At 39.8% G+C, this 135,016-nt stretch overlaps 2 protein-coding genes across 3 annotated transcripts; one reads left to right on the forward strand and one right to left on the reverse strand.

The window, feature by feature from the left end:
* Positions 1 to 20,221: 20,221 nt before the first annotated feature.
* Positions 20,222 to 87,696, forward strand: LOC150078554 (uncharacterized). 2 transcript variants are annotated; one of them, XM_090384980.1, is made up of 2 exons: positions 20,222 to 20,598; positions 84,422 to 87,696. In XM_090384980.1, exon 2 carries the CDS (start codon positions 84,422 to 84,424, stop codon positions 86,768 to 86,770), a length of 2,349 nt encoding a protein of 782 aa, XP_090241106.1. In that variant the 5' UTR covers positions 20,222 to 20,598; the 3' UTR covers positions 86,771 to 87,696. The 2 variants fall into 2 exon arrangements, with proteins under 2 accessions (XP_090241106.1, XP_090241107.1); XM_090384981.1 differs by lacking the exon at positions 20,222 to 20,598 and adding an exon at positions 20,636 to 20,748.
* A 25,594-nt stretch (positions 87,697 to 113,290) lies between these two features.
* LOC150078555 (toll-like receptor 10) lies at positions 113,291 to 129,333 on the reverse strand. Its single transcript, XM_090384609.1, has 2 exons — positions 129,245 to 129,333; positions 113,291 to 115,811 (listed from the first exon to the last, which is right to left on the reverse strand). Exons 1-2 carry the CDS (start codon positions 129,251 to 129,253, stop codon positions 113,517 to 113,519), a joined length of 2,304 nt encoding a protein of 767 aa, XP_090240735.1. The 5' UTR covers positions 129,254 to 129,333; the 3' UTR covers positions 113,291 to 113,516.
* Positions 129,334 to 135,016: the final 5,683 nt, after the last annotated feature.

Raw genomic sequence — 135,016 nt, forward strand, 5'->3', positions numbered from 1 at the left:
TAAATTACAAATTATAAAGTATTATAAACTGCAAATTATAAATATAAATGTATTTATAAATTAAAGTTAAATTTAACACTCCTCGCCAAGGTAAATATTGAACAAAATATTTACCTTGCTTCGTTTATTGATTTTAAGTAATAATTAAGTAACAAGTACAGTTAACTCAAAAATCCTTCGGAATTATGACATTGTTTTGAACTGACTTTGGAATTCGTTTTTAAGTTGAGGAATGCTTCAACTAATCTATTTCATAAATAGAAACCTGCAATGCAGTACGTCAGGTGTCTAGCTCGAGTAGAAATGTTCCTGAATGCGGTTCGAAAATTGTTATAATTGTGCAGGTTTGTTGAATTAATTGGACCTCTCTCGTAGTTAATTATTACTTAGAAGCAACAAACGAAGATTTTTCTCAATATTTACTTGGCGAAAAGTGTTCAATTTGTAGTAAATGCTCAAGTATTTCTTTCACGCAAGAAGTACAAAGTGTGCTGCTAAGAGTCCTGTTTGCAAAATTAGCAATCCGAAATTGCTCATATATACACAAATGTGGGCAAATTAAATTTATAAAAATGGAAACTTGTACAACAGTTGCAATAACCCAAAAAAACCCTTTTGCTTAATTACAGAGATCAGCGTACATATGCTGAAAAACATCCGGCTGAAATCATTTAATAATAAATAAATAAATATTCATTTATTGCAAATACAGCAAGCCCATCACAGCACATGGCTAGGGGCAGGTAATAATACAAAGGGAATGACATAAAATAATCGAGTATATGTACATAGCAGATTTCATACAGACATTAACAATGACTAGGAATTATAGTTATGAGTTAAAAAAGAATTTGCAGAACAGGACATTTGGCTTTCAGTTGCAATTACTAGGTTGGATTATTTTTAGCAGCTTCCTAAGAAGAATATACCAGATAAAATCTTAGAATTATTTTCAGTACTTATAATAATTAACTTTTTTAAACCATACTTACTAAATGGACATTTCTCTGTATCTTTCCATGTGTTAAACAGAAAGAGGAAATGCCTACATCGACAAAGTTGTAGCAGAATCGAAGAAAGTTGAGGGGCCCTTTCCTGATCCAATCGAACTGCCTGGATTTCACTTCAATTTCACTAAAAAACTATTATTTATAGAACATAAGGTAGAAGTAGGTATAATTAATGGAGCCATCAGAGGGCTTTCCAGTCTGAGAAGGATCAATGACACCGTAGTCACTGTTAAGGATGACATGGCGAAAATTAAAGCACTGTTGACGTTTTCCAACTTGACGTTCACATATGAAGGAAAAGCTACCTATATGGACATGGGCATAAAAATATCCCTTTTTGGGCAGATAACAAGCACCACTATGACCCTCGTAGTTAAAGCACCAGCTGATGGCGGACAAGCCAAAGTTGAAGATTTCGACGTAACAGACATCGGTAAAATCAAGATATCTGTTGATGGGGCGGGATGGGAAGCATGGTTGTACGCAAAAATAACAGAGGTTGTTGCAAATCTCGTTAAACTACCTGTAAAACAGATCATCGAACTTACGCTTAAATATCCGATCAACAGGGTTGTGTCTCAAACCCCCTTTTCTTTCTGATGAATGCAAAGTAAAAATTAATTGAAATGTGACGAAATGTGTGTTGGAGTGATTTATTTCAAATATTTATCTTCAACTAATTCCATGTAATCCACAGTATCTCAGAAGATGAAAATTATGGATCACTGAAGAAGTTATGAAAATCATTACAGAAAAACATTTAAAAGACCACTAACGGGATTCGAACTTATCAACGCGGTTGGCTTGGACTCGAGAAGAATATATAGGCTTCTTTCACAGTACGGTCGAGTTAGTCGCTGTTATGTGGGTTTATCCCTGAACATTTGGTTGATTTTTAACCTAGAAGTGAAGCAGACCATCCACAAAGCACATGCGGTACTTTGATGCATTATTGACTGAATTGCATTAGTGCAGAAATTTGCGGTAAAATAGCATTTTAAGGCGGCGTTATAAAATAAGGTGTTCATTTAGTAATTTAAAAAACACAAACTCCCGAGCACCACCTCGAAATGTGTAAATGTCTTTTGTAAATTAAGCGGCTATCGCACTCCGTGGCTGAGTTAGTCGATCTCAGGCGTAAATAGCAAGGTTTTTTCCACAGAATCTGGGGTTTTTCTTCCAGCAAAACAGACAAATCGGCCATAGAACACACGCAATTAACAGACATATGACACACAGCACGGCAGATGAATTTAATTATTCGGAAGGCTAAAAATAATAGTTTTTTTTTTTTTTTTTTTAAGCGGCTATCGCGAATTGAGAGAGGGAGAGAGAGAGAGAGAGAGAGAGAAAAAAATCTTTATTGTACACTATAGATACAATAATGTGCCCGCCACAGCTAGGAGGCCAGGGGCTTGACAAAAATATAGGGTAATATAAAAATATGTACAGTATAACAAAAAAATAACATAACATTGAATTAACTTAAAAACGAGCATTAATAAATTGCTTGAACCATGGGCGGCCACTGCTGAGTGGACAGAAATCATGGGATACCTACGTAGCAACGGGTAGGCCCACCTTTCGCCCGGATAAGGGCAGTCACACGGCGAGGCGCTAAGTCCACTCGTTCACTAAAGCATTCCACAGGTATTTCCATCCACGGTTGCTGCACCGCTGTCCATAATTCCGTCTCATTCTTGGGTGGAGGATCCAAAGCTCGAACGGACCTTTCCACAGCATCGCAAAAATGCTCCACAGGGTTCATGTCCCATGAACGGGGAGGCCATTCCATGTTGGTAAAATTTTAGGAATGCTCTTCAAACCATGTTCTTGTCACCGCGGCTCTGTGGGGAGGTGCATTGTCCTGCTGGAAGAGTCCATTGCCCTGTGGGTGCACGATGACCATGAAGGGAAGAAGGTGGTCTACAAGGGTGGACATGTAACCTGGATCGTTCAGAAATGCGTCTTGACCTACCAGAGATCGAAACTTGCGCCAGTTGAACACGCCCCAGAACATTATCGACCTTCTACCTGCCTGAACAGTTCCGTGTTGACGTGACGGGTGCATAGTTTCGTGCGGTTTCCGCCAGATATGCACCCTCCCGTCTGCTCGAAATAACTGGAAACGGCACTCATCGGACCAGGAGACCTGTCTCCAATCATCCACGGTTCTTTCACCCAGTTGAGTCGTAGAGTCCTGTGTCATAGTGTTAGCAATGGGACTCTGATGGGTCGGCGGCTCCCATAACCAATGATCACCTGATGGTCTTGATGGAGACGTTTCTGGCGCTTCCCTCGTTGAAGTCGGTGGTAATTGGTGTCCCTGTCCGTTGGCTGAAACAATTCGAGACAGACGTCGACGGCCACGTTCATCCACCAACTTTCTCGCCCACAGCGCTGTCCACGATGAGATGTTATTCCGGAAATACCGTACTCTCGATGTACTCTTGATACTGTCGAGCGGGGATAGTGCAATTTATGTGCCACCTCCGCGATAGAGTGACCCATGCGTAGGGCATTCACTATCATCCCTCTTTCAAAGTCGTTTAACTCACGACGTTTATCTATACCGATATTGAATTACCGTCTACATGAATGCAGTGCACCTATTAGTCAGGCGCGAGGGTAAAAGTACACGTGCCTTGAGTGACCGGGGTTCAAGCCCGTGAATGCGGTGCTGTTTCTTGTATTCTCTCTGTCTTGTGAACTCCTCTGACCGTTTGGTCACCCCGGAGTGTAAACAGAAAATTTATTTTTTTTATTTATATACCTGCTAAGCTGTGACAGCGTCGCGTTGCCCAGGAACCAGGCATCCCATGAATTCTGTCCGTTCACTGTATAATGCTAATAAGGGGAGGTGGAGAGCATGTGTTATGATTATTGTGTTATGACTTTATATATAAATAAATAAAATCTTTATTGTACAGTTCACCGGTACACGCAGGTACCACGACCATACAATACCCTTCATGGCACCATGCCAGGGGTTAACAAACGGCAGAGATAATAAAGGAATTGTAAAGATTAATTATAAGCAAATTATATAATAAAAAAAAATACTGCCACAAGGGTTTTTCTCTGATAAAGAAAAATATTAAACTTAAAGCGGTCATGGGTACACAACTCGCATTAGATTGCTAATGGATATGATTTATTCCATAAGGTCAAATTTAAAGCACTCTGTGTCAAACATGCATATAGAAATTGCAGTCTGTTTTAAAGCTTATAATCAAATGTCCTTAAGTGTGGGATGTATTTTTTTCCTTCCGAAATTTGGTTTTTCGTCTGCAACTCGACCACAGAATACAAACAATTTAAAGACACGCACACATACACCGTAAATTTAAACACACATACACACTGTAAATTTATTCTGACAATAGCACATATGCGCATCATTTAAAATTATGCAATAAATCATGTTCTCTTTGATAAATTAGAGAAATTCGATTCCTGTCAGATAAATTTATTCAATCTTCTTGAGCTAAATTTATCTAAATGTCAGTAGTCATGTGTGTAATGAAGAGATCTTCCAAACATGACAAAATATTCACAAAAACGTTATTCCACGCAATGTTATTTTTACATCTAGAAATCTTTATTCCAATAATAATAATGATAGTATTACAATTCGATACATTGCAATATTTCGGGGTTAATACAGTTAATCACTTCACGGCCACCAGGCCAGGGGTTAACAGTAATAAGACAACATAATAATACATATAGAACATTGATATATTGAACATAAGGAAATGCATATGTGGAAGTACAGTTCAAAAATTCAAAGTATAATACAGTTATTTACACTACAATATATAAAGAAGACATTGGCTGAAACAAATAATTTCATATAGTAATATAAAACAGACAACTTTTTTCTTTGCACTGAACAGAAGTAGTTAGTTCATCGTTACCGTCATACTGAAAAGTTAGTATGCTATCTACGTAGCAGATGATATTGTTGGCTTACGGCATTAAGACGAGTTTCGAGGAGAACGATCTGGGACACGGAAGTACAATTCAAGGATGCGGCGCCTGTATTCCCTGTCATAAGCGAACTTATTAAGGTCAGCATCCAAGGACTGGACACATGGAAGTAGCTAAAAAGGCAGGAACCTATCAAATGAAACTGAAAATCCATCATAAATCATAATACAACTGTGCGCTGCCTCGTCGTCCTGATGACGTCATATACAAAATTGTTGTGGCTTTCAAGAACACGCAAAGATTTTGACAGATGCTGCACTTCTCTGACTCATCCTTTATCAAGACTCTCTTCAACTAAACCTCTGCTCAGTGATACCGTCATCTACCAGAGACTTCTGACACCACTCCAGTTTAACAGAATTCAGAATTATATGTAGAACTTGTTCCTGCCGATCATGATTGAATGACATTACAACTTCTGTTTGACAATACACCTTTTCTCTTTGTGGACCACTTTGGGCAGCACTGCATACAGATGTGGGCAAGAAATGGATAAAGATTTTATTTTTCTTTTTTTTTTTTTTTTTTACTTTATGCTATTCTCATCCTTATTTCTTCGTCTTCTGCTGTCCTGTCTCCTGGGAGTGTGTGTGTGTGTGTGTGTGTGTGTGTGTGTGTGCGCGCGCGCGCGCGCGCGCTGTTGCCGGCTTGCTGGCGCGGGGTTCTTTTGAATGGCTCCAAACCCTCTTTGGACATTCAGTACGTGACTGTTGAGGTTGGCCATGGTTCTTGCGCAGTTGTGGCCTACCTCCCCGTGGTGTAGACGGACACTGGGCAGGCTTTCCAGGTGATCGCCTGCCTGGTGACAAAACGGCCAGAAACAACTAAACAACACAACAACACATACACTGCACGAACATAACGTTACACACATTTCTGGCCTGTTACAGTGCTTTCTGTAACCATCACAGTGTACAAAGACGGAGATGAACTTTCGTTCAGGTGCCGTCCTACATAAGATACTATACATGTCTACATGTCTACATCATATAGGCGGAGACGGCTGGCATGTGTAGAGTGTATTTAGTGTCAAGCGGCACCAGGGGTTTCCCCCATCTCCGCGTTGCTTTCATTGTAGGTGTGCCACAGATGTGGGAAACCACAGGTGGCGCCTGACCCTAATACTATGCACACTATGTAGGTGTGCCAGTTCACTGGAAAGGCCAGAGATTTAAAAGTGTGTGGATATTGTATACGTATAGTGCTATGTACCGTTGTTCCTCTGGCCATTTAGCCGCTGGACCCCTGCTGAGGCCCAACGTTGTCCACACTCAGCCCCGTGGAGGCAGGCCAGGTATATCAGCATTATAATTAATTACTCTGGCAGGTCCTGCCACCTAATTTCCTGAGATTTCAGTGGCTAGGACCTAAAAAAAAAAAAAAAAAAAAATTTTGATCTTTCGCGTGGGGGGGGCGTTAAGAGCGCTAGGATTTGAAAGGCCGAAACTATTGGCAAACAGTAATTTGGACGTGTAGGGCAATCGCTTGTGTACGGATAGAGTAGAGGAGGGAGACTGAAGACTGGGGGGAGAGACAGAAATATGGAGTCAATAGGGAAGGCGACTCCAATAGGTGTCAGTGGGGCATGCCCATGCCCCACCAGAAGGGAAAATGGGGGTGGCGAGGAAGGGAGGAGACAATAGGACAGGCACCTCCCCCCTGCCAGGGAAGTGGAGTGGAAAGAAAGCCAGGAAAGAGTGCCCAGCTCGGTCGCCAGTTGGCGCACTGGCAGCAAATCTGGTGTTCAAGGTGGGGAAAAAGATATGGGTCCAACGAAGCAGTCGGAACCAGTTCCCCGATGTCATTCATTGGCTATGTGTCCATCCAGGTAAGTTGAGGTCAGTCACATTTATGGGTTATATACACGACCAGGGTAGTCTCGTGGAGTGTCTCTTTTGCATCCCGGATGGGTCTGGTCCGTTGATCCTGTTTCCATCATCAGGAAGGGTGGTCTAGTGCTGCTTATAGTCCGGTGTTGTGGAAGTTTAATTTCTGCTACAAGGCATACTGTGCCCTTAGTTCCTGATCGCAGAACAGGTTCTTCTTCTGGCAAAGAGTTCCTGTGCAAGTCTGGTGAGGTTCTTATATTCTTCGCTTGTGTCCAAAAGATGATGCTCCTGGCCTCGCGGCACGTAGGTCAATCTTGTTATTAGATTTCCACGTAGGTCCTCGTAGTTTGTACATTCGTGCATGAGGTGGGTCCAGCTTTCCGGTTCGCCACATGAACAGTTGGGGTCTTGGAGGAGGCCCAGAGATGTTAGTTTCTCGTTGAAGGGGCCGTGACCCGTCAATAAGTAGGTGGCATATAGGCCTGGGTGGAACCATACAGGTAGTTTTGGGAAAAACCTGTCTACATCAGGTATGAAGCGTCGTGTCACCTCTCCTTTGGTTGAGTCTGTCCACCTGTTTTGCCATTCCTGTTTTAAGTGTGCCAAGAGCCGAGCCTTTTCCATTTTTATATTGTGTGTGGGTTCAATCGTAAAGCCCGAGTAGGTCACAGAGATTCCTTTTGATATGTAGTATGCTAGTCCGCATCTGATCACTTCGAGATCCAGGGGTAAGGATCCAGTAAGAACCTGGAGCGCCTCCGTGCTCACAGTATTGCAGGCTCGGGTTGTTTTGAGCAATATTGTTCGTTGTGTTGAGTCCAGTATTCTTTTGTTGGTGGTCAGTCTGGTTCTATGGTACCATATTGGTGCACCGTATGTGATCGCTGGGAGAAAAGTAGTCTTGTAGTATAGCAACATGGTTTGTTTACTCAGTCCCCAGTCCTTGCGTGAGACTCGCGCAATCAGGCCTGAGTAGTTCCTAATCTTCGTCCTGAGTTGCCTGAGATGCGGTTGGAATGTGAGCTTGCTGTCAAAAATGATCCCGAGGTATTTCATTTGTTGGGCGAATTTGATTGTAGCGCAATTTATTTTAATTTGCGGTGGCCTCCTTATGTCCAATGTTCCTGTGGGCACATACTTGGAGTCGTTCTGAGGGAAGGCTGAGGGACTCTCCATGAGTCCCTCAGCCAGAATGATGCTAAAAAAAATCTCGCCAACTATCATTTTGATAGTCGTGGTCTTACCACGACTATCAAAACGATCTCTAATCAGCGCGAGCAGCCTGTGTATTTGAATCAAACCGGCCATTTCTCTACTAGCCTAGCAAAATTCCTGTATATCATTGACAATACCCCATGACCTGCTCTGCAGCCTGTCTGCATTGCTCAGAAAACTTCATATCTGACTGCATAATCACTCCCAGGTCTTTTTTCCTTTTCTACCACCCTAAGTGTAGTACCACACAGTTGGTACGTTCCTTTAGGGTTACTTCTACCCATATGCAGTACTTTGCATTTGTCAATGTTAAACTTCAGTTGCCACTTCTCAGCCCATCTGCCCAAATTTTCAAGATCCTGTTGCAGTAGCACACTGCCATTGCTGTCATTAACAACCCTGCCAACCTTTGTATCATCTGCAAACTTCGACATTAAGCCTGATATATCTTCATCAATATCATTGACAAATATACACAACAACAGTGGATCCAATACCGAACCCACTAACATTAGTCCACGAAGAGCAGCTTCTATTGATTACCACTCTCTATCTTCTCCCACTGAACCATCCTTTATTCCATTGTAGCAACTTACCCTTAATACCGTAGTGCTTCAATTTGTAGTAAACTCCCATCCACAACAGTGTCAAAAACTTTCCTGAAATCCAAGTATATAATATCAATATTTTTTACAACATTAATTTTCCAATCAAATTTGTCAGACAAGATTTTCCCTTAACAGACCCATGCTGTGTCTGAATTATTGCTGCAGTCTTGTCTAGATGATCCTGTAATGCATCTTTAACCATAATTTTACCCGGAACAGAAGTTAAACTAACTGCTCTGCAATTACTCATGTCACCATTAGATCCCCCTTTGTGAATTTGGGATGCATTTGAACATCTACAGTCTGTGGGGACTTCCCCTGAGACCAAGAATGCTCTCATAATTAAGGGCTTAGTTCCCTTGCCGCCTCCTTTAATATAACTGGATCGACCCCCTTCACCCCAGGTGCCTTTCTTATATCTAACTTCAACATTTTTCTTCAACTTTGCTCTCAGTTATTACGAAATCATTAAGCACCCTGTTACAGTTTGATAAACTTCTGGCATTTTCCTCCCTTAATTTGTTTTGTAGAGACGGGATACATTTAAACAAAGGTGGTGCAAAAGTTTTTGCCAGTATTATTGAGGATACCTTAAAGGTTCAGGGAAACTGCTAGTTAGGGGGGATGTGGGTAATACTGACACGCGTTTATCTGATAATATTGGTCAATGTAACTCTTGCACATACCTTAAGAGTTCTTATCTGTTACCCCAACTGGACGTATTATCTAGATGTTCTGGGGGCAAAGACGTTTCACGTGAGCGGGTAGCTAATATCAGGGAAGAGAGTCTAAAAAACTTCAAGGGGTGTGTTAGGGTTGTTAAATATACAAGAACAGTAAATCTTAATTGTTTATACAGTAACGTTAGAAGTGTCGTCAATAAAATGAGCGAATTCGAACTGCTGGTTAAAACAAGTAACGCGGACATAATAGGGCTTACAGAGACGTGGTGCCACCCGGAAATTGGGGATGATGAGTTTCAGTACGGCTTGTATAATGTATTTATGAAGGATAGGTTAGATAGAAGGGGTGGTGGGGTAATGCTTCTTATCAGAAGCAGCCTGAGTGCGACGATAGCTTTCCCGGATTCAGACATTTCACATGCTAGTATAGAGTCTGTATGGTGTGAGATAGTTGGAAAAAAAGGTATAATGCGAGTAGGAGTAATCTACAGACCAGGTGATTGTGAAGATTATGACAAAAGCCTCTACATGCAAATGGAATGGGCAAGTAAACGTCAATGCCTTATTATGGGTGATTTCAATTTGCCTCTAATTGATTGGAGTAAATGGGAAGGAAACTCGACATGGGGAACAAAATTTTTAAATCAACTAGATGACTTATTTGTATCAGCATGTCAGGGAAAGTACTAGAGAAAAGAATATCCTAGACCTCATCATCACACATGAATCAGATGACATAACAGGGCTGACAGTAGAGGAACCAGTAGCAGGAAGTGATCACGGAGTTCTACGGTGGATGATGACGAGAGAGGTAGCAGAAGTAAAAGGCAAAGGAATGGGTTTTAATTTCAGAAAAGGACATTACGATGCCTTAAGGTACTACATGGCCTCTAGTAACTGGGTAGATATCGCGCTGAGAATGAATACAATTGAACTGTGGTACGCTTTTAAAACATTAATCACAGATGCCTTGAATGCGTATATACCATTAAAAAAATACTCCACGAGAAGGGTTCCAAGTTGGATGAATAGTGAAGTTGCCACATTACTTGAGCAGAAAAAGGTGGCATGGAAAGGTTACAGAGCAATAAAAAGTACTGAAGCCTATAACAGCTACAAGGTGATCTGTAATAGAGCCACAGAAAAGGTTCGACAGGCAAAGGCAGTTTATGAGAAATCACTAGCAAACAGAGCAAAGAGGGGGGTAAAGAATTCTTCACATATATAAATGCCAAGAAGAGCAGGACAAACCAGATCGGACCTTTACGTAAGGGAAAGGGGATAGTAATAAATACACCAGCTGCCGTTGCAGATGAACTCAACAGTTATTTTGCATCGATATTTACAAATGAAAAGCCTTTTGTGGCAATGGGAAATTGTGGGAGCAAAGTTAAAAAATATGTAATTAATGATATTGAAATTTCGCGAGATTATTTAATGAAAAAACGTTCAAGCCTACAGACCAGTAAGGCTCCTGGAGTTGATGGAATATACCCTATAATCTTAAGGGAGGCGGCAAGCGAGTGCATTGAACCATTGAGGCTAATTATGCGATCATCACTAGACTCTGGGGAGATTCCCTTGGATTGGAAAAGTGCAAATGTATCTCCCATACATAAGGGTGGCTCTAAAAGTGAAGTTGGAAATTATCGACCTGTCAGTCTGACTTCAGTAGTAGGGAAAATCATGGAGGCAATAATCAAGGGTGGAATTCAGGATCATTTGGATCGAATTGAAATTCTCAAGGATACTCAGCATGGTTTTGTAAAGGGAAAATCATGTTTAACAAATCTGGTTCGCTATTTCGAAAGGGTCACTCACGAGCTGGATTTAGGGAATAATTTCGACATTGTTTATTTAGATTTCAGCAAAGCTTTTGACTCAGTCCCACATGAGCGGTTGCTTTATAAGCTGGAACAGGTTGGAATCACTGGGAAAATCCTTAGATGGATAAGAGGGTTGTGATAAATGGCTATTCCTCAGATGTAAGAAGTGGGGTTCCCCAAGGATCAGTATTAGGACCACTGTTGTTTTTAATTTTCATAAACGACATTGATGAAGGGATAGAAGGCGTGATGTCTAAATTTGCAGATGACGTTAAAATTGGTAGAGTAGTTTGAAGGGATAGAAGGCGTGATGTCTAAATTTGCAGATGACGTTAAAATTGGTAGAGTAGTTAATGATCACTGTCAAGCTGAGCTTCTTCAGAGAGACCTAGATAGACTTCAAGAATGGTCAGAAAAATGGCAGCTGTGCTTTAATCCAACAAAGTGTAAGGTATTACACCTGGGAAACAGTAATCCCAAAAAAACTTATTCACTTGGTGGAGTTCAACTAAACCCAGTACTGGAGGAAAGGGACTTGGGTGTTACGATACGGTCAGACATGAAATTCTCTGAGCATTGTAAACAGGTTGCAAGGAAGGCCCATGGTGTCCTATCGATGATCTATCGAACTTTTGCAAGTAGAGATAGGGACGTGATAATCCCATTATATAAGGCTTATGTTAGACCACACTTGGAATACTGTGTTCAAGTATGGAGACCGCACCTAAAGAAAGACATCGAGCTTCTTGAAAGGGTGCAAAGACGGGTAACTCGCCTGGTGAGATCGGCAAAAGGGCGTCCTTATGAAGAAAGACTTCGAATATGTGGGTTGCAGAGTTTGGAAACTAGACACCTTAGAGGAGATTTGATTGAGGTGTTTAAGGCTCTGAGAGGCATCAGTAAAATGAATGAGGACAAAATTTTAAAGATTATAAATGATGCTAGAACTAGGGGACATAAATTCAAGTTACGGGGGAAAATGTTTAGATTGGACTGCAGGAAGTTTTATTTTAGCCAGCGAGTTATAAATTACTGGAATAAGTTGCCTTCATGGGTGGTAGAGGCCGACAGTTTGGGGAAATTCAAAGGTCATCCTGGATAGTACTTTCGGGTAAGGGAAGCGCATAGGATGATAGGTTTAATTTCCTTTTTATTTATATTTCATTTTATTTATATATATATATTTGTTATTTATTAATTATTATTATTTAGTTATTTATTTTATTTATTTATTTTTTTTTTGTTTTTATCATTGTTTTGTTCGGATGTTTTTTTTTTTTTTTTTGGCTGGTGCAGCATAAGCCATAGGCTTTCTTGCACCATGCGGCCGTTACTAATACTAATACTAATTAATAACTCCTCATGTGTGAATGTAGATGCAAAATACTCATTCAGTTTGTTTGCTATCTGAGCAGGATCATCAACAGTCGAACCATCGATATCGTCAACCAATCTGATTCATTCCCTTTCTTTTAGAGTTCATATAAGTAAAGAACTCCTTGCTGTTTTTCTTTGCATCCTTTGCCAAAGATTTCTCGTAATCTGCATTCGCCTGCCTAACCTCCTTTGTGAGTTCATTACAAACCTAGGTTATATCTACCATAGGTTTCTGTGTCACCTGATGATTTATATGCATCCCATGCATTTTTCTGCTCTGCCACGAGTCTCATTAGTTCATCTGACATCCATTTAGGCATAAACCTTGAACAATATTTCTTACATGTACTACGGTATCACCGTTTGTGCCCTTAAAAGATGATATCTGTTCTACAACGTCTTAAACCCCTGGCAGACATATCCTGGTCTTTTTCCACCTAACTGTTATTCTTACTTGTACTTCGTCTTTATTTCTTCTTTAATTCAACTTATTAGTCATATCATATACAAAGCTTGTTCTAATTTACCAACCTGCCTTACCCTTCAGGTTCGCTTTATTCATCTTTAATTTCCCATCAGACCCACTGATGGGAAATTAAAGATGACTTGTTATTAATTTTATTAAATTCTATTTCGTTTTAATACTTATTTTGCTCTTATTATCTTGCACTGCTTCTATTAGAATGAGCAGCAGCCTGGAAAGCAAGGTAATGGAAATTTCCAGGACTGCTGGGGGTCATAGTGGAACAAGTAAATACATGAGCTTTGTTAGGGTGGCTAAGAGTAGGAACAGCTGCATACTTGGGTGTACACCAATGCTAAGAGTATAGTTAATAAATTTGATGAGCTTGAAGGGCTAGTCAAGACATCAAAGGCAGATATTGTTGGGATATCAGAGATGTGGTGTCACACAGATATAAGCAGTGCAGAATTGGAATTTGGGGAGTACAACGTGTACAGAAAGAATAGACAGGACAGGAAGGGAGGAGGGGTTATGCTGTTTGTTAAGAAACACATAAAATCTAAGGAAGTGCATCCACTTGAGGGTGGATGCACTTCCAAGAAGCGGACATATACTTGTTATAACTAGTCGGGAAACACACTCTTTGTTGCAATGCAATGTTGAGTCTGTTTGGTGTGAAATAAGCACTGGGAAAGGAAAAATGAGAGTAGGTGTCCTAATAAATCTGATGAGTAAAATGAGCAATTGTGCAGAGAAATAGAGTGGGCCAGTAAATCATAATGTCTTATAATGGGGGATTTTAACTTTCCAGATAATGACTACAGAGGTCCCAGACAGTTTAAGTTCTGTATAATAGGAACAGCTAATGATGTTACCAATGTTGAATCCTAAGCGGGAAGCTTCTGGGACTTAATTTTGAAGACTACAAGGCTTTTCATTCCAACTAAGAAATACTGTTCAAGGTTTAGGCCTAAATTGATGTCAGATGAATTAATGAGGGTGTTGGCAAAGAAGAAGAATGTATGGGTTGCATATAAAGTATCAGGTGACACAGAAGCCTATGGCAGGTATAAACTATTTCCTAATCAAGTCTCAAAGGAGGTTAGGCAGGCGAACTCTGATTACGAAAAATCTTTGGCAATGGATGAAATGAAAAACAGCAAAGAGTTCTTTACTTATGTAAACTCTAGAAAGAAAGGGATGAATCAGATTGGACCACTTAACATAGATGGGTTGATTATTGATGATTATGCTCAGGTAGCTGATAAACTGAATGAGTAGTTTGCGTCTACATTCACACATGCGGAGTTATTCAATGAGGGGAGTGCCAGACCGTTACCAAACTCTAACAGGGAGCTAAGAGATTGTGTAATAACTGAGAGCAAAGTGGAGGAGAAATTGTTGAAGTTAAACATAAGGAAGGCACCTTGGGTGGACGAGATCTATCCAGTTATATTAAAGGAGGCAGCAAAGGAAGCAAGCAAACCCTTAGCCATAATTATGAGAACTTCCTTGACTCAGGGGAGGTCCCCAGTGTGCAAATGTATCACCAATTCACAAAGGGGGGGGGGGGTCAAAAGGTGACACAAGTAACTACACACCTGTTAGTATAACTTATGTTCCGGGGGAAAATAATGGAATCACTAGTTAAAGAAGCATTGCAGGATCATCTAGACAAGTAATAGTTGTCTAGTAACATCTGCAGTAATAGTTAGGGCATAGCATGTGGTTGTTAAAGGGTGGTCTTGTCTGGCAAATTTGATTGGATACTATGATGTAGTCACATAGAAACTGAATGCAAAAATAATTTTGATATCATATACTTGGATTTCAGGAAAGCTTTTGATACTGTTGCACGTGGAAGATGCTGTACAAATTGGAGAGGCATGGCATTAAGGATAAGTTGATACAATGGATAAAAGGATGGTTGAGTGGGAGACGACAGAGAGTGGTAATCAATGGACACTGCTCTTCGTGGACAAATGTTATTAGTGGAGTTCCCCAGGGTTGTGTTGTTTTCATTGTTGTTTTCAGTATTTATCAATTTTATTGATGAAGGTATATCAGATTTAATATCCAAGTTTGCAGATGATACAAAAGTTGGCACGGTTGTTAACGACAGTAAAGACAGTATGCTACTTCAACTGGATCTAGATAAGTTGGGCAAATGGGCTGAGAAGTGGCAACTGAAGTTTAACATTGACAAATGTAGAGTACTGCATATTGGTAGCAATAACCGAAGAGAAAAGTGCCAACTGTGTGGTACTACACTCAGGGAAGTGGAAAGTGAAAAAGACCTGGAAGTAATTGTGCAGTCAAATATGAATTTCGCTAAGCAGTGCAGACGGGCTGCCAGGGCAGGTCATGGAGTCTTGTCAATGATATATAGGAATTTTGCTAGCAGGGACAGGGAAGTCATTATCCGTTATACAAGGCAATGCTTATGCTTATGTATCGCCATGGAAGAAAAAGAATTTAAAAAAAAAGGATAATCTGAGAGAATGAAAATAAAATAATCATAATAGTCAGGCCACACCTAGAGTACTGTATACAGGTCTGGAGGCCTCATTTCAAGAAGGATGTAGAGCTGCTGAAACGAGTACAGAGAAGGGCAACAAGATTAGTGAATGGAACAAAGAGTTGCTCTTACGAAAAAAGGCTTAAGTTTTGCAAATTACAGTGTCTGGAGACTAGGCACCGGCGAACTGATCTGATAGAGATGTATAAAGGCTTGAATGGTTTGAGCATGCTCAATGCTGATGGGATTCTTACTCTTGCTCAGAATAATCACCTGAGAGGGCATAAATTTAGATTGAGGAAAGACAAATGTAGGATAGATGTGCGGAAATTTGCCTTTAGCCAGCGGGTAGTTGGTTGGTGGAACAGCCTTCCATCCCTTGTTGTGGAAGTTGATAGCCTAAATAAATTTAAGGCCCAACTGGACAGGTATTTCGAACGAACGGAGGGGTGAAGTGGAAGTGTTTTTTTTTTTTTTTTTTGGCTGATGCTGCATAAGCTTGCTTTCTTGCATCATATGCCTCTACTAATGCTAACAGGATTGATGAGGTGAGCAAAGGGGTGCTCTTACCAAGAAAGGCTTAAGTTCTTCAAATTGTAGAGCCTGGAGAGTAGGCACCAGCGAGGTGATCTTATTGAGGTGTATTATAAAGCCTTGAATGGGTTGAGTAAGCTAAATGCTGATGGGATTCTTCCTTTTCCTCAGACTAAGAACCTGAGGGGGTATAGTTTCAAATTGAGGAAAGATAGTTGTAGAATAGATGTACGGAAATTTGCCTTTAGCCAGCGGGTAGTTGATTGGTGGAACAGACTTCCATCATTTGTTGTGGAAGTTGATAGCCTAAATAAATTTAAGGCTGAACTGGACAGGCATTTCGAACGAATGGAGGGGTGGAATGGGCGGGTTTTTTTTTTTTTTTTTTTTTTTTACTTTGACTGATGCTGCATAAGCTTGCTTTCTTGCATCGTATGCCTCTACTAATGCTAATACTATTTAAATTTACCTTAATTTTATCACGAACAGTGCGTCAGGACTATCCTCCCTATCTTTTTTGAAGGATTTGCTGCTTTTCGCTTCCCTATTACAAAAATATTTTTAATTCTTTTTATTTGTATTTTATTTTCATTCTCTCAGAGTATCCTTTTTTTTTTTAATTCTTTTTCTTCCATGGCGATACATAAGCATAGAAACGTAGTTTATTGATACACAGCCAGGTGTAGTTCCTCGAAGAATAAATTATTTACAGCATGCATCGATTTTATTATATTGCTTTTCGTTACTTTCTCTCATCTTTAGATTTTTCTTTCACCACCCCACCCCCCCTTTCTGACGCATGATGTTTTATTGTAATCATTAATATTAATAATTTATTTTTACTTTTCCTTTGTAGCTTCATTCCATCTGATTGGCTTTCTAATTCAGCCTTTAATTTCTTATTATTTAATGTTTCACTTCGCCTTCTTTCCCTGTCATCCACTCCTAATATACTTCACTTTCTTTCTATCCTTTCCCTACTAGTTTGGCACCTTGTGATCTTTACATTTCCATCTGTCAGTTCTTTCTTCGCTTAATTATTATAACTTTGCTTATAGAGTATACTTTTGTATCCTTAAATTCCTTAAATGCCGATCTTCAGATAATTCTCCAGTGGGGCAAAGAAAATTTAGTTGATTTCAACCCTTCTACAACTCAGTCTTGTCTTATATCTCGCAGAGAGGATTCTTCTGCTGCTATGCTTATCTTTAGTGACACTCCGATTTCTAGGCAAAATGATATATCTCTTTTGGGGATTCCCCTGACTTCTAATCTCTCTTGGCACAAGCACATTACAAATATTGCTTCTTCTGCATCTAAAAAACTTGATTTTCTCTTTCGCTCTCGGCGTTACTTTTCTTCCAAACAGCTGCTTACTCAGTACAAATCGAAAATCCACCCCGCCATGGATTATTGTTCCCACATCTGGGGTGATGCCCCTAAAACCTCTCTCAGGCTTCTTGGTTCCATTCAGAAGAGGGCAGTTAGGTTAATCAATGATTCATCTCTAACAGAGTGTCTCCAGTCGCTTTCTCATAGACGTACTGTTTCTGCTGCATGCCTCTTCTACAGATACTTCCATGGGCGTTGTTCTTCTGAATTGGTTCTATAATTCCCGCTCTCTCTTTCAAAACAGTCCGAACACGTGCCGCCACCAGCCAACATCCATTTACTGTCCAACTCAAAACTCACAGAACCAACTTTTCATCTTCCTCGTTTATTCATTCAACTGTCGTTTTCTTGAACAACCTTCCTTCATACGTATTTCCTGAAAATTACAGTCTACAGAAGTTCAAGTGTAATCTCAACAAATATCTTCTTTCGTCTTCTCAACCCCCAACCCAAGCACGGTACTAAGTACTATAGGTTCTAATACCTCTCGTGTTTGGGGTTTACATAAAAAAAAAATCCTTTTTTGCTGCCTCGCGCAATTAAATACACACACACACACACACACACACACACATGTATATACACCGATGAGCCAAAATAACGGGTCCCTGGTATACAATTCGGCCAGAGACAGTGTACTTCGATGGCTGGATCCTGTCCATCATCAGGCTCTCCGCATCGATATTGGAGCATATCGAACATCTCCTATCCAGAGCTTATACGTCGAAGCAAATGAACCACCGTTATAGCTCGACGCAAGCAGTTGTCTGTAAACTATGCTTTAAAACTGAAATCCCTGCCAGACCATCTTATGTGGCCATTCGTTTTTGAGCCACGATGGGGAAATTTGTACAACACCCGTAAGACTGTCAATCGGTCTTTTGGTATTTATCTCCAAGAGCTACTCAAAGAACTTAATATCAAGGTAGACAAGGTTGCCCAAACACCAAAGCAATCCCTTCCACCCTGGCATGCTCATGTTCCAACATGTGACTTGTCCCTTAAAAATTGGGTAAAATCGGACACTCCATCGTTTGTCTACCTGCAGCTTTATTCAGCACACCGAGCTGAACATTCTGACTTCGCGCCAATTTACACAGACGGTTCGAAGTCGGAATCATATGTAGGATCTGCTGCTGTCTTTGCGGACACCACCATATCACATCAGATTCTCCCCGAATGCAGCATATTTACTGCAGATCTGCAGGCTATAGAGTTAGCCTTGGATCACATTAGTAAATGCCAATACCAACGGTTCATTTTATATTCCGACTCTCTCAGCGTGTTACAGGCTTTAATAACTGTGAGATATAATTCTCATCCAGTTCTGTCTAGCATTCAGCAGAAGATTCACTTCCTCCGTGAACGTGAATATGATATCCGCTTCTGCTGGATTCCGAGCCACATTGGGATTAGGGGAAATGATTTGGCTGACACCGCAGTCAAATCAGCAATTCCCAGTAATAATCGCTGCCTGTCAGTCCCCCATACAGACTGCAGGCAAATAATACATCAAAATATATACTGCCAATGGCAGGATTCGTGGAATAGACAGAACACGAATAAATTATATCGTATAAAGCCTGTGATTGAACCGTGGAAAGTCTACTCTGCGCAGGAATCGTAAGGAGGAAGTTGTTCTTGCCCGGACTCGCATAGGACATAGTCATTTGACTCATTTTTATTTGCTGAGGGCTGATGATCCTCCTATGTGTGAGTCCTGTGACACAATTTTATAAGACACATTTTAATTGATTGTCCAGATTTTAGCAATATCCGTTTTACAGCTTTTAACCATCTGACTGAGCCGTATACACTCAGTCAGATTTTATCCGACAATGACAATGTGTCTGCTGTTTTTAGCTTTTTGAAATCAGTAAACCTTTTTACTCATATTTAAAAAATCTACCTTGTTATTGTTACTTGTTTATTTGTCGTTTACAATTTGTACTTGTTTTTATACCTTGACTTAGTGACCTAATTCATTAGGCCACTGAAAGTTTTACCTTTTTATGACCAGGTTTTGCCGCATTATAGTCTTAGTTGCTAATGCTCCAATAAAACCAACTAACCAACCTACCAACCAAAATATTATGACCAGCGAGTAGCGTCCACGCTTGTCCGCTACGAGCTGTTTTGGCTGCACGTGGAGGACCAACATCATATTAGGTAGGTGGAAATAATGTTTTGGCTCATCGATGTAAGCTCAATGTCACTCTAATTTTCGAATGTAAGTTATCGAGACTTTTTTTTTTTCTGTTTTCTTTAGCATTTCTGAAGTCAACATACAAGGGGTTATGGATAGATAGAACGACTTGCGTGTAAAACACGCATTTCTGTTTTAGTGTGTATTTAATTAAAATGTGTACTTTGTAACGTGGAAGGCGTGCTACAAAAATTTTGTTTTTCGATCACATTTCATTACTGAGAACAATTAAGCAAAAAATGATGTTTTAATTTCGGGATCAGCTGGTTAAGTTAGGACTCCAAAGGGATACATAGCCGAAAAGGTTTTCACGATCCTGATTTGATGTACAGTATTTGTGTTTGAACACCTTGATATTTGGAAGCAGCTGTCGAAAGCTGCTGTTCTTTCTCGTTTCTTTTCTCGCGCAACCGCAGTTTCAACGAACGTTGCTTAAAATCGAAAGCGGAATAAAACATTACGATGCACGAGTCCTCGCACGAAGTATGTACGTACTTGTACTTTCAGTCCTACTTCCTGGTAGGCACGTGCTTGTTAAATAAAGTATTGCGCCGCGCATGTGCCATCCGCGAAACGCAACGAAGACCTTATGCAACTTTATTTTAGCAACTTTCGATACACGTGATTAGTGAACGAGACGCTGTATTTGATGCGGGTACGGCTGACGTCAGGGGAAAAACAAACTGCATACTGTACTCGCGAGGCACAGGGATCGCCTGAATTCATGACAGTCAGTGTCGAACAATAAGAAGAACATGTTTGCCCGTTTATCTCTATACAGTACAGGGAGGCCTTCTCGAAAGAATTAGTCGTCAAATGAGCTGGGAATAAGTTGAACAAGTGAATACCAAGAAAGTGCAGTCAAGAGAAGTGTAGGCACTTCCATGTATCGAATGCGTGATACAGTTTCTTTATGGAAAGTGTAATGCCGAACAGCCATTAAGGTAAATGTTGTTGGTTTTTTTTTTTTATTCCTTTTTAAATAAAAAAATAACGTCGTGTGAATGCGTTATCTGTGAAGTGGTCGCCAAACTAAAGTGTCGTTTCATAATTCTCGTGTAGGGTTACCAGTCTCCAGTTTACTACAGTATCTGGTAAGTAAATAAACTGAGCAGATACTAGTAAAACTTACTTTATTAGACAATATCGCACGTAAATATCCGATATTGTCTAATTAAGTTTTATTGTTGTTTTATTGTCACGTTTGTTAGTTTAATTTTATTATATATTAATTTTTCACTTGTTTTCTCAAGTTTTTATAAATTTGCTGTCCAGGCAATAATGGTTACAGAACAGTTTGCCGTTCTGTAACCATTATTATTGTTATCAGATGGCCGGAGTAATAAAGTTTCTATAAATTCTAATTTATAAGGGGAGGTAAACATATCTCCGGTTATGGTAAACATACGTACCGGTTTCGATATTGAATCTGTACGAAGTAACTTTATTTTTTTTATTTATTATATATATGTATATATATATCTATATATATTTTATTTATTTATTTTTTTTTAATATACCCCTCACTTGTTTGGTTGGGTTTTGAAAGATTTTTTTTTTTTTTCCCCATCTTCAAAGAAAGTTCCCCAATTAAATTTAAAATGAAGTTGTAAATTATCACGGTAATACTCCAGAACACGGTGCCCCTTTGACAATTACGTCGAGAAGAAGAAGGGGAAAGCAGTGACGTACGGTTCGTAACTCCGCCCACTCACTGCGTTCCCCCTCTTCTTCTCGACAACTGCACGTGGCGAATGTCACGCGACATAACAGTATGGCAGAACCGAAAAATAACGAAATTATCGGCAACAGTAATTTTTTCGGAGCAGCAGCCAAAATAATTGCAAATTAAACACACTAATTTCGTTCTTCAAAACGAAAAAAAAAATAATGAGACGCAGCAAACGACCAATTTTCGACAAATAACTGGCGAAGTCCCGCAAAAAGGTAACCTACCATTTTTAATTAAACACAAACGAAAGACAATTAAAAACGTAATTCCCAATTGAAAAACGTTCTTCAAAACAGAGACGCAGCAAACGACCAATTTTCGACAAATAACTGGCATAGTGCCGCAAAAAGGTAACCTACCATTTTTAATTAAACACAAACGAAAGACAATTAAAAACGTAATTCCCAATTGAAAAACGTTCTTCAAAACGAAAAAATATATAATGAGACGCAGCAAACGACCAATTTTCGACAAATAACTGGCGAAGTCCCGCAAAAAGGTAACCTACCATTTTTAATTAAACACAAACGAAAGACAATTAATTAAAAACGTAATTCCCAATATACATTTTTTTTGTATGGCCACTAATACATCTGAATTAACACGTGCAACGAACAATAAAATTGCTCTTTGCATAAGCACAAAACGGCAACATAGAATTTTTTCTTTTTTTAAAAAAAAAACCGCAACGGACACAATACTACGTTAATAATACGTGAAAATAACACAGAAATACAAGACAAACTAAACTCACCTCACAGCAGCAATAAACAAAGAAACAGTTCACCAGCAGGATGGAACGGGATAACGACAAACTGAAAACCACGAGGCAATAACCAGAAAATGAAGAAGTAACAACTCACCTCCGTACGCACTAAAAACCAACATTCAAAAGAAAGAATATACGCAACGAATTTCGCATTTAGCGCTCCAGTGACGTCGTGTCACGTGACATCCACGTGAAACGAAGAGGGGACGCAGTCAGTAGGCGGGATCAAAACCTGTCAATCACTGCTTTCCCCCCGTTCTGACAACCAATTACAAGGGGGCACCGTATATTGGAGTATGGCCATTATCACTTTCGATATACATTTTTTTTTAATCTACCCCCTTCCGGAGAGAAAGTTTATTGAGAGGGGTCAAACTCACCACGAGTATGTCTAGTATTTTTATTGAACGAGCCTATCTATTTTTAAGTAATTTACTCAAAATTGGGTGCTGCAGAAATATAAACTGAAAGTTGTACGATTTTTCTGAGGAGGTTAACTGTCAATATTAGTTCGCAGCTCGCGGACCAAAGGGGATGAGAGAAAATCTTTGGAGGAGGGCGCGAATAACTTTAATTCATGTGGAAACTGTGAAGGGGGTTAAAGAGGAAAGAGGATTTAATAAACAAAAAAAAAAAAAAAAAAGCAGCAGCAGCTTTGCATGCTATGTTGTCACGAATTATCAAATTGTCATATTTGGTATTCAGCAGAAAAAACTTTATCGGTTGTGATCTGGCAACAACCTTGTTCTCTCTGTTAATACAGTTGTAATCTAAAACGTAATCTTTTTGGTTTTTGCTGTTATTATTATTAGGGGGACATATACTTGTTATAACTAGCCGGGAAACACACGCTTGTTCATAGTACGCACACAGCCTGCATATAGTGCTTACTGTTCTATATAGCAAATACTGTTGCAGTAATAGAAATTTCCCATATAATTAAGATATTAGAATAAAAACCTTAGCCAAAAAATTGCACTGTGTAAGAATTCCTGGAATTTATGGGTTCAGGAGGGTGAATAGATACTGTTTCATTACGGTGAGACACCAGTGCACCTGCCTCAATATAAAGAACAGTGGGGGAAAGATGGCAAAGGCCTTAGAAGAGCTATATTCGAAATTTTACTGGGAAAAAACTGAAGTATGGTTAATGGAACTTCAATGAAAAAAAAAAAAAAAAAAAATAGCGAATACGTAGAACGTGTAGGAAAGTATATATAGTGTATGAAATCGAGTTTTAGTTAGTATGGTGATAGTCTTATTGTGTATTTATGGACAAGTACCATTGCCATAACAATGTACAGTACACTACGACCATAATGTACTAAATGATTTTCTCGCCAACTAATGATTCTCTCTCTCTCTCTGGTCAGCTATAACCAATGTGCAGTATGCACATTTATTTTTATGATATTAATTAAAACCGTATACTGATACATAAACTTTAGGCCCCGTATGGGGTTACGAATATACTGCATGTTGATTGTCACAAAAAAGCCGAACCCTTTATTGTCTTTCCTTTCGGGCTAGGTGGTTGACTGCTTCTGAAAAAGTCATCCAGATTGTAGGCATGCAAGTAGACATTTTGTATATTACGGCAGCTCCCTAGTGTGTATACACATAGTATTTACGGTCTGGCACCACCGGTGGTTTCCCATGTCTGCGCAGTGCGTATAGACAATGTGTCGTCGAGACTGCACGGCACTACCTGTAAATTTGTACAGACGCGATGAACTATTGAAAAATAAATATATATAGTAACCAACCACTATTTACCCAATGAAGTTAGTCTATTTACGAGAACAAGAATTCGTATTTTGACAAATGTAAATGTTGCGTCACTTCGTTATGCGCAATACATTGCACGGCATTAGATGAAATCCATGATGTCCCCCCCCCCACCACCCAACCTCGCCGTAATTGCTGGAGTGCAGAAACATCCCACATCATTAATAATGATTAAGAGAACAAGTGCTGAATACATAGTGTTCTTTTGTCGTTATGAAATGAAAGAAGTAAAACTGAGGACAGCGCACTTGCTGGGGGTGTTTGTTTTACAAGTGTTATGAACAAGATAAAAACAGAGAAAGGAAAGATTATGATATGGGTAAATAAGTACTGCAGAGGCTAAAGTGAAAGTGCTGATTAAAAGTAGCTGACGGAACTATTCTCGTGTGCATATTCAATTTCTAGTGACAAATGGGCCTGGAGTACTGGGGTCCATAGTTTAACAGATATTTATTTAAAGTATACCCAGTAAAATAAAATAAAATAAAATATTTCCAGAAGCTTTCGGAACTCGTGTCCCTTTCTCAACTGACAGAATTTTTAAATACATTACAAGCAAACTGTGGCACGTTACTCATTCGTCATTGTTGTAGCACGGACGTGTGCTGCCTTGCGCCAGTGATCATCCATCAATAAAACGGTTGTCTCCAGGATTGGATGTATACGCATGCCTTTCTGGCGATTTAATGCCTTAGGGTTGTTCATTATGTTTAGTGACTCTAGCCATAGGCGGTGGCGAAAGTGTCGCGCGTGGTCCACTATCTCAAAGTCGCGCTTGGGGTCAAGATCGTGGTTGGTAGCCCAAAAATGTTCTGCAAGCGCGGACTGGTCAGTTTCGGCAAGCCGGATTGCTCTGTCGTGTTCCGTGAGGCGATCCTGGAGACGTCTCGATGTCTCACCTACGTAGCAACTGTTACAGGCCCTACAGGTGATACGGTACACTACATTGCTGCGTAAGACAGGTGTGACAGGGGTCTTCACACTGGAGACAAGTGAACGTAGGTTCCTACCTGGTAATTGTACACATTTTATGTTGTAACTTCTCAGGATCTTCGAGATACGTCCTGACACTCCTGGATAGTACGGAATGTAGGCGGATGATATGCCGACTTGCTTCGGAGGTCTTGGGTTGGAAGTAAGCTCTTGTGCCTGTAACAAGCATCTGTTTAGTACATGGGATGGATAACCGCATCTGGTTAAGTCCGCCTTCACACGGGAGATCTCGTTACGTCTAATTGTGTCGGTGCTGGAATGGCTCCAGGCCCTGGAGAACAGGGTGCGGGCAGTGCTATTGAGATGGCTTGGAGCGTGGCCGGACCCGTAGTTGGTGAATTGACCGCACCACATGGGTTTGCGGTATACTGAGGTCTCTAGATGTGGGCCTACGCGATGCACTAGCACGTCCAGAAACGGGAGCGAACCGTCCACCTCTGATTCTACGGTAAACTTGATGAAATTGGATAGAGAGTTGAGGTATTCTAGTAGTACCGTTTCAGAACCACGTGGTATTATGGTAAAAATATCGTCGACATATCTACACCACGTTGTAATAGGTGTAGGTGGGTTCTGGTGTATCTGCTTCTCCAGATCTTCCATGGCGATGTTAGCTACTACGGAACTGACAGGGGCACCCATAGCAGTGCCATGTACTTGTTTGTAGAGTGAGTCTTCAAAGGTGAAGATGCTGCTAGAGAGGCATAGGTTGAGGGCGGTACAGATGTCATCAGTGGATAGTGACGTCCTGGATTGGAGGCTTAAGTCGCTCTCAAGGAGCCTTCTGGCGCAGTGCACGGCCTGTTGGACGGGAATCGAGGTGAATAAAGAAACCACGTCAAATGATGCCATGACAGAGTTATCAGGGATTGAAATGTCCTTAATGGTGTTAATGAATTCACTGCTGTTTTTAACGGTGTGAGATGTATTACCTATAAGAGGCGAGAGGAGGCTCGCGATGTGTTTGGACAGTTCATACGTTGGGGCACTGCAGCAAGACACTATAGGTCTGAGAGGAATACCCGGTTTATGGATCTTTGGTAATCCGTAGAATTGTGGTAGTTGACAGCCAGTACCACGCAGAAGATGGTGAGTCGCGGTCGGGATCTTCTTATCTTTAAGCCATGCGTGGACAAGTTTATTAACATTTGCTTCCAGACGTTTCAAGACTTTAACGGGAGGATCAGGTAGAGGTTCATATACGTTAGGATCGAGTAATAGGGCCAAGGCTTTCTCTCGGTAGGCTGATCGGTCCAGCACAACAGTCCGGCGCCCTTTATCCGCAGGAAGTACAACGATGGAGTTGTCTTTTCTTATAGATGACAGGGCGGCACGTTGGCGGTGGTTGAGGTTTGAGCACGTTTTTCGAGTGTTGCGGAGGACTGCGGCAGTCTTGAATCGGATCTCGTTGGCAGTTTCTTCGGGAAGGTTGGTAATACTGGCTTCTATGCCCATAGCGAGCTGTGTGATGGGAGGTTTCGATGGTATAACGGCGAATTTCATACCGTTTGATAAAACACTCAGCTGCTCGTTGGACAGTTGTTTGTTACTTAGATTCAAGACGAAAGAAGTCGTGTCGTCTGAACGAGTGTTCGTCTTTAAGGAGTTAGTTTCTATGCTCAAGTTTATGAACTTGCGCTGTTGGCGTAAACGGTAGGTATCCGAGGTCTGACTAGCCCGATGGCAGATGGTATGTATAAGGTTTGTAAATACAATAGGCGAGACCTTACCTTGTATATGTTGTAACAGTCTGGACTTGTTGTAGTCAGCGTTCCTGATTTCATGGTGGAGATGGGATATCCATAAATTTAACGTGCGCAGGCTGAAGTTAAAGCAGGCACGATCCATATGAGAGTTGTGGAACGGGGCTTTGTATCGGAACCCTTTAGGTATAATTCGATTGCTTTTGCATCTGTGGGCGAAGCGTAAATGTTGCCTGTAGCGAGCTATTGAGAGGAAGCATTTTTGCAACTGTGCACAATCGTTGTAGGTATTATGGCCATAAAGTGATCGAATAGTGACAAATGGGCCTGGAGTACTGGGGTCCATAGTTTAACAGATATTTATTTAAAGTATACCCAGTAAAATAAAATAAAATAAAATATTTCCAGAAGCTTTCGGAACTCGTGTCCCTTTCTCAACTGACAGAATTTTTAAATACATTACAAGCAAACTGTGGCACGTTACTCATTCGTCATTGTTGTAGCACGGACGTGTGCTGCCTTGCGCCAGTGATCATCCATCAATAAAACGGTTGTCTCCAGGATTGGATGTATACGCATGCCTTTCTGGCGATTTAATGCCTTAGGGTTGTTCATTATGTTTAGTGACTCTAGCCATAGGCGGTGGCGAAAGTGTCGCGCGTGGTCCACTATCTCAAAGTCGCGCTTGGGGTCAAGATCGTGGTTGGTAGCCCAAAAATGTTCTGCAAGCGCGGACTGGTCAGTTTCGGCAAGCCGGATTGCTCTGTCGTGTTCCGTGAGGCGATCCTGGAGACGTCTCGATGTCTCACCTACGTAGCAACTGTTACAGGCCCTACAGGTGATACGGTACACTACATTGCTGCGTAAGACAGGTGTGACAGGGGTCTTCACACTGGAGACAAGTGAACGTAGGTTCCTACCTGGTAATTGTACACATGTGTACAATTACCAGGTAGGAACCAGGTACAATTACCAGGTACAATTACCTGGTAATTGTACACATGTGTACAATTACCAGGTAGGAACCTACGTTCACTTGTCTCCAGTGTGAAGACCCCTGTCACACCTGTCTTACGCAGCAATGTAGTGTACCGTATCACCTGTAGGGCCTGTAACAGTTGCTACGTAGGTGAGACATCGAGACGTCTCCAGGATCGCCTCACGGAACACGACAGAGCAATCCGGCTTGCCGAAACTGACCAGTCCGCGCTTGCAGAACATTTTTGGGCTACCAACCACGATCTTGACCCCAAGCGCGACTTTGAGATAGTGGACCACGCGCGACACTTTCGCCACCGCCTATGGCTAGAGTCACTAAACATAATGAACAACCCTAAGGCATTAAATCGCCAGAAAGGCATGCGTATACATCCAATCCTGGAGACAACCGTTTTATTGATGGATGATCACTGGCGCAAGGCAGCACACGTCCGTGCTACAACAATGACGAATGAGTAACGTGCCACAGTTTGCTTGTAATGTATTTAAAAATTCTGTCAGTTGAGAAAGGGACACGAGTTCCGAAAGCTTCTGGAAATATTTTATTTTATTTTATTTTACTGGGTATACTTTAAATAAATATCTGTTAAACTATGGACCCCAGTACTCCAGGCCCATTTGTCACTATTCGATCACTTTATGGCCATAATACCTACAACGATTGTGCACAGTTGCAAAAATGCTTCCTCTCAATAGCTCGCTACAGGCAACATTTACGCTTCGCCCACAGATGCAAAAGCAATCGAATTATACCTAAAGGGTTCCGATACAAAGCCCCGTTCCACAACTCTCATATGGATCGTGCCTGCTTTAACTTCAGCCTGCGCACGTTAAATTTATGGATATCCCATCTCCACCATGAAATCAGGAACGCTGACTACAACAAGTCCAGACTGTTACAACATATACAAGGTAAGGTCTCGCCTATTGTATTTACAAACCTTATACATACCATCTGCCATCGGGCTAGTCAGACCTCGGATACCTACCGTTTACGCCAACAGCGCAAGTTCATAAACTTGAGCATAGAAACTAACTCCTTAAAGACGAACACTCGTTCAGACGACACGACTTCTTTCGTCTTGAATCTAAGTAACAAACAACTGTCCAACGAGCAGCTGAGTGTTTTATCAAACGGTATGAAATTCGCCGTTATACCATCGAAACCTCCCATCACACAGCTCGCTATGGGCATAGAAGCCAGTATTACCAACCTTCCCGAAGAAACTGCCAACGAGATCCGATTCAAGACTGCCGCAGTCCTCCGCAACACTCGAAAAACGTGCTCAAACCTCAACCACCGCCAACGTGCCGCCCTGTCATCTATAAGAAAAGACAACTCCATCGTTGTACTTCCTGCGGATAAAGGGCGCCGGACTGTTGTGCTGGACCGATCAGCCTACCGAGAGAAAGCCTTGGCCCTATTACTCGATCCTAACGTATATGAACCTCTACCTGATCCTCCCGTTAAAGTCTTGAAACGTCTGGAAGCAAATGTTAATAAACTTGTCCACGCATGGCTTAAAGATAAGAAGATCCCGACCGCGACTCACCATCTTCTGCGTGGTACTGGCTGTCAACTACCACAATTCTACGGATTACCAAAGATCCATAAACCGGGTATTCCTCTCAGACCTATAGTGTCTTGCTGCAGTGCCCCAACGTATGAACTGTCCAAACACATCGCGAGCCTCCTCTCGCCTCTTATAGGTAATACATCTCACACCGTTAAAAACAGCAGTGAATTCATTAACACCATTAAGGACATTTCAATCCCTGATAACTCTGTCATGGCATCATTTGACGTGGTTTCTTTATTCACCTCGATTCCCGTCCAACAGGCCGTGCACTGCGCCAGAAGGCTCCTTGAGAGCGACTTAAGCCTCCAATCCAGGACGTCACTATCCACTGATGACATCTGTACCGCCCTCAACCTATGCCTCTCTAGCAGCATCTTCACCTTTGAAGACTCACTCTACAAACAAGTACATGGCACTGCTATGGGTGCCCCTGTCAGTTCCGTAGTAGCTAACATCGCCATGGAAGATCTGGAGAAGCAGATACACCAGAACCCACCTACACCTATTACAACGTGGTGTAGATATGTCGACGATATTTTTACCATAATACCACGTGGTTCTGAAACGGTACTACTAGAATACCTCAACTCTCTATCCAATTTCATCAAGTTTACCGTAGAATCAGAGGTGGACGGTTCGCTCCCGTTTCTGGACGTGCTAGTGCATCGCGTAGGCCCACATCTAGAGACCTCAGTATACCGCAAACCCATGTGGTGCGGTCAATTCACCAACTACGGGTCCGGCCACGCTCCAAGCCATCTCAATAGCACTGCCCGCACCCTGTTCTCCAGGGCCTGGAGCCATTCCAGCACCGACACAATTAGACGTAACGAGATCTCCCGTGTGAAGGCGGACTTAACCAGATGCGGTTATCCATCCCATGTACTAAACAGATGCTTGTTACAGGCACAAGAGCTTACTTCCAACCCAAGACCTCCGAAGCAAGTCGGCATATCATCCGCCTACATTCCGTACTATCCAGGAGTGTCAGGACGTATCTCGAAGATCCTGAGAAGTTACAACATAAAATGTGTACAATTACCAGGTAGGAACCTACGTTCACTTGTCTCCAGTGTGAAGACCCCTGTCACACCTGTCTTACGCAGCAATGTAGTGTACCGTATCACCTGTAGGGCCTGTAACAGTTGCTACGTAGGTGAGACATCGAGACGTCTCCAGGATCGCCTCACGGAACACGACAGAGCAATCCGGCTTGCCGAAACTGACCAGTCCGCGCTTGCAGAACATTTTTGGGCTACCAACCACGATCTTGACCCCAAGCGCGACTTTGAGATAGTGGACCACGCGCGACACTTTCGCCACCGCCTATGGCTAGAGTCACTAAACATAATGAACAACCCTAAGGCATTAAATCGCCAGAAAGGCATGCGTATACATCCAATCCTGGAGACAACCGTTTTATTGATGGATGATCACTGGCGCAAGGCAGCACACGTCCGTGCTACAACAATGACGAATGAGTAACGTGCCACAGTTTGCTTGTAATGTATTTAAAAATTCTGTCAGTTGAGAAAGGGACACGAGTTCCGAAAGCTTCTGGAAATATTTTATTTTATTTTATTTTACTGGGTATACTTTAAATAAATATCTGTTATTCAATTTCTGTTAATTAACAGAAATTCATTAGAATTATCGACTAGAAGTTAATTCCGTTGCAAAGATTTTAAGGAACCTTTTCTCAAAGAACTAGCCCACTTTAAATTTTATTATTTTCAACAGAAAGCTCACGAAGTTTCACATATTTCATCATCAACAAGCTACAAGAAGACATCATTAAACTTGCTAACACAGTGACAAAACTGTTTCCAGTTTTGTCACTATGTGTCCTTGAGGTTGTCACAGACATTGGTCACTATGGATTTCGTCGCTATGGGTCCTTGAGGTTGTCACAGACATTCTCTCAGATATGCCAGACAAGCCGTACTTTCTACCTGGGAGTCTAAAACTCTGATCAAACTGATATTCGAGTGACATTCAAGTCAAGTGGACCCAATTTCGGCAAAGTCCGGACGGTCTGTGACAGCCAAATCCTCTGCTTGCACCTTTACGATGGTGGGACTGTTAGTAACCCTGGATATAACCTCCATGCACACTGTGGGTGACCACACAGGTGTGAATCAACATAAGCAGGGTAGAGGTGTGGCGCCCACACCACATGGAGGAATGCCATCCCTCTGTGTTACCAGGTAATACTAGGTGGTAGATGACTCTAATCAACCGATGAAATACCACCAATTTGCTTATTGGAAGCTTGAAGTGGTAGAACCCACGTTTAGTCTCCAGAACTAAGTTCCGGTCAACCCTTCCCCATCTCTTCCATCATGCACTATGACTGACTTTTGAGGTTATGATGAACGTTACGAGATACAATCTTCCGTACATTTCGAGGGTACAGCTCTAAAATGGTATTCGCAGGCTGGCCGCTAGTTACTACACTGGACCGAACCTATTGGTAACTCTTTAGGAGGCTTCCGGATCAGCTAGTGTATAATATTGCTACCTGTACTCTGCCAGATAGTGATTGGAGGGAACCCGAGTAGTGTGTAAGCGAGGGGCATTGTCAAAGCCACGTTATGTCAAAGATCTGGGTATATTCTTATTATGTGTACGCCATATCCAAAAATTTCATTATTTCATACAACATGTCTCCCCCACTTTTTCTTACTATCGAATACACCATCAATTGTCAAAATAATAGAGTAAGCTTATCTGCAAAAAGATCTAAACCTCCCAAACACTTCCTAATTCATTTCACAAAAATACGTGGTCTCAATTCTTATGTCAACGATATCCATTTCCACTTGCAGTCTGCCAAATCTCTAACATACTTTTTCTGACAGAATCTCATTTATCGGTTGATTCAACTACTGCTCATCTCAGTATCCCAAATTATCCGTTGTATGATTCCTTTCGCCTCAAAGGTGGTACTTGTGCATATGTCCGTTCCGATATTCCCTGTCAGAGACGTGGTAATTTGGATTCTCCTCGTTTGATCTTCTCTGGCTTAAAATCTCTCTACCTCATTGTGTCAAATTCATCTGTTGCCTCTACCGTTCTCCCAACTCCACTAATCATTTGGGGCTCTTTGACTTCCTTTCTTTGTAACTTGACTTTCTCCTGTTCAACTTTCCTCACAGTGACATAATTTTCCTTGGTGATTTTAATGTTTACAACTCCAGCTGGCTTCCATTTTATAGTCACACCGACCCAGCTGTTCGAGATGCGGAGGCTTTTGTAATTACTAATGATCTTGCACAGATTGTTCATTTACCTACAAGAATGCCAGACAATCCCAGCCAACACGCTTGATTTTTTTTCTCATGAACAACCCTTCTAAGCACACAGTCGAAATGAGTGGTCCTTTAGGCACCCCAGATCGCAACTTGATTATCTTTTCTCCAATGCAGCTTTTTTCTCATGGCTATTCCCAACCTCGTATTGTTTGGCATTACAGAAATGCAAAATGGGACGGACGACCTGCGAGATTTCTTCTTTTCCTTGGTTTGGTTACTGTTTCAAAACTTCTGATGTCAACGTTTGCTCAAATCCAGTCAGTGAAATTATTGTTGTAGGAATGGAATCCTTTATTCCACACTACACTTTAATATCTCGTCCTTGGTTTTCCAATAAATGTGCTAAGGCTGTTCAAGAGAGGAACGTTGCATATCGCAATTGGCTTGTTTCCAAATCTTCAGATACATTTTCTGCCTACACCAAAGCTCGCAACAATTGTAAAATAGTTATTAATCAGTCCCAACTAGATTTTGAACAGGCTAAAAGTAGAAAACTTCCTTCTTGCCCTAATGGTAGCCGATGATTCTGGTCTCTTGCCAAAGCTATTGGCCGCAACTTTTGGCCTTCTCTGCTCCCACCTCTGTCAAAACTAGATGGATCTGTTATCACTTCAGCCAATGATAAAGCTGACCTGCTAGCATCATATTTTTCTTTCAACCCTGTATCAATGATCTTGGTAAAACACCTCCCACCATTCCCAACACGCTCCACTCAATGCCTCCTGTGGTCTTCCATCATAAGGAGGTCAGGCGGATTTTGACGAATCTTGATGCTAAGAAAGGTTCAAGTCCCGATGGTGTTTCTCCACTTGTTCTCAAAACCTGTACTACTGAACTTACTCCTGTTATTTGCCGCCTTTTTTCACTTTCTTATTCCAAAGTTGTTTTTCCTTCTGCTTGGAAATTTGCTCATATCCAGCCAGTTCCTAAAAAGGGTGACAAATCCCTCCCATCCAGTTATCGTCCCGTTGCAATTACTTCTGCGCCTCCGTAGCCAGGTGGGAAGGAGCAGCAGTGCGTAGCACACGCTTCTTGATTAGACCGGGGTTCGAGCCCGTCACCACCAAATACGGAGGATGCGGAAAGGTCAGGGAATGACCACCGCATATCTCGGAGCAATATGGCCTTAGTTGCTAATGCTCCTAAAAACTAAAATAACAACATAACAGCAATTACTTCTACTCTTTCTAAAGTAATGAAGAAATCAATTAACCGCCAACTCTTAAACTACCTAGAAACCTTCAGTATTGATTCCGTCAGTGTCGATCCAGTGGTTTTTTCAGGCTTATGTTACCCATTTATGGACAAATTCAATGGAAAATTTTGGGGAAACACAAACAGTTGCTCTTAACACCTCAAAGGCTTTCGATCGTGTTTGCCATAAACGTCTTGTAAACAAGCTTCCATCTTATGGTTTGCCAACTGTTTTTTGTAATTGGTTATCCAGTTTTTCTCTCTGATCGCTCACTGAGGGGGATGGTAGATGGCTCTCTGTCTTCTAACTTTTCCACTAATGCCGGTGTCCCCCCCAAGGTTAGGTTCTTTCCCCCACTCTTTTCCTCTTGTATATTAATGACCTTCCATTGACTGGAAATTCTATCCATAGTTTTGCCGATGATAGCACATCGCATTCCACTTTCCATTTTGAGAAACCTTGCCCTGCTCAATCAACTTCTATTTCTCAAATATCCGCTACCAATTCCTTAAATGCCGATCTCCAGGTAATTCCCCAGTGGGGCAAAGACAACTTAGTTGATTTCAATCCTTCTAAAACTCAGTCTTGTCTTATATCTTGCAAAAAGGATTCTCCTGTTCCTATGCTTATCTTTGGTGACACTCCGATTCGTAGGCAAGATGATTTAGCATTAGTAGAGGCATACGATGCAAGAAAGCAAGCTTATGTAGCATCAGCCAAAAAAAAAAATAAATAATAAATAAATTATATGATATATCTGTTTTGGGGATTACCCTGACTTCCAGTCTCTCTTGGCACAATCACATTACAAATATTGCTCCCTCTGCATCTGAAAAACTTGGTTTTTTCTTTCGCCCTCGGCGTTACTTTTCTTCCAAACAGCTGCTCACTCTGTATAAATTGCAAATCCGCCCTGCCATGGAATATTGTTCCCACATCTGGGGTGGTGCCCCCAAAACCTCGCTGAGGCTTCTTGATTTCATTCAGAAGAGGGCATCATCATCATCATCATCATCAGCCATTTTCAATCCACTGCAGGATGAAGGCCTCTCCAGCAACTTTCCAGTTCCTTCTGTTTTGAGCACTGGCCATCCATTTACTACTCAAAAACTCATGAATTTCATCTATCCATCTCCGCCTTTGTCTTCCAGGTTTTCTTCTAGCTCCTCTTGGGTACCATTCTGTTATTTTCTTAGTCCATCTGTCATCATGTCTTCGAGCTATGTGTCCTGCCCAAGACCATTTTAGTTCTTTAGTTTTGATAAGAATGTCCTTTACTTTAGTTTGCTGCCTAATCCATGGGTTTCTCTTCTTATCTAACAGTGATTCCCAATATAATTCGTTCCATTCTTCGCTGTGTAGTTCTTAGCTTCTCTTCCATTCTTTTGGTGAGTGCCCAAGTTTCACTTCCATAAGTCATGGTGGGGAGTATACATTGATTCATTATTTTACGTTTCAGACAAACTGGGATATTGCTCTTCAGTATGTGACTATATTTCCTGAATGCTATCCATCCAAAATTTATTCTTCTCTTGACTTCCAGCCATTTATCATTATTACAGCTAATAACTTGTCCCAGATATGACTCCACCTTTTCAATTACTGCTCCTTCAATCATTATTTCCCTTTCCGTGGCATACTTGTTCATCATTACTTTTGTTTTAGCCATATTCATCTTTAGTCCAAAATCCTTACTAACTGTGCATAACTGATTAAGATTTTCCTCTAATTCTTTGGGATCGTGGCTTATGACCACAATGTCATCTGCAAATCGTAAATGGTTTAGGTACTCTCCGTTCACATTGACTCCTTTCTGCGACCAGTCTAATCTTCTGAAAGCTTCCTCAAGGGCAGCAGTAAACAGCTTCGGAGATATTGTGTCTCCTTGTCGAACTCCTTTCTCGATTTTAAATTTGCTACTGTCTTTGTCTAGTCTAATAAAGGATGTAGCACTCTCATATATTTTCTTCAAAATCATAATATATGGAGTATTTATGCCTTGTCTTTCCAGTGCCTGAAACATTGCCTTATGCTGTATGGAGTCAAACGCCTTTTCATAATCCACAAATGCCAGGCATAATGGTGTTTTATAGTCATTTGCTTTCTCCATTAGCTGTGATATTACATGAAGGTGATCCATAGTTGAGAATCCTGTCCTAAAGCCAGCTTGCTCTTTCGGTTGATTCTCATCAAGTATTCTTTCTAATCTGTTAGTAATGACCCTTGTGAACAACTTGTAGATATGGGATAACCAGCTAATTGGTCTATAATTTCCAATTTCTGATTTATCTCCTTTCTTATGCAGCAAAGGGGGCAGTTAGGTTAATTAGATGATTCATCTCTAACAGAGTCTCTCCACTCGCTGTCTCATAGACGTACTGTTTCTCCTGCATGCCTCTTCTACAGATACTTCCATTGGCACTGTTCTTCTGAATTGGCTTCTATAATTCACGCTCTCTCTTTCAAAACAATCCGAACACGTGCCGCCACCAGCGAACATCCATTTACTGTCCGTCTTCAAACTCACAGAACCAACTTTTCATCTTCCTCGTTTATTCACTCAACTGCCGTTTTCTAGAACAATCTTCCTTCGTACGTATTTCCTGAAAATTACAGTCTACAGAAGTTCAAGTGTAATGTCAACAAATATCTTCTTTCGTCTTCTCAATCCCCAACCCAAGCACGCTACTAAGTACTATAGGTTCTAATACCTCTCGTGTTTGGGGTTTACATAAAAAAAAATCGGGTACGGCTGTGTCCGAGCACGGCCGGAGGGGTTTTACGTGAATACGTCACGACAGCGGATTATATATATAATTGTTGGGAAGTGTAAATAAATGATAACAAGTTTAATAATCGATTACAATTTTATTTATCATAGGTCTATGATAAGAGAAATAAGATACAAAGAGTAGACAAGATTCATCCACGTTTCTGGCGAAAGTCAGATCAATACAAGTGTTATCGAGCGTGGTCTGAACGTAAGTGAGATTAAACACGCATTGCATAAAGTCCTGGAGTGATCGGCGGTTTCGTGACACATCCACATTGAAGTCACCGGTGGTGATCGGCGTATTGCTGAATGAATCGATGAAGCCCGATTCGGTCTGGCTCGATACTGGGGATTATTTTCTCTATGCTTTTCGAGTGGCGGATAGGGGAAACCCTGGAGCCCGCAGAACTTTAATAAAAATATGTTTTTCGAGTATTGCAGCAGGGATCGATAGATACAATATTCTGTTGCTGAATGAATCGATGGAGCCCGATTCGGTGCCAACTCCAGAACCGAATCGGGATTCAATGGGGCAGTCGCTCTCCATCACCTCACTGTCGTCGAATGCTTCCCAGTTCATTGTAATGTTTGTATAACGATTTGATTCACCAAGTGACGAAGCCAAGCCTTTACGACAGATTTCTTCACTAAACCACTCAAATATGTAGATTTGTGTATCAAGTTCTTCTTTATATTCACATTGAAAGCGCGATGGTCGTCAAAACGCCGGGGCAACTGCTGCACCATAGTGTTCACGTCGACTGGCACGTTTATGACTTGACCCACAATGCCGTAGTTGCCCTCGTAACGAAGTCTGCGGATCTGCATGAATGGCAAACGTGGTGAAATCAGCCGTAATTGTTGGGAAGTGTAAATAAGGTCCGTGCATTAAGGTCCAACGGTGACAGTCTGCTGGGATTTGGTGGATACTTGAAACCGTTCGATCGCGACAAGTTTGGAATCTTATTGCTATCCAGTGATTTTCTGCAAGCACTGTACAACTTGAAATCTGCAACCGCTTCGCCCGGGAACGTGTTATGGAGGAGTAGCATGTGTTTTGACTTCACTGGCTTCAGATCTCGCAGAAGCCATAAAATCCGTCACACACACATCACAATTATGACCGAATAGACTGTTCACAAACGTACTCTGGAAACGCTCACTCGCCGACTTCCAATGGTCTTCCATTGTCACCGATCTTCCGAAATCCACATTCATTTCGTCCAATCCAACTTCCGAAACGGTGTCATAGTCACTTACGGTGGATTCGTGTGCCGCTGCCGAAGTGCTAGCGCCGTCAACTGCACCGCTTCCATTTTTTTCCCGCTCCCAATACTTCCTTATTCGTTCCGACCCAGACATTGGGGTATTGTTGGAAAGCTGACGAGCTGCTCTTTACCGTCGTATGCGTTCGACATATTTCTGGCTCGCTTTCCGGCGAATATAGGCGGACATTGTGAAATTTTTGAAAATTTTCAACTTAAATCCACATTGTTCAATGTGGATTGAACAATGCACACTTCAATCCACAATTTCACTGTATTGAAATTTAATTATTTCGTATTAAACCGATAGATATCGACGATTGCTGTTGATTGACACTAAAACTAGCGTCGTACTACCACCCGAATGCGAAGTTATACTGGGTGGACGTTCCCGAAGCGCGGCGGATCGTACAAAAAATGGCGGACCCCCCCCCCCCACACACACACACTGCCACCCGTGTGGCGCAGCGCGTTATCTGAAGGTCACTGACGAATCTTCATTCCATCAACTATCGAATAATGTCAGTTTGGTTTGACTACCTTTAATACTTCAGAAATTAAGCCAAACCTTATCGAATGATTTCGTTACACCCAACTCTTCGTCCCGTACCCCCTAGTACTGTTGTGAATTTAAAGACTTATTCACGTCAAAAAAAAAAAAAAAAAAGAGAGATGGGCACGCTGAAATCGATACGTCTGATCACGTTAACTTGTTATCCTCTATGACAAAATAGTGGTTTCGCCAGTTCTAACTCGTCTGAAGGGGTCTGAATCCTAACTTAAGTTCTTAAAGGCCTCTTCTGTCAGCGCTGCAGTTAGTCTTTCATTCATTTAATTTCATTTTTGTTTGCCCTGTTTTTTGATGACTCGCAGACATAAATAAATAAATATTCATTTTTTTCCAAATACAGCGAGCCCATCACAGCACATGGCTAGGGGCAGGTAATAATACCAAGGAAATGACATAAAATAATCGAGTATATGTACATAGCAGATTTCATACAGACATTAACAATGACTAGAAATTATAGTTATGAGTTAAAAAAGAATTTGCAGAACTTGCAATTTCTAGGTTGGATTATTTTTCTTCATTTTTATCAGAGATCTGACTCCTGTAGGCTTCAGAGTTGATTAACCTGTTGTAGTCAATGTTGTGATGATTTATGAGGTGAAGGGATCCATTGGGGAACATTCTGTCCATTTGTTTGAGCCTGGAGAGGTTGGATTTGAATCGCTGGTTTCTTGAATTTTCCCTGTTTGAGACAGCTATTATATTGGCTAAGTTTGGTGCGTCGCATGCAGAAGTGATTAACTTTGCAAGAAGCATAACTCCAGCCTCGCTGATCATCTGTTGCAGAGGCTTTGTTTTTAGATTGTCATAAAACTGTTGCCTGGATATTGTGGGGAAAACGGAGCTTATTATTGAGCCATCTAAGAACCCAGTATTCTAGGGCAAGGAATTTCTTGACGGTTACTTGAGGAGCACCAGACCAGATTTCGGAAGCATAGGACAGAATGGGAAAAATGCATCTTTGAACATGCTTAATGACTGTTTTTCTGTCTTGAACCAATACTGCTTGTTTGAGAATTTTATTAAAAACAACTCCAAGGTCTTTGTGAGCATATACATTTGGGATTGCGACATCTGCAATTTTTATTTCTATGTGGTTTGGTTGTTTCTGAAGGGAATGAGTAATTTGAGCAGATTTGCTTGCATTTATATTCAGATTGAGATCGTTCAGGTACTTGAAGTTTTCACAAATCTGTGAATTCGCATCATTGATAACATTGCGAATATCATCACTGGCTTTGGCCATTATAAATAACTTTAAATCATCGGCATATGCCATTAGATTTGGATTTTCTTGTAGAAGTGGTTGGAGAGATGCTGAAAATATCGTACTGGAGAGAACGGCTCCTTGAGGAATGCCTGTTGAGGTTGACGAGAATATTGTCAGTACTAGTGGGGAAGAGGAGAAATCTGCGATTTAGACTGTATTGAAGTAGGAAATAATGTACCTTCAGTAGGAAATAATCATTGTGTCAACGAGAAAATGATTTTTTAGTGTTTCAAAAGCTCTTTTGATATCTATGTTGTCGAAAGCACCTTTGATGTCAAAAAAAAAAATACATCGTATTGTGCCTTATCTTGAAATGCAGTTTGGATGCGTACAATGGTATCAGCTAGGCTCTAGGACCAAAATGCATATTGACAGGTGCATTAGCGAAGATTGCATGTTGAAGATATGGGAGCATATTTTTTTCAATAATTTTAGTAATTATTAACAAAACAGCCGATGGCCCGGATGATTATTTCTAAAAGCTTTTTTAAGAATCAGCGTAATCCTGAAATTTTCCACTGTCTTGGAAGGAATAGCTGGAAGATGCACTAACGAATCAATGATGTATACGCTGGACAATCTAATAATAAAACCAGGGATGCCGTCAGGACCTTCACTACTATCAGGGCCTATTTGGTTAACTGCACGCTGAACTGTATTCTTGTTCAAAAGTTGGTTTCTTAGCAGGGCTTGAGCCGGAGACGTATCATGTTGCACGTTGTCTGTTTGTTCATAAGAATTGAGTGCTATAAATCTGTTTTGTATACCTTCAGTGCAAATGTCAGAATTGCTTGTTTCCATATTGAATCTTATCCATTCAAAAACTAGATCATGCTGTAAGGTAGCTGTTGTTTTTGTAGAAAGTGCTCTTTTATTGTGCTTTAGCGTGGACATTACATAATTTTTGTAAGACTGAATTTTTTTGAGTTGAAACAAAGCTCTGCTCTTTTTATATTTTATGTGTGCTGATGAAGTGCCGTATTTCTTCCACTGTCTGTGGCATTTTTGCTTATTTTTAAAGTGTGGTTTCAGGTGGGATTTTAACCAAATTTTGGAGTGAGAAGATATTCTAACAAGTTTGGATGCGACTCTGTTTTCAATTGATTCAGCCATTTTATAAGAAGAAAGGTGGCGTCCTGTATAGGAATATTTTTAAGAGAATCCATGGGTAGTATTTTAAGAGCTGCAAAAACTTTTCTTTTTAGCATTAGCATTAGTAGAGGCATTTGAGGCAAGAAAGCAAGCTTATGCAGCATCAGCCAAAAAAAATATATATAATAAATAAATATATAAATAAAAAATAACCACTTCCACTTCACCCCTCTGTTCGTTCAAAATACCTGTCTTTCTGGAGGAATTTAATTGATGATATTCTTTTAGTGATTTCTAGAGGGGGGCGACGATTCCCGCAGCAAATTGTCGCTTGCAGTTCTATACTTTTGTGGTCAGATTTAAATGTAATGTTCCTGCTACGTTTTTCATGCAGTGGAAAGTTAGAGTATACAAGATCAAGCGCTTGATTACCTCTTGTAACAGGGACGTTGATTTTTTTTTTTTTTTTTTTTTTAGCTCCCAGGACGAAAAATGAGTTGGGCGCACTTCATTTGTAAATTATATTTGGGCAGGGGAAGTCGCCCATTATAATGATGTTAGTTTGAGGCTTAAGAACAGTAGTGATCCAGGTTATTACTTAATTAATGATGTCATCAGTAGGTCCAGGCAGAATATAAATATTATAAACTTGAAGCAGAGAATCCTTAACTTGGATTAATAGGGAAATTGCCTCAAAGTTGAAGATATTAGAGTTGTATGTGTTCAAAACTTTAATATTGGATTTTATAATTATTGCTGTCCCACGATTAATTCTTGATGTCACGTATGGCGTGTAGCTGAGATTCTTCGGCAGTAGGAAAACATCTTGTAAATATTCCTGCATCCACGTTTCAACTAAACATGATGTCATGCGATTCTTCAACCATTAATGAAATAAGCGTAGGCAGTTTATTTTTTATGCTTCTTATATTTTGAAGAAAAATTCTGAGATGGACATGTGTTGGAAGGATGTTTGCAAACTGATGTATTAGGTGGCAGGTTAAATGATGGATTAGGATGAAAATAAGGAATATCATTCTCTAGCTATGCAGAGAATTCAGCAGATTGAGAATTAGTTGGTAACTTTTCACTAGAGTTGTTGACCGATCCTCCAATAGCTCCATAAAATGAAATGACGAGTAGACCATTTTGCCAGATATCAGGATTTAGATATTGTTGTAGGTCACAAATCTTTAGCTCAATTCTAAATGATGAATATGGGGGATGTTTGTTTTTTAATTTGAATGCTCTAACTGGAATTTTTAGCTCTAATAGTAGGTGGTCCATCTGCTGGGTGTTAGTATTGGGGTCTAGCCTGCTAACAAAAATGTTACTACTTCTAAGCGTCGAACTATTTCTGTTTCTAATTTTAATACAGGACTGCATATTTCTTGTTCCTATTATGCTTGCATATCTGTTGTTTCTGCGGGGAAACTTAAAATAAAATTTGGGGGGTTTGTAGGCAAGCTATTATGGGAAGGCACTTCTGGATAATGCTCAGAGCGATCGTTTTGACAGTGCGCATACAAATTGCTCGGTTTCTGTTGATTACTAATAGTGGTGGACATCGTTTGTCTGCCTGTGTCAACACGTTGCGAGCAAGCACGATTATGTTCTCGGAGATAAAGATTGCTAGAGCTCGATTTTTGAGATCGCGCAGCTGTTTTTTCCGGGACAAATTCTTCAGTTTGATTCTGGACTGAGGACTGGAACTGCAGAAGCCTGATGAACAGAAGGGTGAGGCACCGGAGGGCTTTCGACCATAGCCTTTAGTTCGAGAAGCAAATGGTAGAATTTACATTGCTGATCTTCTATTCGAAAAAGATGCTGTTTAATATCTTCATTTTCTCTAAATTGTTTCCTCAGCATTTGTTCCAGGGAAGCAAATGAGCAATCGTTGTTTGGGACTGTTGTGAAGGCGGGGGGGGGGGACGGATTAGGAGAGTCATCCGTTTGGGCGGAGGCATCTTTAGTTGACTTCCTTGTATGGTCTGAGGGCTTAGGAGATTGTAGTATATTGACGGGGGGGGAGATGAAGGATGGTCAGTGTTGCGAAGGAGATCAGCATCTGTTCGGGTATCCTGGCAAAGCTGATGCTGACTAGGAGACTGTAAATTTGCACTTCCCTTGTTAGCACTTTTGCAGGAAGGGCATCTGTTTTTGTTGTTAAATTACTGGACAGTTCCATATTAATGAACAAGCATCACAAAACCCCATACTGCAAATTCCCTTGCAGATAACCCAATTCCGTACTGATTTTTGACATACATTGCATGAAACCGCTTCTTTAGATGGCGTGTTGAGAATGGCTTTAAATACAAAATCAGCAAACAGAATGTAACAAATAAGCAGGTGAGCCGTTATTGACACAGCAGGGAATCGAAGAGAAGAGTAAGTCTGAAGAAATGAGACGACAGTTCGGACGTGGGAGTGGGTAACTGAAAAATTGCTGGAGGGCTGTAGGACTTTACCAAAGCAGGAACACTGCCCTGCCAAGGTCACGAACAGCTTTGTGTCAAGGTAAGCACTTCAGGTCAAAAGTCAATAACGTTGCTGTTTATAGTTAAGCTAAACAAAGGTTCAGAGAGTAACGTTGTACACTAAAAATTTAAGCTTAAATAAATAGTACTTATCTTGATGAAGACCTCATAAAAACCATCCAAGTTGCTTGATAGTCATCTAAGGAACATGTTAGTACACAGATTTTACAAAGATGCCCTTGAAAAACTACTTAAAATCACTATAAAGTGCAAAGATTGTGCAAGGCTCAAGGGGTAGAATTTTTTTCAGCCTGGACTGTACTTGTTAACAGGAGAGACTGCTTCTACAGGGATGGGATACACTTAAATAGAGAGGATGAAAGAATATTTGCTGATGCTATCGAGGCAGTGTTAAATGGGTCGGAAAACTGCTAGCTTGGGGGGGATACAAATAGATTAACAGTATACAAATAGATTAACAAAGACTAATAGATTAACAGTAGACACTGGCAGAGGTGAAAGTGATTCTTCCACTGCTTCTATTGGAATGAGCAGAAGCCTGAAAAACAAGATGCATGATATTTCAGAGACTGCTGGGAGTCATTGCGGTACAAGTAAACACATGGATTGTGTTAGGGTAGCTAAGAATAGAAACAGGTGCATGTATACTTGCGTGTACACCAATGCTAGGAGTTTAGTAAATGAATTTGAGGTATTGCTCAAAACATCAAAGACAGATATTGTTGGGATATCAGAGACGTGGTGTCACACAGATATAAGGAATGCAGAACTGGAATTTGGGGAGTACGACGTCTAAAGAAAGGATAGGAAGGGAGGAGGGGTTATGCTATTAGTTAAGAAACACATAAAATCGAAAGAAGTGAAGCCAGTCGACATGGCTGGACAGTGCAGTGTCGAGTCAGTTTGGTGTGACATAAGCATGGGGAGATCAAAATTGAGAGTAGGAGTGTGCTATAGGCCTAATGACTCTGATGAGTATAATAAAAAAAAACTGTACAGGGAAATAGTGGGCCAGTAAATCAAAGTCTTATAATTGGGGATTTTAATTTCCCAGATATTGACTGGAATTTGTGGGTTTGTTTACTCACACACTAGCAAGGCTTTTGTGGATTTATTGGATGATTGTTTTCTACATCAGCATGTTCGGGAGGCAACTAGAGGGAGTAATACTCTTAATTTGATTATCAGTAGTGATTCTTCATGCATTAAGAATCTGCAGATAAAGGAACCACTAGGTGGCAGTGATCACAGTGTGCTGAAGTGGGATTTACTCAAAGAGGTAACTACCATTAGGGGTAAAGGGAAGGGTTATTGCTTTCGTAAAGGCAACTACGATGGTCTGAGACAGTATTTAAATTCTATACAGTGGGACCAACTGATGATGTTACCAACAGCAAATTCAAAATGGGAAGCTACTAGGCTTTACATACCAACTAAGAAATATTGTTCAAGGGTTAGGCCTAAATGGATGTCAGATCAACTAATGAGACATATGGCAGAGAAGAAAGATGCATGGGATATATACAAATTAACATGTGACACAGAAGCCTGTGATAGATACAAGTTGATCTGTAACCAAGTTACAAAGGAGGTTAGGCAGGCGAAGGCAGATTACGAGAAATCTTTGGCAAGAGATGCAAAGAAAAACAGCAAAGAGTTCTTTATGTAAACTCTAGAAGGAAGGGGATGAATCAGATTGGTCCACTTGATATCGATGGATCAACTGTTGATTATCCTGCTCAGGTAGCTAACAAATTAAATGAGTATTTTGCATCTACATTCACACATGAGGAGTTATTCAGCGAGGGGAATGCCAGAGGTGTATTCAACTCTGGCAGTAAGCTGGAGAATCATGTAATAACTGAGAGTAAAGTGGAGGAGAAATTGTTGAAGATAAACCAAAAAAAAAAAAAAAAAAATGACGACTGTAAACCAATTGCGAATGATAAAAAGGTTCGCAATTGGTTTACAGTCGTCATTTTTGTTAACAGGGCACGGGTCAATGAATGAGAAATTATATGCATTAGGACTAAGTGACACGGACCTTTGTTTTTGCGTGGCCAGGGAAGGCTGGCGGCACATACTATATGATTGTCGGATATATGACAATGCCAGGAAGCGATACGTGAAATCCTTGAGAGTATCGCTCCAGGAGAAGAAGCTATATTTTTAAGTATCAGATGCTCCAGGTATTTGCTAAAGAAGTATTTGAACTAAGGAAAAGTATGATTCAAATGATACGAGGTTGATCAAATCCATCTGGCTGGAGGCACCGAAGTGTTTTTATGCTGCCGATCTTACTGGCTGCACAACTGGAAGATCTACCCTTTTCTTGATCTCTATCTCTCTCCCCCACCTCTTGGTTTTTCCCTTTTCACTTTTTGATATATATGCGTATATATGCATGCTTGCGTATGTATGCTAATATTTGATATAAATGCTTGCGTATATATGCTAAAAACCAATATATATAATTTTTTTTCTTCTATTTATTTATTTCCTTTTTTATTATTATTATTATTATTATTTTTATTCATTTCTTTCTCTTCCTTTTTTTTTATTATTTTTTGTTTTTAATTTTTTCCCCCTCTGGAGTGGGCCCCAGAGAAGGAAAAAAAAATATTTTATTTTATTTATTTATTTTTATTTTATTTATTTATTTTTTTTGTCTAATACTCTGAGACCATAGGTGACCCATCTACTGGAACTGGCCTACCTTCCCGTGGTGTGGACGAGTACCCAGAATCATCTGTCCAGGTGACTGATGCTTCTGGGTAGCCAAGCGGTCAGAACATAACAACAGAACATACACATAATACACACAAATCGATGTCACACACATCTGGCCCATTTGTAGTGATACTGTTCTTCACAGAGATACGAGGCGGAGTTGAACTGACGTTCTAGGAGCCGCCCCTTACATAAACAACATGTCCACATGAAGATAAACACAAGAAAGGCACCTGGGATGGATGGGATCTATCCAGTTATATTAAATGAGGCAGCAAAGGAAGTAAGCAAACCCTTAGTCATAATTATGAGAGCTTCCTTGGACTCAGGGGAGGTACCCACAGACTGGAGATGTGCAAATGTGACCCCAATTCACAAAGGAGGATCAAAGGCTGACACAAGTAATTATAGACCTGTGAGGACTCCTTAAAATATCAAGAGACCTATGAGTTTAACTTCTGTTCCAGGAAAATTAATGGAGGCACTGGTTAAAGAAGCACTGCAGGATAATCTAGACAAGACTTCAGTTATAGCTGGGACACAGCATGTGTCCGAGTTTTGTTAAGGGGAAGGTCAGGCAAGACTTCTCCATTTTGTTAAGGGGAATTCTTGCCTGACTAATTAGATTGGATACTATGATGCAGTCGCAAAAGAACTGGATGCACGGAATAACTTTGATATTATATACTTGGATCTTAGAAAGGCTTTTGATACTGTTGCACATGTAAGACTGCTGCACAAATTGGAGCAGTGTGGCATTGGAGGCAAATTTCGGCTATGAATAAAGGGGTGGTTGAGGGGGAGAAAACAGTGGTAATCAGTGGACACTGTTCATCGTGGACTAATGTTATTAGTGGAGTCCCTCGGGGTTCAATGTTGGGTCCATTATTGCTTTCTGTATTTATAAATGATATTGATGATGGTATATCAAGCTTAATGTCCAAGTTTGCAGACGATACAAAGGTTGGCAGGGTTGTCAAGGACACTACTGACACTATGCTGCTGCAACAGGATCTGGAAAGGTTGAGCAGATGGGCTGAGAGGTGGCAAATGAAGTGTAACATTGACAAATGTAAAGTACTACATATGGGAAACAGCAACCCCAGAGCAACGTATCAACTCTGTGGTACTACACTGACAGTGGTAGAGAATGAAAAGGACCTGGGGGTGTTTGTGCAGGCAGATATGAAGTTCTCTGAGCAGTGCAGACGGGCTACAAGAGTAGCTCATGGTGTATTGTCAATGATATACAGGAATTTTTCTAGCAGGGATAAGGAGGTAATTATTCCCTTGTATAAGGCAATGGTTAAGCCACATCTAGAGTACTGTATACAGGTCTGGAGGCCTCATTTCAAGAAGGATGTAGTGCTGCTGGAACGAGTACAGAGAAGGGTAACAAGATTAGTGAATGGAACAAAGGGTTGTTCTTACGAAAAAAAGCTTAAGTTTTGCAAATTGCAGTGTCTGGAGACTAGGCACCGGCGAGCTGATCTGATAGAGGTGTATAAAGGCTTGAATGGTTTGAGCATGCTCAATGCTGATGGGATTCCTCTTGCTCAGAATAATCACCTGAGAGGGCATAAATTCAAATCGAGGAAAGACAGATGTAGGATAGACGTGCGGAAATTTGCCTTTAGCCAGCGGGTAGTTGGTTGTTGGAACAGACTTCCATCCCTTGTCGTGGAAGTTGATAGACTAAATAAATTTAAGGCTCAGCTGTACAGGTATTTCGAACGAAAAGAGGGGTGAAGTGAAAGTGGTTTTTTTTTTTTTTTTTGGCTGATGCTACATAAGTTTGCTTTCTTGCATCAAATGCCTCTACTAATGCTAACACGTAGACCACCTGGCGAGAATCTGAATTAGTCATCTCCACCCAATAATTCTGTGATGAAGTAAAAAATAAAAATATCTGGACTTAGCATCCACCGGCGGTTTATCAGAGGATCTCACCCCTGTACTCAGGTTGCTCAAGCCTGGGCACAAATAAATAGAAAAACTCTTTCTACCACTGCCTGTGCTCGTGCGCATTTTCCCCATTTACAAGTGGGTGTACACTTGTAGATGGGGAAAATGCCTATAGATGATAAAAAAATAAAAAAACATACGTGCAATTCATGTATGTTCAAAAAAAGATATTTAAAACAAATAATATGTGTATTATTAAATATATACAACAGAAAGAACTTCCCGTTTGTGAATATGAGTACTGTATAGTAGTGATTGTAGTATGCCGAAGCAACGAAAAGGCTGAGAAACACTGACGTAGGGTTTTGTCCTGATTTACAGCCTATACAACATGCAAATCGGTCAATAAACGTAACCTTGTACAAACAAAGCATACGTACAACTCAGTATGGTCTTAAATGTTATGTAAATAACAGCAGCGGCCCTCTTAAAATTTGTCCACCAATCTATAAAATTTGCCAATAGAAATGAGCGATACATAAGAGATCAAGTACAGTCGAGAAAGAATTTCAGGTTGCAAAGGTCAGATCACAATAAACTGATAACAAAATAGAACACAAATGATGACAGGCAGTGACGATGGTTTAGAGTATTTTTCTCCTCTACCATATTTGCAAATTACCCCTCTTCTTGGGGGAAAAATACAGTATATAGATACACATACACAAAGTATCCTACTGCCTGCTATTTTGAGACAACTTTCTAGTTCCACCATTGAGCCAAATTTGTTTAAAGTTAACTGGTTGGTTGGAAGGAAACTTGCCATCTTACTTGTGCGTTACTTACTTAATTGATAACAACAGAATACACACTACTCATAACACCAAGCAACTTTTTCAGGTGCTATACAGAGTTTATGTACAGTCACAGAGGGCAAAGGTGGAGATAGGCGTTTGCTTAGGAGCCACCGGAATGCACGCACGCACGCACGCACGCATGCATGCATGTACACCCTTAGGATAGATATATTTGAGAATGTATATAAATTAATTGTATATTTATCTTGGGATATGCACAAAATTTGTGTGTAAATAAATGAATGAATGACTTCATTTCTGTCCTCCGCGGCAGTATAGTGGTTTGCCACTTTTCCTTCGTATGGAAAGTTCTGGGATCGATTCCCGTCCAACTACAAGAATTTCCTGTCGGCGATGGAAATCGAACCTCTCTGTAGTCCGCCGATTTCAGGCAGAGCGAGTAGGAGTTTCCCCCATGAATTAATCCAGGCTTCTGAGTTCGCACAACATGCTCATTTCTAGAGGCGTAATGCACTTGTAGGTATAAAAATCACGCTTGGAAGCCGTTAGTGGTATTTTTTTCATTTCTGATTTTTAAAATCAGTTGTATAATTTATTAACTTGAATTTTCCTAAATCAAGGAGCCGGCCACTTATATTCCGTTCGCTGCAGGTTGGCCACCCTTAGTGTATACCAGTGTTATCCAACAGAGATTACATTTTCCCATGGGGGGGGAGCGTTTGGTTTGTTTCACCGATAACGTTAGGGAATTCTACCGCAGAAATCATTGTATTAGCTGAGTTCCATCAGTCTCAGGGCTCTCATTGTAGTTGTGTTGACAATAAATGTATATTATGTGAAATTTCTCATTTATATTATTATATAAATAATATACCGTATTTCTTCGATTCTAAGACGCCATCGATTGCAAGACGCACCGTAATTTCAGAAAAAAAAACTTTGATTCTAAGAAAAAAAAAATAATAAAATAAAACACCTAAAATAAATCTAACAAATATTTTTATTATAATAGAATTCAATTTACCATCAATAATAGTACTGGTATTTGTCAGTAGGTATATTATTCATCGCTTTCTTCTGGGCCGTCGATATCTGCATCTGAATCAATATCAGCGTCTACTTCACGTTCAGGGTCCTTCTGAGCCGTCGTTATCTTCATTATTCCACAATATATCATCTTCTGAGCCATCCAGAGCGTTGGCGATTTAACATTTTTTTAAATGAGTTCTTTACTATTCTTTCTGGAATCAGGTTCCAAGCTGTTGATACCCATTCTACCAATTTTGATGCTGGCGCTTTCTTAATTTTTCCAGAAGGTGTCAGCGGAAGGTTGTCGGTCAACAGCCAGGATTGATATTCCTTTCTCAAGTAATCCTTAAATGGTTTGTTGACTGAAACGTCGAGTGGTTGCAGTTGGCTAGTCATGCCACCAGGAATCACAACAAAGTCACCACGTTTTTGCACGATTTTATTTTTGACACGTTCGGACAAATGTCCACAAAATGCATCAAGCACTAGCATGTCGGTGAGTTACAAAGACTTCCAGGACGTCTATTCCACGCAACATTTAGCCAGTCTTCTATAAGCTCTGCCGACATCCATGCATTTTGTTGTGCACGCACAATAACATCTTTGGGGAAGTTTTCATTCTTCGATATGGTTTTTCTATTTAAAACTAAATATGGTGGCAACTTTCGACCATCAGCGGTGATACGCTGTTTTTCATAGCCCGTGCTTATAATCTTGATTTCTTTAGCACCTTTAGCTGTAATTTCGATGTATATCGAAGAAGACTGGGGTTTCATCAGCATTTCCAATTTGACTAAACTCAGTTTATTTTTTCCTTAATTTCATCACCTGTCGCTGAAAGTTAATCGGCTTCTGTTGGAAGTCTGCAGGAATTTTTTGACAGATAGATGTTCGGCGGTAATCCACTACGACGCATGGTCTGTCGCACCAGACGCGACTGCCTTTAAATATTATTTTCTCTATTCCGAGGGACTTGGCAATTTCTCCGGCTTGTCGAGTGATGGATAATCCTTTTGCGCGTGTTTCCGTTACAAAACGTATCACAACTTCATCGACTTGTGGAAATCTTCCATTCTTAGATCCTGTAAAGCACTTGGTTGTTGCTTTGGACGAAAATATGGAATTGCGATCATTTCTCCAACGACGAACATTTACTTCACTAATGTCAAAATGTCAACCCGCAGCTCTATTTCCATGTTCTTTTGCATACACAATAACCTTTCGTTTCAGTGCGGATTCGTTGTGCAATAAGGGATCAAAATTAATGAAATACAGTAACTGCACTTCTTACGTACTTTCGAAGATACAAACAAGTTCCTAATTTTCGCTGAGCGAGCTCCACTATAATGAAATAACTGTGGCTTCACATTTCGAAAGCACGTGAAATCACCCACAGCACTTTATTCTCCAATGGAATTGGAGAATGCGATAACGGTCAAACTTGGAGGCGGGGTTTCCACGTAAAAAAAAAAAAAAAAAAAAAAAAACGTGTGGTGCTGTGCAAAGCACGGGAAAATTGGGGGGAAAAAAACTGCGATTGTAAGACGCCATCGATTCTAAGACGCACCCCGTTTTTAGAGACGTTTATAGGGAAAAAAAAGTGCGTCTTAGAATCGAAGAAATACAGTATGTATTATAAAAATATATTGCAAATACAAACATTTCTTGATTAGACCGGGGTTCGAGCCCGTCACCACCAAATACGGAGGATGCGGAAAGGTCAGGGAATGACCACCTCATATCCCGGAGCAATATGGCCTTAGTTGCTAATGCTCCTAAAAACCAAAAAACAAACAAACAACAAACAAACATATTTCCTTATCTATAATGATTGTTCTGCATTTATGATGCAGTGTTAGTATACGTTAATCTTCAGATACTTGTGTATCTGTAGTTACATTAATGAAATCTGTAAACATCCGTGCATTTCTTGAATTTTTCGGGGAAATAGGTTGAATAGAAATTCTATTAGAATTCGTGATTCGCTATCGAAATAATAAACACTAAAACTGTAAACCCTTCTTTAGCTAGTTTTATAGAGGAGAAATTGATTTCTGTGAAAGGAACGTCAGAAAATAATACTATGTATAAAAAAAAAAAAAAAAAAAAAATGAGGAAGAAGGAAAGTTGAGCTCAAAAAAGTTGCCATCACTTCCTGGTTTAGAGCATCCCTGTTCTGTGAGGAAACTTCATTGCGGGGGGTGGGATTATGTTGTTGAGACAGCTGCGCTTGGAACACTCGTCAAATACAGTATATGGATTAACAAATTATTCCATATGCTACTCAGTGTTTCCGCGTTAAGTCAGCGTCACCGTAGTTTGATGAAATGGCTTATTTATTGATATAACTGTGCCTGGCCCAAAAAATTATTCCTCTAACAGCGTAAGGGAATGAGTAATAAATATACTCGAGTCACTTTTATTTCGTCATGAAAAGTTGATAAATTTATTACTTTGTTCAAGAAGGGATATCAGGCTTAATGTCGAAGTTTGCAGATGATACAAAGGTTCGCAAGGTTGTTAATGACTACACCTCTGCGACAATAATGTATGCATAAATATACATCTATATAATAGACGTTTGTAAAGAAGTAAGTATCTTGATCGAACGTGTAGGAAATGATATAAACATATTGCTCGTTAGAATATGAGAACTAGTGGTATTTAACCGCAGGTGAAAACCAGACTTACGATATTGGTTCCCTACTTCTGTGGTGGGCGGTATTTTATTTTAGAAATTTTATTTAATGATAACATTACGACAGTTAGTCAGTTGCTTCATTTTTTTCATAAGCTTGTCATCGTAACATCTCTCAAATAATTTTAAATTAAAAGTAATTGAAACTATTTCGTGTTATTAAAATGTTTTTTGATTGTGTTCAGAGTGAGAAAGGAATGCGATGCATTTCAATGGATATACTGTACATATTTTTTTAAAAAATAAAGACACCGAAAATGAAATGTTATTGGACATGTGAAAAGTATCAGAAATTCAAATTCAGAGCTCGAAATTTAACCGAAGGAAGTAAAAATTCTGAAATAACTGAAGATCATTGCTGTTGTGGAGATGCTGCTGAAGCTGAACTTTTAAGATAATTCCGTGATTCTGCTGTAAAATTCAAGTGATCAAGAGCATTATATTATTTCGGAGCAATCAGTTTGAATTAGTGAATCGACTTCCGCTATTTTACCAAGTGTACAAGGTGTATGTACTCTAAAGTTTGAAAAGAGCAGCAAGAAGGGTTTGTGTACTGCCTGCGAAGATAGTGTTTCCTGCGATTTCTAAACAAACTGCAACTGGTGAGAATTTTGTACTATTTGACTCTGAAGTTGATCGTACTTTAATAATTCAACACAAATAGAACCTCAGTTATTAGCAAAATCCCAGCACTGGTAGTAGAAGCAATGAAGGCATGTGTTGCAAGAAAGCAAGCGTATGAGCTTGAATCGGCAAAAAAAAAAAATTCACTCATCCACACCTCTAAAGGTTTGTCCAGTTCCTTCTTGAATATATTTAACCTATCAATTTCCATAACGACAGTGGAAGTTTTTTCTAGCAATTAACGCAAATTTCCGCACATCTATTCTACAAATGTCTTTCCTCAGTTGAATTTTATGCCCCCCCCCCCTCAGGTTCGTAATCTGAGCAAGCGAAAGAATCCTACCAGAATTCAGCGTGTTCAACCCATTCAAAGCCTTATACACCTCATTCAGATCACCTCGCAGGTGTCGAGTCTCTGGCCGCTGCAATTTGCAGAACTTAAGTCCTTTCTTGATAAAAGGACCGCTTCGTTACACTCGCCAATCTTGTCCTTCTCTATACACGCTCAAGCAAGTCCTACCTCCTTCCTAAAATGAGGCTTGCAGACCTGTACGCAGTACTCAAGGCGTGACATGACCGTTGCCTTATACAAAGGGATAATCACCTCCTTTTCCCTACTAGCAAAATTCACGTATATCATTGAAAACACCCTATGACCTGTCTGCATTGCTCAGAAAACTTCATATCTGACTGCACAATTAACTCCCAGATCTTTTTCATTTTCTACTACCCTAAGTGTAGTACAACACAGTTGGTACGTTTCTCTGGGGTTACTTCTACCCATATGCAGCAGTTTGCATTTGTAAATGTTGCCTGTTCTCAGTCCATCTGCCCAAATTTTCTACATCTTGTTTCAGTAGCTCACTACCATTACTGTCATTAACAACCCGACCAACCTTTGTACCATCTGCAAACTTTAACACTAAGCCTGATATATCTTCATGAATATCATTGATAAATATACAAAACAACAGTGGGCCAAACAACGAACCCTTGGGAACTCCACTAATAACATTTAATCCACGAAGAGCAGCGTCCATTGATTATCACTCTGTTTTCTCCAGCTCAACCACTTTTTTTTTTCATTGTAGCAACTTACCCTTAATACCTTACTGCTCCAATTTGTACAGTAGTCTTCCATGCGCAACAGTGTCAAAAGCTTTCCTGAAATCCAAGTCGATGACATCAAATTTATTCTTTGCATCCAGTTCCTTTGTAACCACATCATAGTATCCAATCAAATTTGTCAGACAAGACTTTCCCTTTACAAACCCATGCTGTCTGGACTATTACTGCAGTCTTGTTTAGATGATCCTGCAATGCATCTTTAACCAGTGACTCCATTATTTTCCCCGGAACAGAAAGACGCCTCCGTAGCCAGGTGGGAATGAGCAGCAGTGCGTAGCACACGCTTCTTGATTAGACCGGGGTTCGAGCTCGTCACCCCCAAATACGGAGGATGCGGAAAGGTCAGGGAATAACCACTGCATATCCCGGAGCAATATGGCCTTAGTTGCTAACGCTCCTAAAAAAAAAAAAAAACTAAACAAACCCGGAACAGAAGTTAAACTAACTGATCTGTAATTACTCGTGTCACCCTTAGATCCTCCTTTGTGAATCAGGGATAAATTTGCACATCTCCAGTCCGTAGGGACTTCACCTGAGTCCAAGGATGCTCTCATAATTATGGCTAAGGGTTTGCTTACTTTCTTTTCCGCCTCCTTTAATATAACTGGATAGATCCCATCCAACTCAGGTGCCTTTCTTATGTTTAGCTTCAACAATTTCTCCTCCCTTTTGCTCTCAGTTATTACAAAATCATTAAGCACCCTGCCACAGTTTGATAAACTTTTGACATTTTATTTTCTTGCGCACTATGGTCACAGATGCCGATGCGCACAATAAATCCCCAAACAAAAACAGTCTGGCATTTTCCTTCCTTAACTCTTCATGTGTGAATGTAGATACAAAATATTCAGATTATGAGCAGGATCATCAACAGTCGAACCATCGATATCAAGTGGACCAATCTGGTTCATCCCCTTCCTTCTAGAGTTTTTATATAGGTAAAGAAGTCCTTGCTGTTTTTCTTAACATCCTTTGCCAAAGATTTCTCGTAATCTGCTTTCGCTTGCCTTAATCTCCTTTGTGACTTGATTACAGACTAGCTTATATCTGCCATGGGCTTCTGTGTCACCAGACAAATTATATGCATTCCATACAATTTTCTTCTCTGCTACAAGTCTCATTAGTTCATTTGACATCCATTTAGGCCTGAACCTTAAATAATATTTCTTAGTCGATATGAAAAGCCTAGTAGCTTCCACGATTAGTTTCTTGAATGCTTCCCACTTGGAATTTGCTGTTGGTAATATCATTAGTTGGTCCCACTTTATAGAATTTAAAAATTGTCTGAAACCACTGTAGTCACTTTTTACGTAAGCAAAACCTCTTCCCTTTACCCCTGATGATAATTATATCTTTAAGTAAATCTCACATCAGTGCACCGTGATCACTGCCACCTAGTGGTCATTCATTTATCTGCAAAGTCTTTATACACGAATGATCACTGCTGATAACTAGATCAAGAGTATTACCTTCTCTGGTTGCCTCTCGAACTGCTTCAGAAAACAGTCTTCCAATAAATCCACAAATGTCTTGCTAGTGTGCGAGTGACCAACGCATAAATTCCAGGTCAATATTTGGGAACTTAAAATCCCCCACTATAACACAATCTGATTTACTGGCCGATTATATTTCACTGTACAATATTTGTTGTACTTATTAGTCATTAGGTCTATAACACTCTCCTACTCCCATTTTTGCTTTCCCAATGCTTATGTCACACCAAACTTAACATTGCACTGTCCATCTATGTGAACTGGACAGTATGCGGACGGTACGTTTAAAGCTGCCCCTCTGTTTTTCTCAGCTCTACACGTTTTAAGAAATAATGATGTTATTCCTTCATTATTTGCATTATTACCCGACAAATCTGAAAAAAAGTACATTCGGATGTTAAAGGAAGTAAGAAAATTAATTCCATCTGCATCACCAGAAACAATAACGGCTGATATTGAGAAGGATTTATGAATGCTGTAAAAATTGAATTGCGAACGGTAAGACATCAGAGATGATTTTCTCTTTTTGTCAGCCTATATACTGGCATATTCAGCAAAATGGACTAAACCAAAAGTACAGTACTGATGCTGATTTTGTATTACTTTTAAAATTTAGCTTTCGTGTCTCCAATATATGTCGAAAAAGTATTTTGAAATATTGTGTGATAGCAGTGTACTGCCACCAGATGCCCAATTAGTTTGTGATTATTTTGAGGTCATTTGGATCGCTCGTCCAGATCGTAGGAATCCCCGACGGCCACCACCTTCAACAAATTCGGAATTGCTACTAAATGGCACAAGAAGACTTTCTGAAAACCAGTAACTCAGACGGATGGCATCGTTCGTGGTTTGGAGCAAGAAATATCTGCCAGTCATCCAACTATATGGAAATTTATAGATGCTCCTAAAAGCGGACAGTCCTTAAACAATTTTAAGGCAAAGCTAAGTGTTATTTGACAGGTGCTCTCAAAATATTCCGAAATTAGCATTTGCAACCTTTATACAACAGTTTTGGTAAACACGACAATTATGGCTGAAATGTTATCAGAAGCCCTTAGTTTTCTTCAGTTTATCATTTTAAATGGAAAACAAAATTAAAAGTTCACCAGGTGCAAATTCAATATTTAGTTGAACCGCTTCTGCCCCATTTGGGCCAGAGGCGGTTTCTGAAGATAATCAACTGATAGTTCATGGTTCCAAACACAAATTAGGAAGTTCACGAAGGGTCTTTGGTTTCTTTCTGGCAACTCCAGATTCCACACGATGCCAACAATTCTCTATAGGATTCAGGTCCGGGCTGTTTCCTGGCCAACTAAGAGTTGTAATGGAACGTTCTTACAACCATGTTTTCATCAATAACAAATGTAAACACACTACTGTCGAACCTCTAATGCAGAAATGAAGCTAAAGTAACTACACAAGTGCCTACTTACGCTTAAAGACGCAGTTACTTGGCAGGTTGAAATGGTCTTTAATGGATGGCAGCAATTTGCTCTCCAATATAGCCAGGTATCCATTGGCAGCCAGACGGAACCTTTTTTAAACTGCAGGTGACCTACTCCGCGATACGAAATACACCCCTATATCATTTTTCTGGTAGGAAATTTCACTGTAGACTCCATACAGTTTGGATGGTATTCTTTGCCACGTTTACGGTGAATCGATTCTCTCCCATCAGAGCCATACACGTTGAATTTCTTCTCATCCAAGAAAATAAAGACTTCCACTGCTCAGGGGTCCATTTGACACGTTCCTTACACCAAATTAATCGTGCCTTTTTCATATTTTGTGTGAGGAGGGGCTTCTTAGGACGACAGGCCACAAGTCCATTTGTGAAAGGCGTCTTCTGACTGTTACTGCACTTGGTACCATTCCTCTTTATTCTTCCCATTCTCTTTGCAGCTCAGACGAAGAAGCTTTACGGTTTTTAAGGCATAGCGCTTTAAAACACGATCCTGTTTTGGCGAAGACGATCCTGTTTTGGCGAAGACACTCGTTTGCGTCCGGTTCCTTTGTTTCCTATCAGCAGAACCAGTATTCTTGAGTTTGGAAAGAAATCTATTCTTTCGACTAATTACAAGACTCTATAAGCAGTATGACGAGAAAAACATCCTTCCTCACGTAAAGCAACAATAGCACTCTTTCTTCGTGGCGTCAACTGCACATAACTCGCCATCCTGACACAAGCAAGGAATGACTGCAACTCTTACAAAGCGTGCTTATATAGCTGAAAGTAACAGCTGATGCACATAAATCTGTACAGCCATATATTGCCAAATACTTACTTTATTCGGAAGACAATTGCAACTTTAAGGGGTGATGCACTTTCTTTGAACACCAGTGTGTATATATATATATATATATATAAAGACTGTACTCAGACTAAAGACAACAGTCGATGCATTTCAGCCAGGAAATTTAACCTACCTTAGAGGAATCGCTCATAATTTAAATTATTAAAAATTAAATTAATTAAAATTGTAGTGAAATATATATAAAAATAAACATCATTACTGTGTTATTTTTATTCGTCAGTGAGCTGTGTTTTTTTTTTGGTGCGGAGCTAAAGCGGTAACTTGAGCATGACGAAAGCCTATTTGAGGGACTGTAAAGGCCTATCCTATTTATCTTTCAAAAAAAAAAAATAAAATAATTAATTCAAACAAGAGGCGGCATGCATTGTATACCTAAACTGAGTGGCCAGTTTATTACATATACATAGAAAGGAGTTTGCCTTTAGCCATCAGAACGTCTACGCGTTGTAGCATAATCTTATAGTCACCTTCCTCCCCACATTGGGTGGAAAAGACCCGGGTTCGAATCCCGTTGATGATGCAAGGAACTTTAATAAGCTTTTTTCGCGCCATGGCTGAGTTAGTCGGTCTCAGACGTATATAGCAAGGTCCCCCCCCCCAGAAACTGGGGTTTTTTCGTCCAGAAAAACAGGCAAATCGACCAGAGAACACACTCAATTTACAGACACAGTCCACATGGGTATATTAATAGTTTACCCGGCGACCTAATATAATAGTTAGCCATCAGAACGGCATGGGCTCAACAAGACCAAGCCACAACGAAAGCATGTTTTAGGGGGTGTTGGTCTTTGTTGATCCCATTACTCCCTACAATTGTTAAAAACTGGATGGTTGTGGATCACTACTCTGTAGCCGAGTGGGCAGGAGCGGGAGTGCAGTAGCACACGCTCTTTGAGTAGACCGGGGTTCAAGCCCCTGACTGCTGAATACGGTCGATCTGCCAACCCGCACTGGACTAGCGTGGCAGATTATGGTCCATTTCCCTCAGCATGAATTGTTGAGGAGGCTTCCACCCTGCAGTGGGTTGATAATGGCTGCACTTTACTTTTTTTTTTTTTTTTTTTACTCTGAAAATCTTGTCAAGTCGCAGGTCCTCAATTGGATTGAGATCTGGTAACTAAGAAGGGAACTAGTTCCAGGAACATGTATTCACCCATGTTGGATGCAAGTCTATTATGGAAAGTATTCAAGGAATTTATCCTGAAAGCGGCAATTGCATATTTTCCAGTGGAGTACTGCAAAAAATGATGCCTCAATGATGACGAGAGAGAGAGAGGGGGGGTTGTGATAGGCTAAGACCAGGGGTTCCCAAACTTTTTAGACATGCGGAGCCCCACATCAGAAAAAAAATACACTAAAAAGAGAAACAGTCGGTCACTAAGCACCAGATCTTTACATATATAACACTCACATTGACAGTCACTCAGAAAAGGCCAGATTTATTTTTATGCACAGCGTATTCTGATTCAATTTTATAGTTTGAAAAAAATATTAACATTCTAAAATTTCTTTGCAGCCCAGATAACTATGGTGAAGCCCAAGGGTTGCGTGGAGCATAGTTTGAGAAATCCTGGGCTAAGTCTTAAAATTCTCAGCAGAAGTGAGAGACGTGTTAAATATATACTTTGAAGAGATCTTTACAGTTTGAAAGGGTTCAACTGTACTGATAACTCCTTACAGTTAAACTTTTAATGCTACGATTGTGACAAGGCGTCAGAATGCTATAAAAGAAATACAGGGTTATTAAAATGATTCATCCGATTTCAAATGACTATATTTTTGAAGTTTACAAATACAGAGTGATTAGTGATACATTAACCAAAAGAAAAACTGTCCTAGTTTTGTCTCTCACCTTATAAGTGCTCTGTAGCTTCCCATAGTTACACGAGCAACGTCGAGACGATATTCGAATTCCTCCCATACTCGCTCCAGCATGTCCTTTGTCACTGACTCCACAGCAGTAACAATGCGATTTTTGAGCTCGCCCAGGGTTGTGGGCAACCCTGGCACGTACACAGCATCCTTAACGAATCCCCAAAAGAAGTCGCACGGCGTAAGATCCGGTGACCTAGGGGGGGGCAGCTATCGAGCACCAAGTCATGGGGTCCACTGCGACCAATCCAACGGCGAAGGAGCAGTTCGTTGAGGAAACGGGGAACATCCAAATGCTGAGGCGGCGCCCCATCTTGCTGGAAAATGTAGTCGCCGGAATCTTTGTGCTCCCTCGAAGTGCTCTCTCGCCGTTGGATTGGTCGCAGTGGACTCCACGACTTGGTGCTCTGCAGCTGGCCCCCTAGGTCACCGGATCTTACGCCGTGAGACTTATTTTGGGGGTACGTTACCCTGGGTGAGCTCAAAAATAGCATTGTTACTGCTGTGGAGTCAGTGACAAAGGACATGCTGGAGCGAGTATGGGAGGAATTCAAATATCATCTCGACATTGCTCGTGTAACTATGGAAGCTCACATAGAGTAGTTATGAGGTGAGATACAAAACTAGGACAGTTATTTCTTTTGGTTGATGTATCGCTAATGACTCTGTATTTGTAAACTTCAAAAATATAGTCATTTGAAATCGGATGAATCATTTTGAATAACCCTGTATATCAATCTTGAACAATATATGGAGAAAACTTCTGCAGTTGAACCACGGTAAGGCTCCAAGCAGGGACGTCCTCATACTAAAAAAAGGTTGCATGCCCGTTGAGAATGGTAATGAGGTTACCATTAGACTCCGGAACAATCCCCCTGGACTGAAGAAGCGACTCCCCAGTTCACAAAAGAGGTGCGAAAGACATGACTAATATAATTATATTTACGAGTTGTGAATATAACACCAATAAAAAAAAATTCGCAGAGGTGGGAAAACTACCAAAATTCGCAAATTTGACACCGAAAGATTTTTTCTAACACATAAAAGAAAAGGAAAAAAAGTGCTATACATAAAAAATTGCAGCCCCAGTAACATGTGTACGTATGTACACTTGTGTTATGAAGTACGCGTACTGTACTGTTTACTGTACGTATTTTAACATTAAACCTATTTTAACTGCAACTGTTATTTCATTTTATTTTTCGTTCCGCTCTGCGTCGCATAGTAAGAAAATATAAGCTTTATAACAATTATTTTTTTATTTTTTTTCTAATTTCTTTTAAATTCTAATTTTGGCCTTTTCTTCTTTTGTCCGCTTTTAAAGGAAAACGTTCCACTGTTGGGGCTCAAACATCAACTTATGGATGTTTTCCATCTTCATTCCAAACACGATCAGTAAAAAGCGGAAAGAAGACGAAAAGGCAAAATTATAATTTGAAAGAAATTAGGAAAAAAAAAAAGAATTGTTATAAAGCTTATATTTTCTTACTATGCGACGCAGAGCGGAACGAAAAATAAAAATGAAATAACAGTTGCAGTTAACATAGGTTCAATGTTAAAATACCTACAATAAACAGTACATTGTGTGTACTTTATAACACAAGTGTACGTATGTACACTTGTGTTATAAAGCTTGGACTGCAATTTTTATGTATAGCGCTTTTTTTTTTTTCTTTTCTTTATAGTGTTAGAAAAAATTTTCGGTGTCAAATTTGCGCATTTTGGTAGTTTTCTCTACCTCGGCGATTTTTTTTTTTTATTTGTGTTATATTCATAACTCGTAAATGTAATTTCATGTCTTTCGCGTCTCTTTTGTGAAATGGGGAGACGCTTCTCCAATCCAGGGGGGTTGTTTCACTTTTTTTTCATTAAATTATCCAAAGATGAGTAACATAAGCAATATATCCAGTTATCGACCCTGATGAGATCCATATTAGTGGTCATTGACCGGAAGGAAGCTTTTGATGTAGTGTAAGAATTGCCGTTTAAAGGACAGTTTGATGTGGCCGACAGCATTACCCCCTAAAGTCCGTTAAGCGAGGCTTTACTGTAAAAGCATTGTGCACTTTGTGATGTTATTCGCTTTTTCATGATTAAATAATTTCATTTGTTATTTTTTTAAACTATTTTAAGCTGGTGGCAACTAACATTCTTCCTTATATATATATAAATAAATGTGTGTGAAGAATGCAGACTAATGAACGTGACACCTCGCGTCCCGACATTCATTGTCATTGGGGTTTTTCCTCTTTGTAACCTTGAATGCGTAATATGAGCATGGAGTTCAGGAAATATCTGACAATTATCTACCCAGTAGTCGCTACGGAATTACCCACTTCCTTGAACACCCAACATATGTTACGAAAACAAAGTTGTTTTAACTTTAAATAGTTTTTGTTATTCAAAAACTACGCAGGAATTACGATATACATGTATGCACTAATTTCTCCATTATTTTAGAAAGAGTAGAAGTAAGTGCAATGGGACGACAATTGAATGGGGGAATTTGTCACCCTTTTTAGGAACTGGCCGGAAATGAGCAAATTTCCATGCAGGGTGGAAAATACCTTTTGGAATAAGAAAGTGAAGAAAGGCGACACAGAACAGGAGTAAATTCAAGAGCACAGGTTTTCAGAAAAAGTCGAGAAATACCTGAATCTTTCTTAGCATCAAGAATGATCAAAATCCTTATGAAGACCACAGGACGCATTTAAAGCAGTTACTGGGAATGGTGGCTTACCAAAGATCATCAATACAGGAGTTGGAAGAAAAGTAGGATGCTAGCAGGTCAGCTTTATCTTTAGCTGAAGTGGCAATAGAACCATCTGGTTTTGACAGAGGTGGAAACAGAGAAGGGCAAAAGTTTAGGCCAATTCTGGTTCCTTGTCAAAGTTATTGCTTTGACAAGGTTGTTGTTCCCTGTCAAAGTTATTGCTTTGACAAGGAACCATTTGGAAAAGAAGAAAGTTTTCTACTCTCTCTCTCTGTTCGAAATCTAGTTTAGACGGATTATAACTGTTTTACAGTTATTGCTAGCTTTGGTGTAAGCAAAAATGAACCTGGAGGTTTGGATACAAACCAATTGCGATATGCAACATTCTTATCTTGAACAGCCTTAGCACATTTATTGGAAAACCAAGGTTCAGATAAAGGACGAGATTTTAAGGTGGAGTAAAGGATTTCATTACTGCAAGAATAATTTCACTTTCACAATCTGAACAAACATTGGCATCAGATTTGAAAGAGTACACTGAGTGGACAGAAATCATGGGACGCTTACCTAGTAACGGGTAGGCCCACCTTTTGCCGGATAAGGGCTTGGTTGGTTGGTTGGATTGGATATTTTACTGGCGCATCAGCTTCTATGGCTATAATGCGCCAAACTTATGATTTATGGCTTATTCAATGATCCGGATAAGGGCAATCACGCGGCGAGGCATTGGATCCACTAGTTCACGAAAACCGTTCCACAGGTATTTCCATCCATGGTTGCTGCATCGCTGTCCATAATTCCGTCGCATTCATGGATGGATGATCCGAAGCACTAACGGACCTTTTCACAACATCCCAAAGATGCCCCATAGGGTTCATGCCCCGTGAACGGGGGGGAGACCATTCCATGGTGGTAAAATTTGCGGAATGCTCTTCGAACACAGTTCGAAGAGCATTCCGCAAAAGCATTCGCCAGGGCTCTGTGGAACATGTAACCTGGACCGTTCAGAGATGCATCTAGACGTACCAGAGGTCCCAACGTGTACCAATTGAACACGCCCCACACCATTACCGACCTGCCTGAATAGTTTCTTGTTGACATGACGGGTGCATAGTTTCGTGCGGTTTCTGCCAGCTATGCATCCTCCCGTCCACTCCACATAAATGGAAATGGGACTCATCGGACCAGGAGATCCTTCTCCAGTCATCCAAAGACCAGTGCCGATGTTCTTTCGCCCAGTTGAGGCGTAGAGTCCTGTGTCGTGCTGTTAGCAATGGGAATCTGGCGGGTCGGTGGCTCCCATAACGTATTGCGGCTAATGATCGTTTGATGGAGATGGTCTGGCACCTTCCTCGTTTAAGTCGGTGGTGATTTGCGCCACTGTCGATTGGCTGAAACAATGTGAGACAGACGTCGATGGCCATGTGCATCCACCAACTTTCTCCGCCCACAGCGCTGTCCACGATGAGATGTTATTCCGGAAATGGCATATTCCCGATACAGTATTGATACTGTGGAACGGGGATAGTGCAATTTCTGCGCCACCTCTTCGATAGAGTCACCCACTATCATCCCTCTTTCAAAGTCGGTTAATTCACGACGTTTATCCATACTGATATCGAATTACTGTCTACTTGAATGCAGTGTACCTATATACCTACCAATTGGTGGGTTCGTCCACTAGGGAGAGGAATGAAAGCATCACACCCAGGAACCAGGTGTCCCATGAATTCTGTCCTTTCAGTGTAAACTGCTCCTTTGTCTTTGACTTAAAGTGATGGATCTGTATCTCATCTATGGTCACAAACCTTTCAAGAAAATATGCTGGATATGCTTAAATGTTGCAAACTTGCCTTGACAGCTCTTGTGAATTTTCGTTCTGCTGAAACTTTGGGACCCATCGTTCTTACTCCTTTTCAGAGCACGATTCTGTAATTAGGTGGTACACGCTTTCTGATGATATGACCAAGATGCTGGGAATGTACGGAACTGCCGCTCGTTGACCTCTCATCACCAGTTCATGTCTGCGCTGTAGCACAGTAGTATCGTCACTGTCCTCCCCACACCAGGTGGAAAAGACCTGGGTTCGAATCCCTTCGATGACGCCAGGAACTTTAATGGGCCTTTTTCACTCCGTAACTGAGTTAGTCGGCCTCAAGCGTAGATAGGAAGGGTTTTTTTTGTTTTTTTTTTTTTGTTCCAGAAAATCGACCAGAGGACATACGCAATTTATAGACCCAATACAGCTGGGTAGTTGTATTAACGTTCTGGGTGACCTTAATAAATATATTTTTTTTAAAAAAATCACCAGTTTATGCATTCTGCCAACAACTTCTGAAGAGATGGACGTTGCACGTCTTTCACAGCACGGTTTACGGAGCAATATGGCCTTAGTTGCTAATGCTCCTAAAACCAAATAACAAACAAACACAGCATGGTTTTCGTTTAAATTCTGCTGCCCACTTCTTAACCATGGAATAGGAAGGGGCATACACCCCAATGTTGTTAACGATGTTTCCATAAATTGCCTTTGATATTAGTCCCTCCCGAATACAGGTTGACTGCGCGGTGATTTGTTTTGTCCATCTTTCTTCATTCACATAAATTTGTTGACTCCAGGATCTGTAATTAAATCATTGAAACTAAATTTTTAAACTGTACCACTATCCTCTCATACTATGGTTTCAAACGCTCCTCATATATTCAGTTCAGAAATACCAATACAAGTCGTAGATCTTAAATTTACTCAAACTCAGAACACCGAAGTCACCAAAACCACTGTTGTGTTCAATAGTGAATTGCATAAAGCCCAGATTGTAAATTCAATTTACAGGGCCTAATATAGATAATTATATTCAAATCATAACTCACTTCACCAAATAATTCTTAAATTTTGCTCAAGTAACAGCGACCACTGAAGCGAAGCTTCAGCCATTATCTTATGGCGTGTCAATACCAAAACCTGTACTGCAAAACCCTATACTGTATTTGCCTGAAAATAAATTTAAATAGCCCAATCCAGCTGATATTTTGCAATCCCTACCAGCATTTAATTTCTAGAACTCATGCAATTTGTGTTTTACATTGAACTGAAATCAGTTTTGAGCTCCAATTGAACTACAAAATTTTGTAATACCTAAAAATCACGAGTCCTAATCAGCATAACTCCAAATGAGAGAGATTATTGGTTTTTGTTTGAGATCCAGCATATTATCATTCTATATGTAATATCAATTCATTGCATAAGATCTGAATTCCAAGAAATCATATTATTGCATCAGAGTTCAGCTCGTAGAGTTTCAGCTTTTCTAACATAGTTAATTCCATCTTTTGACATCTGAATGTTGTATTCAGATGTCAAAAGATGAATGTTGTATTCACATACAACATTCATTTCGCTCTTTAACCATTTTCAGTGTTTTCAGATAATTTGGACATTCTTTAGGTCATACTGAATGGTTCAAATAAATTTTGTTAACCACACAATTCGCACATACTGGGTCGTTGCCATTAAAATTGCACTTTAAATGACTGTCCTTTTTCTGCACAAGGTGCACAAACACTGTCCTTACTGATGCACCATCTGCAGTATGTCCATAAGACAAACATTTAAAGCAGAATTAAATTTAATAAAAATCTATTTGATAGAATATAACAGAGCTATGATGCTCAATATGTTCTACGTTAATATCAGTATTTGTAGAAGAATAAGAGAAACTTACCTCAATATGATACGTAGAACACTTCCGTATGGTACTCTCCAGAAATTAAAACGAATAAAAAGATTAATGTAAAATTATTACAGTAAAAAATCAATTGAAAACAATTCAAAAATTAAATAAAATTAAATTTAACAAAGTTTAACGTAATAACCTATCGATACACACAATAATGGGAGTTTTTTTTTTTTGAACATCTTGGTGCATACGTAATTATATTAGATTATATTCCCAAAATTACCCTATTTCTTTCCTAAAATATTGAGGAAAGAAAATCGTTTTTCAAAATTTACGTTAAAATTTTAAAATCAATTTTATTTATTTTTTTGTGTTTTGAATTTTTATTATTAATTTTTGAATTGTTTTCAATTGAATTTTTTTTTTTTTTTACTGTACAGTAATCATTTTGCGTTAATCTTCTATTCTTTTTAATTTCTGGAGAATACCATACGAAAGTGTTCTCGGTATCATATTGAGGTAAATTTCTCTTATTTTTCTACAAATAAAAACAATGAATATTCTTCGTCGCCTTTCAAGAATGGATCTGATCCTGAAAGAAGCTTCGAGCACCCAGTTCCTTCCTGTCCCTTGTACCTCGAAAATCTAACTCTGGTTTCACGAATAAAATCTTTCTGTTCCATTATCTGTCTCTACTAAATTGTTCGTATAAATTTCGTTCATTAATTCCTCTTCATCTATATCTGGAATAATATCATAAATTATTACTTTTCGTTTCTTCTGAACATATTGTCCTGAGTCTATCATTTAGTCGTCTTTCTTACTGTTTATCTTTGCGATTGTAGTTCAATGCCCCGCCTCTAGAACATATTTAATCGTAATCTTCCCCAAATTCGGCTTAATTTCTGAATGAAAGCTCTGCTTGACTTGTTCAGTAGACTTATAGGCACAATGTGAACCCGCCTTAATAACTGTCATATTCGGTTGAGTTGATCTCCAGAAGACCTGTCAGGTTTTTTTTTTAACCATATCACCGAACAAGTATAGATACTATAATCTTTGTAACCTTAAAGGACTGCCAACTTTCAGATTTTTTTTCATCCTGATACGACACATTTATCGTATTTAATTCCAATCTTTTTATTGGGTCAGTAATTCGGGCAGTTTTTTTTTTTTTTTTTTTTCTGAACCCGTCAACCTCTCTTTCACCCTCCTGCATATTTCAGAGAGAGAGAGAGAGAGAGAGAGAGAGAGAGAGAGAGAGAGCAGCAATCTTCTAATCACTGTCCTTATCTGGTATTACCGTAGCAGTAGTTTTCCGTTTAGGATCTGCGTCCTGTGATTCCAAACCTAGGTTACCATAAACTGTAGAGCTACAATTCTCCCTCTACTTAGCGTTAGCATTAGTAGAGGCATATTATGCAAGAAAAAAAGCTTATACGCCATCTGACAAAAAAAAAAAAAAACATTCCCATTTCAGCCATCCAGTCACTCCAAAACTTTGTCCAGTACTTCCTTGAATTTATTTAAACTGTTATAGCTTCCACAAAAAACTCGGTTTTTTTTTTTTTTTTTTTTTGTCCGGCAAACAGAAAATCGACCACAGAATGCACACAATTTGCAGACAGTATGAGGAGCAATATGGCCTCCTAAAACCCAATAACTATAACAACAACCAATCTTGTTAGTCATCTGACATCGATTTAGGCTTAAACCTTGAGCAGTATTTCTTAGTTAGTATGGAAAATCCTAGAAGCTTCCAAGATTAATTCCTCGAATGCTTCCCATTTAGAATTTGCTGTTGGTAATATCATCAATTGGTCCCACTGTGCAGAATTCATAATTATCTAAGACCACTGTAGTCACCTTTACGAAAGCAAAAACCCTTCCCTTTACCCCTGGTAGTTAAATCTTTAAGTAAATCCCACGACAGTCCACTGTGATCACTGCCACCTAGTAGTTCTTGTATCTGCAGATTCTTAATGCATGAATAATCACTGCTGATAATCAGATCGACTATTACTCCCTCTGGTTGCCTCTCGAACATGCTACTGTAGAAACTAGTCATCCAGTAAATCCACAAGTCTTGCTAGGGTGCGAGTGACCAATCCACACAAGTTCCAGTCAATATCTGGGAAGTTAAAATTCTCAATTATCAGACATCTGATATAGTGGCCCACTCTATTTCTCTGTTCGTTGTACTCAGAGTACAACGAACACTATAACTCCTACTCTATAACATAACATACTCCTACTCTCATTTTTGCTTTCCAAGTGCTTATGTCACACCAGACTGACTCAACATTGCACTGTCCACCCATGTTAGCTGGATGCTCTGCCTTAGATTTTGTTTCTTAACTAACAGCATAACTCCTCCTCCCTTCCTATCCTTTCTGTACACATTGTTTACCCAAGATTCCAATTCTGCATTCCTTATATCTGTGTGGCATCACGTCTGTTATCCCAGAAATATCCGCCTTTGATGTCTTGACCAACACTTCAAATTTATTTACTATACTCCTAGCATTAGTGTACATGCAAGTATATATGCACCAGTTCTTATCTTAGTTACACTAACACAGCCCATGCATTTACTTGTTTCATGATGACTCTCAGCAGTGCTCGAAATTCCCAGCCCTTGCTTTCCAGACTGCTACCCATTCCAGTAGCAGCAGTGCAAGAATCGCTTTCAACTCTGCCTGTGGCTATTGTAAATCTATTAGTCTGTGAGCACCGAAGCTAGCAGTTTTTCGACCGCCTAAAAGAGCCACGATAGCACCAGAAAATATTCTTGCATCGTTTCTATTTAAGCGTATTCCATCTCTGTAGAAGCAATATCTCCTGTTAAACAGACTGCGAAAAATTCTATCCCATGAGCCTTACGCAGTTTCCCCCAGGGCCGAATTAATTGACAAGACTCATCATATACTCCCTCCTATCGTGTCTGGGCAGAATTGCAGACACTTTCAAATTTACCCTATCTCGCGACATTTTGAACATTGACCTGTAATTCTTAAGTAAGTCCGCAGATCTCTTACTCTTATTCTCATTAGTGCCCTTAAAAGATGATATTTGCTATACATCGTCATCAACCTTTGCCCCTGACAAACATACCTTTGATTTATTATTATTTTGCTACGATTTCTTTTGATTCAACATAGCGTCTTGGAAACTTGTACAATTTGCCCGCATGGAACCCTTATTATCATTTAAGGAAATCATTGGTTTATATCAACGTTGCGATTATTCACTTAACTTCTTATTGGTATTCCCTTAATAGCCTCATCGTTAGAATCCAACTATCTCTAATTCCATCAAAGTAACGACTTTCATGATCCTCAACCGCCTCCTTAAACGGGTCCTTCATGTGATGCTTCATAATATCTGTCATTTCCCTAAGTCATTTAGGTCTTGTCATTTAATTCAATTAAGTCATTTAGATCTTGGGACATCATTTTGGCATTAGAATCTGAATCCAGTTCCTTATCTGTACCAGCTCCATCATAATATTTCTTCTTTTCCCTATCGCTCCATCTTCGCTTTTGAGAAAAGATCTTATTTATCTATAAATCTCCCTGCAAGTCAAATTATACCTTTGGAGACCCGAATCTACATTCGAATATTATTTTACCCATCTTTACTTATTATCGCGCCTTACTTTTTCGAAAAAGGTAAGGTGTTACCTTCCACTGGTCCACCAACTTTCACCTCATCCATCGTAATTTTAACTTGTGTTCATGTGTATATAGACGACTGAACCAGTATAAGTTGATAGTATACTCTACCGTTATGATGAAAATAACATACAAATAAGTTACTATAAACTCTCAAACAAAACTTCAAAGATTTCAATCAGTTTGTTAATTTCCTAACACACCAAAGGTAAGGTGTAAAGTAAAGTGCTAGTTGTCAAACGGCACCGGGGGGGGGGGTTTCCCCCCAATTCCCGCATTTCTGTGCAGACAACTCTGTGCAGGCCAGAGATGTTAAAAGTATTATTTTTGTTTGCCTAGTAAGAGTAGATATTTGGTATGTTGGGGGTCTAACGGTTCCTGCGATTTCTGCCATCTCTGCGTATGTTCCCTGTATCGGTCAAGCCAGAGATTTAAAAGTATGTGGGATTTGTACTATGTAGTGCCCATTGTTCATCCAGCCTGTTAGCTGCCGGGGCCCGACGTTACCAACACCAGCCACGGGGAGGCCGACCCGGTGTTACCAGTGATTGAATCAGTACTCTGCCACCTGCTTTCCTGGGAGTTCAGTGGCTAGGACCAATAAAATAAAAATTAGAAAAATAAATAGTCGCGAGGATGTTTTATTGCGAATTTGGGTTTTTGCTTTAGGAGCACTGTTTGGGGTTTTACGCTGAAGGTCTTGATAAAGCCTAATTGGGTCGGGCAAGAATTTTGGCGTAGCTTAGAATTTTGATGTAGGGATAATCGCTGTGTGAGATGACAGATTTGGGTAGGGAGGCAAAAGGCTGGGGGGTGAAATCGGAAGCAGAGGGGTTGATAGGGAAGATGACCATCCGTTTTTAGTGGAGCATGCCCATGCCTCACCAGAGGGAAATAGGGTTGTTTAGCAAGGGGAAATGGAGCGTGTCTCTCCCCCCCACCAGGGATTAGGGTTTTAAAGAAATCTCGCAGGTGCGAGATTTGATAGCCAGATGGCACTCTAGTTCTGATGTCATTCCAGTTTTCATCATTTTCAGGAACTTTCGTTGTGGCGCGTTTGTATCAAGTCAGAGATGGTCGGCCGCAGGATTCTAGCTATGGTCTCTCCCAGGAGGAGTAGCCCTGCGCAGGTCTCTTGAAGCTCAAAAGGCGTTTCTTTATGCTGAGATTTTATTATTTTGCTCTTGCTTTGACTCTTCTGTGTCTTTCCTTTAGTTTTACTTCGTCCATGACATTTGGTTTGTGATATATCTATTGGATGTTATGGTCCTCCCGAGGATCAGGTTGCATTGCGATAATTGTTTTCCTTCTTGTGAATAATTGTATTGCGAAGTTATTTAGCGCTGTGTAATCTTCCTGAGTGTCCAATAGTCGGGACTCTTGTGGATTGGGTTGTATTGAATTCTTACAATAAGGCTTGCTCTTATCTTCATAGTTATCGCAGTCATGCATAACGTGACTCCAAGTCTCTGGTTCTCCACATGGACAATTCCTGTCTTCTATTATGCCCATTGTGTTTAGTTTATCTCTGAACGGGCCGTGGCCTGTTAATAAGTAGATAGTGTTGAGGCCCGAGTATATCCATGCTGTTTCGTTTGGGTACATTTTTGTTACAAGAGGAAGAAATTTGTGTGTTATTGCTCCTTTGGTGGTTTCATTCCGCCTTGCCTGCCAAATGTGAGTTAGGTGTGCATCAATTCTTTTTTGCTCCTGCTTCCGATCATTGGTAACATTGAGGGTTAAGCCGTTAGTTGTGATTGGTATTGCCTTTTTGTAAAAATACATTCATCCAGTTCGTACTACCTCTAAGTCAAGGGGCAGTGCACCAGCAATGAACTGAAGCGCTGTCGTACTAGTTGTATTGCTGGCCTTACTGATGGTTAGTAGTATGTTCCTTTGTATTGTTTCTAATATTTTCCTGTTTGTTGCTGTGTTGGTCTTCGTCATCCATACAGGTGAGCCGTGGATAATTGCTGGTATAAATAAGGCTTTATAATATAAGGAGAGGGTCCTCTTGTTTAGTCCTCAGTCCTTCACGTTATTCTTAGTATGAGTCCTGTATATTTGCGTATTTTCTTCCTGAGGTAATTTAAATGAGGTTTAAATGAGAGACTGCTATCTATGATTATCCCTAGATACTTTATCTGGTTGGATAGTCTGACAGCGTTACTTTCTATTTTGATTTGTGGCGGCCTGTTTAATTTAAGCTTTCCTCTAAGAAGGAAGCTGGTCTTTTCCGGTGCTATTTTTAAATTTTATTTTGGCCCACTCCTGTAGGGTTTGCAGTGCTTTGTTTGCTGATTTTTCCAGATTTGCTCTTCAGTCCGCTGCTGTGGATAAGATCAAATCATCAGCAAAGGCCTGTGCCTCCACATCGCCCAGGTCCTTGCAGAGAAAGTCATCTAGAACATGTTCTAGATGACTTTCCACAGGAGTGGCCCCAGGACCGATCCCTGGGGGCAGCCCCTGCGGATAAGACGGATGAGGCTAGCATAAGGCGTGAGGATCTGCACTTCCCTGTTCGTGAGATAGGATTTTAGGCTGCCATAAAGATTGTGGCAAAGATGCAGCACGGATCCTTGCCAGGACACTCGGCCACCAGAGGGTATCGAACGCCCCAGCAAAGTCCACTGCAGTCACTAGAAAATACTTGTTGGTGCATTGAGTGGCTTTGTTGAGAAGATCCAGAATTGCATCTGTGGTTGAAGAACCCTGTTTAAAGCCATATTGTTTTGGAGTGCTGAGATTTGCTTCTGTGTAGTAGTGTTTGATTCTCTTGTGCAATAGCCTTTCGTAAATCTTGCTAACTGTCGATAACAGGGCTATCGGTTTATACGATGTTGGTAACTCCAGCGGTTTTGTTGGGCTGTTTGGTATAAATTTTAGTATAGCTGTTTTCCATTGAGTTGGGAAGTAGCCTTGTGCCAAGCAGCAGTTATAGGGTCGCAGAAGGAGTTGGGGAGCATATTCTGCTGTCTTTTTAATCATTTCTGGTTCGATTAAATCTGAACCTGGACATCGGTTGTTTTTTATTCTGCTTGTAGCCTCTTGTATCTCTTCAAGAGTGAATGGTGGTTCTCTTTGGGTGTTTGCATATTGCGCGTTTATTTGGCATATTTCTGTCTGCTCCAATGTTGGCGGTTCCTGTATGATTGTTGCAAGAATATTTGTTACTGAGTCTTTCCACGTTGTGGTCATAGTGCCTTGCGGGGTTTTGGTTGCCGTTGTCACTTCGCCTCTAACGTAAATATATTCCTGCAGCCACTAGAGGACTCCAATGTTATCTCCATGTAATATTATCCAATGGGCTTCTTAAAATGCCTTTCTCCACAGTACCCAATATGGTTTTAACAAACTTATTTTGTTTACCCAAAGAGGAGAACTAGCCACAGAAAATATCTCAGATGGATGCTTATGTGTTAAGATAATAACTTATGCCCATAATATAAACTAAGATAGTATCCTATGACTTATCAAATCTTTGTATCTGGTTCGCTACTTATAATTAACTCTCATCACTTTAAAACCGCTTTATTTACTACTTTTTGCAGAGCTAAAATACACAGAACACTAAAGATAACCAATCCCCATCAGTATTGATAGGTAACTTCAATATTTATGGTCACCTCACAGAAATGGTTTGAAAGAACCACACTAGCTACCATTAATTGCCTTGTCTTTAGCCATCGGGTAGTTGATTGTTGGAACAGACTTCCACTGTTGTTGTGGAAGTTGATAGGTTAAATAAATTTAAGACTGTACTAGATAAACATTTGGAGTGACCAGGTGGTGAAATGGAAAGGGTTTTTTCTTTTGGCTGATGCTGTAAGCTTTCTTTCTTGCATCATATGCCTCAACTAATGCTAATTAACCCTGCTTTGAACCTTGTCTCCCACCTTCACTTCGTGATTCCTCTGAGATTGACGATAACAAACCTGATGGAAACTCAGCTGCGCATACAAAAAGCCTTGAATGATACATAACTGGGCGTTATTTTCTTAGACATTTCAGCTGCCTTCGATAACATCTGCATTCCTCCACCAATTTAAATTCTGAAATATTTTTTTGTAGAAGTGGAAACATTAAAAATTCGATCATCACGGTGATGCACAGAGCAAAAAGCACATCCTTTGACATCGCTTGAGGCGCACCATAGATTCAATTAGCAACTTAAGCCTGAACCCTTCCTGGCTGTGCAAACAAGAAAATTCAGGAGCTTGAATATTACCTTGACACCACTGGTTTGCAATTAAATGCAAAGAAATCCAGCACAAATGGCTTTCACAAATAAGAAAAGTAACACCATAGTTTGCATTACCAAAGGAATCGAAGTTCATAAACGCCGACATTGACTTGGAATATAAATGGCATGACACACTTAACTTTACTCTACTCTTTGAATACATCAGGAAGGAAATTACTCGGCACTTTGTGCTACTTGGCCCAAACTGCCAAATAGGTTTTCTTCACTTACTGATATCAGCAACCCAAAATTAGTGACTTAAATTACACGTACACAACTAATCATTATTATTATCTGTTTATTTCACAAAAGGAAACCACCCCGACAAAGTGCCAGGAGGGAATTGTATTCTTTTTATGCTTATGAAATTTAATCCTTATCTATAATGTAAAATCTTTCTTTGGCCTGGAATACTAACTCCTGATATGGTCAAACAGAATATCTGACAAACCTTTTTAACCTCATAAAGGCTGTCTTATACGCCAAATTAGAAATCACGCCATAGAGACATGTTCTGACAAATTAAAACCTATTGACGCTAGCGCAGCTATAAAAGGCTAGATGCCCCTTATAATATCGAACACTGGATTACACGCCCTCACACCGAACCCAGAAGGTTCGTAGGATCTCTACGCAGAGGGGCTGACATAACCGGACAGTTTGCAAAGATACTTACTTCCCTGCGAACACAAACTTTTCAATGAGCACTATATAATGACCTATAACCAATGCACTTTACCGGAAGCAGGTGTGTGCGGATTCTTACTGACACTGCAGATCTAGTACATAATTTCTAGAATTAGAACTGGCAAGTCGGAAGTGTATAGGTCCATTTCCTAAGAAAACTAACATTTTTATACCATTATCGAATTTTCTGTCATTGTGAAAAACATATATTTTACGAAATAACGATTTTTTTAAAATTATTATTTTTACTACTCCTTACAGAGGAGAAATATGACAGTAATAATTCTATTTACAATCTGTACACAATGTCAGGTCTCAATATACAATGTCAAATATACAAGATCAATTTACAACATATACAAATCATACGTTACAAGCGATTTGCATTTGAGCAAAGCTGGGGTGACAGAAATTTATATTTCTAAGCATTTTGTTGTTTTCTTTTCTTGTTAGTTCACAATAAGTAGTTGCATTGGTTGATATGTGTTATTATTCTTATTGTTATATTCTCAATTTTTTTTAAAAAATATCTATTACGCAAAAGATCCGAGCACACATTTAATATTGTAAATTTCCATGTTAATGTGTTCACTGAGACAGAAGTATAACTTATATAATAAATTTTACAAAGAACGTAGCAAAGTAACATAACAATGTAATAACTTTGCAAATATTCTGGACAAAGAATTTGGACGACCTTACATAAGATCTTTTAGAGGCTTATATTTGAGTATATAATTGTTGAATTTTCTTCATATTACATCACTTGTCTTGGCAGAATGTCTCTGTATTAATCCGTAAATTTTAAAGTGCTGGATAAGAATAGCTTCACGAGTCCAATCCAATTTAAGGGCTGGATGAAGTGGCACCAGCCCTTAAACTTTTACATTGATACGGTTGAACTTTTACATTCATTGACCAGATTAAGGGTTGCATCTTCAGCCGAGGAGCCCTTTTTAAAACCGAATTGTAGTTGGTAGTCATGCCATTGTTTTTTAACAACTGAAACAGCCTCGGGGCTAGGTGTCTCATATAGCTTGCCCAAATTTTCTAAGAGACATATAGGGCAGTAAGTTTTCGGGTCTGACAGAAGTTTTCCTAGTTTTCTTAATATTTTCAATAGGGAAATTTTCCAAAAGTCAGGGAAAATCCCATCAAGTAAGCACTATTAAAAATATTCAATAATATTTGAGATTGGAGTTGATACATCTTTTTAATGGCAGCATTTTCTACCAAGTCAATTCCAGGATACTTGGAGAGATTTATTTTGAAGATTGCCTGGCCTAGTTCATCAAGATTGAAGAGAAGAATGTCATCAGAACCTTCATATTCACTAATTTTCTGTCTTATTTCCTGTGGAGGAGAGTCTTCATCAGGATTGTCTTCTGGAAACAGCCTTTCGATAATTGCCTCGACGGTGGTAAACCAATCTGAAGTATACTCTACTTCAAACTTAAGAGAATGATATCTCTGGGGTAATGAGCTTATCTCTACAGATTTTATATACAAGTCCCCATGGGTCAGAATTACCAGGCTGTGACAGCAGATTCTGCCATGAGGACCTCTTTGCATTAGCAAAGGCTTCGAAATATTGTCTTCGCAGATTCCTAAAGTGATCTTTAAGACGTTTGACGTCCATGTCATACAAATATCGATGACGTTGAAAATTGCGTCTTAGTTTTATTCTGCATTCTCCTCAAGGTAATAAGTTGAGGAGTCCTACAAGGAATGAGCCTTTTCGTTATCTTTTTCCTAGTGGATTCCTTCAAACCCCTAAACGAAGTATTTTGAATTGCGTTAGCATATTCTAGTGCAGTTGTTTGCATTTATCCTCACTGAGTTCCCTCTGCAAGAAGCCTTTGAATTTTGTCCAATTTGTTGTTTTTATTGCAAAACGATTTAAGTACTGGGGGTTAAATAAGTCATTCCTATTTAAGTTATGTACAGTGAGGCTAAAACGAATGGCATGATGATCACTATTGCATAGATCTGGGCATGGACATTGTCTTAATTCTTAGAGCTTCTGAAAACAGTGATTGTAAGTCAAGTGCTGACGTTAAGACATTGGTGGCTAAAACTCTTAAATCGGATTTAAAAAAATGTTAAGATTTTTATTTTATTTTCACACCCAAAAAATACTGTTCCGAGCACTAATTACAAGTCTTTCTGCTAAACCACAAAATATTTTTAGAATTTCAATCCAAACGCAGAATGACCTTCTCTCCCTCTAAGTGATGCAACAAGTCACCTTCGTGGGAAGTAGAAAAGTAACAGTAATATTGTGGTTAAAGATAAGAATAGCTGCAGGCAGATTACGAACTTGACTGAAAGCATCAGAGTAGAGGAGGAGGAGTATCCCATAATCCTACCATCTGCGGTATAATTTAGGGCTAAAGCCTCGGGTTATGTAAAGAGTTTAACTAACGTACAAATTAGTGCAATTGCATCATTTCAGTATTATAGCCAACTACTTAAGTGGTTATAAATATATCTCATTGCGAATACCTTCACAACGAGTTGCCATGATATTGCACTACCTCGAATAAGTAACGCTTCACCATAGGAGAAGACTATTGTTTTTATTCTCGGTAGATATTGTTCTTATTCTCGCCCATACGGCACCGTTTCGGAGCTTAGTGGCTCCTCATCAGAGAGCCGATATGCTCCGAAACGGTGCCGTAGGGGTGATGGTATCCGCTGAGAATAAGAACAATAGTCTTCTCCTATGGTGAAGCGTTACTTATTCGAGGTAGTGCAATATCATAGCAACTCGTTGTGAAGGTATTCACAATATGAGACCTACCATCTACTTCATATGGTTCTTGGCTACATTAAGATCAATCTGTGCACGATTGCACGCAATTTGGAATTCATCTGCCACAACCCTTAATCGTTGACATTTTAATTGGGCTATATTTAAAGAATGCAGATAACAACCTGTCCTTTCATTACAGTTCGCAGTTCTTCTATTGGTTCTGATGTATTACGAAAACTACTGTACTGTGCCATTGCAGGTTGCAAAGTAATTCGTCCGTTCAATAATCAGTTTAGGAGCACGCTCATCTTCCGGACATTTCCTGTCTGTTACCAAATGGTTAGATCTGTTTCCCCTTGACTTGCAATTTACACGACATACACGTAGGTTTATGTGTATGTTGACAACCGCGATATGTGTGACCACTCCTAGCACAAACAGTGACTGCAGATTGGATCGCGGCACACACAAGTTTTCGAGTTGTCTGTAAGACTGGAAATTGTAACAATTTTCGCAAGATGAAATGAATTCAGTCTGTACCATCATCCTAACAAAAATGCGACCTTGACCCATAAGATATTTTTAAGTTCGGACGGATACTTCCATTATCTAATTTCTACCCGTTTTTGCTTTATTCACACTCCCGAAACGCACCAAGACCTCAACGTACGTGTCAAATGCATATAACTGGGATTTCGGCGATATTTCAAGTGCTTCAGCAGAGGCTTTTTCACCCCACACATTTTCAGATATTTTATGCAACGACACTTCCACGCAAGCTCATCCCGGACATTTCCTCTCTTATCGAATGGTTAGATCAGAAGCTGGTTGCAAAAATTTAAGAAATGTCCTTCTATAAAATATCTGAAAATGTGTGGTTAAAAAGCTTCTGCAAAAGCAGCTGAAAATTACTTCGACAAATTTGCCAAAACAATATCTGATAAACTTTGGTTCTGAACAAATCTGCAATGCTGATGAAACAACATCTCTGTTATTGGTGCTATGTTCCTAGAAAAAAAAAAAATTAACAACAATATTAATTAGAGCGCGCCAATACATGTTAAGGACACGGTAACAGTTTTTGTGTGTACCAATGTTTTAGCATCCTCAGCGGAACTCTGATTTCACAGATCAGTCATATCTCTCCGCTGGTGCCTAGTCACGAGATGCTGCAATTCGCAGAACCTTTCGAAGTGAAAGCATCCTTTGGTGCCCTTCTTTCCACCCGTTCCAGCAGATCTACATCCTTCCTAAAGTGAGGCCTACAGACCTGCATACAATACTCATGATGCGGCCTAACCAAGGCCTTATACGAATTGATAATTACCTCCTAATCCCTGCTAGCAACGTTTTCCTCCCTGGGGAACGAGTTTCCAAGGGAGGAAAAGAAAACTAGAGTAAAGAGAAGACGGGGAAGGACGAAAGGCGAGGGTCTCTCCCGCCCCAGGGGAGCCTTAATCCAGGATCAATTGCTAGGGAAAAAAAACACGACAGTGGGTGAGAGGTTGCTAGACTGACTTGGGACCCATCCAGGGCAGAACGCGAGTTAAAAGAAAAAAAAACTTTAAATCTAGCATCCCGATCGCGGAAAAGAAGGGAGCATCGATCGGATGCCAGTAACAGGTAGATAAGGGGGGAAAAAAAGTTTTTCATCTGCGCAAGGATATTCATCCCACCACGCAGGACAGAGAGGGAAGGACAGTCGCAGGAGAGTGCTATTGCTACTCCGGATACAGGAACTAGACCCAGAGCATAACGTGGAGAGAGAGAGAGAGAGAGAGAGAGAGAGAGAGAGAGAGAGAGAGAGAGAGAGAGAGAGAGAGAGAGAGCGCGGGAAAAAAATTATGATAAGACTTTTATCATTTTGCAGTCAGGTCAAGTCCTAGGTTGGTGATCATTAGTTCTATTCAGGTTTAGGTGTCTGCGTCTGGTCAAAACTTAGGAAATGTTTGGAAGTCTCTCAGGTTGTCAGTCGTCGTAATAAATTGATCAATATGGCTAGGGTAAAGGTTTGTCAATAGTTTTTAGTTGCGCTCGCTGCTCTTCATATTTGAGTGCAGTCGAAGATTGTATGGAACCAATTCTCTTTTTCCCAACATCCGCATCGATTCGTGTTTGAGATTCCCAACTGAAATGGCTTCTCATTAAGGGAGCCGTTTTTTTTTTTTTTTTGTTAGTTGTTGGCGCATCGGCTTCTGTGGCCATATTGCACCTCCCACGGTTTCTGCATTTTCTACTCTAATCCAAGTCCGAGGCGGGATTCGAACCCGCGACCTTTGGGTTGCCAGGTAGGCACTTTACCCACCCGGCTAGCCCGGTCGGCAGGGAGCCGTTACTAGGAAAGATGTCTCAAGGCTCAGTGAGAACCACCTTCCCACTACTTTAGTCATTGTAAACGTTACATTTGGGAAGAATCGTTTAGTTGCAGTCCCAAGGTTCGAAGTGTCTGATCTGCTACACATTGACGAGATCGTTGAAGCATCGAGTTTTTTCTTTAGTTATATCTTCCTCAAGGGAGATCTGCATGTCCAGAATGGAAGTGGGGATTCTTTTCTTGAGTCTAAAACAGAGACCTCGGTAGATAATGAAAAGATCTAGGGGAAGTGTCCCTGCAATTACCAGGATGGCAGCCGTGGATACAGTGCGACAGATCCTATGGGTTTTAAGAATCATATTTCTCTGGATGGTATGGAGTTTACCTCTCATTTTTACCAAGACCGCTCGGTGAAACCATGCTCCTATGCGGCGTATAGTACATTAGGAAGGAAAACCGCTTTATAGTATACCAGGAGTGTTCTTTGGGAGAGGCCCCAGTCACTTCTGGATACTCTAACAATGGCTGCGGTGAACCTCTTAACCTTAGCGGCCATTTGCTGCAGGTGCGGCAGGAAAGACAACTTGTGGTCAATTACCACTCCTAAGACTTTGGTTTGCAGTGCCAGTTTGTCAATATTAAACTTCAATTGCCATTTCTCAGCCTGTTGATCTAATTTTCCTAGATCTTGTTGCAGTAGCGCACTCTGATCACTGTCGTTAACCACCATACAAACTGTTATATCATCTGGAAACTTAGGCATTAAGCCTGATATATCTTCAACAATATCATTAATAAATATTGTAAAAACTGAGCTCAGCACTGAACCTGGGGGACTCTACTAATGACATTAGTCCACGAAGAGCAGTAACCATTGATAACCACTCTGTTTTCTTCCACTCAATCATCCCTTATGGTCAATTACCACTCCCAATTACCTTTATCTCAATTACCTTTCCATTAATGTCACATTGGTCCAGTTTGTACGGCAGTATTTTGTGTACCAGTATCAAAAGCCTTCCTGGAATTAGATTATCATATCAAAATTATTTTTTTTGCATCCAGTTCCTTGTCGCTGCATCATAGCAACCTAACAGATTGGTTAGAATAGACCGCCCCTTAACAAATACATGCTGTGACTGTAGTATAATTGCATTCCTATCCAGATGGTCCTGCATTACTTCTTTAATCAGTAATTCCATTATTTTCCCTGAAACAGAAGTTAAACTAACTGGTCTGTAATTACTCATGTCACCCTTAGATCCCCCTTTTATGAATTTGTGGTTACATCCTCACATCTACAGTCCAAAGGGAGCTCTCCTGAATCCAAGGATGCTCTCATAATTATAGATAAAGATTTGATTACGTCCTTTGCTTCTTCCCTTAATATAATTAGATTCCTTCCAACCCAGGCGCCTTCTTAAATGTTCAGCTTTTATAATTTCTCTTCCACTTTATTTTCTGTTATCAATGTCATTTAGCTCCCCATTATAGTTTGATAAAAAGAAAAAAAAATCTGCAATCCTTTCCTTTAAAGAATTCCTGTGTGAATGTGCGAGGTAGATGCAAATTATCTATTAAATTTGTCAGCAACCTGAGTAGGGTCATTAGCAATTAACCCATTGACATCAAGTGGTCATACCTTCCTTCTGTTATTAATATAAGCATAGGTCTTTGTTGCTTTTCTTTGCAGAGACTTCTCATGATCTACCTAAGCTTGCTTGCCTGTCCTCCTTTGTGACTTGATTACAGACAAATTTATATGCCTGATGGTTATAAAATAAGGTTCCATATTCAGGACACTCTGGTGTCAAAACGGTTAGGGATAGCGCTGTAAAAATCGGTGGGTGTGTCATTTAGGGTATGGGGAAGCGATTTGTAGAAGAAAAAAAAAATAGTTTAAATTTTGGCCACCAGGGGAGAAATTGGCACTGTAAACATAAGATGAAGACTTAGGATTAGATTTTAATATCAGAATTTAGAAATATGTAGATATTGTTCTAAGTGCTTTCCTTCACTTGAGATGACATTCTGAAAACCGAGGACTGCGAGCGATACAGTTTCGCGTAGCATCTCATTGGGGATGTTGGCTACATGCTGTTTAATGCTTTCTTTCAAATCGGCAAGCGTCTGTATGCCGCCACGGTAAATTCTGTCTTTCAGGTATCCCCATAGCCAGAAATCATAGGGATGGAGATCTATTGATCGGGGCTGGCCAGAACTACTGAAAGTATCTAGAAATGATGCGATCATTTCCGAATGTTGAACGGAGCAGTTCCTTCACACGTCGACGAACTTGGGGGGGGGAACACCATCTTCATCTTGCATGAATACGACAGTCTACAAGCATTGCGTTTCTTGCAGAGAGAAATGGCGCCTCCGTAGCCAGGTGGGCAGGAGCAGCAGTGCGTAGCACACGCTTCTTGATTAGACCGGGGTTCGAGCCTGTGACCACCAAATACGGAGGATGCGGAAAGGTCAGAATGACCACCGCATATCCCCGAAGCAATATGGCCTTAGTTGCTAATGCTCCTAAAAACCAGATAACAAACATCTTGCATAGAGGGAATAATATGATCTCTTAGAAGAACGCAGTACCGTACACCTTACGAGGCCATGAGGTGTAGACTCTTCAAAGAAAAATGGTCCGATTATAAACTCCACTGTCAATCCACACCACACTGTAACGTATAGACGGACGAGAAATTCCCCATATTGGCAGTTTTGTGCACTTACAGCCCCATGAAGAGGGAAATGTGCCTTATCAGACCACAAGATCATTCGAGCCCATGTATCATTAAGTTCCAAACAACCCAGAAATCGTAGAGCAAAGTCTATTCGTTGTTGTTGATCACAAGACTAGTTCTTACACTACTTGAATCTTGTATGGGAACCAGCGTAAAATTATTCGAAGCACTTTACATACCAAAAAAAAAAAAAAAACCAAACTATTATTTTTAGGCCACCCAAATAATTGAATTCATTTGCCGTGCTGTCTTATGTCTGTTAATTGCGTGTGTTCTATGGTCGAATGTTCTATGGGAGCAAAAACCTTGCTATCTACACCTGAGACCAACTAACACGTCCACGGAGTGAAAAAAAAAAAAAAAAAAAACCAAAAAACCATTAAAGTTCCTCGCGTCATTGACGGGATCGAACACGGGCCTGTTCCACCCGGTGTGGGGAGGGCAATACCACTGTGCTACCGTGCAGACGCGCTTTACGTACATATTTTATAGTGTGTTCGTGTCTAACAGCACCAGGGGTTTCCCCCATCTCCGCGTTGCTTCCATTGTAGATTTTAACTTAAGAATAAAGTTCTATCATTAATATATAAGGCAGTATATATCCTAATTGTGTGCTATGGAGCCTCCGTCTGGTGTAAAAGGCAATCCTGAAAGGGAACAAGCGCAAGCTTGAATCCATTCAAAGATTTATGTTACTATCGGTTATCATGGCGTGCTGTACTCTCAGCATCCCTACATTACAATGCATTGCAGCATACCTACCTCTCTACCTGGAAGTTGTTAAGAGCGCCTGAAGAAGGCGCTCTTAACTCTTCCAGAAGGCACTCTTCCAGCGCCTGAAGAAGGGAATCCCAACGCAATTGTTGAATCTGCAGTTGGACCATGCAAATGATCCTAAAAAGGTAACAAGAAAAATTGCGGACCACCTACAAAACCTCTGGCAAGAAACATGGGATACGACGCCGAAAGGAGCAATCACCAGAAGGTTTATTCCCTCTATAAGTCGCACTTTTCCAACGCCTCCCCTCTGGTACTCGCCTGGATTGCAAGTCGCCTTCCTGCTTACAGGCCATGGACCGTTCCAGCAAAAATTGACAGCCGTGGGAATAGAAAATAACCCATATTGCCACTGTGGTGAAGAGGCCTGGGAACACCTTACGTACGAGTGTCAAGGAAACCCTCGCAATCAGGAGTCAACGTTACTTCAAGAAGAGGCCACATATCTAGCCTTAACACGCTACGCCCAGGCTATTTTCAATTCCAGAAGAGCTGCACTTGCGGAACATTCCGTCGTTGCATGGATTTGTTTAGCGTTCGAAATGCAACGGCGATTCCCTAACTATTATTGGCCTCGTGGTCCTCCGTCGAGATGGGGCATAATGGTCAGTCTATTTTATTTTATTAATTATTTTTAGTTCATTTGGTCACGTATTGTTGGTAGTCCACGTTTCCACTTAAGTGAGATTTTATGTAATCCGGAAACGGGTGCCTACGGGGGGGCGCCACTAAATTTATTTTGAATTGGCTTGTGTTTTCTAAATTATTTTAGGAACGTTGCTTCAACCCTCTTCTTTATCTCCCCCCCCATTTTACTTTCATTTTTTGTTATTATATATTTTATTTTAGTTATATATACACATGTTACTAACGTGTACTGTTTCTGAAGAAGCAGACCATTTCATAAAAAAATGACAGCTGTAACTAATAAAATGGCTATTTAGCGTATAAATTTTTTGTGTGTACTTATTTGTTTGTTTTTTGTGATCTATTGATGCTCTTATTTTTTCTTTCTTTTACTAGATGGCAGAACTACAGCTGGTGTGTACATTGATTTTTCTTCTTGCTGTTGTACTTTGCCATTCTGAGGCGTCTGAAGTAAACTGCCCTCATGAAGAGAATAGATCTGAAGTTTTCATGAAACCACTTGATGGCTGTAAGCTCAAAAATGGACACTTGTACACAACTTGTGTGCTCCATTTTGTATACGCTGTTCCAGATGAGACGCTGGTATTGCCACCAGAAATATTTAAGTTAAGCACCTCATTTAGATCCTCCGAAAAGTTTGAAAAGACTCCACGATCGTATTGTTTAAATGTGGATCGTTTGACAATAACGAAAATTCTAGGCAGCAATCGTCCTTTGTCGACCTTTTCGCCCTATTCTTTTAACTGGCAAAAAGATCTTCACTTCCTTTTGAAATTCATAAAAGATATAAATATTGAGATTAGCTTTCAAAGAACACTGCAACCTTCTGCTGGAATAGCTAGAATAAATCAATCCACGTCAGCTCATAATCTGATTGAAGATGAGGGGCAGAACTGTCTGTGGGACATCAGAGCTTTTACGCTCAGTTTTTCCGCTGTTCCTGTAGCAGATAAATATTCCGAACTCGAATATGTATCGTTCTTCTTGCAGCAACTGGGTCCTTATTTGCAGATTGCAACATTTGAAAACATAGAACTAATGCTAGAAGATGACGTTACCCAAATATCTTCCAAATGGATTGGTTTACTTGCCAGTTTTGACATACGAAGAATCTCTTTCCCCAATGCAAACATTTCGTATATTAAAGCCGTACCTCTTCCTATTCAATTACGGCTTCTGGAATTTCCGCATGGCAAATTAAAAGAAATAGATGCAAAAGCTTTTTACGAATTGACTAATTTAGAAGTACTAAACCTGACTGGAAATATATTAGAATTCATCCCTGAAGCAGTTTTCTACGTTGATTCGCTGAAAACCTTAGATCTCTCCTACAACAAACCTAATCAATATTTCACAGTTGAAACGAACACTACAATCTCATCTAGCCTTACTAATTTAAATATTAGCAACACTCCCATAGCCAAACTGCTTTCCAGTGCATTCAAGAAATTTCCTCTCCTGAAACGTCTGCAGTTAAGTGATTGTTCTATAACAGACGTCTCCGATTTAGCTTTTTATGGTTTGCAACAATTAGAAGTATTAGATTTATCAAAGAACCTTTTAAATTCTCTCTCTGCAAACAGCTTCGATGGGCTTTCTTCGTTAAAAGAATTAAATCTCGCTGAAAACAATATTGTGCTGCATTCCTCTTCAAGTCCCTTTGCTCCACTAAGCAGTTTACTAACTCTGGATCTCTCCAAAAACAATATTAGTACGCCATCTAACACAACGTTTGCAATAACGACTCTGGCCAGTCTTGATTTACAGAACAATAATATGGACATGTGGGAAGATCCCTTGTTTTCGTTAATGCCTCTTCTCGGCTATTTGAATCTAAATGGAAATCGTATGAGAGCAATGACAGAATCTATGGCTAAAGATACGAAGCATATTGACTATGTCAGTATGTGGAAGAACCCTTTTGACTGCAGTTCTTGCAACCTGCAGGTATTACAAGAATGGATAAAAAACAGAACGCCTTCCGACATCAAAGATACTAGATACGAATGTGAGGTGCCGCTTGAACTTAAACAAACTCCTGTTTCTGATGCTCCATTCAACGTTAAAGTATGCATCATTATACCTTTTAATTATCAGATGCTCGTTCTGCTTCCCTTGGCATGTCTTACAGTTATTCTGGTAGTCGTAGCTACGGCACTCTATTATCACCGCTGGTCGGTAATATACCTGTACAACTGGTGTCGCTTGCGGACGATGAAATATCAAGAATTGGTAACTTATGAACAATTCAAGTTTGACGCTTTCGTTGCTTACAATTCTGCCGACATTCGTTTTGTGAAAGACCAGTTAGTTCCGAAACTAGAACACCCTTCAGTTGGCTTGCGCCTTTGCATCCCCGAAAGAAACATACTGCCAACGTTAGAACGCACAGAAGTCATTGAACACGGCATTAAGTGCAGTCGTAAAATAATTATTATATTGTCCGAGAAGTTTATAGACAGTGATGGGAGTGATAGTGAATGGGGGATGTTTGAAACAAATGTAGCTTTGCTTCGTCTTTTCGAAGAAAATAGAGACTGTCTTATATTGGTTAAGCTGCAGGAGCTCCCCGAACAGAAAATAAGTAAAAAGCTGAAGTATTTAATCGAAACAAGAACCCATATTGAATACCCCACAGAAGAAGCTGCGGTTCCTCTGTTTTGGCTGAAGATGCAACGAGCCTTACTGAAGCCCATGAAACGACTCGATCTCATTCCTACTTAGAACCGTCCCGCTGTAATCAGTTTCTTTTACATGTTTCAAGAAAAACTAAATTCTTGATCCACAGTTGTTCTGTGAAAACTATCAATGAACAGAAGGGAAGTATTCAGAAGTGTGGTGACTGCTAATTTTGCATTCCGACTTCGTCTTTCAGTATTATACGCGAACCGAGAACATTTCTTTTTGCGCATCCGCCATATTTCCCATTCATTCTCCCAATCAGCGCATGGCAGCCATCAATATCCAGTGCTTCAGTGACGGTATGCGATATCTGGATAACCCATGTGATATGTAGGAAATTTATGGACATTGCACATGTTCATATGAAAGTGAAATGGAAACGGCGGTTAGTTTTAAATCCTTTTAGATACGGTATTCCTCACTCATCAGGTAAACGTCAGTTTTCATGATTACCTACAAGACTATTTTGAATTTGCATCAAGCGCAATTAAGAATTTGAAGGGCAAAGAATATAGAGTCGCAAATAGATTTAATAGATATCGTTTTGGGAGCATTATGTGATTTTTTTCATATTGCGAATTTTATCCTGATTGCTAAATGCAGGGTTTCAATTATTTTTTGTTCTAGTCAATGGATACCAGATAAGCGGCTGAGAGCGAAAATGACGATTAATTCCCTATTTCTGAAGAGGAATCGGTTTTTTTTTTTTTTGAGACAGATTCTTCTCTCGTATCACTTAACCGCTAAAGCAGGGATGTCCAACTTGCGGCCGACTCCATCTAATTGTGCAGTTCGCTGTCATGCCTTATGTACTATGCGTGCCTTCGAGTTTAAAACTACCATGTCTGTGACATGCAGATTAGCATTCTGAAACGTGTTTTGAAGCACGCCAGTTTTAAATAATTGGCTAATAAAATATCCGTTTTAAGTAATATTAGCTTTTTCTGTTTCTTTCTTATGATTTTTTATGTGACTTACTCAACATTTAACAATGTTATTATAACCATATAATAGAGTTACTAGTGTTAGATGTTATTTAATAATTATTGTATTTTCGTTTTGGTAATTGTAAAAAAAAAAACTAAACTGTAAATATAAACATCAACAAAAATTAAATTTTATTTAGAAAAATGCGTAATAATAAGGAACTGTTCGTGCGACCCTCGACTTTTCAGCATATTATCTGTTTTGTCCCATAGTCAAAAAAAAAAAAAAAAAAGGTTGGACGCCCCTACGCTGAACTGTTGATATCAAGAAAAAAGTTAAGATGCCGTTTGAAAAACACCCGGCATTTTATATAAAATTAAAGCAGAAAAATGGGTGCATGTAAAATCACAAGGGAAATTATTCAAAGTGAAATTATCTTACCGTCCTTAACGGTTATTGAACAAAAAAATAAAATAATAAATTCATTAATTACTTAGAAAAAAATGCATCTACCTGCAAAGTGCTCGGAAACAAAAACAAGTTACGTAATTTACGCAGTGCGTTATATTTCAGGCGCGTTAAATTTTTCATTCCTAAATTAACTACTTAGTTAAGAAAGGAGGAATTACCTCTGATGGCTTGTAGAACACTTCTGTGCTGATAATCTCCGTTGTTGAATCAACTATACAAATAGTTTACACGTATTCGTGCGGAATACGTAGACAAAATCAGTGATCCAATGCACCACGTAAACGGAGGAGCGTTAGCTTCCCACATATATAATATAGTCAAATACTTCAGAGAAACCATAAAGTTTGGGATAAAAAATCGACGATTCGCTATTTAACAACCTAAAAGATTGAACACTTAATGATAATGACAATCTATTTTCCCTAGATGTCACCTCTTTATATACCAACGTGAACGTCGAATACACCTTGGACATTGTCTGAGACATGCTAAACAATAACTCCTTATCTATTAACCGTACAAAACTCCCGATTACAGCTATTTTCGATTTGATAAAACGTTTAATTGAAGCCAATTATATCACCTTCCAAGATAAAGTTTTCAAACAGTTTTTCGGCCTACCCATGGGATTAAATCTAAGTGGTTTACTAGCAGAAATATACCTTACCACTATTGAAATAATACATTTAACACCCTTTCTTCCGCGTGTTACCTACTAGGGTAGATATTGCATCACAGATGCGGGGCCTATACAGGACATTCTACAGAACTTTAATAGTATCCATGCAAGATTAAACTTTACACTAGAAACCAAAAATACTGAAACAACATAGTTACATTTTTTTTTTAAATTTCAACCTCCCTCGGGATATGAACCAAATCCAATTTGGCATATACAGAAAGGCCACCAACACTGGAATGCTTCTTCATTACAATAGCTATCAACCTTTTGCCTATTAAAGATCCATTATTCTAAATAAATTTCTCAATGCCTACAAATACTCTCATCTGAATCAGCCCTAAACACTGAAATACAAATATTAAGAAACAGTTCAAAATAGAGGTTACCCCCTACCTATTATAAACGAAATAAGGTTACAAGCAAAGAACAGATTACACAATACCATACCAGTCATCAATAATAATAACATAAAAAATATTTTATAGCTTTACCGTATATTGAATAATGGTTCAAACAACTAAACAGTATTTTCAAAGACAATTCGAAATCATAGCCAAACCCACAATGGAACTACATTTTCCCCTTAAAGAGAACGAAGGCCAGTCCTCTACGGCGTCCCAATTAAATGATTTAGTCTACAATGTATCAGCGAGGATTGAAACTCTTCATACGGGATCTAATAACTGTACACTCAGTACGAGAATGAAGCAACATTCATCGTCCGTCCTTTCATCCCGCTCCTCTGCTTCGGAACTTGCATTCCATGCGGTCAGTGAAAGCCACACCTTTCTGTTCAACGAAGCACAAATTCTCAGCATCCAACATGATTACACCAAACTATTAATTTTGGAGATACTTGAAATTAAATTACATCAAAATTCAGTCAATGTACGTCACCCCTACCCCATCTCAAATTCATGGTCCTTCACACGCATGCGCTAAGATTGCAACTAATCTCGATGCTGTAATTTCCGTCCCAATACTTAGGCATGATTACAGGAAAGTGAAATTCCGCAGTTTCACTTTCCGTAATCATGCCTCTGGTCGAAAAGGCCCGTCCGCTTCAGGGAAGTAACAAAATTCTTTTAGTTTCTTAATGTTTCAGAGGATTCTTAATGCTTTTTTATGTTTTAATATTTGTTATTAAAGTGTTAAAAGAATGGATCCGCTACTTATTTGGTTTCAAAGCATTTAAATTATTTTTTAAAAATGCGGACTTATTGTATTCTCTCACTCAAAGATTAGGGTTGGTGATTCTTTGTATTTTGGAGTCTGCGGGCCTCCGATTCCATGGTGCATTGGATCATTGATTTTGTCTACGAGGGTGCAGAATACATGTAAACTATTTGTATAGTTGATTCAATAACGGAGTGTTGACTCAACACTCCGTTGTTGAGAGCGCAGAAGTGCTCTACAAGACATCATAGAGACAATTCGTCCTTTTCTTAACTAACTGATACATAACGTAGAACATATTGAGCCATTGCAGCTCTGATATCTATTAATTAAATTAACTACATATTTTCTTTCTATGATTAATAGAGGTGATAAGTAAATACCGTATTTTCCGGACTATAAGACCTACCGTTTTTGTAAAGGCAAATTTTGGTAAAATATTTTATTGCGTGCATCAAAACAAAATTCGCAAGTGGTTGCCAAACAAAATATCAGTGTAAAACGAATTTACTTGTCTAATTCCCAAAATTTCTCTGCTATCATACTCTTCATTATCAATACTATTATCTGAACTTTCCTCAAAATGGGGCATCAGCTTCAGTACCAACAAGGACGTTGATGATTCTACATTTCTTGAAGACTAGTTTTTAAAAGGACGTAGGATTTTATTAAATTTTGCTTGGAAACGAAGGACGAGTGCTTGAGTCATGCTTCATTTGCATGCTTCATTTGCAAAAAAAAAAAAAAAAAAAAATAGGTTTGTGTGATCCCAAACAAGCTTACCCAAAAAAAAAAAAAAATCCCTGCATGTACCTACTATACCTTCGAACAAGGCGAAATTTTAAAAAATATTTCCTAAATTTCTCTTGCCTCTCAGGGGCAATTTAGGCGACATTTTCTAAGAAGAAAAGTGCATCTTATGTTACGGGAAATACAGTACTTAATTATCTTGTTATCAGCTAATTACTAATTGGTTAACTAATAGCATATAAAAGTAAATTGTTCTCACTTCACTGTATAATTCACAACTTAATATCCATTCATCTTTTTTAATAAAAATTTGGTTATTTCCTCCTGCAAATTTTTAATAAAAATGTGTCGTGTATTTCACGGATATTTCGTGATATAATGAAATAAACAAATAGCTGCATGTATTTGTTTGTATTTATTTATATTTGCATGTATTTATTCGTGGGTGTTAATAACAATTGGGAGAAATGCATATTTAACGTTTTAGCTGTGATTAATATACTAATCAAATAAGTATTAGTATTGCAAAATGATGCCAGAAACCAGGGGAAAAAAATAATAAAATAAAAATGTTTAAATAATCGTACACCTATTCATCTTCTCTAATAACACTGGCTAACATATAAAATGTTACGAAAACGAAAATACTCAATCTTGACTAAATTTATGCTGCTGAACACGAAAATCGCATTAAAATTTGGCATTTGGCTCTTGTCTTCGAATTAGTTTTGGTCTCAGATTAACGAGTTGCCCTCCAAGTTATCAACTACGGCTCTCGTAAAACGCATGGCAACACCGCAGTTTCAGTAGCACCGCACTCTTTTCTTTAATCAGTGACTCCATTATTTTACACGGAACTTCTGTTCCGGGTAAAATAATGGAGTCACTGGTTAAAGATGCATTACAGGATTATCTAGACAAGAGTGCAGCAATAATTGAGACAGAGCATGGGTTTGTTTACTGGAAAGTCTTGTCTGACAAATTTGATAGGATATTATGATGTGGTTACAAAGGAACAGGATGCAAAAAATAATTTTGATATCATATATTTGGATTTCAAGAAAACTTTTGACACTGTTGCGTATGGAAGACTATTGTACAAATTGGAGCAGAATGGTATTAAGGGTAAGTTGCTACAATAGATAAAAGGATGGTTAAGTGGGAAAAGACAGGGTGGTAATCAATTGGTGCTGCTCTTCGAGGACTAATGTTATTAGTGGAGTCCCACAGGGTTCGGTGTTGGGTCCACTGTTGTTTTGTATATTTATCAGTGATATTGATAAAGGTATATCAGGCTTAGTGTCGAAGTTTGCAGATGATACAAAGGTTGGAAGGGTTGTTAATGACAGTAATGGCAGTGTGCTACTGCAACAGGATCTAGATAATTTGGGCAGATGGGCTAAGAAGTGGCAACTGAAGTTTAACCTTGACAAATGCAAAGTACTGCATATGAGTAGAAGTAACCCGAGAGAAAAGTACCAACTGTGTGGTACTACACAGTTGGTGGTAGAAAATGAAAAAGGCCTTAGAGTAATTGTGCAGTCAGATATGAAGTTTTCTGAACAATGCAGACAGGATGCCAGGGCAGGTCATGGGGTTTTGTCAATGATATAATAGGAATTTTGCTAGCAGGAAAAAGGAGGGGATTGTCCCTCTGTATAAGGCAATGGTCAGGCCAAGCCTTGAGTACTGCGTACAGGTCTGGAGGCCTCTTTTAGGAAGGATGTCGATTTGCTTGAACGTGTACAGAGAAGGGCAACAAGATTGTTGTGGGGAATGAAAGGATCCACTTATAAAGAGAGGCTTAAGGTCTGAAAATTGCAGTGGCTGGAGACTAGGCACCTGTGCAGTGATCTGATTGAGGTGTATAAGACATTGAATGGGTTGAGCACGCTGAATTCTGATGGGATCCTTCCACTTGTTCAGATTACGAACCTAAGGGGACATAAATTCAAATTAAGAAAAGATAGATGTAGAATAGATGTGCGGAAATTTGCCTTTAGCCAGTCGGTGGTTAATTGTTGGAACAAATTTCCATCTGTCGTTGTGGAAGTTGATAGGTTGAATAAATTTAAGGTGGAACTGGACAGGCATTTGGAGGGAATGGTGTTTTTTTTTTTTTTTTTGGGCTGATGCTGCATAAGCTCATACGCTTGCTTTCTTACATCACATGCCACTACTATTACGCGATCGGCAACCGTCACCTCGCTCTGTATCATGTGATAAGTTGTTTACGCCTCAAATGCGTCTTGAACTCTGCTGCAGTAATCCTCCAATACGGCTATATACTGGATGATTTGTTCTCTCTGAGATTCCTATTTTTTGCGAGGTATTTATCTTGTTCAAGATTAATATGCTCTGTAATATATGTGTGTGTGTGTGTGTGTGTGAATTGTCCCGATGACTTCTGTTACGTATGTGGAGAATTCACGTTAGCTTCAAGAAAGCGTCCCTTAACCGGAGCCATAAAAAACGCCTACTTTTACTTTAGGTGTAAAGCAGGCGACCAGGACAAGAACTGGGCACCGCACATATGCTGCACTACTGTTCATCATAAATAAAAGCGTGGGTGAATCGAAGGGACGGTTTCATGCCTTTCGCAGATGATATGGAAGGAGCCAACAAATCACGTCGCAGACATACTTCTGTATGTTAGAAAAGGGATGACAGTAAACGAAAAGTGGACAGTGATGTATATACCAAATATACCATCTGCAATTCGTCCCGTGCCTCACGGTGAAATACTACCTATTCTTGAATCACCCGACCGTTTTTCAGTACATTCTGATTAAGACGAAGACACTGAACATCAACTTGATAAACACAAAGAAGTACAGCAGCCGTCTATGTCAAGAGATCCACCATTTTGCCCAAACCTTTATCCTTCTGAATCACAGAAGAGCACAGAAAGTGAGCTTAATGACCTCATCAGGAATCGCGAACTGCTGAAGAATAGGGCAGAGCTTTTGGCCTCGAGGCTACAACAGTAGAGCTTCAACAGTAAAAGTTGTACAACACTACAACTTCTACATCATTCTGTGAAAATGAAAACATTTCGTACTCGAAATAAAGACTATGATAAATTCTATCAAACAGAAGGTGAACTCATTGTTTGTAAGGATGTCGATGGTCTCATGACAGCAATGAAGATGGGGCGTGTTCCCAAAGAATGGCGACTATTTATATACGCTTTTAAGATTAGCCTTAAGGCTGTGTTATTACACAATGGAAATATGCTGCCTTAAATTCCTCCTTGCGTAAGCCGTCCACAAAAAAAGAAATATACGCAAACGTGGAGAACATCCTCTTAGGTGTACAAATTTGTATATTGTCAGAAATATGAGTGGCAGATATGTGGTGATTTAAACGCAATCGCCATTTTAATAGGACCACAAAAGGGTTACACTAACTATTGTTGCTTTCTGTACGAGTGGGATAGTCGTGCCAAGGATATGAGACGAGGAGTTGGCCTCAACGAAAATCATTAACACCTGGAACGAAGTAGCAGCATATGAACTTCTGACATCTAGACAGACCTTGATAATCTCATTGTGCAGCTGCTTATGCTTGTCTTATTCGGGGATTAACAACCTGTGTGGGATGCCCACATTAACAGAAGTGTCATAGAGCATATGCTCACTGAGAATAACCTGTCCATTCTAAATGTGGGAGCTAACACTTACCGTACGTTTTTCTGCCATTGATCTTATTATCTGCTCCCCCTCTTTCTTCCCTTCACTTATTTGTGAGGTGGAGGTGAACCTGTATGGAAATGATCACTTCCCTGTGATAACTACCCTAGTTAATGGGAGACTGTCTTCCATTTAGGTTACCACGGTGGAAATTGAACAGGCTGATTGGAATGCATTTCGACACCTGGCAGAATTTGACATCACTAGAGTCTCCCAAGAGTCAATCAATAATGCAGCCAAGTATGTACAGTTGCAGCTGCATGAAAATATTTTTCATGCACCTGCCATTCCAAAAAACATCTACCCAGTTTTCAACTTTTCTGAAACCATGGTGGAATACAGAATGCACAGCAGCAAAAATGGTTAAAAACAAAGTTTCGGGAGGGTGATGTTTCGACGATATCCTACCATGACCAATCGAATAGCCTTTAAACATGCACGGGCCAAAGCATGCTACATTCGCCATCAGTTGTCGAGTTTTTAGGAGCATTAGCAACTAAGGCCATATTGCTCCGGGGATATGCGGTGGTTATTCCCTGACCTTTCAGCATTCTCCATATTTGGTTGTCACGGGCTCGAGCCCCGGTCTAATCAAGAAGCGTGTGCTACGCACTGCTGCTCCTGCCCACCTAGCTACAGAGGCGCCTTGGCCATCAGGGTCGAATGGAATCGTGGATCTGTTTCGTATCATCAATTAGCCAGTCCACTCTCACTAAAGTGGTCTCGGATAAAATCCATAAAAATATACATCTTACCCTTCATCGATCCTACAACATAATGAATGCACTATTACAGAGCCAACTGCAATAGCTGTACTAGCTATTGCAGTTGATTAAGCGCCTCTCGGGGAAACATTTTCTAATATCTCTGCGATATCTTCCTATTCTCCAGAGTTTTTCTGGTCCTGAAACATAAAAATGAAAAAGAGGCACTTAATTTTACATCAAAGGGCCTTTATCCCGACTATGGCGTCATACATTATACAGGAACTAAAAAGCTCTCGCCCTTGCTAAGGCAAGTGCTGTTGGACCAGATGGCATCCATTGTAAAATGATTAAGTGCCTCTCAACAAAATCTATGGATCACTTGATCCTTTAAAACAGAATCTTTACTGAAGAGCAGTTGCCTGATGCATTGACAACCGTTCTTACCTTTGTGAAGCCAGGAAAGGATCCTAAAACCTTGCTAATTATCGTCCTTCCTCTCTGACGTTTGTGCAAAATTCTGGAAAGAATTGTTAGTTTTTGTTTAATATATTATATAGAATCAAATTACCTCTCCAATATCCAGGCAGCTTCTGAAGGAACAGGTCCACTTTGGACAGTCTTATTAGAATGGAAACATTCATCCTGGGTGCTTTTCTACAACGAGAACATCTTGAGTTTATATTCTTTGATATGGAGAAAGCGTATGACACAACTTGGAGATTTGGCATCTTAAAAGATTTTTATGGCCTCGATCTTAGAGGGCATCCCGTTTTTTTCATTAAAAACATTTTAGCCAATAAGTATTTCCAAGTTCCTGTGGGATCCTCGCTCTCTCGACTCTTGCCAACTGGAGGGAGTAACGCAAGGATCAGTATTAAGTGTTATGCATCCAAGATCCTGGTGGAGGAAATCATCCATGACCACGTTCAAGAGCAGTGGGCCTAGTACAGAGCCCTGTGGACAGCCTCAATGTACCTGGCACGTCGTTTGACAGAAAGGTGCTCGGACTGTGATTTTGCTATTTGAGAAAGATTGTCTTAAACAGTTGTACAGGTTTATTAGCAGGTTTGCCTTTCTGAGCCTGCCAAGGATGCTCAGCCACCATAAGGTGTCGAAGTCCCCAGCAAAGTCGATGGAGATGAGTAAAAGATATTTTTGGTTGCAGGTCTTTGTAGTAGTGATGATGTTGTTCAAGGCGTCGGTGGTGGACTTCTCTCAGCTGAAGCCGAATTGATTGTTTGAAGCGAAATTGGCAATGTTGTAGTGGTTCTCAATTCTTTGTCACAGAAGGTATTCTATTGTTTTGCTTAAGACAGATAATAGGGCTATGGAATGGTAGGAGTCAAGTAGATCCTGTTTCTTCGTCGGATTTTTTAGGATTAAGCATACGCTTGCTGTTCTCCAATCAGTTGGGATCCATCCCATGCGGAGGCAGTGGTTGATTAGGTTCAGGAGCAGTTCCGGGGCATATTCGATGGTTCCCGGCTCCAAAAGGTCCAGGCCTTCTTGTTTCTAATTTTCTGGGCTGCGTGGTTGAGGTCTAGTTGTGTGAGAGGTTCTTCAGTCCAATCCGACCGGTATTGTTCGTTGTCCTCACAGAGCTGGATCTGTTCACGCGCGGAAGGCAGTTGTGCGGGTTTGAAGATAGTATTTAGTATATTGTTTATGGACTCTTGCCATGTGGTTGGTTGATTCCGTGGTGTCTTGGTAAGTGTAAAGTGTAAAATATGTTGATGTCAAATGACACCAGGGGTACCCCCATCTCTGCGTTGCTTTCATTGTAGGTGAATCAGTTCACTGGGAAGGTCAGAGATTTAAAAGTGTATGGATATTGTAAATGTGTAATGTCATGTACCGTTGTTCCTCTGGCCATTTAGCCGCTGGACCCCTTACTGAGGCTCACACTTTTCTCCGTGGAGGCAGAAGTGTGAACCTAAAAAAAGAAAGAAAGAAATAAAAATAATAAATAAAAAAAATTATCGATTGCGTTGGGATGTCGCTTGAAATGAATAGGCCAAATTGGGCAAAACTCTAAATTTGGTCGAGATTAGATTTAATGTGTAGGGAATTTGCTTGTGTGTAGATAGAGTGGGGGAGGGGAGGAGGAAGATTGGTGGTAAAGGCAGAAGAAGAGGGACGATAGAGATGTCCCATGATCAGTGTGGCATGCCCATGCCCCACCAGGAGAAGAGAAGATCGGCGGAGGGAAGGAGGAGCCAGTAGGCTGTCTTCCGCCGGGAAATGTGGTTAAAGTGAAACGGCCTAGAGTGCTCGATTCAGGTGGCCAATAAGGCTATTGGCAGCAAGCTGCGTAGTCTAGGCTTAGTGTGTAGCAGTCCGGTCCTAGGATTATGGTCATTCATGTAGCATGGTTTCACGTCCATGTTGTCTTCAATTAAGTATGGAGTTGTGCGTCGTTTTAGAGTGTCCAGTTAGTCAGTCTCTTGTGGTTTGGATTCTGTTCTCCGGAAGGGCGAGTCTTAGTCCACCTGCCATATTTTGTAGTTAAATCAGTTGAGCGTTTTCTTTGTGACTGTTCCTTGTCTCAGATTTGTTGTTGTCCAGAACTCCGTGTCAGGTTTCTCCTATTCCCCTTGGTTACGTTGTTTGGTTCGCTTGTTGGGGTTGTAGGGTTCAGCGTCTTGCGAATAGTTCCTGTGAATATTCAGAAAAGGCGATCTATGTCTCCTTGCCTTCTAAGAGACGTTGTTCTTGGTCTTTGGGACAGTATTGTATTCTTGTGACTATTTGGCAGCGGAGGTCATCATATTGGTGGCAGTCATGCATAAGGTGCTGCCAGGTTTCTTGCTCGCTGCAGGTACAGTTGGGATCAATTATAATTCCGAGTGAGGTCAACTTGGCCTTGATGGTACCATGTCCTGTTAACAGGTAGGTCGAGAATAAGCCTGGTGAGTACCAGGTCGGTATCTTCGGCTGAAATCTGTCAACTTTAGGGAGGAATTTTTTGATTTGTCCCTTTGGGGAGGCATCCCAGTGCGCCTGCCACACCTGCAGCAGGTGAGTCTGGCGCCTTCTTTTTCTGCAGCGTGGTTGTTTCCCGGGTTTGCATTGAAATCCTGGTGTGTGCAGGCTGTACCCCTGGTGAGCTCATAGAGCATGCCTCTTTTGACCACCTCGAGAAGGAGGGATCCAGCTATAATCTGTAGTGTGTGTGTGTGTGTGCGCGCTCACCGTGCTGCAGGCGCGGGTAGCTGACAATAGCATAATTCTATGGGTGGAATCCAGGATCCTTAGGTTGACAGCAGTGCCGGCGTTTTTATACCATGCACCCGCTGCATATGTTGCTATTGGCAGAAGTGCTACCTTGTAGTATAGCTTCATTGTGCGTTGGTTTAACCCCCAGTCTCGCCGGGCGATTCTTTTAACCAGGGCAGTGCAGAAGCGTATCTTCCTTCTCAGGTGGTTGAGATGTGGTTTTAACGACAGTTGCGTGTCGAGTATGATCCCAGATATTTGAGTTCTTTGCTGAATCGGATGGTTCTATTGCTTATTTTTATCTGGGGGAGGTCTGCATATTTCCAGTGTTCCCTTGAGGAGTATGGAGTTAGTTTTAGTGAGTGGGATTTGGAGCAATTGAAGACCAACCCAGTTTTGGAGGGTTTGTATGGTGCAGTTTGCCTGGGTCTCCAGCTGTAGTCTGGAGTTGGCTACAGTTGTCAAGACAAGTTCGTCCGCGAAAGCCTGCGAACGAACTTCCTCCAGGTCCTTGTTCAGGAAATCGTCCGTCAGCAAGTTCCACATAGCTGGTCCCAGCGCTGAGCTTTGTGGGCAGCCTCTGTGTATTTCTCTGTATTGCCTTGTATGGGGTGTTGACGATGATCGTTCTGTCGGTGAGACAACTCCGAATAACGTCTTGGTGTGGCAGGTGTAGTGTCTTGGTGTGACAGGTGCCCTAGCATGCCTCCACAAAGGGCCAAATCACCAAAATATTCCTCCCTAAAGTTGACAGATTTCAGCGAAAAACGCCGACCTGATATTCACCAGGCTTATTCACGACCGACCTACCTATTAACAGGACATGGTACCATTAAGGCCAAGTTGGCCTCACTCGGAATTACAGACGATCCCAACTACGCGGATCGTCAGTACTTGCGGCGAGCAAGAAACCTGAGGGAGCAACTTTTCTGAATATTCACAGGAACTATTCGCGAGACGCCGAATTTGTTTGGTTAGCCTGCTACCCCAACAAGCGAACCAGACAACCTAACCGAGAGGAATAAGAGAAACCCGACACGAGGATCTGAACAACAACAAATCTTGAGCAAGGAACAACCACAACCAAAAGACTCATCTGTAGTTCTTTCCATGTAAGGTAGATCCAAAACTTAATTGTTGTAATTTCTTGTTTATATCTGAATTTGTATAACATACATAGTAATACCGGCCATATTGGTTCACACGCGCTCAACGTCAAGAACATTGTTGGTTTTCCTAATTGACGAATCATGGCAAACACGTCTCGTTTAAGCTGACCCCATAATATGCTGAATTTGGAATTGATTTTAGAAATTCCAAGTTAGACTCTAATGACTTGTTTATAAATTGTTTCGCTTCCAATATAGAACGAGTAATGTTAGCTGTTATTCCTACTGATTTAAATTCAATTTGCAAATTTTATGCGGTACGCATTCGCATAGTTTTCATTGCCATGTACAGCAAATGTTGGGGAGTTACTCCACGACGATCACATCACGAATTTCACTCGAAGCCATCATAAAGGGAGCAATTTTTCAATCCATTTTTAAATTTTCGTGCATGTCCCAAATATATAGCTGGAAAAGAAAGTTCTGCTGCAGGTACATCAAATATGAAACTTGTTGGATATGATTTCTGACCCGGTGCTATACATAAATATTTATCTTCAGACTATAATAATGTTTGTTGTTGAATTAACAATAGTTCATCATGATTGTTGACAGGTTCCACAATTTCATCTGAATGTTCCTGTTCGCTATCATCATTTGTCCCCAAGAAATTGTCACTCACTCTTTGCTGTAGAATTTATACAAAGGTGAATTTATCAAATACCGTAACCATATCTTAAATATTTTCTTCTGCACACATCCTTGTAGATATGATGATTAGGTGAAGATTAATGGCATGATCATCCCCTAATTCTCTAGATAATTCATGAACCATCGTAATTACGTTAATTGGTGTAATTCATTACTAGTCCAATGATCCCATATTGTCAATGTTCATAACATAAACGACGAAATTGCATAAAGGCTAATCGTGATGATATCGAACGCTCAGTTACAACATCCAGCGGAGGCAAATGAGTAGGATATGTTGGATATATAAATCCATTTGACGTGGCCATTGTTGGTATTAGTCCCTCTTTTAATGAAGTATGACATGTATTACACGTCATGAAAGTACTCACTTCTTGTAAAGGAAACTCATTTTGAAGTAATTCATTTTGTTTGGTTCGCAAAATGGCTTAAGTTTTTGAAGTTGTTGCCGACCCTTTGTGTTATCAGGCAATAATAGGTGGTAGATGACTCTCATCAACCGGCGCAATACCATCACTTTGCTTATTGGAGGCTTGAAGTGATGGAATCCATGTTTAGTCACCAGACTAAGTTCCGGTCAACCCTTCTCCATCTCTTCCATCATGCGATATGACTAATGACTTTTAAGGTTATGATGAACATCATGGCAAGATCCAATCTTCCTTGCATTTCGAGGGAGAAACCCCTCTAAAACGGTGTTCGCAGTTCGGCCGCTAGTTAGTACACCGGACAGAACCTGTTGGTAACCCTTTAGGAGCCTTCCGGATCAGCTAGTGTATAATCTTGCTGCCTCTATTCTGCTAGATAGTGACTGGAGGGAGTCCGAGTAGTGTGTATGCGAGAAGCATTGTCGTGGCCACGTTATGTCAACGATCTGGGTATATTCTTACCATGCGTACGCCATATCCAAAAATTTAATTACTTCATACGGCATGTCCCCCCAAATTTTTCTTACTATTGAATACACCATGAATTCTCAAACTAGTAGAATTTTCAAATGAATTCAAATGGAAAGAAATGAATTCTCAAACTAATAGAACAAACTATCTGCAAAAAAAATCTAAACCCCCCCAAATACCCACAAGTTCATTTTACAAATATACCTGATCTCAACGATGTCCATTTCTACTTGCAGTCTGCAAAACCCCATGTACTTTTTCTGACTGAATCGTAGTTATCGGCTGATTCAAATACTGCTCATCTCAGTTACCCAAATTATTCGCTGTATGATTCCAATCGCCTCAAAGGTGGTACTTGTGCATATGTCCGTTCCGATATTCTCTGTCAGAGACTTGGTAATATGGAATACCCTCTTTTCGATCTTCTCTGGCTTAAAATCCCTCTACCTCATTGTGTCAAATTCATTTGTTGTCTCTACCGTTCTCCCAACTATACTAATCACTTTGGAGTTCTTCGACTTCCTCTCTTTGCAACTTGACTTTCTCCAGTACAACTTTCCTAACAGTGAGGTTATTTTCCTTGGTGATTTTAATGTTCACAACTCCAGCTGGCTTCCGTTTTCTAGTCACACTGACCCAGCTGGTCGAGATACTGAGGATTTTGCAATTACTAATGACCTTGCACAGATTGTTCATTTAACTACAAGAATACCAGACAATCCTAACCATACAGCCAACACGCTTGATCTTTTTTCTCACAAACAACCCTGCTAAGTACACGGTCGAAGTGAGTGGTATTTTAAGCATCTCAGGTCAAAACTTGGTGATTGTCTCTTCTCCCGTGGAGCCTTTATCTCATGGCTATTCCCAACGTCGTATTGTTTGGCATTACAAGAATGAAAAATGGGATGAACTGCGAGATATCTTTTCTTCTTTTCCTTGGTCGGATTACTGTTTCAAAATTTCTGATGTCAACGTTTGCTCAGATCGTGTCAGTGAAATTATTCTTGCAGGAATGGAATCCTGTATTCTACACTCTACTTTAAAATCTCGTCCAATAAATGGGCTAAGGCTGTTCAAGAGAAGAATGTTGCATATCGTAATTGGATTGTTTGCGATTCTTCAGTTTCATTTTCTGTCTACACCAAAGCCCGCCACAATTGTAAAGCAGTTATTAATCAGTCAAAAGTAGATTTTGAACAGGCTATTTGTAGAAAACTTGCTTCATGCCATAATGGTAGCCGAGTATTCTGGTCTCTTGCCAAAGCTATTGGCCGCAACTTTTGCCCACCTCTGTCAAAACCAGATGGTTCTGTTGTCACTTCAGCCAAGCATAAACCTGCTAGCATCCCATTTTTCTTCCAACTCGTGTGTCAATGATTTTGGTAAAACACCTCCCAACATGCTCCATTCAATGCCTCCTGTGGACTTCCGTCAATAGGATATCAGAAGGATTTTGATGATTCTTGATGCCAAGAAAGAGCTCCAGGACCTGATGGTATTTCTCCACTTGTTCTCAAAACCTGTGCTCCTGAAGTTACTCCTTTTCTTTGTCGCCTTTTTTCACTTTGATTCCAGAGGTGTTTTTCCTTCTGCTTGGAAATTTGCTCATATCCAGCCAGTTTCTAAAAAAGGTGACAGATCCTCCCTTCCAGTTATCGTCCAATTGCAATTACTTCTACTCTTTCTAAAGTAATGGAGAAATCAATTAACCCCCACTTTATGCTACCTAGAAACCTTCCGTCTGATCAACGATCGCCAGTATGAATTCCGTCAGTGTTGATCCAATGGTGATATTCTGGTTTATGTTACCGATTTATGGACAAATTCAATGGAAAAGTTCGATGTAACACAAGTAGTTGCTCTTCATGGTTCAAAGGCTTTCGATCGTGTTTGGCATAAAGGTCTTCTAAACAAGCTTCCATCTTATGGTTTGCCAACTGTTCTTTGTAATTGGTTATCCAGTTTTCTCTCTGACCGCTCAAGGAGGGTAATGATAGATGGCTGTCTTCTAACTTCGCTACTAATGCTGGTGTCTCCCAAAGTTCAGTTATTTCTCCCACTCTTTTCCTCTTGTATATTAATGACCTTCTTCCATTGTTGATAGCTGATGATAGCACATTGCATTCCACTTTCCAGTTTGACAAACCTTGCCGTGCTCAATCAGCTTCAACTTCTCGAATATCAGCTCCCAATGTGGGGCAAAGACAACTTAGTTGATTTCAATCCTTCTAAAACTCAGGCTTTTCATATATCTTGCAAAAAACGATTCTTGTGCTCCTATGCTTGTCTTTGGTGACACTCTGATTTATAGGCAAGATGATATATCTCTTTTGAGGATAACCCTGACTTCTAATCTCTATTGGCACAAGCACATTAGATTGCTTCTTCTGAACCTAAAAAAGTCGGTTTTCTCTTTCGCTCTTGGCGTTACTTTTCTTCCAAACTGCTGCTCACTCTATACAAAATAGCAAATCCGCCCCACTATGGAATATTGTTCCATTTGGGGTGGTGCGCCCGAAACCTCTCATCTTCTAGATTCCATTCAGATTTGGTTAATTAATGACTCCTCTCTAACAGAGTCTCTCCACTTGCTGTCTTATAGACTTTTTTTTGCTATATGCCTTTTCTACAGATACTTCCCTGAGCATTGTTCTTCTGAATTGGCTTCTATAATTCCCGCTCTCTTTCAAAACAGCCTAAACACGTACCGCCGCCAGCCAACATCCATTTACTGTCCAACTTCAAACTCACAGAACCAACTTTTCATCTTCCTCGTTAATTCATTCAACTGCAGTTTTCTGGAACAACCTTCCAGAAAATTACAGTCTACAGAAGTTCAAGTCTAATGTCAACAAATATCTTCTTTCGTCTTCTCAACCTCCCACCCAAGTACGGTACTAAGTACTATAGGTTCTAATACTTCTCGTGTTTGGGGTTTTCATAAAAAAAATATATATTTCAGCCCGAATTTTTTTGGGTGCAGTTTGAGAACTCCCATGCATAAAGAAACACTTGTTGAATTTCATCGGGATTCACATTTCTGTCCAACTTCCCTTTCTTTCACGATATTCCTTCGAACGCTGGGCTGTAGATTTTGGCACAGTCATTATGCTGATATAATGGTATAATGTAGCACATCACTGCTCAATTGTACTTGTGTCACTGCAACTTGTTGTGTTACTGCACTGGTTGCGTAACATAGTTGGATATCCAACCTCATACAAAATTATACACTGCACAGATGACCAGCCATGGACTGGAGTAGTTATCAGAAACACAGAGATTACAGCAGACCGTATCGCACCACTATGTACTTCTGTCAGCGTTTGTGCCCAGATTCTGACACCCATTGGCTCCATCTACCTGCTCTCAGTATATATTCACCCCAGTGAGGACATCACTGTTGGAACATCATTCATCTAGATGGCTCTCCACCTTCTTTTCTGAAGGGAGGCTGCTGGTTGGAATGGATGCCAACAGTTGCTCTGCCTTGTGGCACAGCCTAACACCCGACAGAACTGGGTCCAGAAATAGGGAATGACTTGAGGACTTCATTTTAACTACTGGCTTTCGGGTTCTCAAAGACCGGGCCACCTGCCCACCTTCAACAGCTCCCTCTGGAAGAGTACAATAGACATGGCCATGGCAGACAGAGCCAAAAAACTGGTTGGCTGGACAGTGCAAGAATCCTGGACTACTTCGGCCCACAGAGCGATCACTCTCTTTTGCTGGCTCTGTGGAACGCTCACCACCAATCCCCAGAGACAGTACGTTACTGTACTAAAAAAAGCAGATTGGGGTCGGTTTCACGTGGAGTTCTCAAGAAGCCTCCCCGAGAATGACCCTTTTCCAGTCACCACCTCACCAGAAAATTGTGTACTCAAAGTAACCAAGACAATCAGAAATGCCTGCGACTTAGCCATCCCACGAAGAAAACCTTACAGATACACCATTCCGTGGTGGAACGCCAACCTTCGCGACCTAAGGAAACGGATCCACCTCGCTCAGGTTCGTGCCCATTTCTCCTCCCATCGGGAAGCTAATCGACTGCTGAGAAACCGTTACACACTTGAAATTCACAGAAGCAAGAGAGAATAATGGAGGACCCTGGTAACATCCAGGTGCCTCCATAGCCAGGTGGGATGAAGCAGCAATGCGTAGCACACGCTTCTAGATTAGACCGGGGTTCGAGCCCGTCACCACCAAATATGGAGGATGCGGAAAGGTCAGGGAATGGCCACCGCATATCCCGGAGCAATATGGCCTTAGTTGCTAATGCTCCTAAAAAAAAAAAAAAAACAAACAAACCCGGAACAGAAGTTAAACTAACTGATCTGTAATTACTCGTGTCACCCTTAGATCCTCCTTTGTGAATTTGCACATCTCCAGTCCGTAGGGACTTCACCTGAATCCAAGGATGCTCTCATAATTGCATTTAGCCTTTTTCAAACTCTCTTAAGTCCGCCGCCTTTCCCATCTGAAGAACAAGAATGACACTTATTAACGGAGCTCAGTATCAGGTGTTTATTATACCGTGTCCCGATCCGCGCACGCGCCGTAGTTCACCTGCAGTTGCTTCGATTTGCATAAAAACTAGCTGATCATAATGTTTTGGCTCATCAGTTTCATTGCATGCTTGTCTAAATGGTCCCGCATTACTTCTTTACCCAGTGATTCCATTATTTTACAGAAACAGACGTTACTCTAATAGATCTGTCGCCTTTATGAATTGTGGATATATTTACACTACTACGGCTCACAGTACCCCTGAATCCAAGGGTGCTCTCATAATTATGGGTTGGGGTTTGATTACTTTATTTTCTTCCTCCTTTTATATAATCGATAGATTCCATCCGCCTCGGGTGCCATTTTTTTATGTCCATTCTGAACAATTTGTCCTCCACTTTCCTTTCAGTTATCACAAATTCATTGAACTTCTCGCATTCTGTTCCCTGAAGAATCCCTTATGTGTGAATATAGATGAAAAATACCTATTCACTATTCATTTTTTCTCAACTTCAGTGCTGTCATCAATAATATTATAGCCCTAGCTGCTCATGTGTCAAAAAATAAAAAAACCGGAAACCAAACGGTCATCAACAGTTAACCCATAGACATCAATTGTCCAAATGTGATTCAATTCCTTCCCCTCTACTGTTAATATAAGCATAGAAGTCTTTGGTGTTTTTCTTCGCATTCTTTGCCCGAGTCTTCTCATAATCTGCCTTTGTTTGCTTAACATTCTTTGTGACTTGATTACAGACTAATTAAATCTACCGTGGCGTCTGTATCACCTGGTAATTTATATGCATCCCATACATTATAGTTCTTTGAAAGTATGTCAGTATTTTCAGAGAAGAAGTATTTTCCTTCATTGGTGTAAAACGTCTAGTAGTTGCTTTGATTACTTCAATGAATGCTTCCCATTTAGATTTTTCTGTTGGTAACATCATCAGTTGGTCAAGCTGCACAGAATTTAAAAACTGTCTGAGACTTCTGTGGACACCTTTAGGAAAGCAAAAGCCTTTACTTTTACCTTTGACAATAGTTATGTCTTTAATTAAATTCCGTTTTAGTACATTGTGATCGCTAACTCTCGATGTGTCATTTACTTGTCGGTTCTTAATGCTGAAGAATCACTGCTGGTAACCAAATCAAGAGTATTGCTTCCTCTTGTTGCCACTCTAACGTGCTAACGGGAAACAGTCATCCAAGAATTAAAGAAAAAAAAAAGTCTTGTTATTGTGTGAGCGACCAACCCACAAATTCCAGTCAACATCTGGAACGTTAAATCCCCATTACGAGTCATTCTTATTTACTGGCCCACTGTATTTCCCTGTGTAGCTATTTGGTGTACTGATCACATTTGGCGCACTATGGCCATAGTTGCCGATGCGCCTAATAAATCCCGAAACAAACAAACAAACTGATCACAGTCAATTAGGCCTATGACACACTCCTCCTCTCAGGTTTTTGTTTTCGTCTACCCAAGTCAACTGGATGCACTGCCTTAGATGTAATATTTAATATTCTTCTTAACTAAGGGCATAACCCCTCCATCTCTTCTGTCCTGTCTGTCCTTCCTCTACACATTGTACTCCCATATTCAAATTTAGCATCACTTATGTCTGAGTGACTATTTTTCTGCTGTTGTTACAATTTTTGCATTCTATCACGCAAGTATACATGCACATGTTCCACCTATCCTCCTATCGTGTTCTTTTTCTTAGTTACCCTAACACAGCCCATGTATTTATTTGTTCTATGATGACCCACAACTGGGCACGAAATCCCCAGACACCTGTCTTTCCAGGCTGCTGCATGTACCAATAGTAGCAATACAAGAATCACTTTCTCCTCTGCCTGAGGCTCTGGTTAAACTATTATTCTGTTTCTCCCAAGCTAGCAGTTTTCCAACCCACCAATCACTACCTCAATAGCATCAGCAAATATTCTTGCACCCCTTCTATACGCGGAGATGGGGGGAAACCCCTGGTGCCGTTAGACAAATAACACACCTTACACTTTACCCCTTCTATTCAAGTGATCCCATCCTTGTAAAAACAGTCTCTCCTGTTAGTAAGCACAGATCATGGTGAGGGAAATTCTACCCATGAGCCTTGCACATTCTCTCTAGAGCCGAATTGATTGGCAAGGCTCTCAACATATAGTCCCTCCTATCATGTCTGGGCAGAATTGCAGCAACTTTCAAATTCAGTCCTAACTCGCGACTTTTTCCAACATTGCCCTACTTGTTATGTCCTCAGATCTCTTACTCTTAATATTATTAGTGCCAAGGTGTACAATAATAACACCTTTTGTGCCCCTAAAAGAAGACGTCTGCTCTATAACGTCATCGACATTTGCTCCCGTCAAACATACGCTGGTCCTATTCCACCTATCCTTCTTGCACAACGTATTTCCTCTTCCATAAAAATCGCGACAATAACTAGCTCCTTTTGGACCACCTCGTTCTGCCTGGAAGATTGCGTGTCTTGTCTGATGCACAAGGGTGATCTGTGGCATTGAGTTTCACAGCTGAAAGCATTTTAATTCCTTCTGCGGCATCTTCCCATACTCTTTAAACTCTTATAGACGTCTATCAGAACGCTGAATTGGCGCCTAATTTCTGCACACTCTCTGCACGAAGCGCACACACACACACACACACACACACACACACACACACAAAGGCACCTTCACTGGCTGGATCAAGTCCTGTTCCAGAAAGATCTGCACACAGATTGCATATTTTGTAAATCTGGGTACCTACGCGCCCACCGATAGGCCAAGAGCTTTGAAACGGTGCCGTCTGGGTGGTAGTATCCACTGAGAATAAATAACACTAGTCTTCTCTACTAGAGAAGCGTTACTTATTCGAAGTAGTGCACTATCTGGTATCTTGTTGTGAAGGTAGCCACAATATGACATACAATTAAAAACGATGCCTTTTCACACTAAGTAAAATTTAGTTTAATTTATGAGTAAGCTATGGTGGATCTACACCGATATTAATCTTCAAATAATGTTTAACATATATCTTTGTGGTTATTCGCTTGGGCATATAGTAATCTTGGCATATCTTTTATCCAACAGTAATGTTCTTTAATGGCGTTGTTGTTTTCATCTGTAACTTGTTTCCTTACATAGGAGAGATTCTCACGCTTATCTGATTTATTTTTAGTTATCTGTAAAGGGCAAACTGAACTTTTTTCAAAACGTTAAACATTAATGGAAATATTGTTTTGAATAAAATTATTATTACAAACAATATACACGGCCAATATATATGGCCTGCTGATGATCCTACTACAACAACATTAATTAACCTTAACAGACATACGACTGACATAGTACATTTTCTGGCTCGTGTATTAGAAACATTATTCGGTTTGTCACACACATCGATTATGTGTGTGACAAAAATTCAGTGACTTTCTTATATATTTTTAAAATTAATTCATTTTTTCCTCACATTTTTTTCCTAGAAGATTCATTCTATGTTGTTCTGATTTTCTATGATTATATATATATATATATATACTTAATTTATTAGATTGTATGAATCAGAGCTGTAATACTCAATATGTTCTACGTTGATAATAATATTAGTAAAATAATAAGAGGGGTTTACCTCAATATAGTACGTAGAACACTTCCGTATGATACCCTCCAGAAATTAAAACTCGTTTTAATTTCTGGAGGGTATCATACTAAAACTCGTTTTAATTTCTGGAGGGTATCATACAGAAGTGTTCTACGTACTATATTGAGGTAAACTCCTCTTATTATTTTACTAATACTTAATTTATGAACTTTCATTCTGCATTCACAATCTATAACATAATTATACTTGTTAATGAGATTAATTTTTGCACATTCTTACATGCTGTATGATGTCTTTCAACCGTTGAATATTTTGGAAATTATGGAACAGTTTTTTTTTTTTTTTGCATACCTTTTTCCCTTTAATTTCCATAAGACTTCTTACATGTAAATCTGTATTTCTGTTTCTCCAAATGATTTTTTCGATTCTCTTTCATATTCACATAAAATAACTTCTCTGTTTTTGAGTGGTGTTTTAGATTTATAACGTTCTTTTTGATATGCTTTATTACAATCTCTACAATATGGGTGAGATATGTAAAATTCACTTTCATTTTTTTCTTGCTCACATTTGTTACAGAATTTTATTTCCATTTATAAAAACACAAATACTGGTTATTTTGCAAATGGAACTAATAAAACATTGGGCATCTCCAATCTTTTCCATTCAAAAAATTACAAGACTTAGATCTTAATGTACGTTATCCAATTAAATATTTTGAAATAATAAAGACAGAAAATGGAGATAAAGTAATTGTTCCCCTAAATGAATTTAAAGTAGTTTTACCAGATAAGTTAAACCGCGAAATCACATTAAAATATAGAAAATTACAATAAAATAAAAATGGAACTATATAAAATATGGGAAAAAATAAAGCTCATATAATTGATTCCGAAGTAGAAAATATGAAAAATAAATAAATTTGTTAAAAAGGGAGACTTTCCTCTTTTTAGCCATTTTTTTTTGCTTAAACCTACGTTATTTTTTTTTTTTGTAGGCTATTTTGGGAAAAGTAATGATTTTAAAAAAAGAGGGGTGTTTTTAGGGAGATGTTTTTTTTTTTTTTTTTTTTTTTGCGTTTGTAATAGCGTACATTGTCCTAGAACCTCCATTTTCTGTACTATTCATCTGCAATGGGAGATTACTTTGTTTTGTTGGGTATTCCCCCCCAATATTGTGATCCATAGTAGCTCCTTACATTTGACTAAGTTTTAATTACTAATGCGATTATGACCTGTCTTGTAATTTTCATATTCTGTTTCCCAACAGTGATGATTTTGAAAGTTTTGTGCGCATTTTCTAAAAGTTAAGATACTTGTACGGAAGAGGTCCGAGAAATAAAGAAAACTATCACCAAATTAGACCTGTGGCGAATTAGACCTTCACAATATGAATTTGATGCATTATAGAGTTTGATGACAGTTATGTATCGTATAGAAAAAAGGCTATGACCTTTGTACAGATACATGCAGTTTATAGGTGGTGTTCAATCGAACTGTTTAATTAATTGAAAGCAGTTCTGTATTAAAGAGAAAGAATCACTTGTCATTGATTTTGTTGTAATCTTGTTTGGTTGTTTCATGTAGGGTTTTTTTAGGCGCATCAGTGACTTAGGCCATATTGAACCATATATAAATGTCTTAAATTGCATGGTCGATTGCTATTTGCTAGACGAAAAACCCGAGTTTCCGAGAAGAAAAAAATACATTCTGCCCTCGTATGGGACCGGCTAACTCAGCCACGTTGTGAAAAAGACTCAGAAAAATTCCTGGCGTCACGGACGGGATTCGAACTTGAGGTCTTTCCTAACCGGTGGGGGAAGAATGATCATTATACAAAATTTGCTATCCAAGAGGGCATGTTTACTGTTAACCACAGTACTGTTAGCTACTTTGAAATAAAGGAAAATGTGATTTACTCCTAGGTACTGCTTGAAACTCAGAAACTGACTTTTAATAAAGTAAATGCTAGTTTCTGATACTGTGAATATTAACAGTTTACTAAAACGAACCCACCCTTCCATTTTTATTAATAGAAGTGTGACTGCCGACCGGGCTAGCCGAGTGGGTAAAGTACCTGCCCGGCAACCCAAAGGTCGCGGGTTCGATTCCCGCCTCGGGCTTGGATCAAAGTACTGCAAAAACCTTTGGAGGTGCAATATGGCCACAGAAGCCGATGCGCCAACAACTACCAAATCAAAAAAAAAAAAAAAAGAAGTGTGACTAGAACTCGTTACAGCAGACTTCTATTTACTCAGGTTCGGAATGAAACGGAGTGCACTGACACGCCCGTTTCGGTTTGTCACACACATCGATTATGTAATGCACATGCTTGATTAGGATATTAAAAATTAAATATTTTATTAACGGGAATTGCATTTCGTAAAATTTACCATTTCGACCCTGAATTTTCGCTAAAATTAATAAAAATCTTTCCGAAGGTACTCTAAAACTCTTTGAAACAATTAATTTGAAGCGCAAGCCCGTACAACTGACATGGTTAGTTTTTAAGCGGTGGGCGTTTATCCATTCTTGGTCTAACTGAATATTTGTCGAGATACAATTGAAATGTTATTTTCAGTTAAAATAACGAGATTTAATAACAGTTAAAATAAAATCGAGATTTCATCGAATATAAAGAAATGCTGAAATGTAACGAATTTGTTTATGAGTTAGAAAGTATCAGAACGTCCTGAGTTAACGGAATTTTGACAATTTTTAGTTGTCTCATAGTGCACCGGATTGCCCTGATATGAGTGCCGGCGTGATAGCACAGTTGTTAGAATCGCCGTTCTCCCTACATGCTAGAAAAAGGTCTGAGTTCGACCCCATCAGTGACGCTAGGAATTATTTTGGGTCTTTTTCACAACGTGGCTGAGTTCGTCGATCTCAGGAGAGGGTGGTGTGGTTTTTCTCCCGTAAACTCAGGACTTTGAGTTGTGTTGGGTTTTAGACGCACAACTATCCTGATATGAGAAGATACACCTTGAGCACGCTACATGATTTACTACACTACACTAAATAAATAACAAAAGTCTTTATTGCATGCTAGAAATACTGCAGCATAACAATGTGACCCTTCACAGCATACAAGTCTAGGAATTTCACATATACATAAGGACTGATGGTAACATCGTATGTTATTTACAACTAATAAGTGAAATGACAAAAAACAGTACTGAGTAAACACACGGGCAAATACTTTGCTTGACATGGGAAGGTATGCTGCAGCTTTACATACATTGTCTCCTTCGGCCTCTAGGTTTTTTTTTTTTTTTGTTGATTAGTCCATCACACCATGCAAATCACATCATTTATATAACTACCATAACGAAAATATTATGAATGAAACGATAAAATTAATTTTCCCAGTTTTAGCATGGTAGTTCTGTTAAATCACTATTGTTGAATCTGTTGAATCCCACGGGAATTGCATACATTTGCTGGAATATCTTTCCACGAAAGATTATAAAATTTGCTTCAACTAAAATGGTGATTAATGCATTAATTTCAGAAGTCCAAATTCTAGTACGTGTACGGAAATAAGAGTCGGAATGAAGTAATTTACATAGTACGTTAAGTGCGTACGGTGCGTTACGTTAGCGCACAAAGACACGTCTACTTACTAAAGTTTTAGTTAGAATATCACCTTAGCTTACATCTATTATTATTAACTACATGGTGCAAGGAAGCCTGAGGCCTTATGCTGCACCAGGCAAAAAAAAAAAAAAAATTCCCCGAATTTTCCTGAGAGAGAGAGTCAAAAGTTAAAGGGAATCATCAAGAAAGAGAAGGATCATGATATCCAACTCAGGATCCTTTGTGTGCCAAGCCCATACTCACCAGATATGAGCTCCTGGGGTTAAATCACAGGTAATCTTTTATTTCAACAAAAGAAGAGAAAAGAGTCCTTCGACTTCGTTAGGCGGTTTAGACGACCGAGGCTAGAAGAGTTTATAAATTTATCTATGTACATACTGAATTATTAAGAGCAGTCAGATTTTCAGCGCCACAGCCAAAATTTTGACTGTGGTGCTGAAAATATACACGTTTTTGTGGCAACGTACAGATTGACCCGGAAACTTTTTACATGCGCCTGCACACTCTAACCAGGGGAACACGGCCGTCCCATTAATCAAATGTCAGTCTCTTACTGTTTCCACAACTTATTCACCAGACAAATTTGAAGCTTCTCAGCACCTCGTACACTGTTGATCAATTTGGCTATTTATCAGAGATTAAGTTTTGACTTCTTATAAAAACAGCTGTTGAGCGTAGATTGATAGAAAATAACCAAAAGTAAAATTAGCTGTATTTTTAAAGAAATTTCGGATAATATTTATATTCGGTCATTTTCATAAAGTAATAAGGCTTTCTTCATTTTCATCCAGAAAACGAATTGCCCTTCTGCCTCTTCTGGCCATTCAATATACGTGCGAGTCCTTAATAAGTATTTCAGCTTGTTATTGACAAGAGCCGGTGGTAAATGACTAAGTTTCACTAAGACTAGTGCATTTCTCTTCTTTTCAAATAGACGGTACTGAGCCAGGTGCATTTCGAGAATGCACCACTGACTTTGCAGGAAATGTTCCGAGAGGATTAATATCACTTTTCTGCTAGCATCGATGCACTCTATGATGTTCGTAGTTATTTCAACGCCTCCAATGAAATCCCTGTCATGGACACACAACCGTAAACCCATATCTTCCCCTTCCAATCTGGGTACGAGGTCATGAACCACCCAAAGTCTGTCCGCAGTATTGTATGAAATAAATGCATCGTATTGAAAGTCATTCACTATATTGGTTTCTCTGAACCGCCTAACTCTTAACCTAAACAGAAAAACAAAGTAGCGGAAGTACCAACGGTAACGGACACCTAAATATGTAATTAAGATAAGTGATATTGTAATACACATCAATGGTGTTCCTAAGATTAGCATGAAGTTAATGGGCATCACAACGCACAATTCCTTTACATACGTCGCTTGCACAATGGGAACTCCTTTCATAAATTTCGGAAACTGGCAAATATACTCTTCTTTATCTAACTGTTTGCCCAGCCAGATTTGGAATTCAGGTAAGCTACACGAGGAACAGTTGAATGGATTATATTTTATGTTTAACTTCTGGATATTTTTTGTATCTTTAATCATCAAACTGTCCCACCTGCTAAGTTGATTATAAGCAAGATTTAAACTACTCAGGTTATTCATATGATTAAACAGATTATCATGCCAATCGGTAAGGCGATTTCTTTCTAATGAAAGATAATTCAGCGGTAAATTTTTGAACAAGTTAGGAGAGAGAGCGAATATATTATTGTGATTTAAGTAAAGTTTTCTCAGATTCAAAAGTGTACTAAAGGGACTGCTTTGGGAAAGACGCGATAATTTGTTATCGTTAAGATTCAAAACTTCAAGAGACTCAAGGCCAGTGAAAGTGAAATTTCGTAACGATACCATCATGTTATATGATAAATCCAGCTCCCTCAGTTCAAAAAGCTGAATAAAAGAATTATCTGAAATATTCACAATGCTACAATTTCGCATACGCAGTACCTTAAGCAGTGGAAAGTTCCGAAACGAATTTTGAACAATACGTTTTATGGGTGTGTTACTTAACAGAAGGTCAGAGCAATTTGACATGGAGTCGCTGTGGATAAAATTAAAACGTCTCTTCGGTGAATTATACGTTAAATCCAACTGACGCAGCTGTGGGATCCTCAGTGCAGCTTCGGGGATGTTCGAAAACTTATTTCCAGACAAATTTAAAATATTCAGTTTTCTTAATGTTGTAAACGCTTTTGGGTTTATTCTTTGCAGGTTTCCCCTTGTGAACTCTATTTTAGCAATGGTATTCGAAACAGGCAATACATTGTTTTCAATTTCACTCCACCCAAGATTAGAAATGGAGAGGTTATTAATCTGCAGATCAGATAACAGCATAAATACATCTCGAGTAACATCTGTGACTCTTTCATCAACGCTCAAGACTACTCTGGGTATGAAAGCTTGCTTCAGCTCAGGGCTCCATATTTTTATTAACTCATTTAGGGCTTTTGACGAAGATGTAGGGTTGTATAAATCAAGAGAAATACCTAATGCGATGGGAAGGACTTCTACATCCGAAGCACAAATAGAGTAGCCCGTATTTTCTGAAGAAAATACAGATTTTTCTGTGGCATGCATTATTCCAGCAAGAGGATAGCTGTCGGTGTGAAAAATTACTTCAATTGCCAAATTCTTAATTAAATACAAACTTGGTTCTACGGCTTTGTTCCAACCAAAAGTGCTATATTGTGTCAGATTAATTCCCATTATCTGATTACGCTTTTCTATATTAACTTTTTCAACTTGTAAACAGTAGTATGATGATGCATTCTGGGACAGTTTCACTGCTTTATAACGCACAGTAACATTAAAAACCTGTAACTGCGTTGGTATTTTGTCTAATGTGCCTTGCGATAGAAAAAATAGACTACAAGTAACTTTTATCTCACTGTTTCTGTTACGAGAACACATACATGATTTAATTTTTACCCGTTCTTCATCAGAATGTCGTTGACACGGTAGTGAACCTCCTTCGGCGACAGTGGGAGTCATAAAATATCCAGATATAAGCAAGTAGGCTACCTATGAAAAAAAGAGAAAAATATAAGAGTGCAAACAGTAGAGCACACTTTATAACTATTCGATAGAAACATTGATTTCTCCGTTTCTATTAATATCCCAAGAATTAAACTACTATAATTTGGTTGACAGTGGACATATGGAAAGCCATGAAAGAACAGAAATAGGATGCCTCATAAATACTACTGACTAAATTTCTTTATTGCTGCTAAGTACAGTACAGGTACTAACAACAATAATACTCAACATGGTGATATGGCCAGGTGTTAAAACAGAAAGTTACGTAGGAAATTATAAGTTACACAAAATGAAAAGTATATGTAATGAATGAAATTATAAAAAAATAATAATAATAAATAAATAAAAATATAATATGAATATCATAGCACAGTCGAGAATAAGTAAAACAATGGGAGGCTTTGAAGTTGAATCAAATCAAACCATGGATTGTTGTTGCCGCTGAAACACAGCGCGGTTCAGATTGGCAAGGTGTATTGGCAGGTATTGATGCTCGGTCATCAGGCACAGTTTTAGACACAAGGTTTGTAAGAGTTCATTCCAGTTGAAGAGATGCGATCCACTCTAGGAGGATGCGACGGTATTTTTAATCGACAACCACTTTCTGCAGATCAACTGCAAAACGTAGCAGTGCCTGTATTTTAAGAAGTGACTGGGCAGGTAGAAAACGATTACAAAATTTCAGACGGTTGTATTTCTGCATTAGTGTGAGGTCAGAATTCAAGGATGGCAGAGGGTTATGCCACTGACAGAAATCCCAGATGTTTGGGGTGTTTATCATTACTGTAAACATTTTTACCGTGGTCATTAAACGCTTGCTGTCAATTAACTTTGGGAGCCTGGATACATTTAGCTGCTCAGCCATGTCAGTGGTTCTCACTTGGGGGGGGGGTCGGCAGTGCTTATTTGTGGCCAATTTCAGGGTCCAGCATTAACATGTGAACAACGGTTTTTGAACTGAGGCCGAAGCAGATTCCCAAATTTCAGATGCATATAAAACAACTGGATAAACGGTGGTTTGAAGATATCTGAAAGTGGTTGCGGCATCGTTTGAATGAAGAAGGTGTTGCTTCGCTCTCCAGCGTAAGTTGATAAATCGCTTCCGGAGGCATTCTGTGTGCGCATCAAATCTCAACTTCAGATTGAAATAGACACCGACGTCCTTATGGCTGGTAACCACTGGGACGAGAGTGCCACAAACGAATGGTTGAATTACTGTTGGTTGCTGTTTGAGTGAATAAATCATTATTTCAGATTTAGAAGGGTTAAGGTTTAACCCGAAAATCTGCAAGTAATTTGAAAGACCGGTAAAGCTCTCTGTGATTGAAGATGCAATTGCCTTTGAGTTTGCAGATGGTGGGATTAAGGCAAATAACTTAATATCATCGGCATAAATTAAAGCATCGTCATGGGGACACATAAAAGGAACAAGAATGGCTGAGAAAAGGAGGCCAGAAAGGACACCACCTTGTGGGACTCCTGCAGTTATTTTCCGGGTAAAGTGGGGCTTTTTCATTATGAGGTGGGCACTCCTATTATATCCAAATATAAGCAAGCAGGCTGCCTATATAAAAAAGAAAAAATAATAAAAATATAAGATTGCAAACAGTAGAGCACACTTTATAATTATTCGATAGAATCATTGATTTCTCCGTTTCTAAAATCGGCGTAGACAACAGCCAATTCGAATTTAGTTTCGAAGGCCTGAAGGGTGGATGTATGAGGTGATGGTGAATCTATACTGAGTGTTCACTGAATTATGACAACTGAATGCGACCCGTTGACCACGTGAGGTACGAGAGTGCACAGTTAGTCGACCTACGTAGCATAGATAAGGTGCCAGTGATTCGGTAGGTAGTAAAATACCGAGCATGATGGGTAAAAGGAAGACGGTTGTTATCGGACTTTGATAAAGGACAGATTGTGGGTGGTCGACTAGCTGGTGCCTCGATTTCCCAAACGGCTGAACTGGTGGGGTGTTCGAGAGTCGCTGTTGTTAAAGTGTACCAGGATTGGCGTCAAAATGGTCAAACAACGAACTGACGGCAAAACTGCAAAGGTCAGCAAAAGGTTAATGTTAGAGGTGAGCGCCGGGTCCGACGACTCGTACAGGCGAACAGGCGCAGCACTCTTGAAGAGTTGACTATCCAATACAACATAGGCCAACCCGGAACAATATCTGGCTACGTCGCACGCATGGGCTATACCAGCAGACGACTTCCACGGCATCCTCTCCTAACCAAGGTTCATCAGCGTAAAAGACTCGCCTTGTGCAAAGAGCATGCAAGTTGGACTTTAGAAGACTGGCAGAAGGTGTGCTGGTCGGATGAGTCACGTTATTTATTCCACACCGTGGATGGTCGTGTACGGATTTGGCGTCAACAACATGAGCCTATTGATCCATCATGCATGGTATCAAACGTGCAGGCCGGTGGAAGCGGTTGAATGGTGTGGGGCATGTTTCACTGGCAGGAACTTGGACCCCTGGTGCATGTGGAACAACGTATCCCTGGTCTCCGCTATTGTCAACTGCTTGCTAACTGTGTACACCCCGCTATGTTACACTTTTTCCCCAATGGCGATGGTGTCTTCCAAGATGACAATGCCCCGAGCCATCGGACACTTGTTGTGCAGGAATGGTTTGAGGAACACTGTTCTGACTTCCAGCATATCGATTGGCCTCCGAACTTCCCCCGATATCAATCCCATTGAGCACTTGTGGGACTCTATGGAAAGGCATATCAGGCGTCTGGATACACCAATCACATCCATACCTGCATTGCTGACCGCATTACACACAGCTTGGTTGGCTCTACCTCCCGAACGCTTCCGGCATCTTGTTGAATCAATGCCATGTCGGATAGCTGCTGTACTGAGGGCAAAAGGAGGATCTACGAAGTATTAGGTAGGTGGTCATAATTCAGTGATCACTCAGTGTATTTGCGACCTCGAGATGGAACTGTTTCAGTTTCTGTGGCATGAGATGTTTGCTTAAATCTGGAAGGAGTACTCTTTTCTAGGAGTTTAGGAGGGTGGAAGAAGTTGAGATTGGTCTGAAATCCAACAACCCAAATCGTTTGGGCTTGTTGGCACTTTAACTTTAGGTGGCAGAATCACAGAGTATTCACTTCAATGGGCAGGGAAAACTCGTGCGGAAACGACTGAGTTGAAGATTGAAATGCATATAGGATAAAGGGGCGAAAGCACTTAATCATGAAATGCGGTATCTTATTTCGGCTAGATGGACACAGGGAGTTTATAGCATTTATCAGTTGCTTTCTGGTGACAGAAACGATGAGAGGTCATTAGTAGGAGCAAACTCCGAGTATTGGAAAGGAAGTTCTGCATAAGCAGAATTGGCTTTGAATCTTGCAGTGTAGTCCATCCAATTATTTGGATCAAGATTTGAAATAATGACGCGGTATGGGGTGCTTTTCCTTTAGACAAGGTAGTATCGGTATATCTCTTTATGGCTGATGCCTTGAAGATAGCTCTTGCTTTGGAATACAGAACCCGATATTGGGTTGTGCCAGAGATTTTCCACTTTGGTTTGCCTACGTGAAAAAATTGTTTTTTTCAGCCTTTTATAAATGAATTCTTGAAATGAATGCAAAATAAAAATAACCATTTACCATAAAATTATTAGATGCGTTAAATAAAATTAGAAAAGGCAGATGTCTTCAGCAAAACGCTTATACTCTGTGTACAAAAATAAAGTCATAATCCATAATTTTCCCAATAGTTTTTGGCAGACGTGCACTTTTTTTTTTCTTTTTTTCTTTTTTCTTTTTTTTTTTTTTTGTAATTTTATTATGAAATTTACGAACCAGCGATAGAGAGCCAGCAGTTTTTTTTACGTGAAAAGAAATTTTTATTATATATTGCACGATATCAACCACATCCAGGGTATGAAAATTAAAAACTGTACGCCTAATGGTGCCCAAAATTATACAGAAAGAGAATTCTTATTAAAAACTTTAAATTATTGTTATATTTTTGTAATATCAATTATAATTGCGTATACAACTTTCCGACTGCCACATGACTGCAACAGTTTGACATTCATAAACAAATGTTTAACAAAACCTGGATAAAGTATACGTGTCGGCATAGCCTCTTTCTGTACACAGCTATGAGCAAATTGTGTTTGCTGCTTACTGAGTCGATCTCATATTGTGGAGGCACTTCACCAGAGTTGCCTTAGTTTTGCGCTATTCTAAATAAAAGGCACTGTTCCAATTGTGAAATTTATACGAGTGTATTTCTTTCTATTTAAAGCGTGTGCCACTACTATCCATAACCAGCTTTCGACTCTGGTTGTAGTCTCATTGGGCAGGTAAACATTGTGAATACCTGAGAAACTCAGTAAGAAACTAAGATCAGTGCACTAAGTAGCACCCAGCTTGCTCATAGCTGTACACAGAAAAGAAGCGATTTCCAATAAAGGCATTGTACATTCCCAGTACGTACAATGACTTTACATACCTTTCATAGCTTGCGGTTTTGGCCTAGACTTAACTATGAATAAATGTAAATATTAAATATTATACTCTGTGTACAAAAATAAAGTCATAATCCATAATTTTCCCAATAGTTTTTGGCAGACGTGCACTTTTTTTTCTTTTTTCTTTCAATAATATAAATTAGATACAATGATCAAAATAAATTTGACACAAAATAAATAAAATTAAGTAGAAAAACGACAGGGAGTAAAGCTTGCAAACGATATTATGAACATTATAAAAATTTAACATTCCGTTTTTCCGAGATTTGTCTCGATGTCCGAAAGCTTCCGGGAAAATTTACTGGTTTTCCAATATCTTAAACGTGGTGTTAGATTTACCCAACAATTTTTATCATCTCCATTCGGAGGAATTCACTTGCAAAAGTCTGAAAAACAATTTATTCGCGTAAGTTCAACAACAGCTGATTCTGAAAAAAAAAAAATAATAATAAAGATGCCAGCTGGGCATACACTTCTCTTCTTTGTCTTCAATAGTTTAGAAGTGGTTTTAGTGGTACAGATTTTGAGAACACCACTGTGCCATCCTGAAGGCTAATATGCGGAATTGCACGTGGACAGCCAATCTTAGTTGTGTGGTCGGACATTCTGTTTTACAATCTCCATTGACCTTACATCAAACTTACACAAGAATGTGTGTTATTTTCATTGCTAAGTTCGCCGAACTTTGTGATGTTGAGAATTTTATTATTTAGAAGATGTAAGGTATAACAAGTTATTGACATATTCAAAAACTGGGTGGTCAAGTATATAACAAGCGATCGAGAATTAAAATTTTTTGAAATATTGAAAGCATTTTGCTTGCTAAAAAAAAAAGACGCCTAGAGTTATTGTAAAATTAAACGAAGTCCTTCCATTGTTATATTGTTGTAGGGATTTTGGCGCATCAGCGACTTAGACCATAATCATTTAAGTGTCCTTAAATTGCCTCTCTTCTGTGGTCAATCTGTGAAACTTCCTGAAACAAGTGTCAGGCCTCTTAAAGGCCTGACACTTTTTCAGGCCGTTTCACAGATTTTTTGTGCTGTCGGAGGTGTTGAAGGTGGAAGTGGGCATTTGCCTAGGTGCCACCCTGACTCAAGAACATATAAATAAATAAAAAATATTCTTTCCAGCAGGGAAGACCTATACTATAAAAACTTGGAGAGTCATGGGGTAACTATCGAGGAGGTTAAGAGTGAAACTACTTTGTGCTTCGCGATAAAGGACAAAGGAACCACCTCTAACCACCAAGTCATCTCGTTTACTCCTAGAGTCCATAAGATTGTAATGTCCATGGACAGGCTATACTTGGGGTACAGTTGCCCACAAATTTCGGCCCTTCATTGTGGTGAATAAATACTTCTGCTTGGGGTATGGACACACGTCACAGCACTACTACTATATATCCCCTATCTGTAGGCACTGTGCGTGCAGCGGCCATGTTCAGGCGTAGTGTCCTAATCGTGACCAGGACCCAAGTTGTGCAAATTGTAAGAGGAGACGTGGGGATCAGGCACATTCAGTCCGGGACACCAAATGTCCAGAATATCAGAGAGCTCTAGAACAAGTACGACTAAGGACCGTTGATGAGTAGGAACTCCAAAACAATAAACCAACGAGATAAAAACCTTCGGCAAGTCTCCAGACAAGTGCCTACTATGGTCAGACCATTCCGCAGCAAGCATCTCAAGCTGATGCAGCTCAACGGGCACAGGTTCAGGACGGTTGCAAATCAGATTAGGAGAGCAGCAGAGGACCACGAAATTGACATAATTATGATACAAGAGCCATATTCCACTAAAATCCAGCAGAACAGCACATCTAAAATAATAGGATTCCCTTTTCACGCCAAAGTAATCCAATCCTCATTGCAAGACCCTAAATCATGTATAGTGGTGATGAACCAGGATATCGATATCCTGGTAGTACAGGGCCTCTGTAATAAATTTGCAACATGCATACAAGTGAACTACTTCTCCCTTTCCATCTACTGCATCTCCCTTTACTGCCCACCCTCTCAGGAACTTGATGGGGCATTAAACTACCTGGAGTTCACATTGGACTTTTTGGGACAAGGGGAAGTCCTGATTGCCTCTGATGTCAATGCAAAATCTCCCCTCTGGCATAGTACGACCACTGATCCCCGTGGTCTACTCCTGGAGGACTTTATAGCAACCCAAAACCTCATTGTTCACAATAAACCCGGCATTTCACCGCGTATAGCAGCCAAACTGGGCAATCAAATATAGACATAACAGCAACCACAAACAATCTAAAAGCCAAAAACAGTAATTGGACCATAATACCGAATTGGACCTTGAGTGATCACAGGGTCATCCTCTTTCACGTCAATCTCTGCAGGACGCCACCAACACAGGGGAATATCCCAGAATTCATCAGGTTCTCTCTCAGGAAGGTGGACTGGCAGTTCTTTGACATTGAGGAGGACTTTCCGAAACTCGAGGTCGAACCCCTCCCAGTGCTCACTCCTGAGGAGTTAGGAACAAACATTCAAGACTCAATTATCAAAGCATTCTATAGATCAGCCAGGAAGAGAAAATTTTCCCCAAAAAGTCTGTGCTTATTGGAACGTTGAGCTCACAAACCTGGAACATCGTCTGGTTGAAGCGTTATTTATCTGTATCATTTGTTGCCAGACCGCATGGTCACCATGTGGCTGGCGGCAGGACTATAGAGAGGCTGCCGATATAACGCGGCGGCCACGTCTCAACCTGACACCTTGACTAGGGAGGTGCTATAGCGACTGTAACCTTGGACAGTGACTGGGTCCCAGCCTAATATGGGAAAGCTAATATGGGATATCGTGTATTCCCCCCCCCCGCCATAAGTTCTCCGTGGTAAGGCGCGAACTATCTTGTTGACCACACTACTGTATTTTGAATGCCACCATTGTGCTCGCCGCCCCCAGAAATCCCCTAGAGAAGTAGTTCCACTCTTCTAGGGGTATTTTTGCATTCGGCTGTTGTCCCCCCTCCAAAGTGAAGTGGGGGGATAGACAATATCTTTGAAAACTGTTTGTGCAGCAACAGATAAACCTACGAACTTGTGGTTAACAACTGCCATCTTTTTAAAAGAGCTACCAGAATATATTGAAGCATTCCCGATTATCCGAACTCTCCAGATTATTCGGAATACATAACAATGGAAGGGAGACACGAAAAAATTAAGGACTCCCGGTTGCAGAAACAAAGCGACGAACTGACCATAATAGATCAACCAGGCAAGATGGAGGAGGTCCGTCCAGGGGACACCTTGAGCAAGAGGAAAAATCGAAAGGAAGTGGACCCTAAATTCGAAAGGAAGACCCCACTCGCAGGCCGAAACAAGCGAACAACCTGAACCAACAGCATCACAAAGAGATGCAAACAATGAAAGAGAGTAGGAGCCACAGCTGCACCATGCACTGCTGGAGGGCTAAGTCTATAAATAATCCCTCAAAACTGAAAACGATCCCAGAGAATATTTTTAAAGAAAACCCAAATAGAATATCTACGGGTCTGAGGTCCCAAATAGTTACCATATTTTACAAAATAGAGACAATCCTCCATGACACATACCTAGAAAGCCAAAAAGCTACTACAAGGCTACAAGCCTATATAGAATGCGGGGCCAAACAAATGCCACAGCGCGCCCCGACATACTCGGAAGCGCTGAGGACCCCATTAACGAATGAAGCTCAATCGACTGCAGAGGGGCACCAGAGGAAGAGAGCCCTATTACCCACACCAAACCTAGTGATCCTTAAATCTAAGGAGGCAGGTAAAATCTCCACAAGCGAGGGGCTTAAAACAAAGATAATCAACAACATGCGAGAGGACCTCAGGCACATGAGAATTAAAGGAATGCGAAAAATGAGAGACGTAGGGCTGGTGATAGAAATATAAACCAGACAAGAAGCCCAGAGCATAATAGAAAACCCTAAAATAGACTCCCTTGGTTTTACGGCCCAGCCACCCAGAAGGAAAGGATCATCAATATTAATCTTTGATGTAAACCCGGAAGTTACGGCAGCACAGCTCGTGGAAGAACTATACTACAAAAACATACGAAAGGAAATACCAGATAAGGAACCGCATGATCCGCTTGTCCTATCTTAAAAGATAGGACAAGAGTATGCATAGAATGGGGCAGCTTTCGGGAACGGGTGGCAGTTCCCAAATGTTTTAGATGCTGCAAGTTTGGTCACTCCTCCCACATATGCTCCCAAACGGTCCCAACGTGCGGACATTGCACCGAGAAGAGACAGGGATTTAAGGATTGTCTGCACAAAAACAAAGCAGCTGCCTGCGCAAACTGCAGGTCCATGAAGCTGGATCATGCCCACTCAATCAGGGACCCCAACTGCCCGAACTATCTCAAAGCAAGAGCAACTACTAAAATAGAATCAACTATGGGGACAAGAACTAAAGAATATAATAAAACAAAGATCGAAATAATACAAATAAATGCACAGCGAGCCAAAGCAGTGGCAGACCAAATCAGTGTCAAGGCTGATGAGGAAAATATAGACGTAATTATTCTGCAAGAGCCATACGTCCACGCAGGGTGGGTAGCGAGGTACCCACTGCGATATAAGATAATCCATACTGAAGAGGACACCCCATGGGCAGCGGTTCTAATCAGAAATGCAAACATAACCGCAACCAAAATAACCCAACTCTGTACCGCCTAGGCTGCTTGTGTCCAGATTATCACAGCACTGGGCTCCCTTTATGTTGTGGCCCTCTACAGCAGGCCGGGACAGGAAATGGAGACCACAATTAGCTACTTTTGTCACCTCCAGAACACCCTACCAAACGAAAAAATAATTATAGGAGTGGACATCAACTGTCGTTCCCTGCTATTGCATAGCGCCACTGCTGACCAAAGGTTGTTGTTGTTATTTGGTTTTTAGGAGCATTATCAACTAAGGCCATATTGCTCCGCTGACCAAAGGGATACTGCAAACGGACAACAGCTAGAGGATTTCGTACTGGGTTCGCAGTTCACAGTATTGAACCAGCCGCACTAGTTACCAACATACTGCAACACCCTCTGGGTGGCCACAATAGATATCTCCATGGCAACTAGAAACCTGACAAACCACGTGGCCGACTTGAGGGTGGAGGAAGCGTGGACCACCTCGGACCACCGAGTCATCAACTGCAAAATAACTAGAACACTGACAAGGGAAAAAATAGTAAAGCAAATACGCCACAGATACGCTGTCGCCAAAGCAGACTGGCCGAAATACAAAGAGCTTTTAACTACAGCGATTCGTAACAAACCGCCGTCCCTGGATCCACGAAACAACCCACATGACCTACAGAAGGCAACCACGGAACTGATAATTGACATAAGCAATCAAACCATTAGGAAAAAACACCCTCAAATGGGAGCGGTCCCTTGGAGATTGCAGCCCTCCGGCAGAGAATGATGAAAGAAAGAAAAGACTTTCAAAGAGCCCGAAGAACATGGCCAGCAAATGAAGTCGAAGCATTAAGACAGAGATATAAACAAGCCAGAAACCAATATACCGAAGCTGATTTTTGTCATGAATACGATTCTTCAATCAAAGTGGGCAGTTGACAAAAGAAACGGCGATCGGTCAGGAGAAAAACGGTTCTCCTAGGTCTCTGGGTTAGTCTTCAGCTAGGCAACAACCTGACCACAGCTACCACCACAACTGTCCTTGGTCATCCACTTGAATATATAGGTCCCCCCCTCCCTATGCCTTCACCATGTTCTCATTGGCCAGGTTGCTCATTAATGGGGGTAAAAGAACCAAATAATGGGGGTAATTCCTAGGGTAAAAGAACCAAATAATGGGGGTAATTCCTAGGGTAAAAGAACCAAATATCCCAGCAGGTGTCTGCTGGACCCGGAGGCCTAATTCCCTGTATAGGAAATACTTAACATAATCAACTAGCAGCTATGAGATTCATATTTCACCTTGAAGTCTATTTTGGAAATACATTACTAATTCCTCTCTGAAGAAGATTTGGTCAATGCTGATAGAATAACGTTAGCTCACTGTGTTGTGACCCACTTAACAAAGATCGGATAGTGTTACACTTCCTGTCCTTCACCTAGTAAGCTAAAGAACATTGTTAGTCACGGCATCGCATTTCTCACTATACGTACAGTAGTGGACAAAAGTATGGGGTGACTTGGCTAAGTAATATCCTTTAAATGTGAGAATTCAGCTATTCTATAATGATATTATAGAATCCATTAATAAAGCCACCTAGCTACCTACGAAATACACCACCAGCCCAGATTCGCCTTGAAAATTGGTATCATATATAATGTTGACATTCTCCTTTACATCTTTAATGACGCCTTGAAACGAACTCAATTCCAAATATTGCGTTGTTTTCTTTTCAGGCCTGTTCTCAAGTTTTATAGCAGTTCTCGCCTTGCTTGAAACCATTTTTCGATTACCAGACACAATATACGTCGCCGATATCGATCACTTAGTAATGATTTTCGACCACAGTTCTGCCGCTGGTCTATGATTAATTCGGACTCATACCATTCCTGAAAACTCTTATTACTGTTCTTTCTGAAACACCAACAAATTCAGCTACTTCTCTAACAGGATGTCCTATCAAATGCCATTAATTATTTTTTTGCCACTTACTAATCATAAATCTTTTCTGCGCCCCATCTTTTATGGTGGAAACCCCTACAGTAACAGCTGGTGTATCTGAAAATACTATAGCGAAAACGGGTTAATTAAGTTTTTACTCCAATTTCAGTGTTGTAAGCAAACAAGCACAGAAAGATACGTGTTCAATCTGTTGTTTTTGTCACAAAATAAAAATAAAATTAAAAATCCATCCACTTCATTTGCCCATCTCTTCTAAAAATTTAGTGTAATCTTTCTTTAAAGTCATTCAAATTACATAAATTTACTGCTTTACATTTTGTCAAATTTATTACACAACACCACCTGGAATTTTATTCCAATAAACTTCCATAGATTATCAGCATTTCTTTTCATTGAAAAGAAATGCTGATAATCTGAACGTTTTTGAAAAGCAGCATGAAAAGCTTTTCATTGTGCATGAAAATTAGCTGCTTGAAAAACATTTCAAGCAGCTAATTTCAATCATATAACTGATAAGTTTGTCACAGTAAAGGCCCATAGAGGAAGTTTTAAATAAATGATAAATTTAGCATTATTGTTTATATGTTTTCTTTATGTTTTTTTTTAATTCATTAAAAGTTCCTTTATGTTTTTTTTTTAATTCATTAAAAGTTCCTTTATGTTTTTCTATAATAATTTATATTTTATTTAATGTTCGTTTCTTTCGAAATATTTTTATAGATATATTTTAATTATTCACTGTTTTATTTTGTAATGTTTATTTACGTGGGGCTTGAGCAGAATATTTTTTTTTTTTTTATTTTACACAAAGCACAAGAATGGCAGTTGCGATCCCAACATTCGTTTAACATATGAATGAAATAGAATAATTAAAATTAAATTTAAGAGTTTGTACAATTTCCAGATATAATTTGATTTACATTCAGCAGAAATACATTGCATTATTCGAATTCCGTCTTCCCTGAACGTTTATAAAAAAATTTAATTTATGTGTTTACCTAAAAAACCTATTGGAACGGTCCCCAACCTTTTTTGTGCCTGCGAGTACATTCCATTGTTTATGAGATGAGTGAGTGGCTGGCTCTAACCAATTAACTTTTTTTTTTTTTTTTTATCTCTTATGATCAAAATGTGTATTTTTTTTACTTCTACATCATGATTCCCGAAGAACACTATTTTATCTTTCCCTTTAACTGCTTTTACCCTCTTCTGGGAGAGGATAAAACTGTTCCTGGGAAATCCTGGGATCGCTCTTGTATGGACACCATATAACGCAAAAGTTACATTTAACGGTACAAAAACCATACATTAAAAAATATGTACTTTTATAACAAAAGTTATTACCTAGACTTACTGGAAAAGACAAACACTGTTCTCTCGCGTGGTAAAGATTGGTAAGCGGTATTCTCTCTCTAACCGCGTAGTGCATGTTTTTCAAATGAATTCTTATATACTTTTGCAGAAGCATAGAGTTGACGTACCTTGCAAGTTTTTAATCTTAATGTACGTTTCTTACTCATATTCATGCCTTCATCCTTTATTATAATCTCTTTCCGTAAACACTCGGGCACCCAGAATAGCCTTGGCGACCACCATGGCACTGCATTCAGCTAGTTGCTAGAAGAACAAACTTTGGCTTAATTTTAATTTGATTCAGGGGAAAATCAAAAGCTATGTTTGATTTAATTGATTGTAAAATTGCATTTGATTTGATTTGATTATAAAATTTCAGTAGCTATTAACGGTATCAACAAAAGCACTTATGATCAAGTTTTTATGTGCTTCAAAACCAAAAAACAAAAAAAAAAAAAAAAATTACCAAAGAGTTTACAACCCTGAATTTTATTTATTTATTCGCTTTTTTTTTTTTTTTTTTTCAGAAACTATTCAAAGCGTTCATCAATGAAAAATGTCATAGTGATTTATAAGGTGAGATGTCTTTGAGCTACAATGGTATTCTCGATTGTGACGAAACACCATTACTAGAACATTACAGTAAGTAATAAAATACAGAAACCAAAAACAAATAATAATAGCGAAATTAATAACTTAATGAAATAATAATTAATTAAAAGAGAAAAGAAAGGGAAGCGACTGTATTTTGGCCTACTCATGGGTAGTAACTTAACGGAAATCATATGGTTAATCAATGCATGTATTTTAATACATTCAATGCATGTTATTAAAATATTGCATTTCCTTGAACTTTTCCATCTATTTCGATTAGAACATGGGAAGTACATTTCCCACGTACTTTGATTATTCATAAACTATCCAAAAAGAAAAGTAAATCAGACTCACCAGAACCATTACTAAATGTTAAATAACTTGAATAAACAATTTCCTCTCAACTAAGATGTCGTTCTCGCTTCAAAAATCTTATTTCTTCATATGAAGCATTAATGACAAATTATTTCTTTTAAATTAAGAAAAAAAAAAAAAAAAAGAGAGAATAAATAAAACACTTTTCAATCTTTAAGAATGTTTACTTAACCGACCAAGTTTGGTAAGAGTCATGTGTTTCTCCGCTTTGCTTTTACATCACATCCTTCCGTGTCCGTGAAACTTCCTGTCTTGCAGTCGCAACGCTTACAAATGAAAAATAAAATCATTTTGTACGTGTGCGCATGTATTTTGAATTTACGTACAACATTCTCATGTCAATTTGATTCGTGAATTACGTATGACGAAACACTCATGAGACCTGGATATGAACATTCCAGGTCTCATGAGTGTATCTAGACGTATCTAGATGGGACGTATTCAAATTGCAGAGTGTGAAAATGATATCCAGCGACGGACTGGGTGTCATTTTCATGGTACACAAACAGAGGCCGACTGGGTCGAAAATTTTTACAGGGGAAAACTGATAACGACCTCTAGCCAGGTCCAGACATTTGGTCTGCACAGTTTAGACGTTGAAAACTGACATGTCCACATGGCTCCGTTTCTGTGCAGTCTTTTCACTCATTTTTAAAGTGAATTGCGCCCAAGGTGGATGAAGTGTTGCTCTTAGCAACTTTTTCACTGTGCCTGGCTAAATAGGTCGATTGTATATACAGTATGTACTTCATAGTAGGCTGGCATTCATCCAGAAATTACCTGCAGAGCTTCAGAGGAAACCGTCCACCATGCCCTGGTGACTCCCAATAATGCGGATCTTTGTGCCTGGGTTAGGTACTTTTGGACCATTACAGTTCCAGCCCTGTGAACCCAAGCCCCAGAAGCATAAGTCATGATCGAAACAAAGAGACAATTATATAATAGTGTCAAAGAACGTCCCTTAATGCTCCAATCAGACCTAACAACTCTTCGGAGGTTGGCATACAGAAGCCTTGTTTTATTTTTAATATATTTTGCATGTTCAGTATAAAACAGTCTTTCTTCCAACTGGAGGCCTAAGTACTTAGTCATCCTGACATACCTAACAGGATCCCCATTCAGCCGCAAGGTAGGTGGACGATTCATGCTCAGCCTACCTTTAAGGAGCATCTGCACTGTTTTACTGATTGAGATCTCTAGTTTATTATGGCGGCTACATTCGCTCAATAAATTAAAGCATATCCTGCTCTACTTTCCAACTGAGATCGTGACCCTCCATATACCAACATAGCCAGATCATCAGCATATGCGATGCATTCTATTCCTTCAATTTCCTGCTCAAGGAAGGTGTTAAACACTATATTCCAAACAAAGGGGCCCATCACCGAGCCCTGGGGACATTTCTTGTTCTATTAGTTCATATCTATTTTTAACAATTATTTTTCTTTCGCTGAAGTAGTTCTTCATAACTTTGTACACTGTCGTAGTACAGCCTATTTTCCTTATTCTAGACAAGATGCTTTCCCACCAGAATCTATCGACGCACTACGGAAGTCAATGAAAACACCTAGCACATACCTTTCATTACTCTCCTCAACAGTTCTAGTAAGTCTATATGCTGCATCCTCAGTACCTTTTCCTTTATTAAAACCATACTGGTTTTCTGAGGACATAGACTTATTTTGATAAATAATCATAAGCCGATTTACCACCAGCCTTTCATATGCTTTCCCTAGTACAGAGAGAAGAGCAATAGGTCGGTATGCGCCAGTTTCATTTAACAATCTGTCTGTTCCTTTGATTAGTAACTTCACGTGTGCAGTCTTCCAACTCTTAGGAAAAACACCTCGTCTTAGGCACTTATTGTACAAAGTCACAAAGATTTGTGGTGTCAGTGCAAAAGCTTTCTTCAGCACTACTACTTCAACTTTATCTAGGCCCGGAGACTTACTATCCTTTGCCTGAACAATAGTGGACTCAACCTCCTGAATAGAAAACTCAAGCTCTTCCTCTTCCAAGAGGCACTCTTGATTTTCTGACATCAGATCCATTCTCTGATCATTATCATCTTGGTTTAAACTTGGAAAAAGGTCGCCAGTATCCTGCTCACAGTTTCACTCCATCCTAATGTTTGGTCATCCTCAGATCCAACAGTAGTTGTTATTTTTGCCAAGTTAATATTTTTCTTGGAATTTAAAATTTTATATGTAGTACCCCATAGGTCTCTGGATCCTTGCTCTTCAACATAATTTTTCCAGTGAGTACTCTTAGCTTCATTTATTGCCCTTACATAAAGCCTTCTCTTTTCCTGGTGTAATATCACATATTCAATAACAATGTCCAGATTTCCCAAGCGTCGGTGTCTTTGACATTTTCTTCTAAGTTTATTAACTTCCTGTCTCATTCTGGACAATTCTTCGGTCCACCAAAATGGTCTAGCCAGAATGCACATCTTCTTCGTGCTGTGGTTACAGGATTGAACAAGCACTTCTGTAAGTAAGTGGATATAGTCATCGATCTCTAGTTCTTCCCAATTCACATTTTTAATTAATTCCCTATACTTTTCATTGAAATTTGGCCATATAGCTTTTTTAGTAGAATATCGATCAAGAATATTCCATTCTCTTCGATAGTCTCGATACTGTACCGTAAATAAGATAGCGTTATGATCGCTTGTGGTATAGTTTTCATCCAACTTCCAATTGTTTATCTTGTTTCTAACAGCCCCTGTTGCAAGAGTGAAATCGATATCCATGCACCGTATGAAATGTTGGAGGATGTCCTAGAACATTTAGTATCTCCATTCCAGTAGAGGCTATATATTCCTCTAGCAGCATTCCTCTTTCATCGGAATTTTCACCTCCCCAGAGCGGTGAGTTGGAGTTTGAGTCGAGTGCTATGACCCATTGTATACCCAATAGCCTATGCACTTTTTCTAAGTATTCAATGTCAGGCTCGATATTCTCAGAGTGTCGGCAATAGAGAGTCACCAGGTAAATTCTTCCAAATTCACCTATCAATTCACAGCATACCGCATTTTCGTTGCATAGGGTTGACACTTTGGTCACCACTATGTCTGGTATTCTAATTACGATTGCGGTATTAGGTGACTCTCCCTAACTCAGTACTCTGTAATTTTGTGGATAACATCTCACCTGACCTCGAACAGCATAAGGTTCTTGGAGTAATGCCACAGCAATATCGTCTCTCTCTCTCTCTCTCTCTCTCTCTCTCTCTCTCTCTCTCTCTCTCTCTCTCTCTCTCTCCATTAAGAGAAGCGAAGCCACACTTTTAGCTGCACTTGAGAAGCCACACTTTTAGCTCTTTGGGCATATAAAAACCGGTATTTACAATTAAAACTGAAAAGTCAAACACGACAATTGAGAACTATATACAATATTTACACTTGAACTACAAAGTTAAAGAGCAAGGAACCGTTAACCAAAATTCAATTTTAATGGAATTTTAAAAACGATTAAAAAACGTCCACTTCCCAAGTTAAACGGGAGTGGTCCCAGGGACAATGGCACGGAAATGCTCAAAATGAACAATCAAGAAAAACTCTATCCCCACTAACGTTTCGCCCGTTTAGCCGAGCCGAGGATTCACTCCGCTCGCCCGCCCCAGACTACGCGGAAGTAGGGCAACCAAACAGCAGGTAACACAATGACAAGAATAAAATTTAAACTCAAAAATTTAAAAATTATAACTAAGTAATAAGCACGTAGGTTAAATCACTTGCAATCGATATTACCCCAGAATAGCCCCTGGGGCTATTCTGTCTCGAGTATATTCAAGGCGCTTGACGAAGGAAAACAAGTCGACTCCATCTTCCTTGATTTAAGCAAAGGAAGTTGGAGTCGTTTTAAGTTTTAAAACAAAAAACTTAATTTTTCTTATTGTATCAACAACAAGGAAATCAAAAAAGTTAGTCATCAGAGACTAATCAATAAACTGCATCGTTATGGTCTCAAAGGACAGGCACTAAACTGGATTGCAAACTACTTGGATGGTAGAGAAATTTCCGTGATATTTAAAGGTAAAATCTCATATCCTTTCAAGCCTGAAATTGATGTCCCACAGGGTTTATCCTTAGGCCCACTATTATTTCTTATCTTCATCAACGACCTCCCAAGCACCCGTGGAGACTATCAAATCAAAATCAGCATATTTGCAGACGACATAAAAATCTATAAAGCAATTTGCAGTACCAGTGACTGCATCATCCTAAACGAAGCTCTTCAACGAGTTATTCAGTGGCTGAAGGAGAACAAAATGGTAGTCAATGAAAATAAGTGTGAGCTGATGAGCTTTGTTAATGCACACAAAAAAAACAAACTTAATTTTTCTTATTGTATCAACAACAGGGAAATCAAAAAAATTAGTACATCCAAAAATTTAGGTATCTTTATTAAAGAATCATTTTCCTTTGATGTCCATGTTTCAAACATTGTAAAAGCTGCTAACAAAAAACTAGGTTTTCTGAAAAGAATTAACCGAGATTTCAATCAATTGGCACTTTTCATCGTTCCCTACAAAATCTATGTTAAGCCAGCCCTAGAATTTGCCTCACAGGTCCGGTCCCCATATGCAGCTTACCAAAAATTAGAAATTGAAAATGTTCAAAACTGTTAGTCTCAGGTGAGAGGGTTCCATGTGTTTTTTTTTTTTTTTTTTTCCCGGAATCTTTGTTTTCTTTCGGAAATAGGTAAATCGACAACAAAACAGGCAATTTACAGAAATAATATATAGGACGCAATATGGTCTAAATTGCTTATGTGTTTAAAACCCTGCAAAACCAACAATTTCAACATTTTGGGGCCTTAAAATATCTGGTAGCTCTGCGCACATGCCTGATCTGATAGTAAAGAGGGCCACTGCTGTTAAGCAGAGGTGGACTGACCACAAGACTTACCGGGGAAACCCCAGTGGGTAGGAGGCCAATGGAGGCCGATCTGATTTTGCCATAAACAATATGGCCATTAACACATGTATGAGGCCGATACAAGTTTCCCCCGGTAAGGATTTTTATTCAAATCCGCTTCTGCTGTCAAGTCACTTATCTTTTACGATTTTTACCCCTGTTTTTTCTTGTTAATTCATAATTTATCATTATTCAATGATATAACGATTGTGCTCTTCTAAAAGTCTTCTAAAATTTTCTTCTAAAATACCATACTGCCAGATTCACCTGGAGAGGTAAAGGGAAGGTAGAATCAAAGATAGAACTGGCGACTAATACTGTTTGATTTTAAATGGGAACGGGGGTACGTTAAAAACCATATAGTACTATGACCCATTTCGCAAATTTTTGGGGGTCGAATTTTTAATTTCTCTACTGGACAGCTGAACTATACAGTTTCTAGTTCTATCTAAGAATGGGGCACTACACTGAGTGGACAGAAATCATGGAACAACTACCTAGTAACGGGCAGGTCCACCCTTCGCCGGATAAGGGAAGTCGCATGGTGAGGTATTGAGTTCACTAGTTCACGCAAGCATTCCACAGACTTCCATCTATGTGTGCTGCACATGGATGGAAGTGCCACAGGGTTTATGTCTGGTGAACGGGGAAGCCATTCCATGGTGGTTAAATCTGCGGAATGCTCTTCGAACCTTGTTCTAGTCACCACGGCTCTGTGTGGAGGCGCATTGTCCTCCTGGAAGAGTCCATTGCCCTGTGCACGATGACTATGAAGGGATGCAGATGGTCTGTAAGGATGGACACATAACCTGGACCGTTTAGAGATG

The sequence above is a fragment of the Mastigoproctus giganteus genome, chromosome 11 (genome assembly GCF_048544385.1).
Source record: "Mastigoproctus giganteus isolate SK-2022 chromosome 11, ASM4854438v1, whole genome shotgun sequence".
NCBI classification, from domain to species: Eukaryota; Metazoa; Arthropoda; class Arachnida; order Uropygi; family Thelyphonidae; genus Mastigoproctus; species Mastigoproctus giganteus.

Coding starts and splice junctions, on each gene's coding strand:
- LOC150078554 (XM_090384980.1), top strand. CDS start 84,422: ATGGCAGAACTACAGCTGGTGTGTACATTGATTTTTCTTCTTGCTGTT.